This window comes from Staurois parvus, unplaced genomic scaffold (assembly GCF_062004578.1).
Source record: "Staurois parvus isolate SC_StPar_1 unplaced genomic scaffold, SC_StPar_1.0 ptg000186l, whole genome shotgun sequence".
Lineage (NCBI taxonomy): Eukaryota > Metazoa > Chordata > Amphibia > Anura > Ranidae > Staurois > Staurois parvus.
In genome coordinates this window covers 3,735,280-3,879,458 of record NW_028317982.1, presented here as the reverse complement: position 1 = coordinate 3,879,458, position 144,179 = coordinate 3,735,280, and the positions used below count along the sequence as shown (strand labels likewise).

Sequence of the window (144,179 nt, the reverse complement as noted above, 5' to 3'; positions counted from 1 at the left end):
GGTACCTTTTTGGCTCCCATTGACATCCCATTGCAATCCACTACCACCAGAGGGAGGGAGCCCTGTACCCAGGCTGTGCACCCGTCCAACCTTAAGGGGACCTCTGGACCTAGCAGTTTTAATTGCATACCACCAAGACAAGATTACCTACCTTTAGATGGAAGCTCACCTACTCCGTCCTCCTAAGTGATCTGGGTGGACACTGATTACATGCGCAATATCTATGCGTGTCTGGTGAGTGTGCACTTTTATCATTTGTTCCTGTCACAACTTGCCTTGGTATACTGCTACAACAAGTGGATCACCCTATATAATTTACGAACTGTTTATTCATGCGTCTATATATTTTATGGGACAATTTATTATTCATTCATACTTCTTACATTTACAGCTAATACTTAGCACTGCACTTTATTTTATCTATTGCGGTGATGACAGTTCAAGCTAGAGGACTTTTGATTGGTTAGCAGCACCATCACATGCATGGTGCTGACCAGTCAGATGCTGTCTAGCCAAAACTGTCATCGCTGCAAGGAGAGGAAAGAGCCGCTTCACAGGGCTGGGGATTTGAAATCCCCATGGCTTTCTCTCCTCTCCTTGCAGCGATGACATTACAGGCTAGATGGCATCTGATTGGTCAGCACCGTTCATGTGATGGTGCTGATCAATCAACAGCACACTAGCCTGAACTGTCATCCCTGCAAGTAGAGGAAAGAAAGTGGTGGGGATTTGAAATCCCCACCGCTTTCTTTCCTTTCTTACCACTGACACTCAGCATGGAATGCCTGCAGGGAGGTTTCCCGCACCACTCCTGTGTGGCTATGACAAGCCTGGGATCACACAGGAGCAGTGAGGGAGCCACATATGATTTGGACAGGTATCTCATTCCTGTTCAAATCACATGCTAATCTTTGCATCCATTAATGCAAATCACACCGCAAAGTATCAGTTAAGGTGTCGGGAGTATTTTCACAAGTACGAGCACTCATGAAAATACGTGGTATCGGGACAGATACCGATACCACTATTGGGATCAGTGCATCCCTAGGTATAACAATTTGCAAATAAATAATCTTTCTACATAAATTTAAGCCAAAATGTATTCTGCTACATTTCTTTGGTGAAAATAACCCAAATCAGTGTTTATTATTTAGTTGGCAGGAAAGTTATAGAATCCACAAACTATGGTATATATCTAAAAACTGATAAATCCTGATGTACTGATGGCTGATCTCATTTCTTGAGGCCCAAAAACGCCAGGACAGTACAAATCCCCCAAAATGACTGCCTTTCGGAAAGTAGACAGTCTGAGGTATTTGGCAAGAGGCATGGTGAGTTTTTTGAGGTTGTAATTTTTTGTCATAAGTTGTAAAAAATGATGAAATGAAAAAAAAATGTTCACTATTTTTTTTGGTGACATACTGTCACCAATGCAGTACAGCGTCATCATATGACTGGTGCGGCAGTGATCAGGAACACTGACTAGCAAGAGTATGTAAAAATAATAATAAAAATGTGAATAATTATTTAACCACCTCCCGTCCAGCCATTGTATATAAACGGCCGGACGGTGGCAGTGCAGGGTTGGGTGGCCGTTTATAAACGACCTCCCTGCACCCTGCTTGTGCGCGCTCCCTGGGAGCACGGAGCACCGCGTTCCGGTGCCCGCTGTGTCCTCCGGACACAGTGGAACACCAATCGTTGGACGGGACCTCTGTACGAGGTCCCGATCATGTGATCGCTGATTGGCCAATCAGCGATCACATGCAAAGTAGTAAGCAAGATGTCACTTGTGACATCATTGCTTACTACGTGTGAAATCTGTGAATGATCACAGAGGACACATGGTACAAGGCTATTCACAACAGCCTTGTACCATGGGACAAGCTGTGACCAATCACAGCTCACTCAGTAGTTCTCAATGGGTGCAAGAATACAGCTAGAGAGAAGGAGAAATGATTGCTTTTACATCCTTTATGGGTGTAAAAGCAATCAGTGTAAAAAAAAAAAAATCTTCATCACCCCCCACAAGTAGTACAGTGTCACCATGGTGACAGTGTACTGCTAGGGTGACAGTATGTAAAAAAATAAATAAATAAATAAAAAATAATATAAAAAAATGTACAAAAAAATGTTTCAAAATTATAATTTTGGTTATAAACTAATTTTGGTTATTTTTTTTTACTAAAAATATAACGGAATAAATTTTGGCCAAGATTTATGACGAAATACTATTTATTTGCAAACTTTTATAAGAAAAACACTTTTTTCAACATTTTTGGACTTTTTCATTTACATAGCAAAAAAATAAAAAATCCCAGTGGTGAATAAATACCACCAAAATAAAGCTTTATCTGTCTCAAAAAAATGCTAAAAAATTCATATGGATACAGTGTTGCATGACCGCACAATTGTCATTCAAAGTGTGATAGCACAGAAAGCTGAAAATTGGCCTTGACAGGAAGGGGGTAAAAGTGTCCAGACTTGAAGTGGTTAATAATAATAATAAAAATACAGTAACAATAATAAAAAGTACAATAGGCTGGGTGGGAAGGAGTTAAGCACTGGTTCTGATTCATATATAGTTTATTGCTGTTTACCAGTCCTTACATATGAATGTTAGCTGCATTCGTTGTTTAGGGTTTTTTCCTTTATTTTCACCTGACAATCCTGTGAAAAACACATTTCCTATTCCTGGATGGCTACACTCACTCCATTGTATGTATGGAGGGAGCCATGGCTGTCACCCAGACTGCTGTCCTGGTTTTGATCTCATCTCCATCACGTGTTCATCTACATTACATGTTTTGGTGATGGGGGTATGTAGTTTGCACAAGACAGCTTGGAAGAAATAGATTGTTAGTGCTCTCAGTTCATCTCCCATGAAGTTATAAGGACAGTGTATTATTAGCAAGATCAATAGGTAGTTCTTGTACATCCTGAAAATGTTGTTTAGAATAGAAAATAAAAACTAATGCTGTCAACACAGCCAAGGACTGGTAAGCAGCAATATATTACATTTTTGTTCTTGGTTTTAGATATCCTTTAAGAAAAATAAAACTCAGTTACCGCATAATTGAACAATTGTTTTAATACAATCATTGCTTGAAAATGTTTTACTGAATTCAGTCATTTTTTATTTTTCTGTTGAATAAAGTAAAAGGATCAGAAGAATGTACGAATTTATACTGAGACTGCTGAACCAATGGACAAGCTCAGTTAGAATTATTGAAAAATGTATTGCAGTGGGAACCAGATAAGCTCACAATACAAAGATTTATTTATTTATTTTTGCTTCAGACAGAATGGGAAAAGGATTATAGCTTCTTGAAGATTTTATATTGCTGTCCGTGAGCCCAATTCTGAGATTTTTCACTAGTCTTTGAGGCAGAGCACACATTCTGAGTTTCTATTTTTATTTTCTGTAAAGATTACCTGAAAATAAAGCCGCCATACCCCCCAACATTCTAAGATGTGAGAGAAGGACAACTTTTAGTGATGGAGAGTAGACAAAGGAAACATCCCGACCACATCTTACACAGGCCAAGAAAAAAGGAATACATCAAAAAAATGATTCATCAAACCTACAACTGATATTTTTTCAAAACTATTTTACCTTTATACTAGCTTTTAAAAATAAAAAATGCAATAATTTAGCATTGCAAAATGATAATTAAATATAATAGGTGATGATAAATAATAAACAATTCAAAATAACAGTACAATGATCTAATCCAAAATAATGGTTAGAAATTCAAACCCATAATTACTTTCAAATATTAATGAAATAGAACCAACTGTCTAGAAATACAATATAGGAAACTATCAGTAACTCAGCATCATGTGACACTGGTTATGCAATTTGACTATGTGATCTCTCTACAATCAGACATTCAAAGCTCAGTGAGTACTTTGGCATGAATTGATTAAGAATATCATACAAGGCCAATCCAATCAGCTTAGAATCTATCTGAGGTGAAGATCAACTGTTCCAATAAGTTGTCTACTTTGTCATATATACCCAGAAAACCATTGACTAGAAGCTGAAATTAGCTTCAGGGATATTAAAAAAAAAAGAATCTTCCCCCCAGAGAACTGATATGAAAATAATTTATACTGCAGTTAAAATTAATTCACATCTCCTCCGGTGCTAACCATAACTGTTATCAGACTAAACAGTTTAGCTGGAGATATAAGACTAGTACAAGTTAGCTGAAGAAAATGAAAGCAATATACCAATATGGACTCTATGGTGTCAGTGATGTCAGCTTTCAGTCAGCTCATTTCAGGCTGTGTCCATCTGTTGTCCCTTGTCTCCTGTCTTGTCTTGTGATGTCCCTATGTTCTGGTGATGTGTCTTTTTCTTTTCTCTGTCCGTCTCCTACTTTTATCCCTCATAAAACCTAGGCAGGCAAATCTTATCTCACCTAAATGTGATGTCAAACTAGGTGTCATTTTCTTCCCTAATTACCTGAAGGGGGCAGTATAGGATTAGGAATAATTTTTGGTTTCTCTGACATGCCTTCTGCAGCATGTCAAAGGTTGACCTTTAACCTTGGCTAGTAAGAATATCATGAATATTAGAATATTAGAAATAACTGCTTTTCTGACCAGTCTCGGTAGTAGCATGGTACTCTGTCGTGCACATAGCACGGGCTCCAAATGTGCACTTGACTTTAACTCTTGAGCTTCCATACCTTTCTACTGGATGAGGACCTCTGCAGTGTAGTTCTGCTTTTGTCACTGTGGGAGAGAGAATGCAGCATAGGGAGTGCCGACAACATCTCCCTCGCAGCTAGAGGCAATTCCACCTATAACAGGTAGACATTTACGACCGGCTACTTGCTAACTGTACCTTCACTGGCAACCAAATGCATAACTTGCATTAAGGTGACTCTTAGCATGTTACCTCTTCATACCCCGTGTGACAGTGACCTAAGCTGTAGACTAAGTGCAACCCCTTTGAAGGGACTTCATATCAGGCAAAAGGCAAAGTTTAACACTTTACTTGAGTTAAAGTGCGACATTGCAAAACAGTCCAACGCCGACAAGACAGTCCAGCAGAACTTCCATGAAACAGTCAACATCCCTAAGTCCCTAGTCTGTCCCTAGTCCCTACTCCTAACCAGGCAATGTGCTGCCCCAGCATAACTGCAAAGGTAGAGTCCATATAAAGCATAATCCAATAGTGGCATCCTCCAGTAGCTATTATCTTCAGGGTGAACCCCAAGTTAGATGGCTCTCACATCCTTCAGTCTTGTCACTGGCTGAATCACTCACAGGACGCTACTGATAAAACAGCCGTAAGTCTCTCAAACTCCTACAATGGGATCCGGGAAAAAGGCAAGACAGGGCTCAGCCAGCTCAGCCCTCAGACTTGGCCCCCTGTCCTTTCTTTACCCACAGGAGCAGTGGGTCGGACCCAAGGATCCTGCCAAAACCCAAAGAACTAGCAAAGGCACTAACCCCAACCTTCTTGCCCGGGGCAGCTCTTATCTAGCTAATTTCAACCCACTTGCAGGCCCATTGACCCTTGTGTGAATGTTGGATACATATCAGTGCCCTTCCTTAATTTGTAGTAAATTTTGTTGTTCAAAGGTTGAAGAATTTTTCCAGATCTTCCTCCTGTATGTCAATAGACAATCAAACCTTGGTTGGCTTATTAGTATGATCTATACAATATTCTGAGGGAAGGCGCCAAATCCTTCAAAAATCCCCTTCCCTCAGATTCAGATGTATCCAAATCTCTGAATCACAACAGTAATGAATTTCAACTAATCCAAATAAATTATGAAACTAACAAATTCTTTCGTATTCATATTTGTCTCATTTGTTTGCGACTTCAGAGGGTTTTGTAAGTTCAGTGACATGTGCCACACTCTGTATTGTTATGATCAGCCAAAGTCATGAAACATCAAAATCGCAACAAAATCAAAAACAAGCAAGGTGCAAGGCATTCAAGTTGCATCAAAGTTGCAAGCAAATTGCATCAAAGTTGCAAGCATGTGCAAAGTTGCACTGGAAACATAATGAATTAATTCTAAAAAAAAACAAAATACGAATTGATTTGGAACAAAGAACATACGGAACAAATTAGAATATGAGATACAAATCCTTAAAACAAATCTTTCTAACATAACAAATATGGCAAAACTAAATGATTGACTTAATGAATTCATACAACACAAACTAAATTTTTTCATCATGCACATCTCTATCACAGGCTATATACAACACAGCGAGGATGTAACTACTACTTTTACAAGGTAATAACTAGGTTTGTAAAGGCTTTAGGTGCACATAAAGGGGATTTATATCATATATGCATATTGAGGAATATTTTTAATTAAACGTTTTTTTTTGCCCGGGGTTCAGCTTTACATAAGGTGTTCTGCCAATCATTGATACTACAAAAAAAATGGAAAAAAAATCTCTTTCCATCCAAAAAACTTTTGTTTTCTGTTTAGTGGAAAAGAGATAATGAATGGTTTTACTACACATGCTGAATTCCTGCGTGCTACAAATATAAACATTTCCCTGTGTATAGTTTCATTTTTTGTTAATTATTAATCCTCTTTCCAAGCACTGCTCTTTATATTAATCATGAATTCTTCAGTTCTGTTCAGGGGCGGACTGACCATTTGGAAACCCAGGCACTGCCCGAGGGCCCGGGGTCAGTAGGGGGCCCCATGAGATGCCCCTGGTACCTTTTTCATAGGCTTTTTTGAGTTTGGGCAAGGACACAGGGGCCCCATGATCCCCTATTTCCCGGGGGCCCCATGAGTTGTCAATCCACCCCTGGTTCTGTATCATCAGTATTAGCTGCAAACAGCCAGTACTGGTGATTTTTTTTCACTGCTGACATATAACATTTTACCAGTAGAGGTCAGTATAAAGTAAACATATAACTGCATTTCTATTGCATTATTTGTTCCAATTGGATTGATTCTGTAAGAAGTATGGATTCAGGTTTCAGTAAACTCTCTCCTTTAGATCCTATGCACTCTGTTAGTACATGCATGTTATGTTAACAAGCATTGTGTTAAGACAGCTGCTGTCTAATGCATGAAAAAATGGTGCATGTACTATTTTCTGTACAGCAATAAAATATTTTGATATTAATAGAAAAAAAAAACACGCTAAACCTTTGTGATCAACAACTAATTAAAGAATATGCAGTGATGCAATGACATAAAAGAACATAAATAAATAGTACAATCCAAAACATTGTGAAGTGTCCATAATTTAATTAAAAGTCCTTTTGAACTATAAATGATCCAATTATTCACCCGACACCAGTGTCCAATATATTAAAAAAAAATTATTCACCACTAACGTGCAGTAGAATGGGAGGCTTACCACATCCAATCTCAATTCACGCTTTTCATGTAATCAAGCAATACAGGCACCATCAGGATCTCCAGATCACGTTCAGGCATACCATATGACCAGGCAATATAGGAGAAACCAGCCTCTCCAAGATCTCAACGTTGAAGGAAAGACCAATCATTCCAAGATCTCCTTCTTAAGCTCATAACATGTATGACAATACACACACAAAAAGAAAACAGATGCCTCCCATAGCATAGTAGGTTTTATTAAAATGAATACAAAACAAGACAAAGATCCACTCACCCAGGGATAAGTGCCACTGCAGGCACTGGATAATTGCAGGGTAAAAGAACCGCAATGTTGCAAGTCAACCTAACAAAGCCGGCATGTGTGCCACGAGCAGACTCCAGACCACCAGAAGTGATGTGCTATGGGACCAGAAGTGATGACAACGGCTAGGCCTCAATGCATTTCGCAGAATCCCGTCATCAGGAATATCACAGCAAAATATTTTGGGGTTGCGATGCGCTGTATAAAATGCAACTCACCACCCCACATATCACAGCACCACATCACAATGCCCTGCGGTGCATAAACTTGAGTGTCATCTTGTAATTCTTCAATAAAGTTAAATAAAAAGTAAACAGAATGATGTGTTGTAACAACGTATTGCACCGCCCTTAACTGCCCCTACACAAAGTACACCAATGCACACACATTTTAATATGCAAGCTGGTGTAAACATCCCCTTAAAGTCCATTTGAAACTATATGTCCATCTAAGACTACCATGTCCTGCAGGGTGACAACAACACTGTGTGATTTCACTGCACAATGTACATTGTTAACGGAAGTGGAACATATTGTACAGTATTTAATAGCAGATCAACAGGTAAAAAAGATCTCCCCTCCCCACCAAAAAAAACTGTTGTGTTAACGTTAGTGTCTTTGTTATATATTTTTATATTTTGGCCAACGTTACACTTTAAAGCACATGTGTCAAACACAAGGCCCGAGGGCCAAATCTGGCCGCCAGGCCATTTCACGTGGTCCTTGCACCTCCCCTGCAGTTCCAGCACCCTCCTCATCTCCACCCTTGCCTTGTCTCAGCAGTCAGCAGCAGAGAGGAGGACAGAACTCTCCCTGCAGATCCTGCACCTCTCTGTGCAGCTTTAGCACCCCCTCATCTCCACCTCCCCTGGATTCAGCATTCAGCAGACTCTGGCAGCTGACTTCAGCCCTCCTCTTGTCTTCCTGCAGATCCTGAACATTCTGCTTCACCCCCATCTTCCTCCTGGCAGCAGCACAAAGTAACGGGGGTGTGATGTAAGGGAGGGTGGGGGACTCTTGACTTTGGATGGTGGAGGCTTTTGACATCAGATGTAAGGAGGGTGTGTGTGTGTGTATATATATATATATATATATATATATATATACAGTTGCAAGAAAAAGTATGTGAACCCCTTGGGATTATGTGGCGTTTTGCATGAATTGGGCATAAAAAGTGCTCTGAACGTCATCTAAGTCACAACAATAGAAGAACACAGTCTGCTGAACATAATACTACACAAACATTAGATGTTGCCATGGTTTAATTGCACATAACATGTAAACATTCACAGTGCAGGGAGGAAAAAGTATGTGAGGCCCTAGCTTAATGACTTCTCCCAGAGCTAATTGGAGCCAGGAGTGAGCCAACCTTGACTCCAATCAGTGTGTGTGATGATATTGGATGTGTTGCTGACAGCTGTCCTGCCCTTAAAAAACACACCCCTGTTTTGGGTTTACTGGTTTCAAGAAGCACTGTCTGATGTGAACCATGCCTCGCAGAAAAGAGCTCTCAGAAGACCTACGATCAAGAATTGTTGACTTGCATGAAGCTGGAAAGGGTTACAAAAGTATCTCCAAAAGCCTTGATGTTCATGTGTCCACGGTAAGACAGACTGTCTACAAATGGAGAAAGTTTAGCACTGTTGCTACTCTCCCTAGGCGTGGTCGTCCTGTAAAAATGACTGCAAGAGCACAGCGCAGAATGCTGCATGAGGTAAAGAAGAATCTCAGAGTGTCAGCTAAAGACATACAGAAATCTCTGGCACATGCTAACATTTTTGTTGACACATCTACAATAAGGAAAACCTTAAACAAGAATGGAGTGCATGGGAGGACACCACAGAGGAAGCCATTGCTGTCCAAAAAGAATATTGCAGCACGTTTGAAGAAAAGAGCACCTGGATGTTCCACAGCACTACTGGCAAAATATACTGTGGACAGATGAAACCAAGATTGAGTTGTTTGGGAAGAACACACAACACTACTGTATGTGTGGAGAAAAAAAGGCACAGCACACCAACATCAAAACATCATCCCCACTGTAAAACATGGCGGAGGGAGCATCATGGTTTGGGGCTGCTTTGCTGCCTCAGGGCCTGGACGGATTGTTGTCATTGATGGGTAAATGAATTCCAGAGTTTATCAAGACATTTTGCAGGAAAACGTACGACCATCTGTCCGCCAACTGAAGCTCCGCAGAGGATAGGTGATGCAACAGTACAATGACCCAAAGCATACAAGTAATTCAACAAAACAATGGCTGCAACAGCACAGAATACGCCTTCTGGAGTGGCCCAGTCAGAGTCCTGACCTCAACCTGATTGAAATGCTGTGGCATGACCTTAAGAGAGCGATTCACACCAGACATCCCAAGAATATTGCTACACTGAAACAGTTTTGTGAAGAGGAGTGGTCCAAAATGACTCCAGATCGTTGTGCAGGTCTGATCTGCAACTACAGGAAACGTTTGGTTGAGGTTATTGCCGCCAAAGGAGGGTCAACCAGTTAAGTCCAAAGGTTCACATACTTTTTCCTCCCTGCACTGTGAATGTTTACATGTTATGTGCAATGAATCCATGGCAACATCTAATGTTTGTGTAGTATTATGTTCAGCAGACTGTGTTCTTCTATTGTTGTGACTTAGATGACGTTCAGAGCACATTTTATCCCCAATTCATGCAAAACTCCACATAATCCCAAGGGGTTCACATACTTTTTCTTGCAACTGTATATACACACTATATTGCCTTTACACACACATGAACTTTAATGGCATCCCAGTCTTAGTCCGTAGGGTTCAATATTGAGTTGGCCCACCCTTTGCAGCTATAACAACTTCAACTCTTCTGGGACGGCTGTCCACAAGGTTTAGGAGTGTGTCTATGGGAAGGTTTGACCATTCTTTCAGAAGCACATTTGTGTGGTCAGGCACTGATGTCGGACGAGATTGCCTGGCTCGCAGTCTCCGCTCTAATTCATCCCAAAGGTATTCTATTGGGTTGAGGTCAGAACTCTGTGCAGGCCAGTCAAGTTCCTCCACACCAAACTCGCTCATCCATGTCTTTATGGACCTTGCTTTGTGTACTGGTGCCCAGTCATGTTGGAACAGGAAGGGACCATCCCCAAACTGTTCCCACAAAGTTGGGAGCATGAAATTATCCAAAATGTCTTGGTATGCTAACACCTTAAGAGTTCCCTGGAACTAAGGGGCCAAGCCTAACCCATGAAAAACAACCCCACACCATAATCCCCCCTCCACCAAACTGTACACTTGGCCCAATGCAGTCATGGAAAATACCATTCTCTTGGCAACTGCCAAACCCAGACATGTCCATTGGATTGTCAGGCAAAGAAGTGTGATTCATCATATGTGTACACTTGGCCCAATGCAGTCATGGAAAATACCATTCTGTTGGCAACTGCCAAACCCAGACATGTCCATTGGATTGTCAGGCAAAGAAGTGTGATTCGTCAGATATGAAAATCAACTGCAGTAAGTAAAGAGTTAAAAGGTTTTTCATTGTTTGAACTCCTCTTTTTCTTAACCTCAAGATGGAGATGTCCTCTGGAAATGGATGGAGCTGGGTGGGGCTGCTGTGGAGGCCTGAAGCAGATTCCTTGGAGGGTTCTGGGTAGCCCAGGCCAGGAGCTTCTCAGGGTCTGCACAGATATTGGCTGGTCCCAAGGGGTACCTTTGGAAGCTCCCATGTCCAAAGTGCCTGGTTGGTCTAGGGGGCCATCTTTTGTCTGGGCAGGAATGGATAAAAGACAGTACATGCTCCCCAATACTTGGACTATCTTTACACATGAAGGTCATGCTGCCTATCATACGATTCTCATTGTTCAACAATATGGTCAGTTGTCCTAGACTCGTGCTGGAAGGTCTATTGAGGCTGACTGTTGAAGGATCTCTTTTTACAGGAGGGGGATCTATGTTTGCATGGTGGTCTATTGTTTTTGGGGAGGTCTGTTGTTGCTTTTGGGGGCCTGTGTTTCTGGAAGTGACCTACTGTTGAGGGAGGGGTATATTGTTGCTGGCTGCTGGAGAGTCTATTGATGCTGACTGCTGGGGAATCTGTTGTTGTTGCTGGGGTCTGTTGTTCTTGCGGTGGTATTTTGTTGCCGCGGTCCATTGTTTCTGAGGGAATCTATTGATGCTGGGGGGGAGGATCTATTGCTGCTAGCTGTGGGGGATCTATTCTACTGCTTTTCTTGTCATCATTAACACATTCCATCCAAATTACTTAGCACCACAAAATGATACGTGGCTGTGTATTTTATATAAGGATCGGTACTGGGAGGTGGGTAGGAACCAAGAAATGCTGCTTGGAGGTGGGTAGGGGGGTGTAGACAAGAAGTGATTAAGAAGGGGGGGAGTTCCTGCACCTATTTTTTGAGAAATACAGCCCTGCCTAGACCTGTACACCTTTTGTGACCTGGAGATGATTGGATTCAAGAAATACTTATTCCTAAACACCACAGTATCCAAAATTTAAAGGGAGGCTCCAACCCAGGGGTGGACTGACAACTCATGGGGCCCCGGGGCAATAGGGGATCATGGGGCCCCTGTGTCCTTGCCCAAACTCAAAAAAGCCTATGAAAAAGGTACCAGGGGAATCTCATGGGGCCCCCTACTGACCCCGGGCCCTCGGGCAGTGCCCGAGTTTCCAAATGGTCAGTCCGCCCCTGCTCCAACCATAACGGGTATTTCAGTTTTGTATTGTTGCTTCCAAGCTATGTCATTGTCTTCTTGTTTTTCTGGGGATATGGTGAAATATTACTAGAGTTTACTAGCCACTTCACTGTCAGCTCACCACAGAAGACATTGATACTCACAGTCATAACCTCAAATACAGCCTAATATTATATGACCATTTATGCCTAACAGCATGCAATACTTTGGGAAGTTTGGGAAGGCTTATTCAGAGGGTTTCTCGCCCCAGGGGCCTCTGGCGAGGAAGACAACCTGTGATACTGGAGAGCTGTTGTTGTCAGACCCAGGACCGGTGCATAAGGTGGAATAGGCAGCCACCTTAGGGTGCCAGGATAGGGGGGGCAGTAAAATCCAAATCCCAAGCCACTTAATGTCACACTGCCCCTCTCTGTAGACCCTCCTGTTATGCTGCCTCCCTCCTGAAAAAAAATCCCCCCCTCCTGTCACACTGACCCTCTTTTGTAACACTGTCCCCCTCTTGTCACATTGCCTCACTCAAAACCCAAAATCAAAAATGTAATATATTGCAGCTTACCAATCATTAGATATGGTGGCTGTATTTCTTTTCCTTTTTTAGGCTTTTTTCCGTTTTCACCTGGTGATCTGGCCAGTAACACAACTCCTGTATTACAGTTCCCCCACTCTGGGTGAAGGAGCACCGGGGGCACTTCTGGACAGCAGGATTGAAAGTCTGGGGAGGAGGGCAGTGTACTAGCAGATATAAATCCGCTAGCAAGTTGAAGCCAAACTCAAGCTCACACCTTTTAAGCAGTTACAGCAGTTTTTTTCCCTTTTGGGATAAAGGTTTTACATAAAGAAAAGCTGATCATTGTAAGCACCCCTCTCAGTGGTAAATGGTTCATCTCAACCCTCTAACTATTACGTCTGCAGGACAGCTTGTTGTGTTGAAAAACAGCAGACTTACTAGTTGGATCACCAGGTGAAAATAAAGGATAGAAAGCCTAGAAGAGGAAACTAACACAGCCATCACATCTAATAATTGGTAAGCTGCAATAAAATAAATGTTTGCTTTGGGGTTTTGTCTACTCAGCCTAATAGGCTAAAAACTAATAAAATAACAAAAGAGCAAGCAGGATAAAAGGGTATTCACAGCTGAATGGAGGAGCCCATCAAAAGTTTTAAACCAATAAGACATCCAGTGTACGTACCAAGCAAATCAGCAAAATTTCTGATTAAAGCTTGGTTCACGTCAATTGCTTCACCCATTTCTAGTGAATGGCTTTATCACTAAAGGATGCTTCACTTTGCAAATGTAATTGTCCATTGTCTTTCTCTCTGGGCTTTTAATTACTAGTTTGCTGCGATAAGTTGGTATAACTGCCTGTAACCTTGTATCTTGTGCTAACTTGCTTTTTCCAGCTTTATTATTGCTCACAGCACGGTGCCTTATATTGCTGTGTATATTACCTCAGCCTCACTGATACAAGCACTTTAACGCAGACTAGAATGTTCTTTTATTAAAGTGGTATTAAACCCAAAACCAAAAATGTAATATATTGCAGCTTACCAATCAGTAGATGTGGTGGTTGCGTTAGTTTTCTTTTCTTTTTTTTTTTTACTTTTTCCCCCTCTGTTTTCACCTAGTGATCTGGCCAGTAACACACCTCCTGTATTAGAGCGCCCCCACTCTGGATGAATGAGCAAGAGACACCTTTGGACAGCAGTACTGCCAGTCTTGGGGAGGTGAGTGTTTGATGTACTAGCAGATTTAGATACACTAACAAATTGAAGCTAAACTCCTGCTAACACTTTAACTGCTTTCTGACCGCCCTATAGCAGACGTACTGCTACAGGGCGGAAGGGATGCACAAAATCACATATATATATACGTGATCTGCATTTCCCAGCAGGGGGTGCACACATGCGTGCTTCCTACCCCCAGTGCTGTTGGTTTTTTAGCATGTCAATCATCGGGTGCCAGCCGCCGATTCTCGGCCGGGACTTGGTGATCGTCGGCGGAGCCGACAGGGGAGAGGTCTGTGTGTAAACAACACAGATTTCTCCCCTGTCAGTACAAACATGCTGCTTTGTATTGCTCTGCACAGCAGAGCAATACAAAGCAGCATGTCTACATAGTAAAACACACACACAGCACACTATGTAAAACACAACACAGCAGACTGTTAACTCTTTGTTCGCCCCAAATGTTAACCCCTTCCTGCCCAGTGTCATTAGTACAGTGACATTGCTTTTTATTAGCACTGATTACTGTATTGGTGTCACTGGGGATATCAGTGGCAGTTAATCAGTTCCCACCCAGTGTCAGAATGCCTGCCGCAGTCCCGCAGTCCCTCAATAAGTCGCTGATCGCCGCCATTACTAGTTAACAAAAATAAAAATTCCAGTATATATACAGCCATTTGTAGATGCTATAACTTTCACATAAACCAATCAATTTACATGTATTGGGATTTTTTTTAGCAAAGACATGTCACAGAATACATTTTGTCCTAAATTTATGAAGAAATTTTATTTTTACATTATTTTACTGGATATTTTGTATAACAAAAAGTAAAAAATATTGTTATTTTTTTTCAAAATTGTTATTCTTTTTTTGTTTATGAAAAATGAAAAACGCACAAATACCACCAAAAGAAAGCTCTATTTGTGGGAAAAAATGACATAAACTTCATTTGTGTACAGCTTTGCATGGCCGCACAATTGTCAGTTAAAGTAACGCAGCGCCTTATTGCAAAAAATGGCCTTGTCAGGAATGGGGGTAAATCCTCTGGAGAGCAAGTGGTTAAAAACAGTTACAGCAGTTTTTTTTCTCTTTCAGGATATACATACATAAATAAAAGCTGATGATTGCAAGCTCCCCTGTCAGGGTTAACTGGTTTGCCTCAACCCTCTAACTGCTGCATATGCTGGACAGCTCAGTCTGTTGAAAAATAACAGACTTACTGTCAGGATCACTAGTTGAAAAAAAAGGAAAGAAAGCCTAAAAAATAGAAAACTAATACAGCCATTTAAGAACCAGTAAACTGCAATATACAAAAATATGGATTTAATAAGGCTTCATGGTGTTCTATAAATCAATATATATCCTTAAATGCAAGACCCTCATAATGGCTTTATGTTAATATTTTGAGTGTAGGTGCAATTTACACAGTAATATCTGTTCTTTATTTAGAACCTCAATGCCAAGTATAAGGCCCCTTTCAGATGGGGCGGACCCGCCAGCAGATCCATTTGCTCAGCGAGGGATTTCTCTGCTGATACCTGAGCAAGAGTTTGACAGGTCTGTGTCCGCTCCGCTGCTGCAGAGTGGACAGAGACACAGCCTGCTTCTTCCTATGGGACGGTCGGATGGAAACGGACCACCTGTCTGATTCTACCCATTTGTCATCTGATTTGATCCACCAGATGGATGGGGAAAGGATCCCTATCCATCTGTTTTCGGCGTACAGGATTGGAGTGGATGCCAGTGGGTGGCAGCGGACACTTGTCCGCTGACATATATATAACCTTTTTGCGATATATTATAATAAATAAATTAAATAAAATAAAATTAAATACATTTAAACATAAAGTGTACAATAAAGTCCAATAAATCAAAAAAGGTGTCCAAAAAGAAAGTCCAAACAGTGTCCAAAAAAGGTCTCAAATTTTCCAACTTTTTCATCCAATAGAAGGATTGACTCCTATTCCATCCGATATGCACCTCAAAGTAAAAAAATATAAAATCTAGTGCATTACCTTAATAAAAAAAAATAATCACCCCGTGCAAATCACAATTCACTTGTTTATTGGGGTGATTATTTTTGTTTATTAAGGTAAATTGTTTATTGGAAAATTTGGGACCTTTTTTGGACACTGTTTGGACTTTCTTTTTGGACACCTTTTTTGATTTATTGGACTTTATTGTACACTTTATGTTTAAATTTATTTAATTTTATTTTATTTTATTTAATTTATTTATTAATTTATTTATTCTAGGGAGGAAGTATTGACTTTTTGAGGGATTATAAAGGAGAAGGGTGTATATTGATTTACTTGTCTGCTGACACCCGCCGGTCCACACAGGCAAACCCAATCAGACCGACAGTGTGAAAGGGGCCCAAAAGGTTTTAAGGAACCTTGCAACCTTCATCTTTTCTGGCAACTTGAACATTTTTGGAAAGGCTGACTCTGCACAACAAAATTAGCTCATGGGAAAAGTATAAACTTTGTGCAAAGGTTTTTGGGTAGGTTAAAGAGTGTTCTAACTGTTTGGAGTAAAAGTTTTACATAAATGAATAAAAGCTGACCAGTGTTAGCACCCCTGTCAATGGTAAATGGTTTGTCTCAACCCTCCAATTGTCATTTTTGTTGCACAGTTTAGTCTGTTAGTCCTGGTTCACACCAGTGTGACTTTTAAATTGCACTACTACTGCGCGATTTCAAAGCCACAGATTACTTTGATTTATACTTCCGATTTTACTGCGACTTGCGACTTCATTTAACAGATGTCAGTGCAAGTCGCAATGAAATCAGAAAAAAAGTAGTGCAGGAACTGATAGGATCAATTTCTGTCTGTGTGTAGCCTGAACCTGTCCTTGCTTATCTCTACCACCTGATCTGAGAGAAATAAAGCTCCAGACACCGAAGTGTAAAAGCAGTATTTCTAAAAGTTTAATGCACAACAAGAGATGCTATACAGAAACTCAACAGGCGTTTCTAAGTCAGGATAACCAATGACACATTATACTCTTATCAATATAGATATTTGAAGAACAGAAACTACAGATGGCTGAGGGGTACCATATAAGGTGAATCCGTTTACAGAGAAATGAGAGTACAATTGAGAAATGAAATGAAACTAAGAAACAAAATTAATTGCTAACATATCTAGAAATGGAGGCATTATACTAAATGGATGCCAGTTTAACCTCTTCACGCCGATGGTATGCAAATATGCGGTTGGACCTTGATGCTGAGCGGCCACATATTTGCATACCACTAGTAAACAAACATGTGCTGAGAGCACTCACCCTGCTTGCTCCCAGCACGTGTGTCGGTGTCCCACGGAAAGGTCCCGAACTCTCCTTGCCATTGGGACTTCTCCGACATGTGACTGCCATGACACCAAGTCACATGACCCTAAACCCCGCCTCCCAGCATCAGAAACCTCTTAAAAGGCCAGGAGGTGCCGATGTGAAGGGGTTAAAGATTTATCTACAGTTCCTCTCTTTTGTCACAATGTGACAACACACCAAGTTTCACAGTTGTTTCCAATATGCATCCAAATTCTTTAAAAACTTGTCAAAAATGCACATGCAAAGTTTAGCAACAAGAAAGAACACAAATAGTAAAAGACATAACAAAATTAGCATGCCTACTTTCTTAAACCATCCAAGAAAATCTCCAAAACTTCCCATCCCTTTAAAAGAGTTCCAGCCATCCTCAGCTATGGATTTAGCTCAAGCTTGTAAAACATTTACCTGGGCTCTATGATTCTCAATTACTTCATAGTAGTCTGGGATCTCAGCAGACGTGTTATGTATCCATATACAACACTCATAGTCAGTAGTAGACTCACACAACCCGGTCAATGCTGCACCCATTTGTTCTATTTTCATTTCATTTATAGGCACCTGTTTCCTCAATGCAACATTCAAAAGACATTCAAGTTCCACATTCAAAAGACCACCTCTAATTGTGTTTTCTATATATTTTTTTCCATCTATTCTTAGTGGTATTTACTTGTATAACGTTACCATCCTCAGCTCCCACTAACATTAAGTTTAGTCTTGCTACAAAATTCTTCCCCTTCATTTGATTTATCGCCTAAATGAAAACACCATTCAGGTTCCATCATAACGCCCAACACTTCAAATGTAGGCCTTGTAGTAACATTCATAAGGATAAAACTCATTACTAATAAACATTGATGTCACATTTTTTGGTGCAGCATACAAAAGAATGTTCACGGTTTCAGGGTGGAGCATACTGCAAACCCAACAGCTATCGAATCCCAAGAGCTTGGCATACCTATACTTAAATTTCAACAGTGACATATTTTCAGTCAATTATCGTTTCTGCTCCTTTTTTATTTAGTGTCATTCACAGTCTCACTGTTGTGGCCACAAATTGGCGACCATTCTTCTAGGTGATAGTAGCAGTGACTAGCCCAGTAGGCGAAAAAGTTATCACTGAAAGACAACCGATCACAACAACGTTCTTCCAGATCATCTCTGGATGAAGCAGCATCCTGAAAATTGTAGGGTGTTGATAAGTCTGTCTCCCTTCCTTGTTTCTTCTGTTGCTCCTGGTTCTTTGGTGGTTCTGGGATCCTCTTTACTCTAGAAGCATGTATCCAGATGTTGGAATCAACAGTCAGAAAAACAGTTCTCCTCACAGCCATCACTATGGTGGGTTCCTCATACAGTGAATCTATGGTTTTGTGTCTGTGAAGTTCCTTAACCACTACTCTCCTGGCTTGTATGGGTGGATTGGATCATCTGTGGGAAGAAGAAATGAGAGAGAGACATCACCGTATACACCATTCAACACCCTAATCAATTCCTAGACATATCTCTCATAGATTAATTCTAAAGCACCTGTCAGGACTACCAAAGGCACTCTTGTTCAGGGGGTGGGGAATGGTCTGCCCATAAGAGTTTCAAAAGGGGAATGTTTAGTGACCTTATTAGGTGTCATCCTCATCTCTGCCAGAACAGCTGGCAGGTACACCTCCCATCCCTTAATTGTCCCACCTGTTACCTTCCTTAGTTTTTCCTTCAGGGTCCTATTTGCCCATTCTACCTGAGCAGAACTCTGTGGGTGTTAGGGTATGTGAAACTTCCAATCAACACTCATCAGTTTGGCTACCTGTTGTGTAACCTATGAGGTAAATGCTGCTCCTTTGTCTGAGTCTATCATTACAGGACATCCCCATCAAGGCATGACTTCCTTTGCAAAGAATCTTTTCTTTATTTTATCTCTCACTATCTACCAACCCAATGTCCTATGCCATGGAACTGTGCAATTAAAAAAAAGCATTGTGACATGGGAGTCCTATTATACCTCCCTTTGACATTAGACCATTTGAGTCTAATGTCAACCATTTTTGTTGCCAGTATTTTACGTCCTCCTCAGTTGCTGTATATTTCAGTTCTTTAAGGAAAGAATGTTCCAGTAGCATAGGTGAGTCTAAAATGGCCATAGATATTTGAGTTTTGCAAAAATTGTTGCTGTAGGGCGGCATTCTTAACAGTGCAGTCAGCAAATGCATTGTTTTTGGCATCAAAATGAGAGGAAGATGTGTGTTCCTTACATTTGACTGCCACTATGGATCTAGGTTTATGAATGGCGTCTAAAAGATTATTTATTAGGTCCGCATGTGATATTCATTTTCCATCTGAAGTAATGAATCTCTGTCTCTGCCATATCTTTCCAAAGTCACAAACAACCCCAAAAGCATACTTTTGAAAAATAGGCCACTGGCATCATGTGTCCTCTATGATCCTGAGCGACCACAGCAGCCATGGTTTTACAATTGTCACGAGCATACAAATGAAAATCAACATTGTAATTTGCTACACCCAGAGCAGGAAAGGAAACTAGTGAGGACTTCAAGGTTTGGTAGGCATTGGTGGATTCTTGGTCCCACTTAATGAGGTCTGGGGCCTCAGTTTTTGTGTGTTGCCTGAGTGTGTTGTCATAATGGGAGCAGTCAGGTATCCATTGACGACAATAGTTAACTATACCAAGGAAGGAGAGCATTTCCTTTTTAGTTTTCAGTTGGGGCAGACCCATAATGGCTTGGATCCTTGACTGGCTCACCATTCTGGTGCCTTGTGACAGAGTGAAACCCAAGTAATCCACCGTAGTTTGACAATATTGTACCTTGTGCCTTGCCACCTTGTGTCCCTCTGTACCCAGAAAATCTAACAGAGATATACTGTCCTGCCTATAAGCCTCCCTGTTGGGTGAACAAAGTAATAAGTCATCCACGTACTGGAGCAACATGGAACCATGCATGGTGCCCAACACTTTAAGGATTCTCAAGGGTCCATGGAATATACAGCGGGAGAATTCACGTAGCCTTGAGGCAATCTGGCTCAGATTAACTGTTTGCCAGCCAGAATGAAACTTAACAGTAGTTGTGTCTCTTCTTCATCTGGGACTGAAAAAAAGCATTTCTTAAATCAATCACAGTATACAATTGTGTATCGGTTGGAATGGAGGTAATCAGTGAGGGCACATCTGGGACAATGGGTGCTATCCTCCTCTTCCCCTATTTCTGTTGCTACCTCTTTCTCCAGGATTGTTACTATGTTGTAACCCCTGAAAGTGTGCTTTGTTGATAGATTTGGGGTTCACAAAACATCCAGCGGTGTCTTTCTCCATCATTAATTTTTCAACTGTACTTGCATCCATCTCCGGCTAGTAATAAGCTGTCTTATTAACAGTGATATTTCAGGTCTGAATCCTGCCATCAATGTTTGCATATATATATATATATATATATATATATATATATAGTGCTCATTTCTGCACTAGTCATATCCATCCCAGCCTCTACCTTCCAGACTTTTCTAAATCTTTTCACAAACTCTGTCACTGTATCCTTTGGTCCTTGTTTAAAAGCTACAGCAGTTGCTAAAGATTTTCTACTCTTTCATAATCACTCCATCTCGGCTGTCACCTCCTCCCACACCTTTTTCTGAGTGTCTTCCTTCAGCCATGCATGAGTGGATGCCAGGGTTCCAGGATCAACTAGAATATTTATGGTAGGCACCTTTGTCCAGTCAAACCCTGAGTCCATGTCATATCCCAAAATTCCATCAATTATTAATTTCAGGCAGTTGGATCCTTTCTGGGATCTGGACTATATATCCCATTTAGGGTCCCCTGAAAACCATGGGAAAGCTTCCTTATCTCTCAAATACAGTCCACTTATGTCCATATGAAACTTATCATTAGACCCATCTCTAGGAAAGAGACTACTGCTTTTCATACCCAGGGACCACTTGGCAATATCCTTTATGAAAGGGACCACATAATAATCAGCCCATGGCGATACCCTTATCACATATTCCTTTCAAGTTACCCTAGACAATTCAGGATTTTCTTTTTCCTTTTTTTTTCATAGCAATATCACTTAACACTTTACGCGGAAGCTTAGGAATGTTGGGCAGAGGTCCCTTACCCATCTTGAAGCAAAACAGCTGTTAGGCAAAGCACTAATTATTACGGTGTCACAGGGGCGGACTGACAACTCATGGGGCCCGCGGGCAATAGGGGATCATGGGGCCCCTGCATCCTTGCCCAAACTCAAAAAAGCCTATGAAAAAGGTACCAGGGGCATCTCATGGGGCCCCCTACTGACCCCCGGCCCTGGGGTACTGCCCGAGTTTCCAAATGGTCAGTCCGCCCCTGCGGTATCAGTGCTTATTTTCTGCACCAGAGAGGCTGTAATGCCAACAAAACCTCTCAACAGTTCAGGAGTTTAACACTTAAAAGCACAGACACTGCAATAACCCTATTCTGTTACTTTTCCAGTAACACAAATATTCTACATAACAGTTTATTTACATGCAGCAATTAAGCACTTATACTTATAAAATGGCAAAGATAAATGAAGACTCATGTGAATTCACAATATCATTATTCCTGCCTAGGCAACTTTTCCCCAGAGGTTCCAAACCTCTGACAATTTCCTTTGAGGTTCCAAACCTCAAACAATCCACGCAAGATACAGCAGTCTCAAACGGCTAATTTGGCTACTACATACCCGGGATTCAAGGGATACGATCAAGGTAAAGTCTAAGACTTATTGCTTAGCTTACCTGATCAGCCGTGCCTTTGTCCCAACTTCTGACACCAAATTGAAAGGATCAATTTCTGTTTGTCTGTAGCCCAAACCTGTCCTCGCTTATCTCTACCACAGGACCCGGGAGAAATAAAGCTCCAGACACCGAAGTGTAAAAGCAGTATTTCTAAAAGTTTAATACACAACAAGAGATGTTATATAGAAATTCAACAGGCGTTTCCAAGTCAGGATAACCAATGAAACATTACTCTTATCAATATAGATACATGAAGAACAGAAACTACAAATGGCTGAGGGGTACCATATAGTGTAAGGTGAATCTGTTTACAGAGAAATGAGAGTACAATTGAGAAATGAAACTAAGAAACAAAACTAATTGCTAACATATCTAGAAATGGAGGCATTATACAAACTGGATGCCAGTTTACAGATATATCTCCTTACATGAGTTGCAGTGATTTGAAAGGTTCCTTTGCCAGCAATGTGGTGCAATTCGGAACTGTCAAATCACATGACAAATTGCACTGGTGTGAATCAGGACTTAAAGTAAATTGAAAAAAAGCTGACTTACTGTCTGTATCACCAGGTGAAGGTAAAAAAACCCCCATAAAATAGGAAGTGAATGCAGACACCCTATCTAAGAATTGGTAAGCTGCAGTATAATACATATTTATTTTTGAGTTTAATACTGCTTTAAAGCAAAACTAAACCCACAGATTTAACTATTTAAATAAACACTTACATTCAAGGCATGCCGGGAATGCTAACTGTCACAGTTCCTTGTGCTCTCAACCAAACTGTCAATACACCAAATGATTGGTGTCATAACTGATCACATCTGCAGCACCATGGCAGTTGCAGATCAAACAGAAACTAAGATGGCAGCTTCCTTGGCTGAAAAGGATAGGAGGGTTTAGTTCTGCTTAAACTTCAGAGATGATTGCTGTTTTATCCATTAATATGGTAAGACCCTCAACAAGCATTCAGCTGTGCATATTATATCACACAAAACAGCAAAATAAAATACAGTATACATATAATGTGTCAAAAACTCTATATCCATAATAGAAATTTTACAAACACATTTGCTAACACTGTTACTTTATGTGTCCAATGACTCCCCATCTCTTAGACCAGGGGTCTTCAAACTTTCAAAATGTAGCACCCCCCTAGTCATGTGGTAGGATGTGTATAGTTAGATTACGCATAGCTGTTTTTCTCTGCTTACCAGAGAGGCTGTCAGGTAAATTCAGTGTAGTATTGTGCTTAATGGAGTGCTGTGATTGATGAGTTGGGTCTGCTCATGCTGCTCTGGTGTTGTTGGAATTTGAGTTCTGACCACATTCAGGAAGCTATGAGAGCCTTCCAGAAAATGGGTAGGGGCTTCACAGCATGAATATGGATACAGCCCTGGCCAATTGCAGGTGAGGGTTGCCCCATTGAATGCTGGGAGTGGTATTTATATTTTGAGAGCACATGGGTTCAGTGTCTTTCCCCAGAGTGGATTGCACCAGCCAGGCTAGAGGCAGGATGCCTTACCTGACACTTTCTGCCATGAGGCCTCAGGTGGTCGATCTGACGGCCTGAAGTTAGAGAAAGTGACCCTGGTTCTACAGTAAGCTAACTGAGGGAAGCTGTCTGTCAAAGATCTGTCTGGTATCACTGGAGAGCATCACTTGGAAGATTGGAAGGAGGCAACCATTCTGTGCTTGGACTTGTCAGTACAGACTCTGAGATATCTTAGGGACCCTGTGTGCTTTGCTACCACGCTGGTGCTTGATAGTCAGTGTGGGTCTGAGAAAGGGAACACTGGCTAGTGTTTTGAAGAGCTTGTCCGATTGTTGCTACTGCAAAAGGACTTTGCTCAGCTACATTACCTTTGGGCTGTCTCAGTCTGTCATAACTGACATACCTGTATAGCTTAGACCTTTGACTACTACTACTGCAAACAGGGACTTTGCTCACTCCTAAACTACTTGTTGCTACAAAGTAAAGGGAAGTCTGCTAGCTGCTTCAGCTAAGACTTCAAAAGTGCTTAACAAAGAGATCAGCTAAATGTCCTCAGTGTGAATAGTTCTGATTTTGGAGTATCCTACTACGATTCCCCATTCCTATCGCCAGTTCTACAGTAAACTCCAAAAACAAAACATCCTCAGGCTGGTCATTGAAGATAATGAGCTGAAGTGTGTGTGAGTGTATTTGGCTGCAGAAATACAATGTGTCTGGCTGTGAGGCGAAGAAAGGGGAGCCCATAGAAAACATACAAGTGGCTCCTCCAGGGATAGCTCTATAAAGGGCCAGATTAGTTACTGTCAAACTTTGGGGGGGGGGGGGGGGGCAGATATGGGCCAGTGGGAGTAGAAAATGTCCAGAATTGGTGATAGTAAACATTGTCATATGCTTGGTGGTCAGTGGAATTAAAAAAAATATATCATTGATGTCAGTGGGAGGAATAGTTCCTTGTCTTTGCTGCTATTGAGAGGAATAGTACCCAAATGTTGGTGTCAGTGGGAGAAATAGTGCTTTGTCTTTGGTGTCAGTGAAAGGAATAGTGTCTCATATCAATGGAAGGAATAGTGCCCCAAGGGCTGGATTAAGCAAGCAAAGAGCCACATCCGGCCTGCAGGCCACAGTTTGGCGATCCCTGTCTTAGATTGTAAGTTTATATGGGCAGGGCAAAATGGGACCGTCCCCCCCTTTGACTTAAATTGGTTGTTCAGTATTTTCCAATGTTTGTCCAGAAAGTGCAAGATGGAAATCTGCACACTAGAAGAGTAAGGGTGAGTTTACACTTCTACAATGTGGTGTTTTGCCACAACACATGTTCATGCATATTACTTGCCTTAGCATGTTATAGTACTGTTCAGGAGAGCATCATCAATGGGGCCCACTGTGCATTCATTAACTGAAAATATTTTGGATTTGGGTCAGTCGGGGCTTTATGTCTTCTCCCTGCAGTCTCCAACACAACCCTCTTCCAACTGTTTGTTGCTAGAACATTTTCCGCTGCCCAGCTGCCAGCATCCAAGCAACAAAAGTTGTAGCATGGGCTGCACTTCGGTAGTACAACCCACTCCAGTGTCCAGCACTCAGAAAATGACATAGAAAGAACTGATCTGGAGTCTTCCCCTGCCCCCAACCCTCTGCTCCATCTCCAAAACCCTGCTCCCCTCTAGTGAAGAATCTTTACTGAATTAGTATTCCAATCTCAGGCACATTGGGGGGATATAACTTTACTAGTATGACATGCTGTTGGAATTTACTGGTATATATTCTGTTGTGAACATGTGGGTTGGGTACAGCATGGTACGGTGGCAGTAATCACACTGAGGCCTGGAATGTGGTGTATTGAAGAATTTGCAAAACAGCCTAACGGGGAGGTCACCCATCCAGGAACTCACAGTCAATGCAGTGGAGAGTCAGCGGTAGTAGGCCCGAGCCGAAGACAGCATTTTCCAAGGGAGGTAGAGAGCGGTGTGGCCGTTCCAACCCAAGAGTGAGCTCAGAAGTGTAGACGTAGGCCCTGCTCTTTCCCTGCTCCCTTGGAGCCTCTCTCTACCGCTAGTGCTGTCAATGACAGGCGGGTATGCTCTTCCTATCCTAGCCACTTCGCAAAGTTGCACACCAAAACCTGGGGACACAGACTTAAAAAGACTCTGCTTGACCCAAGAGGGGCCAGGGTCACCAGGATACAGCGGGATCTTGCTCCAGGGGACTGAGGAAACCCTAGAGAAACCAAGATTCTCTAGACTTCCCCTGTAGCTGCAGTTCCACTCCAATTGAGTGCCACCTACAGTGGGGAAAGCAGACTGCACCTGCTTACAAACGGATAGCTCCTAATCAGTGGCGTCCTGAGGCAGGTGAGGGGGGTGCGGTCCGCACAGGGTGACACCGACCACATGGGGTGACACCGGACCTGCTCCACAAAAAGGTAAGTTGTAAAGCAAGCCAACGATCCCCGCAGGATGGAGATCGTCGGCTTTCTTTACAACTTACCATTTTGTGGAGCGGGTCCGGTGTCACCCCGTATAGGTTGCATGCGGACGATCCTGCGGGGTGACACTGGAGTATCGGCAAGATGTGTCTCCCATGTAGATATGTCTCCCTGAAGCAACTGCGCATGTCCCGGTTTCAGGCACGATCAATTGGTGATAGAACTACTGCTATCATCGATTGATCGTGCCTGAAACCGGGACATGTGCAGTTGTCCCGGACCCAATCCAAGAAAAGGTAAGTTGTAAAGAAAGCCGAAGATCCCCGCAGGATGGATGGGATCTGCGGATTGAGCATAATGGATCGGAGTCTGATCCATTATGCTCAATCCGCAGATCCGATCCATTCTGCAGGGATCGTCGGAGGGGGTGTCACCAAGTGTTACCGCACCGGGTGACACCAACCCTAGGGATGCCTCTGCTCCTAATGTAAAGGGGGGACTGAAGGGAGAGATCTGCTGTTTCCCCCTGTTAACATTAGAAATTGTGTGCGCTTATAACATTTGATTTTGGAATGAATGTTATTTGCCAAACAAAAACCACATATACTTTTAGAAATCCTTTCATTCGACAAAAAATGTATCCTGCTCCTTCGAATTTTCTCCTCACTGCAGTCAAAAATCAAAACCGATTTGGTCATGTTAACGCTTCGAAAATTGAAAGAATGTTCCTAAGATTAAAAATTGAATTTTAGTGTATGGCCAGCTTAAAGCATTAATAAACTCAAAACCAAAAGTGTTAAATATTGCAACTTACCAATCATTGGATGTGGTGGCTGCATTAGTTTTCTTTTTTTAGGCTTTTGCCATGTCTTTTCACCTGATGAGAAAAATCACCAGATTTAGATACACTTGGAGATCTGGCCAGAAACATACCTCCTGTATAGAGTTTCCCCCACTCTGGATAATTGAGCACAGGGGACACTTTTGGACAGCAGCATTGTCATAGGCTTTTTTCCCTGTGTTTTCACCTGGTGATCTGGCCAGTAACACACCTCCTGTATTACAGTTCCCCTACTCTGAATGAAGGAGCACAGGGGGCACCTTTGGACAGCAGCATTGTCAATCTGTGGGGTGAGGAATGTTAGATATACTGGCAGATTTAGATACACTAACAAATTGAAGCCAAACTCCAGCTCATACTGCAGTAACCCAAGCAGTAGCAGCAATAGTTCTGTTCCTTTTGGGATAAACGTTTTACATAAAGAAATAAAAGCTGATCATTGTAAGCACCCTTGTCAGTAGTAAACAGTTTGTCTCAACCCTTTAACAGCTATATTTGCTGGAGAGCTTGTTCTGTTGAAAAGCAACAGACTTGCTGATCAGATCACCAGATGAAAATAAAGAAAAGAGCCTAAAAAAGAAAACTAATGCAGTTATCACATCTAAGAATTTGTAAGCTGCAATATAATAAATGTTTGCTTTTGGGTTTCAGATTGCTTTAACTTTAGCTCTGAAGCCTTGGTTCACACTGATGCACTGCGGAATTTGCAAATTCTGCACCGCATCATAATCGCACCCCGTTCATGCGAACCGCTGCCGGAGTGTATGTTAAGTTAACATAAACCCAGAAATCCGTCCGCAAAACGCAGTGCGATGTGCAGAATCGGATCACATAGGTGTGACTACCCATGCGATCCAATTCTAGTGCGGATTTAAGAAAGGGTCCTGTGCCTTTTTGGTGCGGATGCGATGCGATTTGAGCCATACATAATGTATGGCTCAAATCGCACCGCACACAATTCACATGTGATTTGCATAGGAATGCGGTGCGGTTCCTGTGCGAATCACATGCGATGTACCGCACCGCATATATGTGAACCTGGGGTAAATGTGAATTTGATCTGTGTGCAATGAGGGTTGATTTACTAAAACTGGAGAGTAAAAAATCTGGTTCAGCTGTGCATAGTGGCCAATCAGCTTCTAACTTCAGCTTGTTCAATTAAGCTTTAGCAATAAAATCTGGAAGCTGATTGGTTTCTATACAGAGCTGCACCAGATTTTTCACGCTCCAATTTTAGTAAATCAACCCCACTGTGATTATACCCTTCACGTCTCTCAGTATGGGGCTTTTCAGAGTGCATGTATACAATCTTTTTTTAGTTCTCCGGATTAGGAGGAGAAGGAAAAATGTAGCTTTGTGTTGTTTTTATTGGCTCTGCAGATCTTTCCAAACATGGATGTGTGAGCTGACGTCTGCGTCTTTTTTCCTAAGGATCACCAAGTTTGGTGAAGAATCTGGTTATCAAATGTCATAAGTGACAACACCTCAGTATTATGCAGGCCAGCACTGACAGCGAAGAACTGCCACATATATCCATGAGCTCACTCTGTTCAAACAGCTAGTCAGACGGTGACATACCAAGTGTAATGTGAGCAGTCACCGTGGCGTCTGCTGTCCATTCACACCTCCCAGTCCTACACCAAGAGCCCATCAGCTCCTTTTACAGGATGTGGAGTACACACAGCAGCCATCTTTGATGTGGTCACAATCTATGCACCTCCTATGGAAATAACTTGTGACTGTAGAAGTGGAATTACTGATGCAAATGCCTTGCCGGTATACTGGGGTTGCTAGGTCTACAGCTGCACAACACTTATGTAGGATATCGCAGGATAGATAAATGTGTGGGCCCATCTAAGCTGCTGAAATCCCTGGTCTATGTTTTGTAGGGTCCATACACGGCTGGGATCACCTGAATGATTATAAGAGGGCAAAGCTGAAAATGGAAGACATCTCTGACACAATCCTTATCTTGGAGATGCTAACTTGGAGTCCAGCATAAACTGCCGTTCATTCCTCAAGGAATGGCTCCCTCGGGATAAAAACAGCCAAGCTGTCTTTTCTGTGGGTGACTTTATTGGCTAAATAACACCCCGGTCACAATGGATGCAAATTGGCATGCAATTTACATGCCATGCGACTTGCAAATCGCATGCCACGTAGCACCCTATTGTCCGCAATTACAGCGGTCATATCGGCGAGGTTCCAACTTTGTTGGAGCCGCACCGATTTCTAAAGTAGAACATGCACTACTTTTGGTGCGATTTGCATAGACATCTGAGTCAGATGTCTTGCAAATCACACCTGAAGCAACAGGAAGAAGGGTCAGCCGCACACTGGAGGATTGATGAATATAGTGTGTATTTATTGATCCATAGGACACCTGGTGGTTATGATTAAGCACAAGATCGTGTGAAACGCGTTGACAAGTCCTGTATTCTTGTCCTGGTGTTTTGTGTGTCCTATGCATCATGTGTGGTGGCGAGCTAGAGCCTGCACCTGTCGTGGATTGATCAGGATTGTTTGCCTGAGCGGTATACCTTTTGTTCTTTAAATTGCACCTGAAGTCGGTATATCACCCGACTTTGAAATCATGCAACTTCACTGTAAGTCGCACAATTTCAAAGTCGGGTTTGATGTGACTGGCGGTGTAAAGGCCCATACACACAATAAAAATTGTACGAAAATTTTACATACTAGTACCGATGATCCAATAAACTGATCGGTAGTACGCAGCTTTCAAGAGAAAATCACGACAATTCATATCCAAAGAGACAAACGATATGATACCAAATTGTATGACTTTTGTTTATCCAATTCAAGTCTGGACACTTTCACCCCCTTCCAGTCCAGGCCAACTTTCAGTGCTATAACACTTTGGGTGACAATTGCACGGTCATGCAACACTGTACCCATATAACATTTTTAGCATTTTTTGAGACAGATTGAGCTTTTTTTGGTGGTATTTATTCACCACTAGGATTTTTATTTTTTTTGCTATAAATGAAAAAGTCCAACATTTTTGAATTAATTTATCTTTTTAGTTAAAAAAAAAACAAATTAGTTTATAACCAAAAATTATATTTTTTCAAAAAAATTTTTACATTTTTATTTTATTTATATTATTTATGGTGGTTTTTTTTTTTTTTACATACTGTCACCCTAACAGTACAGTGTCACCATAGTGACACTGTACTACTTGTGGGGGGTGATGGAGATTTCTTTTCTTTTTTCACACTGATTGCTTTTACACCCATAAAGGCTGTAAAAACAATCATTTCTCCTTCTCTCTGGCTGCATTCCTGCAGCCATTGAGAAATACTGTGCGAAATGTGATTGGTCACAGCTTGCCACATGGTACAAGGCTGTTGTGAATAGTCTTGTACCATGTGACCTCTGTTATCATTCACAGATTTCACAAGTAGTAAGCAATGATGTAAGGAAGTGACATCTTGTTTACTACTATTTATGTGATCACTGATGACCAATCAGTGATCACATGAATTGGAACCTCACACAGAGGTCCCGTACTGCGATCTGTGTTTGGACAGGGGAGCGCGCACAGGCAATGGATGTGGGGGGCATTTAGAAACATCCAACTGCATCAGCAGTGCTCCCTTCCAGCTGTTTATCAGCAATGGGCCGGACGGGAAGAGGTTAATCAGTACTGTAGTCGTCTGAAAATACAATCCCAATACAATACATGACATCACTTTCAAAATTATTTTCTTTCATATTATTATTATTATACAGGATTTATATAGCGCCAGCAGTTTGCGCAGAGCTTTACAAGATGAAGGCAGACATAACAGTTACAATACAATTTGGTACAAGAGGAAACAGAGGGCCCTGCTCATTAGAGCTTACAATCTAGGAATGAGAATTTGCGGACGTTTAGTACACTCTTAATTTTTGATATGGAGACTAGCGTGCAAAAAAAACCCCCAAAAAACAAATGATCATTCATCTGATATTCTTATCGTGTATACGGGGCTTAAAGTGTTAATAAAACCACAACAGTAAAATCAGCCTGTATATGCAGTAAAGCATGCTTGTTATACTCACTGTGGAACCTAGGGGGTTAATCCTCTGCATTGTGTAAAAAGGCAGTTTGATTCTGCCTTCTCTGATCCTCCCCTTCTGCTACTGTCCCCAATCCATCTGATGATAGTACAGAATCCTAGGAGTCACTCTGCACATGCTCAGTTTAGTGTGTATTGCTAGAGTTTTTTTTTTCTTTGGGAAGATGCATGTGATCAGCACAGGGCCAATCAGCACTGTCCACACAGAGGGTCAGGGGTCATGCAGCCTCATAGGACAATCAGGGGAGATTGAAAACTCTTCCCACAGGCTTTAACCAGTGCTCAGCTGGACACTGATAGAATTCAGACTGCTCTAACTGCTGATGAGAAAAGGTATTTAGCAGTTTATATTTTCTAAAATAAATTCATTCCCATGTTGTGTGTACTGTGGGGGTCCAGATATAGGGAATGCAGGGTCCTGGGAGACCAGATGTGAATGCAGGGTCCTGTGAGACCAGATGTGAATGCAGGGTCCTGGGAGACCAGATATAGTGAATGCAGGGTCCTCGGAGACCGAATATAATGAATGCAGGGTCCGGGGAGACCAGATATAGTGAATGCAGGGTCCTCGGAGACCAGATATAGTGAATGCAGGGTCCGGGGAGACCATATATAGTGAATGCAGGGTCCGGGGAGACCAGATATAGTGAATGCAGGGTCCGAGGAGACCAGATATAGTAAATGCAGGGTCCTGGTTGACCAGATATAGTGAATGCAGGGTCCTGGGAGACCAGATATAGTGAATGCAGGGTCCAGGGAGACCAGATATAGTGAATGCAGGGTCCTGGGAGACCAGATATAGTGAATGCAGGGTCCTGGGAGACCAGATATGGTGAATGCAGGGTCCTGGGAGACCAGATATAGTGAATGCAGGGTCCTGGGAGACCAGATGTGAATGCAGGGTCCTCGGAGACCAGATATAGTGAATGCAGGGTCCGGGGAGACCAGATATAGCGAATGCAGGGTCCTGGGAGACCAGATATAGTGAATGCAGGGTCCTGGGAGACCAGATATAGTGAATGCAGGGTCCTGGGAGACCAGATATGGTGAATGCAGGGTCCTGGGAGACCAGATGTGAATGCAGGGTCCTGGGAGACCAGATGTGAATGCAGGGTCCTCGGAGACCAGATATAGTGAATGCAGGGTCCGGGGAGACCAGATATAGCGAATGCAGGGTCCTGGGAGACCAGATATAGTGAATGCAGGGTCCTGGGAGACCAGATATAGTGAATGCAGGGTCCGGGGAGACCAGATATAGTGAATGCAGGGTCCTGGGAGACCAGATATAGTGAATGCAGGGTCCTGGGAGACCAGATATAGTGAATGCAGGGTCCAGGGTTTAGTAACACTTTAAGCCTACTTTGCTCTCCAATATACAGTACGAGAAAACGTCAGCAGAATAATTTACTTAGCTTTATTGGACTGGGGATAGTCAAATGAGGTCTGTGTGACTGCCAAATCAAATTGATATATTTATGGACAGCATCCAAACAGCTCAGAATAATTACAGCCATATCTTGAAAACATTAAATGGTGCGCATTGGACCCTTTTTATCAAAGTAGCTGAAATGAAAACTGTCTGCATAATAATAAAGATAGATTAATTCCTGCTCTTGCAGAGCCTAAAGCAATAATAAACCCCAAAAATGAAATATATTGCAGCTTACTAATCATTAGATGTGGTGGCTGCATTAGTTTTCCCTTTTTAGGCTTTTTTTCCCTGTCTCACCTGGTGATCTGGCCAGTGACACACCCCCACTATGGATGAAGGAACACAGGGGGCACCTTTGGACACCAGCATTTTCAGTCTGGGGGAAGGGAAGTGTTAGATGGACTTTAGATACATTAACAAATTGAAGCTAACCACCAGCTCATACTTTATAATCAATTACAGTAAACATTTTGTTTCTCTGTTGGGCTAAAGGCCTTGCATAAATAAATAAAAGCTGAACATTGTAAGCACCCTTGTCAGTAGTAAATGGTTTGTCTCATCTCAGTAACTGCTACATCTGCATCTGTTATGGTTTTGCACAGAGCAGCCTCAATCCTCTTTTTCACGGGTCTCCCACCAGTGCTCCTGGACCCTCCCCTCTGCTGAATGCCCCCAGAACGAGCTGTATGCTTTGGGGGCACTCGTGCATGCTCGCTCCTGAGCCACATCTGTGTGCCTATGAGACACGGAGAGCATAGCTCAGCCCTGCCCCCAGCTCCCTCCTCACTGGCTTTGATTAACAGCAGTGAGAGCTCCCACTGCTGTGTCTCAGCCAATGGCTCCCACTGCTGTGTCTCAACCAATGGCTCCCACTGCTGTGTCTCAGCCAATGAGGAGGGAGAGACCCAGGAGAGCTGTTGCTCTCATGCACAGTGCTGGATCGGGATCAGGCTCGGGTAAGTATTATAGCGGGCTGAGGGGAGAGCTGCACACTGAAGGTTTTGTACCTTCATGCATAGAGTGCATGAAGGTAATACAGCTTTCAGCCTTTACAACCTCTTTAACCGCTTCTCGACAGCCCTATAGCAGAAATACTGCCACAGCACAACCATCCAGATCAGTGTGCTTACAGTGAAGCACCCCCCCCCCCTGCCCCCTAGTAAAACACTCCCTACATATAGTTAACCCTTTAATCACCTCACATGTTAACCCATTCCTGCCCAGTGTCATTAGTGCAGTGTCAGTTGTTTTTTTTTTTTAAATATTGCATGCAATAAAAAAAAGATAAAAAAAAGTAAATTCATCAAAATAAAATATTGAATTAGATGTAAATACCACAAATTCAGTAAATATGTGAGGCAAATACTTCAAATTTCATAAATATGTGAGGTAAATACCGCAAATTTACTAAATATGTGAGGTAAATACTTCAAATTTGGCAAATACGTAAGGTAAATACCAAAATTTTGATAAACATGAGGTAAATACTTTAAATTTGGTAAACACGTAAGGTAAATACCCAAAATTTGATAACCGTGAGGTAAATACTTCACATTTGGTAAATACATAAGGTAAATACCCAAAATTTGATAAACGTGAGGTAAATACTTCAAATTTGTTAAATATGTGAGGTAAATGCCTCAAATTTACAGTAGTGGTGCACCGAAATGAAAATTCTGGTGCCGAAACTGAAACTGAAAATTCAAAATGCACTTGGCTGAAAACCGAAAACGAAATGTGCAGTTTTTAAAAATGAATATATATTTTTTGGAAAAAAATAAACTTTGATTAAAAAAAACAAAAAGAATGAACATATACCCCCATTTTTTGTAAATTATGAAAGAGGATGTTACGGCGAGTAAATAGATACCCAACATGTCACGCTTTAAAATTGCGCACGCTCGTGGAATGGCGTGAATCTGCACTACTTAAAACTCTCCATGGGTGATGCTTTAAAAAATTTTACAGGTTAGCAGTGTAAAGTTACAGAGGAGGTCTAGTGCCAGAATTATTGCTCTTGGTCTGACATTCATGGCAATACCTCACGTGTGTGGTTTGAACACCATTTACATATGTGGGCATGGCCTACGTATGCATTCACCACTACGTGCGAGCATGGGAGGGACGGGGGCACTTTTAACTTTTTTTTTTTTCAATTTGTTTAATTATTTTTTTTTGCACTGTCTCTTTAAAAAAAAAATTAATCACTTTTATTCTTATCACAAGAAATGCATGCATCCCTTGTGATAGAAATAATTTGTTGCAGGTAAAGCATTGGATAAAAAAAAGCATTGATCTAGTGCTTTAAAAAAAATGGCCAGAACCGAAAGTGACATCGCTCCGGTCCTCCAAGCAGGGGCATATCTACCACAAGGCAAACAAGGCATTTGCCTAGGGCGGCATTTTTTTCAGGGGGCAGCGGCATTTTTCAGGGGGCAGCACTGCCCTCCGAAAGAAGGGATGGAAGAAAGGACGCACACAGCATGGGCACCAGATAGAATCTGAAAGAGGCTGCAGGCTGCTGGATGGTGTATGCAGTGCCTGACTCTTGTTCACAGGGATGTCCGGAGCTGTGAAGGTGAGTGTCTTCTCTCTCGTCAGGGTGGGGGGGGGTTGCCAGTGTGGGGGGGCAGTGGTAGTGGAAGGCTCCCTCGTGTGGGGTGTTGTAGGTCAATGTCAGACTCTTATCATGGGGGAGGGGGGTGTTTGTCAGTGTCAGGGTCTCTCCTTGGTGGGGAGCTGATTTTTGTGTTGCCTAGGGCAGCACGAAACCTAAATACACCACTGCCTCCAAGGGCATAGAGATGAGTGGAGGCCATCTTTCCTTCACTCATCTCTATGCCCAGCGCTAGAATCGTTTGATGGTTTCTCAGGTAAGGCTGAGAACTACCGAGTGGCAGCCGGTGGTGGTGGTGGGCGGACGGCGGCGACGGTAGGCGAAAGGGGTGTTTTCGGCTGAAATGTTTCAGCCACCAAAATTTTGGTGCATTCCTACTCAAATTTGATATATATGTGAGATAAATACTTTAAATTTGGTAAATACATGAGGTAAATACCCAAAATTTATTAAAGACATGAGGTAAATACCACACATTTGATAAATATGTGATGTAAATAGATAAAATTGGGTAAACACGTGAGGTAAACACCGCACATTTGGTAAACAGGACAGGTAAATACCACAAGAAATTGCAATTTTTCTCTTGGTACAGGCAGTCAATATTTTAGAAATGTATAAAGTAACAATGAGAGGAATGTCACAATGGCTAGCAAGTTGAAATTATACAATGTATCGAATTCAATGCGGAAATGTTAAATTGTTGCATTGTACTGGAAGGAGATTGGGGTCAACTCACTGAGACATACATGCTACATACATTTTTGAGTTAAAGCTGATCTCCATCTTTTACTACACTTTACACAAGTTGTTTCGTCCAAGTTGGTCCAAATGAACTGAATCCCTCACTAACATGTGAGGCCGCTGGATGTGCTGTACAAACTATGTAGCTGGGGCTACATACAGCATACAGCACTGTGCTTCCATGTGAAACACAGTGCCGTAGATCAAGTGTAGTATCTGTTCTTATCAGTGTCCAGTAGGGGTGCTCCACCATCATTCCTGCTTGCGGGGATGATTGGTTGTATAGTACCCCTGCTGGTAGGATGGGGGTCCTGATGGTTAGTACAGGCTGGAACAGAAAACGAGGCGCCCACAGGCAGTTGGGGCACGGGAGTAATTCCCCCTGGAAAACCAGAGGGGCCCAGTTCCTCCTGGTTTGAACGGATCTACCTTGTCTGGCCAGGGGTCGGGGAGGCAGAGAGTCCGCGGACCAGTGCCCCCTGAGTGGTCGCCTCAGGGGTGCTCTTAGTAGCACATGGGGATGGGATCCCAAGTGTGAAACATGCACATGGTCACTGATCCAAACACTTTTTCTGCACTGTGCCTTTTAGGGCTAGGCCTTTTGGCTAAGTCCAGGGCAATTTTTATGCTACAGGCCTCAGGGCCTAGCCAGTGCACAATTGCATGGCCACTTTTTTTATTTTTTATTTATTTAACTTATTTTTCTCCCACGTTTGTTCACTTTCACTTATGTGTGTGTTTTCTTTTCTCACGGATGGTAGGGTGTGGGTCCTTGGGCCTACCCTGAAGTCTAGGGGGAGGATGTGTGGCCTTTTGGTTCTTTCCTCCCCTGTCCCTAGGGGGTTTTCTCTTCGGGAGAGCCCCCTTACCTAGTACTTGGTGGCTGGCTTCGGCTAGCCACAAGGAAAGGGGTCCACAGGCCTTTTGGCTAGGAGGACCACACGGGAACCTTAATCCCTGTCAGGAGCTTCCGGGGGATCAGGATAGAGATCCTACTCCTTCGGGGGGTGGACAAAGCACACCCCTAAGTGCACTTTTTTGTGTTGGTATTGCACTAGCACGTTTTTTGTTTACTTACGGGTTTTTCGTTTTTCGCACGTCCGCGAACTTGAAAAAAAAAAAAAACAGTGCCGTATGCTGTGTGTAGCCCCAGCTACATACAGTTTGTACAGCACCTCCAGCAGCCTCATATGTTAATGACAGATATAGTGTAGCAAAATATCAGCTTTCAAATAATTCATACAATATTTATCTCAAATGTAGTCAATTCACTAAAAAATTTGCTGTTTGCTGAATGCGTTAAATATTTCTGTTTTGTGATATTTATCATTAAAATTTATCGTTATTTCGGGCGTTGTTTTTTCGCAATTTTTTTCCCATGATACATTTTTAGTGAGAAAAAGGAACATTTTTTTCAATGGAACAAGTAACAGCACAGTAATGCACAATGGAAAAGTCGAGCAAGTGTGAACATATACGAACCTAAAATCTGGAGACCAAAGAAAAAAATCAAAGCTATGTACAGGACCACGGGTCCCAGACACTGGTAACACAGGTTTCATCTAAAGTTGGGAAGACTCTGCATGCTATGTCTATCAACCATACAAGGACCTGAATAGGCAGAGATCCAAGTCATCAAGGATATCTTGAAAGAAAACATAACATGAAGATAGGATCCTTCTATCCAAGGAGGCATTATATGAAGTCATGATCAGAAATGAGTATAGGGAACACTACCATCTTGCGATTATAACTCCATAGAAACTCAGGAGGCTAACAGGGACAAAAACAGCAAAAAAAAAAAAAGTGTGTGGAAGAAGGAAAGGGGAGGGGGAGATATCAAAATGAGAGACAAAAGTAAGGGGGAAACAAGAAGAAGAAATATGGAATGTGGTGGAGTCCAACTTTCCAATGGGGCCAGGGGGGGTTGTGATTATATATACCTGACTGGCTGGTTAGGCCATTCAAGACCCCACAAGCAGGATCAACAGATCAAAGCGACTGTCAATGAAATTTCATCATCATATGCTGGAGTCCGCCTAGCCTGTCCCCCTGCACTGCAAAACCACACCCATCTGCCACAGGAAGTGTGCCCAACCCATCCACAGTAGCCCATCAAAGACTATTGGCTGATTTAATTGACTAACAGAATAGATATATGTACACTATATTGCCAAAAGTATTGGGACCCCCTCCAAATAATTTGATTCCGGAGTTTCAATCACCTCCATAACCACAGGTGTATAAAATCAAGCACCTAGGCATGCAGACTGCTTCTACAAACATTTGTGAAAGAATGGGTTGCTCTCAGTAGCTCAGTGAATTCAAGTGTGGTACCGTGATAGTTTGCCACCTGTGCAATAAGGCCATCCGTGAAATTTCCTTGCTACTTAATATTCCACGGTCAACTATAGTGGTATTATAACAAAGTTGAAGCAACTGGGAACAACAACAACTCAGCCACCAAGTGGTAGGCCACTTAAAATGATTGAGCGGGATCAGCACATGCTGAAGTGCACAGTGTGCAGAAGTTGCCAACTGTCTACAGAGTCAGTAGTTAAAGACCTCCAAACGTCATGTGGCCTTCAGATTAGCACAACAACAGTGTGTAGAGAGCTTCATGGAACGGATTTCCATGGCCGAGTAGCTGCATCCAAGCCTTACATCACCAAGTGCAATGCAAAGCGTCGGATACCGTGGTGTAAAGCACGCCACCACTGGACTCTAGAGTGTTCTCTGGAGTGACCAATCACGCTTCTCTGTCTCCGATGGATGTGTCTGGGTTTGGCAGTTGCTATGAGAACAGTACTTGCCTGACTGCATTGTGCCAAGTGTAAAGTTTGGTGGAGGGGGGATTATGGTGTGGGGTTGTTTTTTAGGGGTTGGGCTTGGCCCCTTAGTTCCAGTGAAGGGAACTCTTAAGGCGTCAGCATACCAAGACATTTTGGACAATTTCATGCTCCCAACTTTGTGGGAACAGTTTGGGGATGGCCCCTTTCTGTTCCATCATGACTGAGCACCAGTGCACAAAGCGAGGTCCATAAAGACATGGATGAGTGAGTTTGGGGTGGAGGAACTTGACTGACCTTGTGGACAGCCTTCCTAGAAGAGTTGAAGCTCTTATAGCTGCAAAGGCTGGGCCAACTCAATATTGAACCCTACGGACTAAGACTGGGATGCCATTAAATGTCATGTGCGTGTAAAGGAAAGCATCCTCATACTTTAGAGTAGACATTGTAGTATATATCCGCTCTATAGTCCTATGTAATATTTTTTTTTCCTACATGATTTAGGCTCCATGCCCACTAGCATTTTTTTTAAAGCGGAGTTCCACTCACCCTGTCAAAAAATACTGACTTTTAAAAAACAGCCACTTACCTGTCCCTCGGTCCCATGGCGTGTCCCCCACAGCCCGTTTCACCGGCCGTCCTGTATTCCAGGAGGCCGGCATCTTCAGTGTGGGCACATGACTGTGACAGCTTGCGACTTCTCAGCCGGGTATCCACTGCGTATGTGCGAGTAGCGCTGCGCTTCATGAATGGTCGTGTAGTCTTCTGGGACCTGTCACATGTCCCAAAAGACTACAGGGAGGAAGGACACCTTCCGCTTCCGGTCACCTAGGCGATTGGACCGGAAGTGGGAGTGGGTACCTGTCAAATTTGGGTAGCCCGCCCCCCAAAGGTGCCAATCCTTAATGGGGAGTGGGGGAGCAGTCCTTAAAGCGGAACGTCCCCTTTTGGGTGGAGCTCCAATTTAAGCTAAAAAAGATGCTGGGAAATATGCTGGATAAAAACCGCTGTTAATAATGTTTTTTAGTGGAGTTTTAGGAGCATAAAGCAGGCCATAGACGGGTCGTTTATCGTCCGAATTGTCAGCCGATAAACGAAAAATCAGTCGTTGCCGCCATGGATGCTGCCACCAATGCTCACGAAAGAATGGGACAAGAAACCAGTTTGACAGAGACAAGGGAGCACACCATACAATGTTACAGCAATACAAATACATTATGTTTTTATTTGGATATAAATGGATACATTTGTTGCAACCACAAGACTTTTTCATATAAAATATAATAGCTAAGACTGGACTTCCAATTCGTAGGAAGGATTCAGGGGGAAAATAAAAATTATATATATGTGTGTGTGTGTGCATTTACACATGGTACTTCTTCTAAAGCACAAGCAGACTGTATTTATACATGGGACAATGAACGTGAGGACCCGGCAGCAAGACATCATTGCCATGCAGTATTACTAGCAGCACCATTCGCTTTCTACCAAAAGTGAGATAATTTTCATATGGAAAAAATATTTTCAGATATATATAATGTTATATCTCCCTTTATTTTGGGACTGGGATACCCAAGCTTCAGAAAGGCAATATGTGTAAAATGTCGCATTAGATGTCAGAAGTCAAGCACAGAGCAAGCTGTGACAATTTTGTAAAAAGAATGCTGGCAACCTTGCAGGTCACGGCTCATGCGCAGATTTGTTTATCGGTAAAACGATCAGCCGATTTGCCCATCATTGCCAGGAAAATCGGTCGATTTGGAATTTTCCAACATGACCGATAAAAAAACTGTGCAAAAAACCCGAAAAACGGCCGACCAATTAACCCACTAACGGTGAGAAAATAGGCCGATTTTCAACCCGTCTATGGCCAGCATTAGTGTTTTATTAGCGTATTTGCAGTACATATAGAAGAAAAAAACTATTAAAAAGCTGTTATGAGTGTTTTAGTAGCGTTTAGTAGCGTTTAGGAGCGTTTAGCGTTTTTGTCTACTGGAAAACACTCCAATAAACTCCACAAAGACCATTTTTTTTTAACTCCTAGATAAAATACTAATAGCCTAAAGTAAAGGCACATAGGATAATACTATTTAGCTTCTAGGAGCAGAAAAAAGCATGCTGATAATAGCTTCTAGGAGCTTAAAAAAACGCTAGTGTGCATGGAGCCTAATGCAGGCCATAGATGGGGAGAAAAACGGCCGATTTTCGGCCGATTAACGAACTGGTCGGTCGGTCTAAAAAACTTACCTGACCACCAATTATTACGAAAATCGGCCGATTAATGAGTAACCTATAACGGGAAATGATGTCATTTTGTGGCCTTTGTGATCCTTTTTCTGAAAACGATTGTTCGTTTTTGACCATCAATGAGGATAAAGTCGGGCGTTTTTCGAAAATTTTCCAACATCACCGATAATCTGAAAGTCCAAAATACACGAAAAACGGCCGACAAAATCGTCCACTAACGATAAGATAATCGGCCGGTTTTATTTTCGGACGAAAAATCGGCCGTTTTTCTCCCCATCTATGGCCTGCATTAGGCTGGCCATACATTATACAATTATCTGCAGATTTTTGGTTTAGATTTACCAAAAACCATATAATAGGAGGACAAACCTAAACAACACTTTCAGTTGTATCCAATTAGGCAGGCCCTTGCACTACATAGTTGAAGGTAAATCTAAAGGAAATTGGGCAGAAAATCTGCAGATAATTGTATAATGTATGGCCAGCCTTACACTGCACCAGTCTGTAAATAAATGCACACAGAACATTTCCACACGGATACATTGTATACTTTGAATTTACTGCCCAGTGCAGAGTTCCCCTCATTGGTATTTAGTACATTGCTAAAATACTGACTATCTACTGCCAGGTGATAAATAATGAATGTGTTCTTTAGTGAATTGACTATAATGATTTATATAATTTTTTGTGGTATTTACCTCACATTCAAAATTTTAATTTGATTAATTGACTCTCCTATTATTTCATGCGATGTTTCTGAAAAGGGAGTCATTTGACCTTTATATCGCATGCAGAATCTTTAAGTGAATTGACCCCATTGTTCTGTGAATGAAGGCATAGCAGAGCCATACAAAGCAGTGTGCTTACCGTGTAAAGCACACACACAGCACACAGTTAACCCTTTAGTTGCCCCAGATCTTAACCACTTCCTGCACAGTGTCATTAGTACAGTGTCAGTGCTTTTTATTAGCACTGATCACTGTATTGGTGTCAGTGACAGTAAGTCAGTTCCTCCCCAGTTTCAGAATACCAGCTGCAGTCCTGCTATAAGTCGCCATTCCTAGTAAAAAAAGAGAAAAAAATTTTCAGTATATATACCGCCATTTGTAAACACTATAACGTTCATGTAAACCAATTAATTTACACGTATTGGAATTTTTTATTAGCAAAGACATGTAGCAGAATACATTTTGGGCTTAATAGCAAAAAGTCAAAAATATTGTTTTTTTTTTTCAAAATTGTCTCTTTTTTTATACCGCAAAAAATAAAAAATGCACAGGCGATCGAATGCCATCAAAAGAAATCTCTATATGTGGGGAAAAAAGGACATAAATTTATTTGGGTGCAGCGTTGCATAACTGCACAATTGTCAGTTAAAGTAACGCAGTGCCGTATCGCAAAAAATGGCCTGGTCAGGAAGGAGAGTAAATCCTCTGGAGGGCAAGTGGTTAAAGAAAAGGTTGGGGACTTTCTACCCCGCCCCCCCATCTGCAGGTAGAGCATTCAGTTGAAATAGATGGACTGGCCTACACACAGCCCGCACAAGTGTGAACCTAGCTATTTTTCATAGTCCCCCCTCAATACTCACCTGAACCCCCTCCTGATCCAGCTATGTGTATGTGAGTCTTGGCTGTCCCAAGTATCTCTTTCTTCATTGGAAAGAGCAGTGGAAGCTATTGGCCGAGACACAGCAGTGGGAGCCATTGGCTGAGACACAGCAGTGGGAGCCATTGGCTGAGACGCAGCAGTGGGAGCCATTGGCTGAGACGCAGCAGTGGAGCCAATGGCTGAGACACAGCAGTGGGAGCCATTGGCTGAGACGCAGCAGTGGAGCCAATGGCTGAGACACAGCAGTGGGAGCCAATGGCTGAGACACAGCAGTGGGAACCATTGGCTGAGACACAGAAGTGGGAGCCAATGGCAGTGTCAATCACAGTCAGTGAGCCAAAAGGAGAGAGTGGGGCAGAGCCACAGCTCTATGTGTCCTATGGACACATAAAGCAGGGCTCAGGAGCGAGCACACACTAGTGTCCCCATAGCAAGCAGCTTTTATTGGGGGCATTGGTCAAGGGAGCCAGGGGACCTGAGAATAGAAGGACCAGGGCTGCTCTGTGCAACACCACTGCACAGAGCAGGTAAGTATAACTTGTTTGTTGTTTTTTTTTTTAAATGAACCTTTAATATCACTTTAAGAATTCATGCAGTATTCTGTAGCATGCATTTTGGTTGCTGTGTATTTTTAAAAAAAGTAGTACATGCTATTGGTGCATCCAGTGGGATTTCAGTCCATTAATTTTAATGGGCTGAAATTGCACTGCACCTGGATCGTATGTGAATCGCACAGGAATGCACAGTGCGTTCATATGCGATTTATGGTGTGAATCAGCCCTTAGTGAAATGACCCCCATATCACATATCAGAACCAAATTACTGTGTGATAGGAGGGATTCTCCGGCAGGTTGACATCACTAATGGCTTTATATATAAATTGTCGGCATTATCACTTCACTTTCCAGACCAAAACCTGTGCTTGAAAAAGATACTGTAGATGGAAAATAAAAGTTTGAATCTCCCAGTAGAAAAAAAAATCCTTTAGCTAGTATTCCCCTATCCTGCCCTGTTGCTAGGATGTTGCTAAGACGCTGCAGCACATACTTCAGCCTTCATCACAAGAATGCGCTTTCTCTTATTCAAAACCCCAATGTGCTCTCTCATCCATCACAATAGCTCTGCGCTCAGTGCCGCACCAATAGGGAGGATCGCACATATGTGCAGTGTTTGAATTTAAGCGTTCATTATTTTGTGCAGCATACCTTGCCGCTCCTCTAGGTTTAATATTTTGTCGACATGTTTACAGCCCCGAGTGGCTTCATGCTCTTTTGTAGGTGGCAGGTCAGGGGGTGGTAAAACTTTGGTTCAGCTGCCTGCTTTTACCGCCCTCTGGCTGCTTGTGTGAATGAGCTCTGAGAGAGTACACTTTGTTGTGATGCTGAATGCTGAGCCCTCATAGCAATGTCCTAGCAACAAAGAAGGATGGGGAAATTTGACTATGGGAGTTTTTCAAGCAGGCATCTGGAGGGGTGAAAATAGCCAACAGCGATAACAGGTACATTATTCAAAATTGTTCATAACAGTGCAGTTTACTTGTATCTGCAGGAGCCCCTTAAAGTGTTACTAAACCCACAACAGTACAATCAGTCTGTATATGAAGTAAAGCATGCTTGTTATACTCCCTGTGGAACCAAAGGGATTAATCCACTGCATTGTGTAAAAAAGCTGTTTGATCCTGTCTTCTCTGATCCTCCCCTTCTTCTACTGTCCCCAATCCATCTGCTGATAGTACAGGATCCTAGGAGTCACTCTGCACATGCTCAGTTTAGTGTGTATTGCTAGAAAGTTTTTTTTTTCTTTGGGAAGGTGCATGTGATCAGCACAGGGCCAATCAGCATTGTCCAAACAGAGATCAGGGGTTCTGCAGCCTCATAGGACAATGAGGGGAGATCTTCCTACAAGCTTTGACCAGTGCTCAGCTGGACACTGATAGAAGTCACAAGACTGCTATATACTACTGAGGAGAAAAGGTATCTAGCAGTTTATATTTACTAAAATATTTGCATTTCCATATTCTGTGTACTGCGGGAGACCAGATATGGTGAATGCAGGGTCCTGGGTTAGTAATACTTTAAGGTATAACTGAAGTCAAATTTTTTTCTTTTAGTTTTGGATAGAGTGGAGAGGGATTAGAACCCCTGTCAGTTTTTATTGCAGTCTGTGTCCCCATTAAGGAGACTCAGCCTCTCTATTTATCCTGGTTAACATTATTGTCAAAATTGAAAGTAAAATAAAATACCAAATGTTGGGTTGTCCCCAGGAGAGTAATAGAGGAGAAATCTTCCAACGGGGACACTAGTTCTGATGATATGCTGGGATTCCTTCTCTTTGGATGGATTTCCTCTCAATTCCTGTTTTGGCTATGGAACAGGAAGTGAAGGTAAATCTCCCCAATGGGACACAGATGGCAAAATGAGACCTCACAGGCAGGGCTGGAACAAGGGGTGGGCACAATGGTTTACTGTAAGGATGGGGCTTCCTTCTGTTACAAGGCTGACAGGAGTATTGACAATGACATTACTACTCCTGTCAGCCCAGTGCTGGGAGAAGGGAGGAGAGGAGGAGAGAGCCGGGACATGGTGCAGGCTGTGCTCTCACTCCCCCTTCTTCTTCCTGCCAGTGCAGTGCTCCTGTACTAACAAGCAGGCGGTGGTGTTCACAGACACACAGGAGCTGTACCAGCAGGAAGGAGGTGGGGGAGAGAACACAGCTCCCACTGCTGAGCTCAGACGTATCTGGGAGAGAGCCGGGAGTGGAGAGCCATCAACACAAGCATGTGTCCAGTGTGAAAACTGAGCTGCCCAGTTTTGAGAAGCTAGTGACTGCTGGACATAGGATCCCATAAACTTGCACATCATGAATGAAGGGGAGGGGGGGGGGGTGCTTACAGGGGTTATAACTCTCCCTTTATCCAAAATGGAAAAATAGAAAAACATGTTGCCTTTAGTTTTACTTTAACTGATTAGACTTTTGTTTTCAAAGGTGAACTGTCCTTCATAACACAAGTTATTTTTACCAGCAAGCTTCCTTTATATTAGAATTTGAAATTGAATGTAATGATGTATAGGAGGGATGGACAGATTTATGTTGGGATAGAACCTTACGCATGTATTGATTTATAGACGACTCTGCACTGCACAGCAACATGACGAACATTGGCTCAAACATAATGGAAAAAAAGCCTCAAAAAGAACACAAATGATTCATTTTTCAACATCATGTTTTATTGGGTTTCTATTCATTTTCAAAGTTTTACTAAATCCAGGACCCTGCTTTCACTATATCTGATCTCCCACAGTACACACAACATGGAAATACAATTATTTTAGTAAATATAAACTGCTAAATACCTTTTCTTATCAGAAATATATAGCAGTTTTGTGACTTCTAACCAGTGTCCAGCTGAGCACTGGTTAAAGCTTGTAGTAGGAGTTTTCATTGTCCTATGAGGCTACATGACCCCTGACCCTCTGTCTGGACAGTGCTGATTGGCCCTGTGCTGATCACATGCACCTTCCCAAAGAAAATAAACTCTAGCAATACACACTAAACTGAGCATGTGCAGAGTGACTCCTAGGAACCTGTACTATCAGCAGATGGATTGGGGACAGTAGAAAATGGGGAGGATCAGAGAAGGCAGAATCAAACAGCCTTTTTATGCAATGCGGAGGATTAACCCCTTAGGTTCCACAGTGAGTATAACAAGCATGCTTTACTGCATATACAGACTAATTTTACATGGTGGGTTTTTTAACACTTTAAGCCCCGTATACATGCTAGTCTCCATATCAAAAATTAAGAGCGTACTAAACTTCTGAAAATATTCTCATTCCTAGATTGTAAGCTCTAACGAGCAGGGCTGAGCATTGGTGAAAGCTTGTAGGAAGAGTTTTCATTCTCCCTTGATTGTCCTATGAGGCTGCATGACCCCTGTCCCTCTGTCTGGACTTTGCTGATTGGCCCTGTGCTGAGCACATGCATCTTCCCCCCCCCAAAAAAAAAATAACTAACAATACACACCAAACTGTGCATGTGCAGAGTGTCTCTTAGGGCTATGTACTATTGGTATATGGATTGGGGATAGTAGAACAGTAGTCAGGATCAAACAGCCTTTTTACACAATGCAGATGATTAACCCCTTGGGTTCCACAGTGAGTATAACAAGCATGCTTTACTGCATATACAAACTGATTTTACTATTATGGGTGTAGTAACACTATATCTTCTGGAGGGTGCTTATAGCTTGCACAAAAACAAAAAATGCTATTTACAGCTACAGCCTCCTTCTACCCTCCATATTTGTATACAGCTCTGTACTTCTCTAAAAAGGTAAAAAAAAAAAAAAAAAAAAAAAATCAGATTTGCCCTTAGTAAAGATGGCGCCGGCCGTGTCTCCGCCCTGAGCCGTGTCCCCGCCCCCCGGCGCCCTGACAGACAGAGCTGGCTTGTTGCTGGAGGCGGCCGAGAGGGAGCGGGCTGGAGCTCCAGCGGAGGAGCTCATTGTTGACCATATATAGTCAAAGCCACAGGGAGACATCGCAGCTGTGAGCGGCTTCAGCTTCCGGGTTTGTATTGCGGGGCGGCGGAGAGAGAGCCGGGAGGACTGACACCGAGCGGAGAGGCCACTGCACCGGAGACATGCCGTACGAGAGCAGTAAGTGATCGGGGAGAGGGGACGGGCCATACCACTGATTGACCAGGAGAGGGGAGGGGGGCCTGTCACTGAGCGGGGAATGAGACCTCCACACCCTGCATCGGGCTCAGCCCACCTGTCATTGCCTTACACCCAGGAGGGGACTACAAGTCCCAGGATACATAGAGTGCGGCCCGGGGAGCCACAGGTGGTCTGATCCCATTCATTGCCGGAGAGTGCGCTCCATACACCGAGCATACCATTCATTACCACTGTGCCAGGACCGGGCGTACATGGGGGGGCCTGGGCTGCGGGCACACATGGGGGGAGGGGGAGAACCTGGGGACCGAACATACATGGGGGGGAAGGACCTGAGGACCCAGAGTACATGGGGGGGGGGGGGAACTGAGGAATGAGTATATATGGGGGGGGGGGGGACCTGGGCACTGGGTATGCATGGGGGGGACCTGGGCACTGGGTATGCATGGGGGGGACCTGGGCACTGGGTATGCATGGGGGGGACTGGACCTGGGCACCGGGTATGCATGGGGGGGAGGACCTGAGGACCCAGCATACATTGGGGGGGCTGAGGAATGAGTATATATGGGGGTAGGGGGGGACCTGGGCACTGGGTATACATGGGGGGGGGGGGGGGGACTGGACCTGGGCACCGGGTATACATGGGGGGGAGGACCTGAGGACCCAGCATACATACATGGGGGGGGGAAGCTGAGGAATGAGCATATATGGGGGGGACCTGGGCACCGGGTATGCATGGGGGGGACCTGGGCACCGGGTATGCATGAGGGGGACCTGGGCACTGGGTATACATGGGGGAGGGGGGGTCTGAGGACCAAGCATACATGGGGGGGGGGACCTGGGGAATGAGTATGCTTGGGGGAGGGAGGGGACTGGGGATATATGGGGGGGACCTGGGCACTGGGCATACATGGAGGAGAACCTGGGGACTAAGGATGCATGGGGGCGTGGGACTGGTGGACCTGGGCGATGGAGGAGGGGGGAGAACTTGGGGACCGAGCATACATGGTGGGGTGGGGGGGGACTGAGAACGGAGCATACATGGGGAAGGGGGGGCGGGTTTTGTGCACCGAGCATACATAGGGGGCCCTGAGTGTTCTCAAGGAGCAGTACAGATACATCTACACAGAGCACTATGGGGGGGTCATGGAGGAGTGGGACTTGTGAGAGCTCCTTTACGTTAAGGAAGGGTGATATCTGTTCTTCCAGATCACTGCCTGGGACTGGTGCCAGTAGGACCACTTACTGGAGGCTCCCTACCACCAGGAACACTGCCTGGGGGATCACTTCCAGGAGGACCACATCCTAGCAGATCACTGCCATGAAGACCGCTACCTGGAAGATCACTGCCTGGGGAGGGGGGGGTTGTTGCCAGGAGGATCACTGCTAGGACAACTACATCCTGGGGGGGGATGGTTATCACTGCTAGGAGGACCATGTCCTGTGGGGACCACAATCCTTGGAGTCTGGCTGCACAGGGGGGACCACTGCCTCCTCCATAGTGCTCAGCCCCCGGATTATGTCGGGGGTGGGGTGTTCGGCGTACGCTTGCGTCGGCGGTGGGGTGTTCGGTGTACGCTTGCGTTGGCGGTGGGGTGTGCGGCGCACGCTTGCGGTGGGGTGTGCGGCGCACGCTTGTGTCGGCGGTGGGGTGTGCGGCGGACTCTTGCGGTGGGGTGTGCGGCGTACGCTTGCGTCGGCAGCGTACGCTTGCGGTACAGGTGTGCGGCGTACGCTTGCGTCGGCATTGTGCAGCGCATGCTTGCGATGGGGGTAGGGGGTGCGGCGTACGCTTGTGTCGGCGGTGGGGGGTGCGGCGTACGATTGGGTGGGGTGTGTGGCGGACGCTTGCGGTGGGGTGTGCGGCGGACACTTGCGTCGGCGTTGTGCGGCGTACCCTTGCGGTGGGGGTAGGGGGTGCGACGTACGCTTGCGTCGGTGGTGGGGGGTGCGGTGTACGCTTGCGTCGGCGGTGGGGGGTGCGGCGTACGCTTGCGGTGGGGGGTGCGGCGTACGCTTGTGTCGGCGGTGGGGGGTGCGGCGTACTCTTGGGTGGGGTGTGTGGCGTACGCTTGCGTCGGCGGTGGGGTGTGCGGCGTACGCTTGCGTCGGCGGTGGGGTGTGCGGCTTCATTGTAGGCCTGAGCTGTCAGCAGGCGTTGGATGATGTGTGATCACATATACATCAGTGTGTAGTCCTCAGCAGAAAGTTCCCAGCAGGCCACTGTGTTCCTGTACATGTCAGGATGGTGGAGGTTTTGCTAGAAATCCACAGAGGTGTGTGTTAGGTAAATAATACAAATATGTGATCAGCACCAATGTATTGTTATCTGGGGGTACTATTTGGAGATTGGGGGGGGGGGGTATGTAATGAATTGATTTGTTGGTACACTGCCTCTTTAAGTTGCCAACATTTACTTGCATACGGCACCCCCTGCTCAGTTCAGTCACCCCGCTCAGCAATGTATGTGCCTCTCATGTATAAATATTTGATGTTGTGTGTACATGGGAAGGAGGTGTGTGTGTCGACACCAAATAACCTCTCCCTTTCCCCCTCCACGCCCTTATACTGCAGTGTCGCTGGCTCTCTGATTTACACACCCGCTCACTTCTCATTTACTTCTTCCTCCCTCTTCCTCAGCCTGTTGCAGCCATGTCCTCCCTCCCAGTACACACCTTACAGCGACCGAGATTCTTCCTGGCTCCTCTACACACCCTGCAGCTCCTATTGACCTCACACTTTTATGATGGGCCCTGTGACTTGGTGTATGGCTATCTGATCTTTTTAGTTCTAGAACAATATTCCCACTTACATGTATTCTGAGTTGAACGTTGTGGGACTGTAGATGGGAAAGTGTCCTAATTGCATTCATTCATTCTGGAATAGCTAAATATAGCAAGAATCTGTGTTTACAAAAACAAATCATGAAAATGACTTTATTCTTTGCCATATATCATGAGTTACTGTTGTGTGCTGGCACTGTTCATACATGGCTGGGTGGACATGCCGGGGCGTGTGTGTGTTCTCCAGCAGTACAGAGCTACATGTAGAGACAGAGCACCAATGGTGGTTTCAATGGAAGTATGTGAGATACCAATATTCTCTACACTGGTATAGAGATCTGATCACTGGCTGGAGGATCATTGCCAGGGGTTTACTATGAGGAGAGCTGCTGCTGTGGGAATCCCTTCCAGGGGATCACTGCTTGGGGAACTGTTGCCAGGAGGACTGCTTTTGAGAGAATCGCTGCCAGGAGGATCCTGCCCTGGGGGAACCGCTGCCCTGGGGGAACCGCTGCCCTGGGGGAGTTGCTGCTGGGAGGATAGCTGCTAGGTGAAGCACATCCTAGGAAATCACTGTCTGGGAGATTGCTGCCAAGAGGACCACTGCCTGGGGAAAGTTAAAGTTGCTTTAATTTTTTTAATTTTCCTGAGATTTTCTTTGTGATCTAGGAAAACATAAGATTTTCAGCAAAGCATAGTGTGCTCCATTCTAGGAAATGTCTGTTTTTGCTTTATAGTGGGCAGTTCAGTGTCTTGTTGTCCTCACCCGCTCTAGAAGTATAATAGCTGTGACATGCTTGCTGTGGGTGAGACCTTCAATCATCTTACAGTATTTTTTTTCTCCTTTAAGTGAATCCCTGTGATCTGGGTCATGGTAGAAAGTATGTCAGAATAGCTCCTGCTGTCCTGCCGTATGTTCTCACTGCCATATGTAGGGATGTACAAATATGGGTCAAATCGGGGCACTGCATCCAATCAGGTTGTTTCTGTAATTTTGTATTTTATCTTAAAGCTGAACTCCAGGATAAGCAAATATTGTCTAAACACAGGAGACGTGTATTATTCTTCCTTGAATCTCTGTGTGCTTTGTGCATTTCTTCCAGATCAGTGCAGTAGTCTAGTGTAAGACTTTACTTCTGTGCAGAGCTTCCTGTAATAAAGACCGCTCACTGCTACTCTGCTTTGGTGACTGGTCTTGTCCCCTCTAGTAGTGCTGGGGCCATCCTACTACTCTGCTTCCTGCCCAAGCTGTGCACACCACAGTGAAGTCACTTCTACTTTTCCAATGTAATATCTGGGTTTGCAAAGGTGCACACAAAGTAGATTCATATCCCTTGTGGCTGCTAAGGAGTATATTTTAGTTTAAAGGTTTTTTTTTTTTTTTTTGTGTGTGTAGAGTACAACTTGTGATGTATACTTATCAGGAGAGAAATGTGGGATCTGCCATTACTGACCTCATTCTAGTACTTATGAGTCACAAAGGCACATACTGGGATCCCTTATCTGTATGCTGTTTTGGGGGTCAGTGATTCACAGAGCTTTTAGGCCAGAACATCATCATGTTAGGCCAGTTCCTATTTTGGAAAGGGCGGGAAGATTGGAGTTTAAGTGACCCCCTTTATTGATTGATTTAAGGTGGACCTTCACCCAAAAATGATTTTCCCTCATAGTATACCTCCTGCCGTCCTGTGACTTCTTATGGCCTGCCGTCCTGTGACTTCTTATGGCCTGCCGTCCTGTGACTTCTTATGGCCTGCCGTCCTGTGACTTCTTATGGCCTGCCGTCCTGTGACTTCTTATGGCCTGCCGTCCTGTGACTTCTTATGGCCTGCCGTCCTGTGACTTCTTATGGCCTGCCGTCCTGTGACTTCTTATGGCCTGCCGTCCTGTGACTTCTTATGGCCTGCCGTCCTGTGACTTCTTATGGCCTGCCGTCCTGTGACGTCTTGCGGCCTGCCTCCTGCCGTCCTGTGACGTCTTGCGGCCTGCCTCCTGCCGTCCTGTGACGTCTTGCGGCCTGCCTCCTGCCGTCCTGTGACGTCTTGCGGCCTGCCTCCTGCCGTCCTGTGACGTCTTGCGGCCTGCCTCCTGCCGTCCTGTGACGTCTTGCGGCCTGCCTCCTGCCGTCCTGTGACGTCTTGCGGCCTGCCTCCTGCCGTCCTGTGACGTCTTGCGGCCTGCCTCCTGCCGTCCTGTGACGTCTTGCGGCCTGCCTCCTGCCGTCCTGTGACGTCTTGCGGCCTGCCGTCCTGTGACGTCTTGCGGCCTGCCGTCCTGTGACGTCTTGCGGCCTGCCGTCCTGTGACGTCTTGCGGCCTGCCGTCCTGTGACTTCTTAGTATCTGCTTCCATGTTTTGCACCTTGGTTTGCCCCTGCAGCCTTCGGGCATAAAATCGCACATCTCAGGAGACTACAGGACCATTGTTATGGCAGATCGCTGTCTTGCTCATGCATATTGGAGGACTGCCTGTGAGTCATAAGGTGAAGTGACAGCTGACTCTGAAGCCAAGATGATGATGCAGAAGATCCAAAGCAATGCAAAGAATCTACTGCTTTTCTGATATGTTTCCATTGAAGGCTATGGGCCACAAAATCGCACTGTATTGCACAAAAATAGCACTGCACAGTATCGCTTCACAGTTGTGTTGAATTGATGTGAAGAGCCGCCTTTGAAAAACAATGTCATTTCCATTGTCATGTGATTCTGTGCAACTCAAGTCACATGGCAAATTGCACTAGTATGAATTAGGCCTGAAGCAAGCTATAGATGATGGTTGCAGGAAAGAAAATCACTTGATTCCCCCATTAACACAGTCAGTGCTAACAGGGGAAATCCCTCCTTCAGTGTTATTGTATTCTGCCGGTGTGGAATCTTCCGTGCCGGCAGAACATGATGATTGGCGCTGGCAGCTATAGCCAGTATTACAATAGAACATTTTAGACAATTTAAAGTGATACTAAAGCGAACAACATTTTTTACCTTAATGTATTCCTTGCGTTAAGATAAAAAACATTTATTTCTCTGCCCTCTCCCCTCCCTGTGTTTAGAGGGGAGACGAGATCCAGCTCTGTGCACGGCTGCATCTCTTCTCCCCTCTTTTCCTCTTCACACGCACGCAACAGCTGCTGTCCTTCAAATTCAGTGAGGAGGAAAATGAGCCCGAACATTGTTCCCCATAGTGATTCTATGATATTGACGTCTGGGGACTGCGGCACCTAGGGAAGGTGTGAGACTTTGCATTCTCGTCAAACCACAATTCGGCAGCACCAGCTGTTTGAATCAGAGCATTATCGTCTTGGTAAATGGTGTTGACCAAACCATGATTGCGCTGCCACCATGCTTTACCATTGGCACAAGACAGTCCTGGTCGTAAGCTTGGGATTATGTTGGTCACATGTAAATGCGCACCGTGGTTGGGAACAGTGTGAGGCTCGATTCATTGGACCATATTACAGTCTTCCATTGGTTGATAGTCCACAATTAATGGGTGTCACACCCCTCTCTCTTCTTCTGAGCATTAATATCGGTCACTAGTGGTTTGGCAATTGCAGTACATCTATGAATGTTTTGCTTATGGAGTTCCATCCTCCCCACCCCTGCACAGTTTTTGTGGACAAGAGCTTTGGAAGACTGGGATTGAGCCCTACAGTCACTTTTGCAGTAGGTGTTTTCTTATTCCGAGTCACAATCCTGCACAATGTCCTTTTTTGTCTCTATCGGTCAGTTGACCATGTCAGCCACGCTTATGCTTCTCAGACTACGTTTTCCTGGAAACTGTATATACCGTCATAACCTTTGATACTGTACCTTGCAACACCACAAATTGGCAACTTCAGTCACAAAGGCACCAACACTTTGCTCTCTTTGAAACTCGGTAGGCTATGACATGATCCCATATTACTAGCAGCGCACTCAGTGAATAACGAAAGTGAGGCTTCTCACTTGTTAGGTGTCTCATCACACAGCAGAAGCAAGAGTGTTGTATCACTTCCACCTTCAATGTGGAACATGTCGTCAATGTGGAACACCTACAGATCATGTACAGTAGTGTTTTCATATATTTTCTTTGTCCAACCCCTGTACTTGTCTCACAAGCTGTGCACTTTAAAGTAGGACTGTAGCAGACTGAGACACAAACAAAAGTCAGCTAGATAAAAAATGTTCCTGTCCTAAGATACACTGATCATAGTATTCTGCTGCTACCACATCTTCCTTGCAGACTTCTTTCCTCATTCACTCACATGATCTATAAAACCGGCACCATCTTGTCTTCCTCTTCTTTGATGACCTGTGTTGTCTACTGATAACATGCATGCTGTAGTCCTGTGCATGTGCTTACAGAGCAGGAAGCCTGGTCAGTGTCTATGGGATCAATTAACTAAGAGAGCAATACCACATACATTTTTGAGCTAAAGTGATACTAAAGTCGTGTGTGTTTGTGTTTTTTTTATTTGAAAAAAAAAAAATATATATATACTTACCTGCTGTGTGCAGTGGTTTTGCACAGAGCAGCCCGGATCCTCTTCTTTTCAGGTCCCCCCGCTGGCGCTCCTGGCTCATCCCTGCTGTCGTGTGCCTCCATAGCATGCAGCTTGCTATGGGGGCACAGGCGTGCTCTCGAGCCACGGCTCTGCTTGTCAATTCACACACATTTAAACGTGATTCTTGTGAGCTACTATGGTGTATTTTATAAAATGAAATTAATTTATGTTAAAGTTAATTAATTTGCAAAATTAATCAATCAATAACGTGGTGACAAATTAAATATGTGGGTCGCTTACACCATACACATACCCATACTCGTGTCTAACTAAAATCATATAATACAAAAACATGTGGCGTGCGACACGTTTTTGTAGTATTCAATTCACACACAGCCGTGGCTCGACCCCTCCCTCTCCTGATTGGCTCCCTGGCTGTGATAGACAGCAGCATGATCCAATAGCTCCTGCTGCTGCCGCCCCCAGAGAGTCCCCAGAGAACCCAGGCTCTCGTGGACATTGCCAGATCAGGCTCAGGTAAGTATGGGGGAGGCTGCTGCACATAAAAGGTTTTTACCTTGATGCATACAGTGCATGAAGGTAAAAAACCTTGAGCTTTACAACCACTTAAAAATAACTCCTGCGGTATTTATTTCAAAAGTGGTAAATTCACTAAAAAACATGCGTTATTTATGATTATATTTTTTTTGATATTACATTTTTTTTTTTTTTTTTTTTGGGGGGTGTGTGTGTATTTTTTTTAATGCTAACACTACAACAGAGGAAGATAGCTCTGTAAGGCCCCTTCCACACAGGGTGGACTTTGCCAGCACAGTGGGGGATCTGTCTGCTGCTCCCCGCTAAGCAGACGAATGGCTGGTCTGTGTCTGCTCTGCTTATGCAGAGTGGACACACACAGCCTGCTCTCCTCTGTGAAGTGGAAGGTGTAAATGAACCACCTTTCTGCCATCTGATCTGCTAGACGGAAGGGAAATGGATCCCCACCCGTCCGTTTTTAGCGGATTGGATATAGGCGAGTGTAAACAGACAAATGTCCGTTTTTACACCCGCCGTTCTCGAGAGGTCCGATCGGGTCTGCCTGAAAAACTGACAGGCCGACCCGACCGGTCTGCTCGTGTGAAAGGGGCTTCAATGAATGCACCACAGAAAGAACTAGAAATATTATGAAACATTCTAGTATGCTTTCATTCACAGAACGATCTCCCTCCAGTGAAATGTTACAACTTTATTTTCATTTTTGGGTTGAGGGCAGAATATTTGCACACTGATGCATTGTATACTTTTACTGGCCATGGCAAAGTTCCCCTTGTTTTGTACATTGCTACAATATTGTCTGCCTACTGCCAGGTAATATTGAATGTCTTCTTTAGTGAATTGACTTTAATGATTTACATTTTTTCCCCCAACATTTACCTCACATTCAGTATTTTTTGCTTTGATGAATTGACTCTTATTATCTCATGCAATATTTTCGCCAAATGACCCGTGTGTATGGCATGCGGGATCTTATAGTGAATTGACTCCTATGCCTGACATTGGGAATCCTATGATGTGGTATTTGTAAGATGTTGGGATTTACAGCTGCTAGGCATGTGTGTACAAGTAAGAAACCCAGAAAAATCACAAGAATAAAGAATGCTTTTGGATTTCTTTACAGAAAAGAAAAATAGAGCTGAATCTGTAAGAAATGTGATGCAACTGCTGTAGTTATGGCACAATAGGTTTGGGCTTACCTTTCTCCTTTTAGAACTGGCTTTGTATAACTTGAGCCTATAGAAAGTACAAATCATGGGCCAAGTAGATGGGGAAATGACAGCTTCATTGTCCACATCACAGTGAACTTGTAGGCTGGATATATGGCACAAAGGGGGGGTAGGAGTGCCTGCCTGTGAGCTCCTCTATTTTCAGAGCATCTTGATCTGTTGAAACTCTGAGATTGTCCAAAAAGCAAACGGTGGGCACATCTCTTGTGCCTTCTCTGTGGCCTACACCACGTTGTCTTCAAGTACCTAAAGGCCATTGAGGTCTCTTGTCACATTTGTGGTCAATAAAGAGCCAAGGAGAGAAGAAAGGTGTGTAACTGAGAAATGTGGGTGCTGTGAGCTTGGTGTAGCAGGATGCTCTGGATATGCATGCTGAAACTTGAAGAATCCTCTATTATCATACCACCTGATTTCTGATGTTTATCCAGCTCATTGGTCTTTCTTAATGTTGTACTTTATGGAAAATTGGCTGTATACAGAGTTCATATACATATATTTTGAACAACTTAACTGCCAAAAGAATTGTAAAAATGTAGTCTTGTCCAGCCTGTCTTGACATCAGACATCCCTGCCACGTAGCACAGCCATGTCATTATTATTATTATACAGTATTTATAAAGCACCAATAGTTCGCTCAGCTCTGTACATTACAAAGGGGGACAGAACATGCGACAGAACAACAATACAATGCAAAACATGAGGGAATCGAGGGCCCTGCTCTTTCGAGCTTACAATCTAGGAGGGAGGGGATGGTGGCACAGGAGGAGATAGCTGTGGGGGATGGGGTGGTAGGAAGAGTGGAGGAGGTCGGCAAGTTAGCAGGGGGTGGGGTAGGCTTCCCTGAAGAGGTGGGTTTTAAGGGTGCGCCTAAAGGAGAGGAGAGTAGGTGATAATCTGATGGGTTGGGGCAGGGAGTTCCAGAGGATGGGTGACACCCTGGAGAAGTCCTGGAGGCGGGCATGGGAGGAGGAGACCAGGGAACTAGAGAGAAGGAGGTCTTGTGAGGAGCGGAGTGTGCGTGCTGGGCGGTACTTGGATATTAGGTCAGTGATGTAGTTCGGGGCAGTATGGTGGACGGCTTTGTACGTCAGTGTTAGGATTTTGAATTTGATCCGTTGCGCAATCGGAAGCCAGTGGAGGGATTGGCAGAGGGGGGTGGCGGAGATGGAGCGGTTGGAAAGGTGAATGAGTCTGGCAGCCGTATTCAGGATGGACTGAAGCGGGGATAGCCAGCGGCGAGGCAGGCCGGTAAGGAGGGAGTTGCAGTAATCGAGTCGTGATATGATGAGGGAGTGGATGAGCTGTTTAGTGGTTTCTGGAGTTAGGAACGTGCGGATTTTGGCGATGTTGCGGAGGTGGAGTCTGCACGAGCTTGTTAAAGATTGGACTTGGGGCTGGAAGGATAGGTTGGAGTCCAGAATTACACCAAGTACTCTGGCCTGCGGGGCGGGTTTGATGGTGGCGTTGTTGGATGTGATGGAGAAGTCAATGGGGGGTGGTTATGCAGCTCATACTGCAGTTAAGCAGGACAACGTTTTCCAGGAACTGTACCAGACCTTAAAGTGTTACTAAACCCAGGACCCAGCATTCACTATATCTGGTTTCCCACAGTACACTCAACATGGAAATGCAATTATTTTCGTAAATGTAAACTGCTAAATACCTTTTTCTCATCAGCAGTTAGAGCAGTCTTGTGACTTGTGTCCAGCAGAGCACTGGTTACAGCTTGTAGGAGGAGTTTTCTTTTTACTTTCGGAGGATGCAAAACCCCTGACCTCTGCCTGGACAGTGCTGATTGGCCCTCTCCCAAGAAAAAAACCCCCCAAAAAAGTCATCAGTCAAGTCAGTATTTACGATCACTGCCATACCAGTCATATGCATGTGCTGCAATGCTCTAGTGACAGTATGTTTAAAAAAAAATAAAATTCCTACTTTTACAAAAAATTGCGACAAAAAAAAAAAACTTCAAAAAGCTCACCATGCCTCTTACTAAATACCTTGGAGTGTCTGCTTTCCTAAAAAGGGTCATTTGGGGGTATTTGTACTGTCCTAGTATTCCAGGGCCTCAAAATTTTAAATAGGCTGTGAGTTTATCAGTGATGATCAATTGTCAAATATACAGTTACGTCCATATATGTTTGGACACTGGCACAATTTTTAGTTTTTTTCAGGTATTTACCAAAACATATTCAAGCTATAGTTCTATAATGGATATGGACTGAAAGTGCACACTCTCAGGTTTAATTTGAGGGTATGTACATCCAAATTGGAGGAAGGGTTTAGGAATTACAGCTCTTAAGCTTTGCCATCTTCCCCTTTTTCAAGGGACCAAATGTAATTTGACAATTTAATCAAAATCTGTTTCATGGCCAGATGTGGGCTACTCCTTCGTTAATTCTTCATCAGTTAAGCAGGTAAAAGGTCTGGAGTTCATTCTGAGTATGGTATTTGCATTTGGAATCTATTGCTGTGAACCAACATCATGCGTTCAAGGAGCTGTCCATGCAAGTAAAACAGGCCATTGTAAGGCTTCAAAACTAAACCAATCCATCAGAGAGATGGCAGCAACATTAGGAGTGGCCAAATCAACAGTTTGGTACATTCTGAGGAAAGAAGGACACACTGGTGAGCTCAGCAACATAAAAAGGCATGGACGTCCATGGAAGACAACAGTGGTGGATGATCGCAGGATCCTCTCTATGATAAAGAAAAACCCATTCACAACATCCAGACAACTGAAGGACACTCTCCAGGAGGTGGGCATCTCAATGTCAAAGTCTACAATCAAGAGAAAACTTCACGAGCACAAATACAGAGGGTTTACCACAAGGTGCAAACCATTAATAAGCCTGAAGAAAAGCCAGAATAGACTTTGCCAAAAAACATCTAAAAAGGCCAGACCAGTTCTGGAAAAGCATTTTTTGGAGGGATAAAACTAAGATTAACCTGTACCAGAATGACTGGAAGAAAAAAGTGTGGAGAAGGCTTGGAGAACAGCTCATGATCCAAAGCACACAATGTCATCTGTAAAACATGGTGGAGGCAGTGCGATGACATGGGCATACATGGCTTCCAGTGGCACTGGGTCATTGTTGTTTATTGATGATGTGACAGAAGAGAGAAGCAGCCGGATGAATTCTGCAGTGTTTAAAGCTTATACTGTCAGCCCAGATTCAGCCAAATGCAGCAACGTTGATTGGACAGCGCTTCACAGTACAGATGGACAATGATCCAAAACACACTGCAAATGCAACCCAGGAGCCTTTGAAGGAAAATAAGTGGAATGTTCTGCAATGGCTGAGTCAATCACCTGATCTCAACCCCATTGAGCATGCACTTCACTTGCTGAAGGCAAAACTAAAGACAGACCCACAAACAAATAACAACTGAAGACAGCTTGACATACCACATACAGTCATGGCCGAAATTGTTGGCACCCTTGATATTTTTCCTGAAAATCAAGTATTTCACACAAAAAAGGTATTGCATTAACACATGTTTTGCTATACACATGTTTATTCCCTTTGTATGTATTGGAACAAATATAAAACAGAGGCAGAAAAGCAAATATGACATAATGTCACACAAAACCCCAAAAATGGGCTGGACAAAAGTATTGGCACCCTTAACTTAATATTTGGTTGCACACCCTTTGGAAAACATAACTGAAATCAGTCGCTTCCTATAACCATCAATAAGCTTCTGACACCTCTCACCCGGAATTTTGGACCACTCTTCCTTTGCAAACAGCTCCAGGTCTCTCTTATTGGAAGGACACCTTTTCCCAACAGCAATTTTAAGATCTCTCCACAGGTGTTCAATGGGATTTAGATCTGGGCTCATTGCTGGCCACTTCAGAACTCTCCAGCGCTTCTTTGCCATCCATTTCTGAGTGCTTTTTGACGTATGTTTGGGGTCATTGTCCTGCTGGAAGACCCAGGATCTTGGACGCAAACCCAGCTTTCTGACACTGGGCCCTACAGTGCGACCCAAAATCCTTTGGTAATCCTCAGATTTCATGATGCCTTGCACACAGTCAAGGCACCCAGTGCCAGAGGCAGCAAAACAACCCCAAAACATCATTGAACCTCCACCATATTTTACCGTAGGTACTGTGTTTTGTTCTTTGTAGGCCTCATTCCGTTTTCGGTAAACAGTAGAATGATGTGCTTTACCGAAAAGCTCTATCTTGGTCTCATCTGTCCACAAGACGTTTTCCCAGAAGGCTTTTGGCTTACTCAAGTACATTTTGGCAAACTGTAGTCTTGCTTTTTTATGTCTCTGTGTCAGCAGTGGGGTCCTCCTGGGTCTCCTGCCATAGCGTTTCATTTCATTTAAATGTCGACGGATAGTTCGCGCTGACACTGATGCTCCCTGAGCCTGCAGGACAGCTTGAATGTCTTTGGAACATGTTTGGGGCTGCTTATCCACCATCCGGACTATTCTGCGTTGCAATCTTTCATCAATTTTCCTCATCCGTCCACGACCAGGGAGATTAGCTACAGTGCCATGGGTTGCAAACTTCTTGATAATGTTGCGCACTGTGGACAAAGGCAAATCTAGTTCTCTGGAGATGGACTTGTAACCTTGAGATTGTTGATATTTTGCCACAATTTTGGTTCTCAGGTCCTCAGACAGTTCTCGTCTCCTCTTTCTGTTGTCCATGCTTAGTGTGGCACAGACAGACACACAATGCAAAGGTTAAGTGAACGTCTCTCCTTTTTATCTGCTTTCAGGTGTGATTTCTATATTGCCCACACCTGTTACTTGCCCCAGGTGAGTTTACAGGAGCATCACATGCTTGTAACATTCTTATTTATCCGCAGTTGTGAAAGGGTGCCAATACTTTTGTCCAGCCCATTTTTGGAGGTTTGTGTGACATTATGTCGAATTTGCTTTCTTTCCTCCCTTTTTTTGTTTTGTCCCAATACACACAAAGGGAATAAACATGTGTATAGCAAAACATGTGTTAATGCAATACGTTTCGTGAGAAATACATGATTTCCTGGAGAAATATCAAGGGTGCCAACAATTTCGGCCATGACTGTACTTATCAGCCTCAAAAATCTTAGAAAATAATCCTGATCACAACTGGCCTTCAGGTAATAAAAAACGGTGTGAAAGAAAGTGTCATGTATTTCTTTTCTGCTACCATGTACCAGAGCAATAGCTATTGGAATCAGATAGGAGAGTAAATGTATGTTTCAAGCTCTTTTAATACGTGCGCCATATTTATTTATAAAATGGAGCCATTTTTAAATTCTCAGTGTTTAAAAAAGAAAAAAAAGTGTGTACATTTTTTTTTTTGTTTTGTTTTTTTTTTTTATATTTTGTCAGAGGTATTGTAAGCTCCAAGGAGCAGGGCCCTCCTAACCCTCTTGTATTGTTGCTGTATTGTCTCCCGTTATATTGTAAAGCGCTCAGCAAACTGTTGGCACTATATAAATCCTGTATAATAATATTAAAGGTATGATAAAATGCTTTCAATGGTAACAGACCAAAAGGGAACAAATGAAACTAATTTGCTAGAGCTACATACACTTTTTAAATGCAAAGTGAATTGAAAATGCATGCAAATCCCTGCTGGCTTTAAATAGTCGTGTGCAGATAGTGTTCACATGTTCGTATAAAGTGAATATTCACGCATTCAACTCCTTTAGTAAATTGGCCCATTACTACTTGTTGCATCTCTGAAACTGGAAGTGAAGGCAAATATCTCTAACAGGACACAGAGAGCAAAATAGAAAATTGGCTGGAGTTGTACTCTTCCTTAAGTTAGAGAATGAGAGATATATTTATAGATATTTAGCGAACAATTCATGAATTCATATTTTAATTGTTTTTTGTTTCTTTTCCTTCTTTGCAGAAAGTGTGTATGCCAGCCTTCCTCAGATGGAAAGGGGAGTGGCTAAAATTCTTGGAGGAGACCCAAAGGGCAAGAACTTTCTGTACACGAATGGGAAATGTGTAATCATCCGGAATATTGAGGTAAGGAGTCACTAGATGTGTATTTCACACTGCATCATTATCTAAACATAGACCTGTTCCAGGGTCACTCATCATCTCTGATCCGTACAGTTCATGCTGACCTTTCACATAATCCAAACTTTCTCTGAATAATACCAAAGGGACTGTCTTCTGTAAATGGTGTCTTTTGTTTTTTATACCTCCTGAATGTGGAAGGTAGAACAAAACCTGGACCAGAGGGGAAGTAATAATATTAAAAGTAATTTTAAACAATGAAAGTAGTAACACTCTGCACTCTTCTTACTCTTAGCAGACCCACCAGAGCAGTGATAGGAAAGTGATGTGTGAATACTGCCGTACTGGTTACCAGATCATGACTCTCAGGCATTTTGTGGGCTTCCCAATTACTGTGATTGACTCTTACAGCGATCACTTGATCAGCAGCCCATTTTACCAGCTTCTGATCATCAATCTGTGACCAGAAGACCGTATCACTGTACTGGGGACACCCAATTTAGTGCAGTCCCAACACAACAGCAATGCATGTATGAAGTAGCATGGAGTAAGGCCTATGTTCAAGCCTCTATATGTATGCATATGGCCAGGGGAAGTGGCTAGAGTCTGACTTGCAAAAACTGTGCTTTTACAATATGGCTGTTATGGGGAAAAGTTAGAACATTTTCTCAGGTTTTACTGCTGGTTTTTGACCTTGCTGGATGGATTCTGTCCTTGTGGATAGCAGTGCACTACAGTTACAAATCAGAATCCACAGCAGAGGGCCAAGTACCCCAATTCATCTGCCTCACCCCCAAACTGTCCAGCTCTTATAATATTAGTCTTCTCCCAGATCATTTCCCAAGCATCTTGGTTCTACAGTTTGGCCTGACTAAGGCTCAGTTCACACTAGCTTTGTCAGCAGGCATCAGACAGGCGTTTGAGAAGCATTTTTTAACGCTTCTCACACGCATATGAATTCTGCACATGGCAGCATACAGTGCTGTTCACACTGAAGAGTTAGCGTCATGGCAAAACTGACGCCTCTTGTCGAGTCTTGGTGCTGCTCCTCAAACGCCTGGCAGGCGGTTGCAAGGCGTTTGTGGAACGTTTAATACCATTTAACTTCATTATAGGCGTTTGTGGTGCGGTTTTTAACGCTTGGGAAATGCCCGTCAACCGTCTCAAAACCGTGCATGGGGCGTTTGAGGCGCGTTAAACGCTTCCCAAACGCCTGTCAAACACTATAGGGGGCTTTTGGCAATAGTTAGAAATATATAAAACCGCAAAGTGCAGCGCTAAAAACAAATCGATAAAAATGCAAAGTTCCTGTCATTAATAGTGACAATGAAATAATTCCAAAGATGACTGTGACTGTAAGCCCTGCACCCTTTGATGATTATCTTTGCTCGAAACGCATCACGGGGGGCTACAATAGCTGGACGTTCCACCACCGCTGGTGGCCATCCTGAATTTTATATGGTCAGTGATTTTTCTTTCTTATGCACACATTTGTATGCACCTATTTGCGAATAAAATTGTTCCTACGGTATCACGCTATGTGGTGTCCCTTATTGTGCTCTCTTCACTGAGCGCCTTCACCTGCAGAAGCTGCACCTTTAAGGGACCTTCCAATGTGCTATACACCTGAGTGCCATACCTGAGACGTGACCCGTAACTATAGAGGATCCTGACCTTATTGATGACCCAGCACACACCTGATGAGACAGGCATATCTATAAGGCGTATCATTTATGCACCTCTGGTGAGTGCGCAATTTATCTATTCACTTTTTATCACTACTTCGGATCAAGTCCCCCCACGCATATGTTTCACGATCACATCTGATCTTCATGTGGACTCTGTCATCTTTGGAATTATTTCATTGTCACTATTAGTGACAGGAACTTTTGCATTTTTATCGATTTGTTTTTAGCGCTGCACTTTGCTGTTTTATATGTTCTATTGAAGGTGTTGTTTGGTTACCTTTTGTGTTCAGGCTGCTATTATACATTCTTGATAGCTCTCATATGCTTACTCTCTTATTTAAGAGTTAGAAATAGTCAAGTGTGAACGAGCCCTTACAGTACTTGGCCTGAATTGTGTGAGGTTCTTGTTTACCAGGTTACTGTATAGCTAGTTGTGGTTGGTCACATTCAACTGGATCACAGAAAGTTAAGATTTAGGTGGATTTGCCTTCAGAGTGGCTACCTAGCTTTGTGTTTCCTGTTGTCTTCAGTTGCACATATGGGAACTGTACAAAGGTCAAGTATGACCATGTAGAACAGTTATTTCAGTTATTTTTTTTGCAAAATCCATATACCTTTTTGTGCTGAAAATCCATATCTCTGCCTTTTTAGCATGGTGCTCACTGCAATCACTAGATTTTGTATCTCTATGGATATACCCTGGAGAGCAGCAGTTACATGCAATCACTGTATCCAGGAAAGGATGGAATGGGGACATGCATGAACTTGTTTACTTTTAAAGAGGCAAGTACTGGATGGAGCAGGGCATGATCTTAATGACTTTCCAACACATTGATTATGTGTCTTGTGTCTCAGGTGCCTGTAGTATGCATGTATGAGTGCATATGTGCTGAGTCATGGCCACTCCCGACTTTCCTGAGTTATTTGTTTCTTGGTGTTCAATATAGATAATCTTTTGTAACTGGTGATTCAGAAATAGACTGTTTGCAGAGGTCAAAACAAACCTGTACACAAAAGATTTTGCATGAAATGTCTATACTGTAATTAAGTATAAACTATACAGTGTTTTCAGTAGGTATGCTTTATTTACAGGAAATGTGTTTTTGCTTGCTGTTTTTCTTGTACCACAGAGATTTTTGTAATCCATGAATAGATTTTGAGATGTTTCCTTTAGTGATTGTACTTGAAATCCTTTCTTAGGGCTCATGTACACGGGGCATTTGGAAAACTCTTCTGAACGATGGAAACTGACTGCTAGGTTAAAAAACGTCAGTTTAGCCACGCTTGCATACCGCGTTTTGCGTTTAGAAGTGTTTTTAAAAGATAACCTCAGGAGACTTTCCCAAATGCCCAGAATGCACTGAAAAATATAAAAAAATTAACTATTTCAGACATTTTGAGAGGAATAGTGAGCAGAAGCAGAGAGAGCAGTATGTGTTGAGATTATCTGTCTGTTTCTGGTTGTATTTACTATGGATCCCATCATGAGCATAATGCAGAACATGCTACCGTTTTTTCCTTCACGTGAAACCTGGAACTGACTGCACTGGTGTACCGGGTCTATTTGAATACATGGAAAATGCTTTGCATGCATTTTTGATGAAGAAAAAAGTCTCCGGACAGCATCTGGATATGGACCTGTCAAAAAACTCATCTAAACGCAAACGCTTGTAAAGATGGTTAAAAGAGTTTTTAGAAGCGTCTGGCGTTTGAAAAGCCAGTAAATTCTACTCCTGAATGCTAGTTTGGTGTGTTCAAAAAAAACGACTGTAAACGACGATGTGTACATGGACACATAGGAGAACATTAGGGAGAGTTCAGGGGCTGCTGAAAAAAACGCTGAACAGCTCCTGAACACCAGTTTAGGAGCTGCAGTGTACATGAGCCTCTAATGGGAGAATAATAATATTTTTTCTGTCAATTTAAAGGCAGGGAAATATTACTTTCAGGAAGAAGCCAGCAACGGCAACCCTTGTATTCCTCATATATTGTGCTTTGCCCATTCTGAGAGAAATCTGTAGACCGCCATTCTTAAAATGGTTTGTCAAGCTAATCCTGTGGTTTTTAGCACTTTGAGTCAATGATTTAAGTGTGAAGTAAATAAAGTCACTAATACTAATCTATACTTGTTGATTAGTGACTCAGAAAGTGTTGAGGATCACAGGGTCAACTTAACAGCTAGGCGACTTTCACAAGTGGTCAGCAATACCAGCCCAAGTATTTCTTGCAGCACAAGCTTTTTATAGTATTGGCTCATATTTACATTGATTTAACATTTCCATATAAAAATATATATGATATATATAAAACTTTTAAGACTTAGAATTGCATTAAAGTGATACTGAACACACACTGTTTAATTTTACATTATCCCCTCTGTGTATGTGGTTGATAGCACTGTAATTATTTGAATTAAAAAAAAACAAACAAACTTATGTACCTGTTCCCTAATGTACAGCTGTCATATAACCCAGTTCTTTCACAGCCTGTCTGCAAGGAAACAGTGGTGGGAGGAGCTCCTAGTCCTTTGCTGCCGGTCACGTTAAAATGGAAAAAAAAAAACAGCCTTTGGGATACAGAGTACAAAATAGATATTAAATATCAGTAAACTGTTTTTTAAATTATTATACAAATATATGTTTGAGATCAAATCTTATTTTTGGCAATAACATGGTGTGGGCCGATTTGTGCCAATCACAAACTGTCATGCACCTGCAGCCTATTCCTTGGAATAACAGGCAGGTGAAACCTCCATCAATCAAGATGTAATGGCCGACCCATTGTGTTTAGCTGGAAGAGGAGGGAGTGGGCTGTCATTTACCACTCTGTATACACTTACATGTGTTACTCTGTAGTTTACATGGGCTGCTCAGATGTGATAGGGAGGGAATGCTCAGTGTAGAAATACACTGAAAACTGAGCATGTGCAGTAGCTGCCAACACTGCTCTGCAAAATCCCCAACTGCTGTGAGGACATGGAACAGAAGGGGGAGATGGAGAACAGCAGGATCAACCGGATTTTTTGCAATATGCAGAAAATGGATCCCATAGTGACTGAGTGAGTAAGAACAGCATGTAATACAGCATTTATTGACCATTTTGAATTATGTGGGTTTAATGACACTCTAACAAAGAAAAAAGTAATTGGTAACTCCTGAAGCTCAACTGCGGAGATTTCTCCCACTGCTTTCAAAGCGCGCTGGGTGTGTGATCTGTTGTAGGTGTCAGTGTATTCCTAACAGATCGTGCATTTGCCTGCAATGGATTGCATGGTACCACAATACCATGAAATCTAGTTGCAGTTGGTTTCTAAAAGTAGTGCATTTACTACAAGCCCATTTCGATGAATAGGCTGAATATCACACCACATTGAATTGTATAGGACCGCTTTCTTATGCGTTTCAGATGTGAACTGACCCTAAGGCTTGGTTCACACCTGTGCATTTGGTGTGGCCCACGTTTTCGTGGACACAGCAGCCCATTTACTTGAATGGTCTGCTGTACCTGTGGGAAAGGCAGGGAAAAGGTCTGCATTCCTTTTTTAAATTTGCAACCACAACACCATACAATATTCCACACCCGCAAATGCACTTCATGCTTGTGTGGGGTACCATTAAGAATGAATGGCAGCCACGTGCACCTGTAAGGCTGGCCATACACTATACAATTTTCTGTTCAATTTCTGCCCAATTTCTTTTAGATTTACCTTCAACTATGTAGTGCAAGGGCCTGCCTAACTGGATACATTTGAAAGTGTTGTTTAGGTTTGGCCTCGTATTATATGTTTTTTTGGTAAATCTAAAGCAAAAATCTCAAGAAAATTGTATAATGTATGGCCAACCTAAAAGTGCAGTGGGGTTTTGGTTTCGAGATAGGTGCGATTTCCACACAAGTGTGAACCTAGCCTAAGTTCATACTATAATGTGCTGTGGGAAACCTGTGATCCATGTCCGTTTCCCACACTGCATTTAAATTGCAGTGCCCTTGCAATCTGCAGCTGGTGTCAGTGTAATCTTAATGACACCCCAAGCGCAGGTCAGAAACCTGCACTGGATTATATGGTACAAAGCAACCATGCGATCCGGTTGCAGTGTGGTTCCTAAATCAGTGCATGCACTACTTTGATGTGGTGCGATTTGACCCATTCAGTGTTATTTTTAGATCTGAATTTTACAGGAATGTGGAATGGTTCTTGCGCAAAATTTTTTTTTTTTTTTTTTTTTTTTTGCAAAACATGGTGTGAACCAAAGCTTAAAGGAACCCATAGCAACCTATTGGCAGTCCTCTATCCTTGGTGACTTCTGCAAACTGAAATCTGGTTGCTGCACTTTATACATGATCGTTGCTCTGTAATATTAAATTGGCCAGTTTTTGCCCTTGAATTTTTGATGACCACAGGACTGTGTATTGCTGTGAATTGGTTTTACGTATTTAAAAGCTGGATTTAAAAGGCAAAAAAAAAAATCTGTGAATAATTGGTCAATGGAATTTAAAGTGCTTTTCATAAAGCATGTTCATAAAACGGACGTTTATTCTGGAAATAGGAAATGAATAATGCATGCTGCATGCCTACTCAGTATATTTGTGTTGACACTAGAGCCTTTGATTCATGTGTATGCACTTACGTGCTGGATGTATGTGATCACCAATCCATCTACAGCATTTGCTGAAAACATTAAAGAAAACCTGTCATTATAGAATTTGAGAGTTGTCATGATCTCCTGAAACCTTGTCTGTCTTGCGGTCATGCCTTTTTATTCTGCCTTTTAATTGCTTTTTGATTTCCTGAAGATTACAAGTGTGTGGGTTGTTTGTGGGTGGTGTTTTTGTGTTTTTTTTTTTTTTTTTTTTTTTTATTTATGCTTGCAGCATTGAGAGCATAGCAAGCTATCTTTTTAGCACTTTTACAGAAGAAGGTGAATTTGTCAGTGGTATCCCCCCTCCACCTATATTTTTAACGGCAGGTTTCTTTTTAAGGGAAAATTCCAGGTATGGATTTTATTTTACACATAATTATTTTTGGTTGAGCTTTGGAGCAATGTAACTATGTATATACCTTATCTGGCTGATGCCCCTGGAAGCTGGAAATCACTGAAGTAGACACTACTACTGCTGTGATCTCCACCACTTGCTTCAGTTCCCTGCTGCAGTCTGAACACAGAAGGTTGGCCGCTTGTGTGATGATCGCGGCATCAGACCCCTGACCTTCTACCAAACTCGTGACCGAAGGACTAGCCAATCTAAAATCACGATGTCGTGTGCATAACCATGCCATTCCCAGCTGCACCTTGCACAACGATTTTCCAGCTCACTGGACCACAAATTGATGTACCGGCAGCCTGAGCGCGATTGTTACTGGGTCAGGTTAATTACGCAATTAACCCTTCACACTGCCACCACCTCCTTTTTGTACAGATAGGAAACTCGGCAATATCAGCAATAACACTAGGATGATTGGATAATCGTCCGTATACCACTGTCACCGCAGACAGGTTATACAGAGGGTTAAACGACACATAGTAGCGCTTCAGCGGCAGGAATTCGTAAGTTGCATTAAGGAGCTTTTGAAACCGTTCAACACTTTCAGAAAGATTTATTACTAAAAGGTCAAAAGGGTGCAATAAAAATATTTACAGAAAAAAGATGTAACCAATGTATTCAGTTGTGTTCAAAATAATAGCAGTGTGTTTGAAAAAAGTGAATAAAGCTCAAAATCCTTCTAATAGCTTTTATTTCCATACACACAAATGCACTGGGAACACTACACATTCTATTCCAAATCAAAACATGAAGAAAATATTTCAAATTTGTGGTTATCTAAAAAGAAATTGAAGAAAAGTGAATATTAGACTGTTCAAAAAAAATAGCAGTGTTTGTATTCTTCTTTACAAACTCAAACATTCACTATATAAACTAAAAAAATGTTTGAAGATTTTGCTTTCCTTTGAATCACTTAATGAATATTTAGTTGTATAAGCACTGTTTCTGAGAACTGATGTACATCTGTGTTGCATGGAGTCAACCAACTTCTGGCCCCTGTGAACAGGTATTCCAGCCCAGGATGATTGGACTACATTCCACAGTTCTTCTCTCTTTCTTGGTTTTGCCTCAGAAACTGCATTTTTGATGTTACCTCACAAGTTTTCTATTGGATTAAGATCCGGGGATTGGGCTGGCCACTCATAACGTCAATCTCGTTGGTCTGGAACCAAGATGTTGCACGTTTACTGGTGTGTTTGGGGTCGTTGTCTTGTTGGAACACCCATTTCAGGGGCATTTCCTCTTCAGCATAAGGCAGCATGGCCTCTTCAAGTATTCTGATGTATTCAAACTGATCCATGATCCCTGGTATGCGATAAATAGGCCCAACACCGTAGTATGAGAAGCATCCCCATATCATGATGCTTGCCAACCATGCTTCACTGTCTTCACAGTGTACTGTGGCTTGAATTCAGTGTTTGGGGGTCGCCTGACAAACTGTCTCCGGCCACTAGACCCAAAAAAGAACAATCTTGCTTTCATCAGTCCACAAAATGTTGCGCCATTTCTCTTTAGGCCAGTCAATGTGCTCTTTGGCAAATTGTAACCTCTTCAGTGCATGTCGTGTTTTTTTTTTTTTTTTTTTTTTTTTTCCCCAATAGTGGGACTTTGCGGGGGCTTCTTGCAGATAGCTTGGCTTCACATAGGCTTCTTCTAATTGTAACAGTACTCACAGGTAACTTTGAGTATCTTTGATCCTCCTGGAGCTGATTGTTGGCTGAGTCCTTGCCATTTTGGCTATTCTTCTATCCATTCGAATGGTAGCTTTTTGCTTTCTTCCACGTCTTTCAGGTTTTGGTTGCCATTTTAAAGCATTTGCAGTCATTTTAGCTGAGTAGCCTATCATTTTCTGCATTTCTTTATAGGTTTTCCCCTCTCCAATCAACTTTTTAATCAAGGTACGCTGTTCTTCTGGACAATGTCTGGAACAACCCATTTTCCTCAGAATTTCAGAGCGAAATGCACTGTAACCAGCATGTACAACATTTGCTGCCTTTTTCCTTAAATAAGGGCAATAATTCCCACCTGTTTTTCAAAGAATGAATGACCTCACTAATAGAACTCCACACTGCTATTATTTTGAACATGCCTCTTTCAATTAGTGATTCAATTACACAGAATCAGCAGCATGCATGTCATGACTGTTGGGTCTGTTGGATTTCTGTTACTCTACTACACCTGCTAGTAAATTATTTGACACATAGAAATATTTCTACCAAACACAGTGATTGATCAGGTTAGTGATGTCTGACTGCTATTATTTTGAACACAACTGTATATAAATATACAGAGAGCAATAAAACTGCTAAAAGATAACAGTAGTTTAGGTAGATAAGTACTTGCCAAAAAGCCTTGGGTTAAGCAGCTTCATGTCTCCTGAGCCAAAAAGGATTTCTTGTCTCTATTGCTAGTTTCGATGTTAAACGCAGGAGACTCTGCTTTCTCTCCCTCACAACTCCTAGCTTAACAGCCTTTTTCTACAATCTCTACAGGGTGTCTCCTTACAACAAAGAACCAATTGCCTTATTTGGGGAGGGAAGTATAGGTGGAGACCTAAGTTACAGCCAGAATCTCTCTTAGCTTATATTTTGGCCCATAACTATTCCTAGGTACATTTGACATCCCAACCGCGGGTAGATTAATATGCAGACGCATTTGTGGAGTGGTTAGATATGAGATATGAAATATACACTTGAATGGTTCAAGAGATATACTTTTCTGTTTTTCTATGTATGCTAGTCAAGGAGTGTGACATATCAAATGGTTTGTCTTATCTTGACCAATCTGAAGATATGCCTGGTTTTTATGTAAGTCTCTCATATTCCAAGATATGAGACATAGGGGGGAAAATGGATTTTGAATGTGGTATCTAGTTTTACTCCTCTGGAATGTCTATGAACTCAGGGAAAGGCTTGGGTTATACTTTTACGATATGCCAGATTGCACAGTTTCTTAGACAGCCAGGCACCCAGCTCCCTGGGGGTTTTATAGCTTGGAGCTTCCTGCTGTGCTTTGGCTGCCTATGACCTCGGCCAACACACAGGCCACATGTCAGTGTCGATGAACAGAGAAGAAGGCGGGGATGATGGGACAACATGGAGAATTCTTAGCAAAATGGAGGGCCGTGTCCGTCTCTGTATGCATGATTGCTACAGCTTGGCTCAGGAGCTATTCAAAGAATCCTTTACATTTTTTGAATGAATGCAAAGTGTTCCCTGATTGGACAAGGTAGAGAGCATGATGACACTTCCCTGCCTTTTTTGCTGAAAACGTCTTCCTTTTTTTTGCTAGATATTTAGTGCATTATCTTTTTAAAGCCTCATGCACACAGGACATTTTTCCAAACTTGGCAGAAAAATCATGATGCTTGTACAAGTGTGTAATGCTTTTACGCACGGTTTAAGGCGTCAAGCTCTTCGGTCATTCATTTTAGTGGCCAGATTAATAATTTTTATTCTGACAGTTGAAATGAATTACCATTCAAGTGCTAAGCGCGTCTAGCGTTTACAAGAGTCAAGTGTGTTTTTTTTTTTTTTTTTTTTTTTTTTTTTTTTTGTTGTTTTCTTTCTGCCAAAACTGTGCTACTTCTGGACACACTGGCAGTAAGGGTTTTTTTTTTTTTTTTTTGCCTCTAAAATCCCCTGTTCTAAATGCTGATAAAAGCCTGTGTGTATGGACTCATAGGCTAACATGCAGGGAAGTTTAGAGGCAGAAAACAAAAACGTTTGGCTCCCCTAGGAGCAGCTGCAATAACGTCCATTGTGCATGAGGCTTAAAGCAGCTCCTACACGTGTATTTCACTGTGCATTTAGTTGCTGCCTGGAGTTCTGCTTTGAAGGAGAGCACAAAAAAATGCCAGGGAATAATTCTAGCTTTTCTATACTTCATATTGGTATGTCCTTATAAGCTCCATTAGTGCCTGTCACAACTGTTTGAATATGTGCACACGGTGTTGTGGAATCGGCAGCATATAGGCGTGTCCGCTGCTTGTGTTTCATAATGGGCCTCTTGTCTATGGATGACAATGTGAATAGTGAGCATAAGAAGTCTGGCTGAGGCAAGTGTATAAAATATGTCAAAAGTCTTTTCTTTAAAGGATAAGTTCACCTTTTGGATAAAAACAATAAATACACTTTTTTTTTTTTTTTTTGCAGGTAAAAAAATGTATATTTATTATTTATGTCTAAAGGAGCCTGTAAAGCATTGCACCAGCAATCAATCAGTAGATCGCTGATGCCATGCAGGTCTCCTGCAGACCTGTCAGAATATCTGCTTGCCGTAAGGGATATACGAACAAGCAGATGTACTGACTGCAAACGTCAATGAATTGCCACATCGCTCCACAGCACTGTGATAGTTCATTGAAAACTACAAGTCCACAGTTGCTAAGGTTTTTGGGACTTGTAGGCACTCATTCACAGAACACTGTGAATGAATGACACAGCCGTGTGGGCACAGCATGCTCAGTAGAGGACACCAGTTGGTTTACACAATCTCAGCCTGCAGTGGAGACACAGAGAGGCAGGGAGGGACAGCTGAAGGTAGGATCAGCTGGGTATATTTCACTGTACACACAACAAATGTTTTAGTGGCTTTGTGAGTATGCACACTTTGTTATATAGCATGTAATAAGAGTTTTTCATAGCCTGGGTTTGTCAATTTTAAAGTATATGTAAACCGTCACCTTGTAAAACAACCCATTTCAGTTTAAAATAACAGGCAAAATGTGTAGATATGAAAACCATTATATTTTTTTTCTCCCTTTTTTCATAAATGATCACTTTCCCTCTGTTCTTAGCTGCACAGAAAACTGGGGAAGAAGAAACAGGACACTCCTCTTCCCATTGAATGGCTGTGCAAGGGGTGGGGGGTCAAACCTGATCATTGGAGGATGGCAAGCTGAGTTCCCAGCACAGCCAAAACACTGACCTTGCTGTGCTCTCATGCCTAGTGTGGTTGGTTTTTGATATGGAAGCAGAGGAACTGGCAGGAACACCAGGGATTTCAAAAACGAAATCCATACAAAGAGAACTTGATACCTTTTTTTTTTTTTTTTTTTTTTTTTTCCTTGTTCAAACATTTTTATTGATTTTTCTAAGCCAGAAACAAGCTTAGGACATGCAAATGCATATACAGACGTATTGGAGAACATGTTGCCCAAAGGCACGAAGATAAATGTCATGTAAAAACATACAACTGGGAACCACAATGAAACATTTGGGGAAAAATGCAATACAAAGGGGGTTAAAGCATAGTTATGGTTTAACTAGGCTGTACTGCACCTCAGAACTACCTATAGGTTCCATGCAAAGTGAAGGAAGAAAAAAAATGGAAACACGTTGGAAAGAATAAAGGAGACCAAGAAAGAACAGAGAAGGAGGAGAGGGGTTGTGTGACTTCTAAAAGAGCAGGGGTAGTTCGGGAACGGACCACTGTAGGAAACGGCACATATGAACATCGTGATGTGAGACTAAAAAAAAATGTTAAGGAAGGAGCAGCGAATCGTCAAAAGTCGGCAGAAGGAAATGTTCCACCCAGGGGTTCCAGATCTTTAGAAATTTGGGGACAGAGTCCATATTGGGTGCTTTCACTTTGGCGTGAATCATAGCTTGTGTTACCTTGTTTCTTACAGCTAGAATAAATAGCGATGGCGACTTCCATGATTTGCTTAGCTGCTGTGGTGACTTGCAGGAGAAGCTTGAATTGGGATTTAGATATGAAGGGTGAAGGTTTAACAAGTTGATCGGGTCTGGCGACAGTGGCTTTGCAAAGAGCGAGAACGGCATATGAAAAATTTCATCCCAAAAAGCTTGGGCTACTGGGCAAGACCACCAAATATGAAAATATGTTCCTACCACCGCACAGCCCCAGTGAAAGTGGCTATACAGTGGAAGGCTTCAAGGACTCCTCTACACTTGGTTTCTGCAGAAGCAGTGAAAACTTGGGGAAATTGGGGGCCAAAGAATCTTGGTGTGGAAGTAGTAGTGAAATGTGTCTCCAGCAAGCAGACGACGTGCCTTTTGGGACGCAAAAGATCGGAAGGCTTTATGTTTTTTGTGGGTTATTAAGGTCCTGAACGTTCAGAATAAGGATATTCAGGGAGCCCATGGTGGGGAAGCATGGTCTGCTAGTAAGTGGTAAGTCTGAAATTGAGTGTACACGGTCCGGTGTTGAGGGGAAAAGAAAAAATAGAATGGGGGGAAAAAAAACAGGGAAGTCACACGGGGGAGCGAGAGAGAGTGGTAAACAAAACCTGATAGTAAAGAAATAGGTCAGCAAAGGCCCAATGTTTGGCCCACGGGATATCCGCATAACGGACACCCCAGGGGGGACAAAGGTAATACAGGCAGTACAAAAACCCGGTACTGCATGGGTTAGTGGTGGGTACGCAGTGACAAACATAGAGGGAAGACAGCCCAAATACAAACATATGTTAATAAGCTCCCATTGGATCAGCAAGAGCCTAGGCTCCCGAGATGTTGAGTAAGTCCAAGGGCCAAGCAGTACTTCCAGCTATCTCAGCCTATAAGGGATGATAAAATGCTGAAGTTGTATGATGCTGTCAGTGCCACCAGGCCCAGGCCTCCCAAAAATGTTGAATGGTGTTTCTGTAACATATATAACAGTATCAACAGACCAAACAGCAAGCCATCAAGGAGGGTGAAGTGCATTCACATAAAGTAACAACAGGGGGACCGAGGAAGACTGTCTTAGGTGTAGACTCAGCCCAACGGGGGGGCAATAAAGGGGATCCAGGTGTACTTGTGAATGTCAGTCCATTGAGCCCTGGGGGACTGGAGTTGGAGAGGACTATCGACCTCGCTTGTAGGAGCTAAGTTGGCCCATGGCGGAGTGAGAAGGGGTGCTGTTTTGTGGAGAGCATGACCGTCGGCAAGAGCCGTATGGAGTGGCTGCTTGGGGTTGAAGTTGGAGATTCCGCAGCATGTCAAGTAGGTCATCAGGGGTCCTGCAGGTCTAGTCCCCAGATTGGAAAGCGAATCGAACTGCAAATGGGAAGCTCCATCTGTACGCTACGCCATGTTGCTAAAGGACCTGAAGGTGGGCTTTCATGGTTCTAAGCTTGGTAATCCGTAGTTGGGCACAAATGTTAGAATAGCTGGTAGTTATGGCCCTGGAAGGGTAAGGGCTCAGCAGTGCTGCTTGCAGAAGCTGCTACTTTGTGCGAAAGTAGTGAAATTTGGCGATTAATATCGTGTGGTGGGCCGTCTAGGCGTCGGGGGGGCCAGCACCCGTTGAACTCTGTGTAGTTCAAGGCTTTTGATGGGTATTGCCGGGGCCAGGGCCGTGACTGTGGAAAGGACGTTTATGATAGATTCCGGGAGGCTGCGGATACGTAGGCTTGAGTGGCAGGCCCTATTCTCGAAGTCCTCCAGACGGGACTGTAGAGTCAGATTTTCATCACGCAGAAGTTCAAGTTTGTCAGAGTGGGTATGGAGAGTGGCGTCCAGGTCGTCAATCCTGTGTTCTAGGTCAGATACGCGCTTTCCCAGGTCACAAATTTCTTTAGACAACTTGTCAGTAATAAGATCTGAGGTCTGTTTCAGGGCTTTGTGTAGCATCTTGTCAAATTGTTTGAGAAGTTAAGAAGAAGTAAGGTCAGAGAGTGTACAGGTGTCCACAGGTCGGAGTCTGACTCTCCATCTGAAGTGCAACAGGATCTGTGATGAGCAGCCTGCAGGACTGCATATGGCTGTTTCTGTGTCACATGCAGTAGCAGTTGCCATCTTAGATGTAGCTTGAGCCAGGGCCTCCTTTATGGGTTTGGCCTGTGGCTGATATTTGGTGGCTCCCCGGACCATCCGTGTGGGTGCCGGGGAGGTTGTCACGGCAACCGGACGAGGCACATGGCTGAGTCGAGCCCGCAGCTGCATTCGGGAGGCTTCTTCCCCCCCCCCCCCCCCACTATGCTGTGGAGCCTCAAATGGACATGTCAGTTCCAGCAGCCCCGTGCAAGCGCACCCCCAGGATACCTTTCTTTATTCAAGTACATGAGACATCAGGAATATAACCTTTTGGGTTGACATATTATTCTTTAAGAAACCGATTGTATAGTTCATAGAAGTTGCTAGGTTCAGTTTTGTTACTCCAGGGCAACTATTTGTTACTTTTCATTTGAGGAATGACTGCTTCCATCAGAACCTTTTTATCAGTTTTTTTTTTAAAGTCGGTAATGTTTGGATAAGCTAAATGTTAATCCACTAAGTGGTGCTTATCCTGGCAGGCATGATATCTTGCTCTCTTTTATCCAATGGGTATGCATGTTGAGATCTGCAGTGAACAGGACATGTGGCCTGTCTTAGAGGATCTTGAGAGACTGACATTTCAGGGACAGCCGACTAGCCAGTAGCTCTGCTCTGTCACCCAAGATCCTCCTTATTGACATTGATCACATGGCCAGGTAAAGGAAGGATGCAGAACTGGCCATTTTTAAATTAAGAATGAACTTTTATATCTTTCTTGCGCAGAATTGTTGAGTCCTCCTTTCTGACCCCTCTCTCTGCTTTGCCATTCATAAAGCATCATTATTGGTTGTCTCTCATGAAAGCTAAAGCAAGGAGAGAGGAAGCGCAACACTGGCGCCTATTATGCCAGCCTCCCTGAAGTCAGTGATTGAGCTACAGTGCGAGTTGGACTGTCTGGGATGACAGAGGACATTTTGTAGCAGGATGAATTCTCATTGCAACAGCAAGGTAGGTGTAAAAAATATTAGGGACTACAAAGACCTGAACAGGATCATTCCTGAAGGTTCGTATACCTTCTGACTTTTTCTTCCCCTCCCTCCTCTTCTGCCTGACTCCCTGCATACACCTGTGAAACATGGACATGTGACATGGACATGTAAGAAGCAGCTAGCTTTGAAACGCGTTACATCCCCATCCTGCGGCATCACGTTCCCGTAGTGACTTCACTTCTGCCCGGTGGCCATCTTGCGTTCCAGCCTGGTTCCACACATGAGACACAGCCTGTACACGCTGCAGAGGACTAGATGTGAATCAGGAGACCTGGCTTTCACCACAGCCAAGGCCCCCAGTTGTCCATCTACCCTCTTCTCTGCCTCTGGAACCTTTTCTGGATGACGTCTCTATGTACCCATACCTGATAACTACTTACCTCTTGTGAGTTACATACCATTGTGTGCAATAAGTGATTCTCAAATACTGCACTTAGTCTGGCGCCCCTCTCTCTCCTCTTATCTCCACTACAGAGTCCATCTTAACTCAATAGGGTGCTGCTTCATGACTGTGCTATCCTAATAGCTGAATACCTCCCTACTACCCATGGGACTGTTCTATTTAACCCCATCTCTCCAGTGCCAATATCACCTATTGAAAAAAAAATGCGGCTGCGGTACATTTTTGATTTGATACATTTTACATTAATTTCAATAGGGAGCTGCTTTTTCAGCGAGGTTTTGAAAAGGGCACCAAAGATGTGGTATGCAGGACTTTTTAAAGGCAAATTTGTCTTTATTATATTTTACATCAATTTTGATAATACAAAATATGAGCAATAATAACATGGACAAGTGGATAGAAAAACATCATAAGTGTGTCTATAGTCCATGCGGATGAGTGAAAATTAGTCTAAACAGCAGAATGGAAGTGTTTCAATAGCACATATTACGGAAATGTATAGGAAAAAAAAAAACATAGGTTCAATCCCAGACAAAATACATGTAACAATGTGTGATAACTCCGTATGAACCCAAACAAAAAAAAAAAGTCCTACAGAGAAGAGAAAAAAGATAACTTAGTTGTAAAGATAGTGAGGGAGAAGGAGAGAGGGTTGGGGGGACAGATACGGTAGAAAGCGGAGTCAAGGCAGCCCCACTTCAGTATCCTGTCAGAGTGACCACGCCGCTTGCACCCGATACGGGCGCCTGGACCAAACTGGCAAACATGCCAAAATGAAAATTGGCAAATGCAAGCATTGCCTCCATACACATGGTATCATTAAGCACAGAAACATGCAGGACTTTTTAAAACGCGCTGCAGTGCAGTGCTGTAAAGAGCCCCATGGGATTTAATAGGAAATCGAAGGGTGTTCAAGTCAAACCAGGACTTTTGAGTTTGAAATTTCTTTTATTATACAAGGAGTGGGATATTTTTCGACATACTCCCCTGCTACATTTATACACTTAGCCCAGCATTTAACTAATGGCTGGAAAGCTTCAGCATAGAAAGATTTGTCTGTATTCTTGAACCATCCGAGGATAGCCTGCTTCGCGTCGTCATCATTGTGTTCACCACTCCCACGGAGAGATTTTTCTCTTGTGCAACTTCACGACAGGTTGTGCAACGATTTATCCAGGGTCAGGCGTTCCATGTGCTGAATGCTTACAGGAATGACTGCTGTGGGCTGGGAATCACTTCGGCCTGGATTGTCCCTGACAGACATATGGCCATCTTTGAAACGTTTACACCATTCAAATGTCTTACTGCAACTGAGAGTATCATCACCGTACTGTGCTAGAAGTCTTCTGTAGATATCGACGGGTTTTACACCTTCGTCAACTTCAACACATGCTGTACCATGGGAGCACTGACGCTGTTGTCTGCCACCTTGATTGACCTGTCTCTGGACTGGCCTGCTACATGTGCGCTGCTTGTCAGTAATAGGATACACTTATTACTGCGGGTAGTACTGCCACACCAGCATCCTATTTTATACCTGTAAAATTTAAAGTCCTGGGATGACTTTAATGCCCCTCGTATTTTATTGCTTTTTTAACAAGGTAAAAATACATTGGTGTGAAAGGGCCTCTAATGTTAGTGGTGGGGTTTATGCTTCATTGTGCTAGATATCTAGGTTTGGATACATGAAGTCTTTTCACTCTGAGGTGGGACAAGGTGTTTACTGCTGTTTACAAGACATACGTTACTAAACGCTGTAAAATTTGTTACATGTTGTCTTCGCTCTAATGCAGTCTCCTGCTGTAGTGTGCCTTATCTAAACTTACATTATAGCAATTCCCTCTGTGGTTTCTTGACAGAACCCAGCCATTGCCGATGTCTACACTGAACATGCCCATCAGGCTGCTGTTGCCAAATACGCTCCCAGTGGATTCTACATCGCATCTGGAGGTAGGTTATCTTCTAATTTATTTTCTGGGAGGTTACGATTTATTTTTATAGGCCACTCACCTACAACATTTATTATCATGAGTTGGATATTGTGAGATTTTATTTTAGATTACAGAAATGGGGAGTATGGCCTGTTGTGGCTTCCAACTGTATATAAAAGGAACACAAAAGCTTGCTTTGACACTTTCTGCAAGAAACTGAAATGGAAGCTGTGCAGTCAGGGAAGATATTAACGGGGTTGTGACTGGCCTAATAGCAGATATACCTAGTTTTATGTAGCAATGAGTAAAGTAAAAGCCTGTAAAACGGTGTCCGTAGTGAGAGGATACTTGGAGAACAATTGGGCAGTCCGATAAACTGTCTAATGCTTGTGGGTCACCACATACACTATTGGCTGAGGTTCATTATATAATAGAAGTCATTGGGCAGGTTAGAAAACCATATACTTACTGGTCTGAACAAGAATATTTGCTCAAGGCAGCCGTTTGTGTTATTTGCATTACTGGCTGGTGCAGATGCCAAAGGAATTCTGATCATATCTTCACTTTTGAATTTTTGCATGCCTGTAGCTAATGCTAGGAGTAAATAGAGAAACCAAAAACTATTTTAACTTTTTATGCAGCTTTTGCTAAAGTGTACTAAAAGATAAAGACAATGAATGAACCAGCTATGTGCTGTCTGGTCTGAGCACTTCTTTTCTTTTTTTTTTTTTGTTTAGAAATAATGTATTGAAAAACGTTTTGTACAGTACAAAATAATGGCCAAAACATGAACAAAAAGCACATTGATAAAAGAATAAAGGATTCGGCCTAAACAAATCTACAGTAGCCAGTAGAAGCCCAAAGATGCATTGAAAATATAACATGGATTGGTGTACATCAAGAATAGAAGCATATCATGCAATAAATACACAATCAAAAAGATCAGTAGAGCACTTCATTTCTTGGACAGCCCATAGATGAGTCCATTTTTACTTAATTTTTTTTTTTTCTTTTTCATTTGACCAGTGGGTTCAGCAAAAAAAATGCTATTTTTTTTTTCCATCTACATACTCTGTGGATGGGGGAATCCTCCCTGCTGAGCTGTTTTATTCTGACAGTAGTGGGAGACTTCCCCCGCTGTCAGAATACACTGATCAGATTCACCAATTAAACATGTAAAAGGGGTTGCAATTGGGATGTCAAAAAATTTTAAATTTACTATTGAAGTTAGATTAGTTGATCCAGAAGGTCGCTTTTTATTTCTGAAAGGAAACTTACCAAGAATACAATGCACATTAGGAAATATATACTTTTAAGAAGGGTTACTTGATTGTAGCAGGAAACTTCAAATTTTGTATGGATCCTTCGATGAATGCCTCATCGTGCATGTGGTGAGGAGGAGGTAAAAATTTGAAGTTGGTTAAGAAAATGTTACATCAGTGTCAATTGATGGATTCGTGGAGAATTAAACATCCAAGAGAGACTATACCTTTTTTCTCTCTGGCAAATGGGATGTACTCAAGATTGGATTGCATAATGATAGAACATACACTTTTAGAGTCTTTTGGTAAAGTTCAAAATTAAGGTAATGTCTTTATCAAATCATGCAGCTGTTATAACAAGATTAAGACTGAAAGGAAAACTGAGTGGAACTAGTATGTGGAGATAAATTGAGCTTTTACAGGATATGGAAAAAAGAATAAAGTAGGAAATAGAGGAATATTTTACATTTAATGAAATAGAAGAGATCTCTATGGCTACTATTTGGGAAGCACATAAGACTTAAATTAGGGGAATCCTGATCTCAATGGGGGCTGAAAAAAGAGAACAGGGAAGGAAAAAGAATTTATTAATTGAGCAACTCTGACTTAGAACAACAACATAAGGAGAAAGTTGAAATAGAGACACAACAGAAGATAACTCAAAGAAAGAGTTGATGGAACATGAGACGAGAAAAGTTTTTAACATGGTTGCAAAAGAGCGATTATCAGTGGGGGAATAGACCAGGAAAATAACTGAGAAAACTGAGGGAAAGGAAATTAAGTAATTAAAGAAAATTAAAGATAAGAATGGAGAAATGGTACATTCAACCACTGATATCGCTAAAATGTTCCAACAATACAATAGCAATTTATATGGAATTTAAATCTAAAAACCTGACAGAATCAGAGGAAGATAGGGGAAAATACAAGTGTACTTAAGAGGCCAGACTACCTAGATTAGAGGAGGGGAGATCTATAGTTTTGATAAATCTATTACGCAGGAGGAAATTTATACAGCTCTTAAAAGTACAGCAGTAGGGAGGAGCCCAGGACCAGATGGATATACGCAGAGATATTATAGGGATATTAAAGAACTACTTGTGCCCAAGATGTGTACATACATGAACTCTCTGGGGGAAGGAATGCTAATGAGAGAGGAGTCATTGCAGGCATATATTACAATTTTACCAAAAGAAGGGAAAGATCTGTCCCAATGTGCTAGTTATAGACCTACTGTATATTGTTATTAAATATAGATACAAAATTATATGCAAAGGTCCTGGCAAATAGAATGAAGGAGTTGATGCCAGAATGGATTTATTTAGATCAGGTGGGTTTTATTCCAGGAAGAGAAGGAAAGGATAATGAACTGAGATTATTATTTCTTTTGCAAAAAAGTAAGCAAGAAAATCACCCGGCGATTGTTTGTTTTAACAATCGACGTGGAGAAAGCTTTTGATAGGGTAGACTAGGAATTTATGTTTGATATGTTGGAAGTTTTGAGCATTGGACCTAAGATGATGCAATGGATTAAAACGTTATATAGTAACCCAACAGCGGCAGTCAAGGTCAATGACTCGTCACAATTTTTTAAAATGCACAACGGAACTAGACAGGGATGTTCACTTTTCGCCCTTACTTTTTTTGTTATATCATTGGAACCGTTATTGGCAACTGTACGAAGAAGTACAGATGTAAAAGGAAGCATAAGGTAGTGACGTATACTGATGATATGCTATTTTCATAGTGAATCCTAGAGTAAATCTACCCAATTTTAATAAAAGTTTTAAAAAACTATGGAGAACTATCAAATTTGAAAATCAACCCTTTGAAGTCAGATATTTAAATATTAGTGTTTCGAAGACAGAAAAACAGGTATTATGGAAAGCAAAGGTATTATTTCCCTTTTGTACAGAGGGAGAATGATTTAAGTTATTTAGGTGTAAAACTAACCCCTGTTGTTAAGAATATTTATCAGACAAATTCCATTCCATTAATAAATGAGCTGAAGGATGATCTGAGGAAAATATCTACCTGATCAATCTCTTGGATTGGTCATATAAATTTGGTAAAAATGATAAGTCCCAAAGGTTCTGTATAAATTCCATATGCTCCTAATATATTTACCGAGGTCGTTCTTTGAGACCATAAAAAAGATATTTAAGTACATATGGGCAAATTAAAGACCAAGATTTAGCTACAAGGTTTTGTGTAGGGATAAAACTAACGGGGGTCTAAACGTACCAGATTTCAAGAGATATTGCTTTCACGAATAGCCGATTTCGATTGGTAATTCACGGGTGAAAAGTTGGGTATTGATTGAAAGTACACTTAGTGGGTCACAGTTAGACAAGATTATTTGGCTTCCACAACAGTTTAGAAAATTATCAGATAATACAAGCACTTTAACAAATAATGTTTTTTAACACATAATGTTTTTAGGATTTGGTATAGAATTCATACACAAAGGCGGTTGGAATATAATTCACTGTTAATACCGTTGTGGGGAACAGATTTCTTCCCTCCTGGGAATGAAAAAATTGCAGGCAATTGGATAAAAGCCAGAAACGTATGTTTAAAAGATATCACTGTTAAAGGGGAATTATGCACTTTTATGGAATTGAAAGATAAAAAGGAAAAATTTTGGGTGTTAGATGAGCGGCATTACTATCAACTAAGACACTTTGTCACAGCTCTCCCGCAGGCACTGAGGACGATGGAGGATGTATCCATTTGAATAACTTTTCAGTACAGACATAATGCGAAGGCACGTGACTTCACACATATATAAGATTCTTGCTGCTATGTCTGGAACCGTCTATCCATCTTTCTTAGAAAAGTGAGAAAAGGAATTAGGAACAAAATTAAATGATCATGAAAAAAAAGAGAATATTTAATTTAATACATGGTGCAGTGGATATGAACACAATAGAAATGCTTAGGTGGTATGTTACAAATAGTGTGGCACATAATCAACGAATAGAGAACTCACCTTTTTTATATGTTGGAGGGGATGTGGAAAGAAAGGAACAATGGCACATATATGGTGGGACTGCCCTAAAATACAGCAATTTTGGCAGGGAATAATACAAAATATACATGAAATAACGGGGATTAGTGTACTGAAGGATCCCTGGGTCTGTTTCATAATACTAATTTCATGGCGAAATAATATAAGAGCTCGATTTGTATTTCATTTATTTAATGCAACAAAAGGACTGATTCCTAAGTTCTGGCAGGCTCAGGAAGCCCCAACAATTACGGATTGGTTAAATAGAATAGAGTTTATATATAGCGTGGAGGAGCTGTATTATAGAGGAGAGGATAAAATTGAAAAATGTAAGACTATTTGGGACAGATGGACGCATTTCAAAACATCTAGGAGATATTAAGAATTGATCAAGGGGTAGATAGGGCTCATATAGGATAAGAAAGATGGCCTGTGGTAAGTGCAGGTAGATAAGAGATTAGGAATAGAATATTGGAACAGGAAGAGAGAGGGTTTAGAAGAGGTGATCAAATAGGGGGTGGAGCGGGGTGAGGCAGGAGGGAGGGGATGGGTATATGTAAAAAAAAAAAAAAAAAAAATATATATATATATTTTATTTTTAGTTTTATTTTTTGATATGGAGAATGTATAATATAAATGTTTGGAGAATTTGTTGTACTAATTTCGACTATTTTAAAGTTTAAAAAAAAAAAAAAAAAATACACTGATCAGTGCCGCTGGCTATAGCCTGCAGCACTGTTCAAGCTGGGAAAATCCAACAGGACAGTTGTACAGATGTAGTCAGTAGATGGACTTCTCTACAACCCCCATGCCCATACATGGATTGAAATTCAACCATTCCCTGCTGAACTGGTTGAATTTTCGATCCATGTATGGCCTATTTTAGACTGTTGTATCTTTCCAGCTTTTATCTATGACTGTTGTTCATTAGTGCCAGAGGCAAGGCTTAGCAATGTGGCTGTATAGCAATAATGAATGACGCATCCATCTCTGACCATAATGTTTATCTCTGAATGTTGCATGCACACCTGAGCGATTTTTTTTTTTTTTTTTTTTTTTTTTTTTTTTTTTCCCTGCTAGAAGACTGTAGCTCTAAAACGCTCAACAAGCTAAATCCCATTCATTTCAATGACCCCTGTTCACATATGAGCATTCCGTCGCCTGAAGCAAAATGCCTGTTGCTCAAAAAAGTACATGAGCTTCTTTTTGGCAGATTATAAGCATTTTTGGTCCTGTAGACTTCAATAGAAAGTGTGAGCCCTAATTTTTCTCTTGTGCTTTCTACTGGATAAACAAAAAGGCCTGAAGCTGTAAAACACTCGTGATATGTTTTCTAAAATGCTTGTAATACAATTCTAAAAACACCAGTAAATCGCTACGGTCAGGTGTGAATTAAGCCTGTTTGAAAATTTGGAAATGCTTAAGCAGAGCGGGAGGCCACTATGTAGTAGCACAATTGGGCCCCTACTTCTGGAGGTCCTTGTAGAAGATGGATGTTTGTGGACTAAAATTCATTTGTTAACACTTGTACAGTGACGCCATTGTATGGGAAAAGATGAGCTGTGGTATATGATTCTGCAGTAAGTGGAACTGCAGGTGATAACTGATGTATCTTTTGGATTTGTTTTACATGGAGTGGATCACATCATCCTCTAAGTGTGTAAGTAGCATAGATTGAATATTGAGGCACACTATTAAAGCCCTGTGAGAGACCCCCCAATACAGCCCTGTGGGAGTCCCCCTCCCCCGTAATATACACTATTGAGAAGCCTTGGATGAAAGATGACATACTGTGACTGTTAGGCCATATCCCTAAATTTGCACTCTGCAAAACTGAACTTTGCTTTGGTGTAATAAACATTATCACATGGTGTATTTGGGGATAAACTGAGGTTTCTTCTTTGCTTGTTTGCTAGATGTTACTGGTAAAATCAGAATTTGGGACACCACGCAGAAGGAACATCTGCTGAAATATGAGTACCAGCCTTTCGCTGGGATTATTAAAGACATTGCCTGGACGGAAGACAGCAAGAGGATGGCAGTGGTCGGTGAAGGAAGAGACTCGTAAGTCATGGCACTGTTCTTTTTATATCAGAGTATGGAATTGTCCTGTTAGTTGGATGTCTGTCAATCCAGTAAGGTTTGGCAGGCCTGTGTCTGGTCCACATTCACACAGGACCTCCATGGTGCTACACATATGGGGTTTTGAAGCAACTTTAGTGATCAACCATGGTAAATTTTTGGTTGATTTTATAAAAGTCCTGAAGATCACTGATTTATCTATGGAATAATTTGTGTAACAACATCCTATTTATTTCTATGGTCTTTTTATATTTTGTGTGTTGAGATGCATCCAGAAATACACAAAAACATGGTAACCATGTATTGCAACACAATATGAATGTATTTTAATAATGTGAACTTATTTCAAAAGTGCAGCTGGAACTTTAGCAGTCATGTTTACTTACTTTTCTTAGTGGGCTTACAATACCAGTGGTTTTCTTTCTTTGTAATAATAACAGCATTTTGTTTCCTTGGAGTAATGTCAATGCCAGAGCGACAACAAAGCATTTATTTTTAGAACATATAGCAGTTGGCAGCAGCTGTACTCTTTTTCTACAGTCTCTGTGCATTTCTCCCATTTCTTGCAACATGATTAGATTGTTCTTCCACTCTGTACTGTACAGAGCTCACTGTTGTGTTAATAAGAGTAAGACCTTGCATTGGGTCTACATTATGTGGGATGGGGGGGGGGGGGGGGGGGCACGCACACCCTCCATGCACAGATCGGTGGCTAGTAACCAGGGCCAGGCTGCAGCTTCATGTCTGCTGTGACAGCTACATCAGTTCTGCTGTGCTCCAACCTGCCCACTCTCCACCCTATCCATAGAGAACTGACACAGAAACGCACCATGCACGTGTAACTAGCTTCATAAACAGCAAGGGGGCAGAGAATGGGTGGTACGCACCATTCTACAGCATGTGTTGGGAATAGGGAGGAGGTACAGTTCCACCTCCTTGCCATGGGCTCTGGATGAACCTTTCCTTATACTGACTACAGGTGTTGGAGCTTGGAATAAATAGATTTCCCAACACACTTGACAGCCTGCAAAACCACCAAATTTGGCCCTGTCTAACAATTCACGTTAAAAACAGAAGGTTTTGTTTGCACTCATTTGCAAATATGTCATAGCCGCAGTGCCCACATCAAGGCTCCTCTCTGTACTGTGGTCCTTACTCTATAAATTTCAGTCTCCCAAGTTGGAGCACATATAGCAGTGGATAGATCAAGGCAGGTGTGCCTGGAGGGAGCGTTTGCCCTTTCATGTGCACCCTAATGCAAAGTCTGGTTATATGTTGGGTGGTTACCACTTTTTGCACAGTTGGTTGAATTGGGCGTGGGGATGCACTTAATGCCATTTGTTCTTTAGCTGGGTATCATGTGCGTCCCTGTGCCTTTGAGGAGTGGGCTCCCTCCAGGCACACCTTCCCGTAATCTATCCCCTGCAATATGTGCTTCAACTTTGGGAGACTCTGAAATTCATAGTTGGGACCGCAGTGTACAGAGGAGCCTTGACATGGGCACTGCAGCTTACGTAGATATTTGCAAATGTGTGCAAACTAAACCCTCTGTTTTTAACATGAATTGTTAGGGCCAATTTAGTTGCTTTGCAAGCTGATTGATAAGTGTGCTGGGAAACCTTGTGCTTTGTTGGAAACTGGAAGCTTGCTGCATTAGGCTTGAGAGACTGGGACATGTTACATGAAACTGTTAGAGATCACTACGCCTTTCAAATGAATCTCTCACTTCCACTATGGAGGTCTCAAGGGGCTACAGAGCAAGCACCAGAGGGGTGAATGTGGCCCTTGGGCTGCAGATTAATATAAGGATTGGGTTTACAGTGTGACATTGGAGTATAGAAGTTGTTGCACATTGATCAAACCTGTAGCACACTTCACAGTACTCTTCTGCTTTTACAGTAAGCAATAAGTGGAAGTTGTTCTTTAAAGTGTTACTAAACCCCGGACCCTGCATTCACTATTTCTGGTCTCCCACAGTACACAGAACATGGAAGTGCAATTATTTTAGTAACTATAAACTGCTAGATACCTTTTCTCATCAGCAGTTAGAGCAGTCTTGTGACTTCAGCTGAGCACTGCTTAATGTTTGTAGGAGGAGTTTTCTTGCAGGATCCCTGACCTCTGTCTGGAAAGTGCTGATTGGCCCTGTGCTGATCACATGCACTCTCCCAAGGGTAATAAAAAAACCCTCTCTAGCAATACACAATAAACTGAGCATGTGCTCAGACTGGCTCAGTCTGTCTTGTCAGGAGATCAGATGTGGACATAGACAGGGTCAAATGGCCTTTACACAATGCAGAGGATTAACCCCTTAGGTTCCACAGTGAGTATAATAAGCATTCTTTACTGCATATACAGACTGATTTTACTGTTGTGGGTTTAGTAACACTTTAACACAAGCTTGCAAGGGTTTGCAAAGGAAGTTTGAGGTCTTCGGTGCTTGTCACGTCTGGTTGTTCATGGGCTCATATAGGGAATGAGCTGCAACTCCAATCTTTTATCTCTCCTCTTTTGGTGACTGCTGTAAAACATTGAGCTTTGTATCACTTTCTGTATTAGTGACAAAGCAAAATGGGGCAAATAGAAAAGATGTATCTCCACAGTGGGGACACAGATGAAAACCTGAGAGGGTCTAATCTCTCACCACTCCTTGTTCAAATTGGTTATTGAAAATTAGAGTAAAAAAAAAACAACCATTCATCTGGATACGTATAGGACACAGTGTATGTCTGGTACGTGAACAATACAATTCTGAGGATGTATCGATGCACACAAATAGCATTCATGCTGTAATATGTGAAGATCTCCACTTCTATCAAACACAAACAAAACTTTTTTGGTTTGTGAAGCACATGGAAAATGGCATTTTTCAACCAGTAACAATAATTATAGAATATTTTATTATAGGAAAAAACATTGTTATGCTGTTTTAGCCACATTATCTATACTGGAGGAACAAAACTATTGAAATTTGTAAATCACGTTTTGGGGGACGCGCGGGCGGCAGTATAGACTTAGAAGCACTTTTATCCTATACGACAATTCAACTATAATCTGTGACACAACATAAGCATCGTATATGTTCCCAATATGATGGCAGGAAGCCTACTAATGTATGCAAAGAGCTCATTTATAATTGAAGTGTAATCTCAGGCTGGGTCTGATGTGGTGAAAGGAAAACATGCAACCATAATTGCTTATGTAACATCTATCCTTTTGAGCAATTTCTAATAACCAGGCCTCATATGAATTAACCCCCCTTAGTGAATTTTCTTTGAAGACATTATGCCACAATACGGCTAACTTGGAAAGACATATGAGACTTTGTGACTGCTTTGGAAGTTGTGAAGGTTATTATACATTTTGAAGTGCAAATTAAAATTTGTGTTTTAATTTTGACACGGGACGGAATTCATTTTGATCAGCAGGAAATATCTCCGCTAATTCCCTGCAGCTCAGAGCAGAACAGGCTGATGACACATTCGTTTCTGCTTAGTTTATGCAAAGTGGCCATTGACCGAGTTCGCTCAGCCCTATGGGCTGCTGGGTGTACACAGACTCCCCTGTACGTTTACACCCAACTGCCCTCCAAGCCACCTAGACTGAGGACGATGGATCCCCTTTTGGTGTAGGTGGAGGTAGGCAGGTGTAAATGGATCGCAAGTCCGTTCAGGTCCTCCCGTCAGGTAGACTTGATTTGATGGTCCAGTCACCCATATGGACTGGCAGGTGTGATCAGACCTGCCGTGTGAATGGGGCCTTAGTCTCAACCTAGTGGTGCTCTTAGTTGTGAAAGTGAAACTATAAGTGGGCACTTACACTTGCCATAGAAATGGGTATAGATAGGGTAACTAGGAAGTGATCTTGTGAAAGAAATTTCAAGAAATTAAATGAGATGGATATATGAATATGATTCTCTGCCATCTCAAGGGTTAAATATAGATATAGATTTAAATTGCTTCATTACTGATTTTTGAAAAGGAACAGCCAATACTAGATATTCTGCGGCTTAGAACACTATTGGGTCCGTATGCACAAATAGGGGGGAGAGCTTTCCTGTAGGGCATTGAAGTGAAGAAAAAAATGTTAATGCAGAGACTTAGAAGCCAAAAACCTATTAATTCAGTAAAGGGAAATATGCATTACCCCATTAGATTACTAGGGGGCTCCTAGGAGAATTTAAGTAGGTTTTTCATTCCATTCTATTTTTATGTCTTTTATATTTAGCATTTTGGTAAGAATAGAGGAATATGGTGTGGGAGAATGGATTTTAGATGTTGATTACAAAATGTTTAGTGCACTTAGGTGCTCATCTCTATATTGAACTCTAGATAGCATTGGTGGACAGATCAATGAGGTATGGTTGCTCAGTGCATGAAGTAACTCCTACCTATCACAACGATCCTTCAGCGTTACCTATAACGCTACCACCTCCCCCTCGCTCCCCCTCTCTGTTGGGGTCCCTCAAGGCTCTGTCCTCGGGCCCCTTCTCTTCTCCATCTACACCTCCTCCCTTGGCCAACTCATACACTCTCACGGCTTCAACTACCACCTATATGCCGACGACACACAGATCTATCTCTCAACCCCCCACCTCACCCCCTTGGTCTCCGCCCGAATCACACACCTACTGAGCGACATATCAGACTGGATGTCGCTCCACTTCCTTAAACTGAACCTCTCCAAAACCGAGTTTCTTGTCTTCCCCCCTGCCCGGACCCCACCCCCCATTGACTTCTCCTTTACATCCAACAACGTCACCATCAAACCCCCCTGCAGGCCAGAGTACTTGGTGTCATTCTGGACTCCAACCTATCCTTCCAGCCCCAAGTCCAATCTTTATCAAACTCGTGCAGACTCCACCTCCGCAACATCGCCAAAATACGCACGTTCCTAACCCCAGAAACCACTAAACAGCTCATCCACTCCCTCATCATAGCACAACACGACTACTGCAACTCCCTCCTCACTGGCCTGCCTCGCTGCTGGCTAACCCCACTTCAGTCGATCCTGAATACGACTGCCAGACTCATTCACCTTTCCAACCGCTCCATTTCCGCCACCCCCCTCTGCCAATCCCTCCACTGGCTTCCGATTGCGCAACGGATCAAATTCAAAATCCTAACACTGACGTACAAAGCTGTCCACCATACTGCCCCGAACTACATCACTGACCTAATATCCAAGTATCGCCCAGCACGCACACTCCGCTCCTCACAAGATCTCCTTCTCTCTAGTTCCCTGGTCTCCTCCTCCCATGCCCGCCTCCAGGACTTCTCCAGGGTGTCACCCATCCTCTGGAACTCCCTGCCCCAACCCATCAGATTATCACCTACTCTCCTTTCTTTTAGGTGCACCCTGAAAACCCATCTCTTCAGGGAAGCCTACCCCACCTCCTTTTTAACTTGCCGACCTCCTCCACTCTTCCTACCACTCCATCCCCCACAGCTATCGCCTCCTGTGCCACCATCCCCTCCCTCCTAGATTGTAAGCTCGAAAAAGCAGGGCCCTCAGTCCCCTCATGTTTTGCATTGTATTGGTATTGTTCTGTCACATGTTCTGTCCCCCTTTGTAATGTACAGCGCTGAGCAAACTATTGGCGCTTTATAAATACTGTATAATAATAATATGAACTCTGTGCCTGCACACAGGTTAATAGGTTATTTATGTTTTACCAAGTGTTTTTTTTAATATATTTTGTATATGAGATGTGTAAATGTTGGCACTAGTCCACATGGCAATTATGCAGTTTTTATGAGAACCAGAAACGGTATAGAATCCATTTTGTTGGAGACCAATTTTCTCTGACCAATCAATAACCAGGGCATACTATAGATATCTATGGGAACATGGCTGACCGGAGCTTCCTGAGGACGCTACGTGGCGAAACATGTAGAGGCTGCTTATGGTTGTTCTATCCGGCCAAATCCCAACATCATTTCCGGTTTCTGGTATTTGGAACGCACGCTGAGGTCCAGGAAGTGGAACGGTGGTGCACAGACGCTGAGTGTATTGGTGCTGAGATATTGGGTACCATGTTTAGTAAGTGTAACATTTTTAATACTTTTTATTGGCAAGTCTTAATACTGCACAATGAGAGATTTTGTCTTTGTGATCCTTGGGTGACATTGATGGAGAGACATCGGGTGCATAGGACAAGTGATAATTGGAGGAAAAGTGAGGAACAGCAGTTGGAGAGCATCCGGGGCAAACAGCGCTTTATGACCTTTTCTTCTAAATAAGGGGGTCATGGATCTTTGGTGAGTGCATTGTGGTGACACAGGAGGTGAAGCACTTTGGGAATATTCGGTGGCACAGAAACAGTATTCCATGTTGGTGTTGGACTGCGTGTAGCACTATTTTTATTTTGGTTCCTGGTATTTGGAGATTGAGTGTGGGGTGTCTGGGGAGTATAAGCGCCCACTTATAGTTTCCTTATCATTTATAACATAAAATCTGATGTTCGGCCCTCTTTTTCTTAAAGTCTAATTGGGTGGACTTACCCTTTAGGTAATCCTTCCAATATGGCTAGTTTAAAAAAACAAAAATCAACTAATCCTACCAGCAAATTATCCAGCTACGGATTGGCATCTGCATCACTCATCACCCTGTTTGTTCAAAATGGGTACAAGATGGAAGATGCCATATGTGCTTATGTGTGTGTAATGCTGCAATATATCAGCGACAAAGTGCTACTGTATAAGCAGACCAAGGCCCCTTTCACATGAAGGGTCTGATCAGGTACATCTGTCAGTTTTTCAGGAAGACATGCTGGGATGGTCGATACACCCTTATGGCCAGTGGGTGTAAATGGGCTTCTGTCCATTTTACACCCACCTACCTCTGGTTGGCTAAAAAAAAAAAAAAAGGGATCCGTCCCCCTTTGTAATGGAGGTAGTTGGTGTAAACGGATAGAGGTTTTACTCTCAGCCTCTTTCCTTCATTTGTCAGTTGCCTTTTGGCAGTTCTAGAAGCTGTGTTCCATCTGTGTTTACAGCCCTATCCAAAGGCTTTGTGTTCAAAATTCACATGTGAATAATTGATTGTATTCACCTGTAAACACGATGTAGAACTTATTCACCATCTCCTTATACAATGCAGAAATACAGAGATCTGACAAGCTGTGTTTAAAGACAATACACCTCTCTGAGAGATGTAATGTTTGTCAAGAGTTTGGTTTCCATGAAGATGTCAGGAATTTACATGCAGATCTAGAACATCACCGAGCTCACTCCTACTAGTGTAGGTGGGAATTATTGTAAGAAGACGTATGCAGGTTGTTTTCATGCAGCTAGCAGCCTACGTGGGCTGACTGGGCTATTGATGATAGATCGGAATGGTGGTATAAAATATTGCTTGTAAGTGCTTCTTGATTTGAAAGTTGAACTCCAGCCTCACCTTCAGTCTTACACAGTTGAACAAGCTGCTTTCCTATACTGAAAATGCTTACGCTGTCCATAGATAGGTAGTAGTTTGTGTTTTTTTGTTTTTTTTCTGCAGATTCCTCCATCCTCAAAAATCGAGGTGGATGGAGGAATCCCTTCAGCCAGGGCTTTGTATTCTGCAGCTGCTGATCAGTGAAGATTTTCAGCATATCTCTTCAGTAGAAGTTGATCAAATGATTTCTGTTGAGCAGGGCAGCTGCACACTGATCCTCATTTGGTCAGTTCCTGCTGAATCAGTGGAATGTTCTTCAGTGTATGTCTAGCTTTGCTCTGATTTCACTGCACACTGTGAGCTTGTGCACTGCTATTTTCTTAGGTGGAAATCTAAGCAAAAAAATACATATTTCAGGGACCCCCCCTTACCCCCCTCACTACCGAGGCATTAGGCAACAATGTACCAACATACTCCCTTTCTTCCTGCTTTTACCGTCCACCAAGCCTGCACTTATTCACTTTTTAGCACTTTCTATATTGAGAGTTATTCACAGACTAAGGTAGGCCATAGATAATTTGTTTTTGCCTTCTTGAAACTATGGGTTGCAGGAAAGACCATCTTTAAATTCCCCCATCAATACAGTAAGTATTTATAGTGGAATCCCTCCCCTGGAGCTATGGGCGCATGCAGCCATCCTTGCCAGGAGAACACCGTGATTATTACTAGCAGCTATAGCCACTGGCAAAAATCGAATCTTAAAAATCTGACATTTTGGTTGTACCCAAGTCGCTCGATAGATTGACTTGGGTACAATCGGCCTGCCCATAGATGTTTCAAGTCTCGGATGGTCCCTGCTGAACTGGCGGAGATTCGAACCATCTATGGCTGGCTTAACCAAGCATGTTCTCCTGTGCTTGTGTGGGTTTCCTCCAGCTTTCTCCCACATTCCAAACACATTCTGGTAGGTCAATTTGGCTCCTCTCTAAATCGATCCGTGTATGTTTATGTGCGCCTGTAAGATAGCGACCTTAGATTGTAAGCAGTTTGAGGGCAGGGACTAATATGAAAGCTCAAATGCACAAAGTGATGCATAATTTGGCACTATAGACCTGAAATAAACTTCTAAGTAATCGGACATCTAAACTTCACCATCTGGCTCCTGGTCATGTGACAGTGAAAAGCTCTTGGCACATAGACTGTGTGTTTCTGTATCTAGTTCCATTCTCCATCTTGTCATCTCTGCTTTTGCTGTGAAAAGGATGTTTGCACCATTGTTGCCAGGAAACAAAAAGCTTACATTTGTTATGTAATTTATTTCTAATTAGGTCTTGTGTCTTTTTAAAGTGTGGGCAGACAGCTTAGCTGAACTGTATAGTTGTTTAAAGCTAACCTACAGGCAGACACATTACACAGAGTACCCAAAGTAATAACTACACAGGTCTGCGACTAAAAAGCTGTTTGATTATTTTCATCTAATTTCCATGTATTTTGGTGTGCTGAAAACAAATAAAATAGAGAAAAAACTCCTAGAAGCCATGATTTGCCACAAAATGCAAAATTGTCTTTAAATTTATCAAATTTTTTTAATTTTTGGTATTTTTTTTTAAATTATGGGTTTTTAACCAAATTTAAAGTCCAAATTATTATTCACATAAGTGCATTTAAGATATAAAATGCCAAAAAAACCTTAAAGGGGTTGTCCGAGTTATATAAAAAAAATATAGCACTGTGAATCTGATGGTCAGCAATATATACATAAGCTAAGCAAGTTTTAGGAAAAAAAATTATATTTCCTCATTTCCCTAGTTCTCTTCTGGCCCTTTGTTGTTATTTGCAGGTAAACAATCTTTGCCCCTCCCCCCCCCCCTGCAAAGGGGGTGAATACAAGTGCTGCTCTGAGTGACATGTCTGACTACTGGGATACTCGGCAGCATGCTGTATGTGTAAGCCTCAGCCCTGAGTCTGCTTCTAATGGTAGAAGGGGTTAATCTTTCCTGAAGAATCCAGTGGGTGGGATTCCAAATACTCTTGTTTTCTGTGTCTATGGGACAGTTGAGACCCACAAAATCACTGGACCAAGAAGAGTTGGCAGCCGAGGGTGCTAACAGTCAGTGAAAAAAATGTCCTCCAAGAAACTTTGGTACCTTCCCATAAAGTTCTTCTACCACCTCTCCACATAAAATTGGGACTGATGAAGCAATTCGTAAAATCACTTCCAAGAGATGGAGAATGCTTCAAATACTTGGTCACCAAGTTTCCAGGCCTGTCGGAGGCAAAATTGAAGGAAGGTGTGTTCGTCGGACCAGACATTAGAAGGCTTACAGTTGATCAAGAGTTTGTCAATACCATGACGGATCCTCAAAAAGAAGGGTGGATTGCATTTAAAGAAGTCGTACAGAAATTTTTAGGCAATAACAAAGATCCTCACTACAAAAAGATCGTCGGACGAATGCTGAAAGCATTTCAAGCTTTAGGTTGCCTGATGAGTTTGAAAGTGCATTTCCTCTAGTCCCACCTTGACTACTTTCCTGAAAATGTGGGGGGAGCTGTGAGTGAGGAACAAGGTGAACGATTCCACCAAGACATTAAAGAGATGGAAAGGAGATACCAGGGAAAATGGAGCATTACAATGATGGCAGACTACTGTTGGATGCTTCAGAGAGACATTCCAGATGCTACTCACAAGCGTAAATGCACCAAGAGGAGCCTCACAGGGAAGAAGAATCGAGTTTAGTGTGTGTAGGTGAGCTCATTTCAGTTCAAAAAAGGATTTTCATGAAAAAATTGTCATAACTTTAATGTTATAAGTCTATTTCCATTTATTTTGAGGTATTGCCTTTTTTAACATAGTTACCTAAATTGTCAGGAAACGTGATGTCCTCTGACAAAATGGAGGTCATGTTCGGATTCAGCGCACCAAAAAACATAAAGATTACATGGAATAACCAAAACAGCTCTTGAGAAATTTTTTTGCAGACCTGTGTTATTAATGCAACTCTATATGAATGCAAGCATTGTGAGTGCTTGTGTTTTTTTCTGGCTATTGGTTTCTTATCTCCTGTACATCAGAATACAGAGGGAAAAGCAACACAGGGAACCAAATGGGCATGCTGTATTGCAAGGAGCATGCTGACCGAGATCAGAGTGACATGAGGACACGAGTTCGTATGCGAAAGTAAAACTGTCACCGAGAAAGTCCAGGTCTCGTGCCCTGTTGGACAGGGATGTACTGTTGGGCAGAGCTGTGTAAATCCCAAGGCTGGATGGATATAGATACAAATCTATGATGGGTAAAACATCTCTTGTTTGTGTTTCATATGTGCAGCTCTTGCTTACCAAAAAATGTTGAAATCTGTTCAGTTTTCTATTAAAAACAGCTTGTCCTGACCATTTAATCTCCTGCACTGCAGTAAAGCCATGTGGTTCATTCAAAGCTGTAATTGGATAGTGAAGGAACAGCTAACTGCAGAGGTTACCTTTGCACTTCTACCTTTAAATCAGCAAGCTCCATTTAGGGAACACTTTTAATCAATATATTCTGTAATGAATACATAAGTGGTTTAAACAGGGCTCTTTAATATCTCCCTACTTGTAGGCCTCTACATATTATGAAAATGCATATGAACAAAAAAAGTTAAATTTTTAGGTAATGAGGTGGTATGAACTGGCAGTTTGTCACGTGAAAGATACAGAACTAATATTCTTGCTCTTCCTTTTTAGGTTTGGTGCAGTGTTTCTTTGGGATAGTGGCTCATCTGTTGGTGACATTACAGGACACAGCAAAGTGATCAACTCTGTGGACATCAAACAGACCCGTCCCTATCGACTTGTGACTGGCAGTGATGACAACTGCTCCGCCTTCTTCGAGGGACCACCTTTCAAGTTCAAGTTTACAGCTTCAGTAAGTGTTTGTTTTGATATGAATGCTAAAAAATACGATTTGCAAAGGAAAACACGAAATAATACAGCTCTGTAACCATGAATACATCTCGAAGTGCATTTTTTTAATGACCTGCTTTCAGCCTTTTGAATTACTTGTGCACCTGGGCTGGAGAGAGAAGTAGTAGTAAAAGCAACCAATCAGTTCATGTGCTGCCAAGGAGGATACTGATCGGAAAAGAAACAAGACTGCAAGAGATGAGCTCATCACTTTGCTGCTTCTCCTTTCACTGTCCAGTCAGAAATTGGGGTTAAAGAGGATCTTCAGGCTGTATAAAATAATTAGGTCAGCAACTACAAATTACTGTAGCTGCTGACTTAAAAAAAAAAAAAAAAAGACACTTGTCCATCGAAAGATCCAGGGTTGTTCTCACCCGAGCCGGTTCTTCACTGGTTTTCAGGACCCTAGCGTCAGCATGTTTACAAAGGGAAGGTTGCTGTGACTCCTTGTGGCCGGCTTCACAGCTCGCTGCCCACTGCGCATGTGAATAGTCCTTCTGTGACATGTCCCAGAAGGCTGTGGGCAAAGTGGGAGTTAGGGGCTGAACTTCCACTCAGATTGCCTAGATCAGGGGTGGGCAACTGAGGCCCTCCCAGATGTTGGTGAACTACAAGTCCCATCATGCCTCTGCCTTTGGAAGTCATGCTTGTAACTGTCAGTTTTGCAATGCCTCATGGGACTTGTAGTTCTACAACAGCTGGAGGACCACAGTTTCCCACCCCTGGCCTAGATGATCAAAGCAGAAGTGGGAGCGTGTACCTTTCAAAACTCCCTGTATTGCACATAGCCTGTGCAGAGGGCAAAGCTGGGAGAGAGACGGCAATTCTGACCACTACAGGCTGCCTGCAAAAACCTACAGTAGAAGGTAGGTACAGGACCAGTCACTCTGCACAAGGAGTGAGAGCAGCAATATTTTGGTCTTTACTACAGGAAGCTCTTACACAGAATCAAGGTGAAGGAAATGTTTCATGCTTGATTTTTGACCAGATATGGACGAAATACACATGCTCCTTGTATTTCGATAAGATTTTCTTATGCTGGAGTTCAACTTTGACAATAGGGAAAAAAGTTAGAGGAAATCTTTTTAACTTGAAAGAACAGCGATAAATGTAACCATGCAAATGGTACCATTTGCTCACAGTAAATCCTGCACATTAAAGATATTTTACATAGTTGCATTGGCCCAGCTTGACATTGCCTTTCCACCTTGTCCAGTCGAACGCTTCACATTCATTTAGAAAATGGAATAGCACCTCTGCAGAGTGGCCAAACTTCCGTATTCACAGTGCATCAAGCCAGCCGCTCAGCACAGGACCAGGAAGCAAATGAAGATCACTGGAGTAGCAGTATCTTCTTCAGTGATTTCCAGCTTCCAGGGGCATCAGCCATGTATGGTATATACATTGTTACATTGGCACAAGCTGGACATATATATATATATATATATATATATATATTAGTGTATGTTTTAATCCTTTTAGATTCAGCTACTATAAGTGGGGTCAGAGCAGGTTATTCAGGTAGGGAAAATTATATAAGCAGAAGATTTTTAGGTGCTTTTTTTAAAGTGATAGTAAGCTCTACTTTTGAACTTGTACATACCTTCTGCTAAGCCTTTAATAAGGCTTATCTGTAGGTACAGTGAATATCTCCTAAACTTGCACTGTTTAGGAAATTTTCACACTAGATGCAGCCGATGACATCACCAGCACATGCAAAGGAACGACATGCACGTGCAGTCCCTTCAGATCGCTGTGCTTTAAACCCGGGCTCCTGTGCACATGTGTGGGAGTGATGTCATCGCGGCTCAGCCATTCAAAGGACTGGAGCTAGTGATCCTGAATGGAAGCCCTGTCAGTGGTGACAGCGCACCTCTGGAGGGCTTTGTTTTAAGGTGAGTATTTCACAATGTGCTATCACATTATTCCATTTGCCTTGCAGGGTTTTATTTTTCCTAAAGTCTGCAATTTACTATCTAGACCTAATCGATGTGTAGTGCTGTAGGCAAGCCCACAGCATACAAAAATTATGAGTTTTGTGGGTGGGGGGGGGGGAGGGAATAAATACAATTAACTTACATTGTGAAGACAAATTAGAGATCTGGATCCCCAGTAGTTCTTGGTTACATAGATCAGTGTTTCTCTGCTCTTTTCAGTCAAGACACCCTTTAAAATTTGGCACAATCCTGAGGTACCCCATTGTTAATGTTAAAAACTAAACTAGAAGTTTTACATAACGAAGCAACATCCACACACACTTTGGAGGTGATTTGTTTTTACAAATCACCGCTAAATTTGCACCCTGGTACTGACACTGGTTCCAGTGTAACTCCGTTTTTCCTCACTCTGTTACCCCAGTGCTGATGGAGAGGAGCAGGAAAAGGGCAAATGAGGATGCTGTACAGGAGTCTAATGTTGTCCTTCTCACCCAGTGATGTCATCGGGTGTTAGGATACCAGTGGCTGGCCTCTATGGTGCCCAAGGTTGTAATGCTGCACAATGGAAACCTGTGGCTATGTGTGACAAAAAGACAGACAGGCTTCATCCACTCGCTGGTTTGTCCACAATTTTTAGACAATTTTGGCAAATTTTTATGGCATTGTTGCCAAGACACCCCTTCAGAATCCAGAAAGCACCTCAGGGTGCCACAGCACCATGTTTGAAAAAGGCTGACATGCACCCAGGGAATAATGTCATTCGGTTTATTCCCCTCTAATTTGATATATATTCCAAAAATGCTTCTGTGACCTGGAAGGTGCTATGGATCAAATTGTTCTGTATTTATCCAAACAATGTAAGCATTGTTATTTTATTTATTTTTGACACTGACAAGTCTTTGTATTCACACAGCAGAAGATCAGTCTTCTATTTTCCAAGCCTGCTCCTAGCTCGCCGTAATTCTGGGATTTGCTACTACAGTACATTTGTAAGCACCTCCCAGTCACATTTTCACTTTCTTCTTTCGTCTCTGGTAGTCTTCCGGTTTTGCTTACTTAAATAACCCAGACGATGCTAAATAAGTTATGACTTGATTTCCATATTTGCCTGGCATCAGATGTGAAAGGCGAGAGTTAAGCAAATTACAGGAAGTTGCTGTGAGGCTTGTTTTGTGTAGATTGAGGGACTCTGCTGGAATGTTCTCATTCATCTGACTCTTCATGGCTTTTTACACCTCGTGTTTTGTTTTTTTTTGTTTTGTTTTTTTTAATCTGTTTTTGTTTTTTTTTCCCTTCTGCATCACTTTCAGATGCAGTGACTTATCAGGTGCTAGTTTAGGGTGTACTGTATACAGTTGCAAGAAAAAGTATGTGAACCCCTTGGGATTACGTGGAGTTTTGCATGAATTGGGCATAAAATGTGCTCTGAACGTCATCTAAGTCACAACAATAGAAGAACACAGTCTGCTGAACATAATACTACACAAACATTAGATGTTGCCATGGTTTAATTGCACATAACATGTAAACATTCACAGTGCAGGGAGGAAAAAGTATGTGAACCTTTGGACTTAACTGGTTGACCCTCCTTTGGCAGCAATAACCTCAACCAAACGTTTCCTGTAGTTGCAGATCAGACCTGCACAACGATCTGGAGTAATTTTGGACCACTTCACAAAACTGTTTCAGTGTAGCAATATTCTTGGGATGTCTGGTGTGAATCGCTCTCTTAAGATCATGCCACAGCATTTCAATCAGGTTGAGGTCAGGACTCTGACTGGGCCACTCCAGAAGGCGTATTCTGTGCTGTTGCAGCCATTGTTTTGTTGAACTACTTGTATGCTTTGGGTCATTGTCCTGTTGCATCACCCATCCTCTGCGGAGCTTCAGTTGGTGGACAGATGGTCGTACGTTTTCCTGCAAAATGTCTTGATAAACTCTGAAATTCATTTTCCCATCAATGACAACAATCCGTCCAGGCCCTGAGGCAGCAAAGCAGCCCCAAACCATGATGCTCCCTCCGCCATGTTTTACAGTGGGGATGAGGTTTTGATGTTGGTGTGCTGTGCCTTTTTTTCCTCCACACATAGTGTTGTGTGTTCTTCCCAAACAACTCAATCTTGGTTTCATCTGTCCACAGTATATTTTGCCAGTAGTGCTGTGGAACATCCAGGTGCTCTTTTGCAAACTTCAAACGTGCTGCAATATTCTTTTTGGACAGCAATGGCTTCCTCCGTGGTGTCCTCCCATGTACTCCATTCTTGTTTAATGTTTTCCTTATTGTAAATGTGTCAACAAAAATGTTATCATGTGCCAGAGATTTCTGTAGGTCTTTAGCTGACACTCTGGGATTCTTCTTTACCTCATGCAGCATTCTGCGCTGTGCTCTTGCAGTCATTTTTACAGGATGACCACGCCTAGGGAGAGTAGCAACAGTGCTAAACTTTCTCCATTTGTAGACCGTCTGTCTTACCGTGGACACATGAACATCAAGGATTTTGGAGATACTTTTGTAACCCTTTCCAGCTTCATGCAAGTCAACAATTCTTGATCGTAGGTCTTCTGAGAGCTCTTTTCTGCGAGGCATGGTTCTCATCAGACAGTGCTTCTTGAAACCAATAAACCCAAAACAGTTGTGTGTTTTTTAAGGGCAGGACAGCTGTCAGCAACACATCCAATACCATCACACTGATTGGAGTCAAGGTTGGCTCACTCCTGGCTCCAATTAGCTCTGGGAGAAGTCATTAAGCTAGGGCCTCACATACTTTTTCCTCCCTGCACTGTGAATGTTTACATGTTCTGTGCAATTAAACCATGGCAACATCTAATGTTTGTGTAGTATTATGTTCAGCAGACTGTGTTCTTCTATTGTTGTGACTTAGATGACGTTCAGAGCACATTTTATGCCCAATTCATGCAAAACTCCACGTAATCCCAAGGGGTTCACATACTTTTTCTTGCAACTGTAGTTGGCAGTATTAGAAAAAGAAATCAAATTTATAAAAAAAAGAGCATGTGAACACTTGGCTGGGCAGCCAATCTGTCTGATTTTGTCTAATTTTGAAGTGGAAAAATGTCCAGTAAAAAAAATCAAATTTCGTCATAAATTTAGTCCAAAATGTATTCTGCTACATGTCTTTGCTAAAAAAAAATCCCAATACGTGTAAATTAATTTGGTTTGCATGAAAGTTTTAGTGTCTACAAATGGCGGTATATATATTGGGATTTTTTATTTTTACTAGTAATAGCGGCGATCAGCGACTTCTAGCGGGACTGCAGCAGGTATTCTGACACTGGGGGGGACTGACTTGGTGTCACTGGCATCCCCAGTGACACCAATACAGTGATCAGTGCTAATAAAAAGCACTGACACTGTACTAATGACACTGGGTAGGAAGGGGTTAACGTGGGGCGATCAAGGGTTAACTGTGCTGTGTGTGTGTGTTTCACTGTAAGCACACTGCTATGCATGGCTCTGCTATGCAAAGCCATGGATAGCAGTGTGCAGGAGCTGACGTGGGTGAGAACTGTATTGTTTACCTACAGTTGTCTCCCTCCGTCACTAATGCTCCTCGTTCACTGGGTGCTGGTGAGTAATCACCATCTAGGCCCGGTGATTGACAGCCGAGGCCGTGAATAGCAGTGTGTATATATATGTGTGTGTATGTGTGTATATATATATATATATATGTGTGTGTGTGTGTGTGTGTATATGTGACTTTGCGCAACCGTGCCACCCTGTAGCAGTACTGCTATAGGGCGGATGGGAAGCGGTTAATATTGTACTCAACAGTTGTAAAATATTTAAATGTTAAAGCTTAAATAAATTAACATTAAGTTTATTTTTATTAACTTTTGGTATGCGATTTTGCAGAAATGCACTACAGTCCATCTAACATTAGTTCCTCTGAGTGAAATTCACATCTATGCTGTTTCCACTAGTGAGTTTTTGGAAAGGTGCAGCACAGTGCATGTGTTTTTTGGTGTGATATCCTGCATAACAGACGCCTCCTCCCTAGCAACATTAAAGGATTAGTTCACCTTTTGGAAACATGTTACATGTTCCACCTGTTCCCCCACCCCCCAATCTGCTGATCGCAGGTGCAGTGATTTACAGCTTCGCAACAAAAAAAATTGCCGTATTTTTCGCTCCATAAGACGCACCTGACCATAAGACGCACCTAGGTTTTAGAGGAGAAAAACGAGAAAAAAAATATTCTGAACCAATGGACTGCAGACACAGTACAGGAGATGACCAGAGACTGCAGACACAGTACAGGAGATGACCAGAGACTGCAGACACAGTACGGGAGATGACCAGAGACTGCAGACACAGTACAGGAGATGACCAGAGACTGCAGACACAGTACAGGAGATGACCAGAGACTGCAGACACAGTACAGGAGATGACCAGAGACTGCGGACACAGTACAGGAGATGACCAGAGACTGCGGACGTGTACAGGGGACGACCAGAGACTGCGGACGCAGTACAGGAGACGACCAGAGACTGCGGACGCAGTACAGGAGACGACCAGAGACTGCGGACGCAGTACAGGAGACGACCAGAGACTGCGGACGCAGTACAGGAGATGACCAGAGACTGCGGACGCAGTACAGGAGATGACCAGAGACTGCAGACGCAGTACAGGAGATGACCAGAGACTGCGGACGCAGTACAGGAGATGACCAGAGACTGCGGACGCGTACAGGGGATGACCAGAGACTGCGGACGCAGTACAGGGGATGACCAGAGACTGCGGACGCAGTACAGGGGATGACCAGAGACTGCGGACGCAGTACAGGGGATGACCAGAGACTGCGGACGCAGTACAGGGGATGACCAGAGACTGCGGACGCAGTACAGGGGATGACCAGAGACTGCTGACCTTTAGGGAGGGAGGGGGAGCGGGTACCTGAATTTGACAGGTACCCGCTCCCACTTCCGCGGAGTTGTCCTCCCTTTACTGTGGGCACCCGGCTGTGATAGCTGGGTGCCCACTGCACATGCGCGAGAAGCGCTGCACTGTGAATGGCCCGGCGTCTTCTGGGACCTGTCGTGTCCCACAAGACGCCGGACCATTCGGGAAGACTGCGCAGCGCTGGACCAAGGAACAGGTAAGGTCCTGCATCTGAGAACAGCCTGGCCCGGGATTCTGACATGGTGGCGGCGGGAATACCGGACTGTCCGCTCTATATTCGCTGCATAAGACCCACTGACATTTCCCCCCTTTTTTGGGGGGGAAAAAGTGCGTCTTATGGAGCGAAAAATACGGTAACTTTTTTTTTTTTTTTTTTTTTTTACCTGCAAAAAAAAGTGCATTTATTTTTATTAAGCGTGAATTTGGCCTTTAACACATCACAAAATTGCAAAACTCATAAAAAACACTCTAGGAAACTGGGTTTCAAAAACGCATCTACCTCCTATACTGCATATATGTGAACCTAGCCTTAAAGTGATATTAAAGGCAGATATTTTTAAAAATAACAAACATGTCATACCAGCTCTGTGCAGTGGTTTTTGCAACCCCGATCCTCTTCTTCTCGGGTCCCCCTGCTGGTACCCCTGCCTAGTGCCCCCAGAGCAAGCAGCTTTCAATGGGGATGCCTGAGCAGGCTCACTCCCCAACATCCTTAAATCCCAAATCAAACTTTTCTTGCAACTGTTTGAAACTGCATAAAATATCAACTTGATATATGCCAGACAGTAATTTAATCCCATGTTTGTTTGTTTTTTTTTTTTTTTTAAATCTCGTCATCTGGAATAGTATGTAGGTGAGGGAGCAACATATTTGTCTCAATAAGGGAGGGTGTGTAAAAACGCTGTTTAAACTCTTTCTTGGCTATTGAAACAGCATGGCCAGCACCTGATAGGCAAGCTATGAGCATGTCTGTTGTAGAGAATATATCTTGTTGGTCTACACTTTGTTGTCAGACAAACACTGCAGACGTGATGGGGCAATGTTGACATAATTGTCCATCCAGAGGCCACCATTGTTTTGACATGGGGCTGAATTGTCTGATAGCATCACCAGTTATTTTGTGGGCTTTGCTGGACAGGTAGGAAAGCATAAGAGCAGAAATTCTTTAATTTTAATGCTGCTTTACATATGGTGTGTGTGGTTTTTTTTTTTTTTTTTTGGGTGGTCTACTTTAATCCCCTAACAACCTAGAAAGTGATAAAGTGTCAGGAAGCACTCCCACAAGCATGATCTGTGCTGAAATTGGCTGTTCATTTTTCTTATTGCGACTCTATTGTTGAACAAGAAGGAAAAAAACTTTTTTGGTCATGTAATCAATCTCCTTTTGAAAACTAGGAGAATTCTAAAACGGAAGATTTCAACATGCTCAGACATCTTTGTTGGGCAAAGCTCAATTTTGAATAGTTATTACTACTCCTAGTTGAATATTCATATATTGCACCCATGTAAATGGCACATAGTTGGCTTTGCATGGTGACCGTCATCTATGAGAACTCAGAGGGTTGCTGAGTGTATGCCGGACATGAAACTTTAGGTTGTTGGCTTCCACTATCTCTTACTGTCCTATACTCCAGAAAGTCTAAGTTTTGATTATAGCTGAGCCTTTCAGCTGCCTACCGTGGGGGGTCCATTGATGTCTCCAACTTTGTAAAATTTGGAAGGCCTCCCCTCCCAGTCTCAAATGTGATGTTTGCTGCAACAAGACGCAGTGTGTCACTTAGCATTGTACACATTGTAGTGACAGGGCCAGGCCTCATTAGACAGTCTGTGCCGCTCCTTCATTGTTAATTATTATATGCTTTTATAATTCCCAGCTGGCAAGCTCTGAGCAGACATACAACATGGAGGTCTTTTTTTGTTTTACCCTTTCTGTGTTCTGTTTGTGTCCCCAGTGATTCAGTCCTAGTTGCCCCGCTTAATAATTTATTCTCTTGCTGCCTGATTCCATCTGACTCCCGAATGCATGTTACAGGGAAAGCCGTCTGTTCGGCTTTATGCAGCATCTTTCAGTAGAATACAGAATATCCCTCCAAAATGTCAGCAATGTAATGTTTTATGTATACATGAATGCATATTATTCATTCAGTAAACATTTCCTGAGCGCTAAACTTGTGCTTGCAGAGCGTTAGTTCTCTATAGAAAATGTGCACAGCACAATCGTAATTTAGAAATGTGACACAATAGGAAATAAAAAAAAAAAAAAAAAAAAAAAAAGCTGCATCCTGCAAAAAATAAATGCTCATTCAGAACGAAGCACTTTTTATAAAGTCCTGTTTTACAGCTATGGAATAGCTCAATTCCTTTATGACGCTGGTTATTTTCTTCTTAAATTGGATTTTATACAGACCTGTAATAAGCAGGTGTAATAGAAGCTGGTGTTGTCTCATATCAGTTTGTGAACAGTTAAGCCCAAGCTCTGCTCATCTCCTGATATTCACATCCTCTTAGGCTGCTTTCATACTGATCTGGTTTTCTTCCGCTTTTGCGTTTTTAAAAAAAGGGGAAGAAAAACGTGTGATTATGTATTCCTATAGAACTCTTCACACAATGATCCATTGTCGATCCGGTCCGTTTTTTTTTTAAATCCTGCTTGCTGCATTTTTCGTGCAGGTAAAAAAAAAAAACATAGCAAAAACACACCCCCATTGAAGTAAATGGGAAAACACAATTTTTGAGTTTACACGGTAAAAAGCAGCAAAACACATATGCCACACTTATCAGTGTGAAAGTAGCCTTAACATTCAAGTTTCATGGACAATGTGTGGTGTAATGATTGCTCCCTGACAAACTATATGATTGCTTGGTATGTCTGCTTCTCAGTTTGTCACTTGCTGATGGGGAGTGTGAAAACACCAATCTTATGGGCGTTTTTTTGTGCTATTGGGTAATTACCATGTTTGTCTCAAATCATTACTCTATTTTGTCTTGCTCTACTGTTCAGTTGGTGAGGACAGAGATAGATCCACCAAAATGCATGTCACCTGTACACTGCATTATTCAAATCTGCTCCAAATTAAAAGGTTGGAGTGGGGGTGCTTAGGTGTATATCACATGTTGCACCCTAAATACAGGTGTAACATGTTCCCAGAGGAGAACATGGCCCTTAAGCTAACTGAATTGGTTGACATTCAAGCTAAGTGTGGTTGTATTTGCACCATCATGCTCAGCAAACTTCTGCTGAAAAAACAGACGCAGGGTAGAAAATTGTTGGTCCAACAGTGTCCGCATGGTATCAGATGCAGTCACTATTTGGGTATTCAAGCAGCCGCAGGTGTCGTGGCTGCTTGAATACAATAGCTGACAACTGAGATTACTGTAGCCATGCTGTTGAGCGTGGATGAAGGAACATGTTAGAATTCTGTTTGTGTATGGCTAACGTTAGACCTGCTTTACTTCACACAAAGCGGAGAAATCTGATTTTGGGTACAACTTAAAATTCGTGGTGTGTGTGTGTTCGTTCCGACTAAGATATCATTATACAGCGTCTGCTTAATTCACTTTCTTTTGTAAGCTGACCTAAGTGTGACAAGTGATGCCACTAATTTATGCAGAAAAGTAGAGTAGGTATCCTGTGTCACTTAATCATTAGTTTTCCACTGGAAGCAGTAACTCTCTCCTACTGAATACATGCCAGGCACAGCATGATAGTTAACTAGAAAGATAAGTGGTGGAAGGCATTCTGCTGTAAGGTGAAAAAACAAATTCTGGTTTTGTTCTCAAACAGGATCATCTCACAAAAATGTGGACCTTTCTGCCCACTTAATTTCTCCTGGTTTTGACGTCAGTAAGTTAACAGCCTGTTTTAGATGTTAAAATTCCAGGGAAGCTGAAAATGTATATGGAGCCATCCTGTTTTGAAACATGTGGAGTGTTGTGTATCATTCATTTCATTGGCATGGTTTTCTTCTGTCAGTTTTATTATTTATTATTCTTATGTATTATACAGGATTTATAGAACTCCAACAGTTTGTGTAGCACTTTACAATATAAAGGGTACAATTACAATGCAGTTCAATACAGAAGGAATAGGTTCTGCTCCTAGAGCTTACAATCTAAAGGAAAGGGAGGTGATACAAAAGGTGACAGCTGCAGGGGATGATCTGATAAGGTGACTCTAGTACAGTTCTTAGGTGGAGTTGAGGTAGGCTTCCCTGAATAAGTGAGTTTTCAAGGATCGCCTAAAGGTGGACAGGGTGGGTGCTGACCAGGCATACTGGGGTAGGGAGCTCCAGAGGATGGGAGATGTTCTGGAGACGTCCTGGAGGCAAGCAAGGGAGGAGGTGAGAAGGGAGCTAGAGAGCAAATTTGTAAATTGTATTTAATGTGTAACGTGATAAATGTTTGTTTTTTCTTTTCTCAAACACAGGACCATGGTCGTTTTGTAAATTGTGTGCGGTTTTCACCTGATGGAAACAGATTTGCAACTGCGGGTGCAGATGGTCAGGTACATTAGAAACCAAAAACTGCTTTTCAAAAAATCTTCATTCCCAGACTGGACACACTGCTACTACAGATATTGCACTACTGCTTTCTATTTCACAGGTATAGAGCGCGGTAGTGTCACTATGTACAGAGGACCCTGCTCTTTGAAGCTTACAGTCTAAGAGGGAGGGTCAAGAGATACAAAATGTAATAACTGTGAGGGATGAGCTGATGGAGAAAATACATATACAGTTGTTAGGAGGGGGCAGGGTAGGCCTCTCTGAAGAGATGATTTTTCAGGGATTATCTAAAAGTGGACAGTGTAGGAGATAGTCGGACAGATTGGGGTATGGAGTTCCAGAAGATGAGAGAGGCTCTGGAGAAGTCCTGGAGGTGAGCATGGGAAGAGGGAACGAGAGCTGGTGAGCAGGAGGTCTTGGGAAGAATGAAGAGAACAATTAGGCTGGTATTTAGAGACTAGATTAGTGATGTAGCTGAAGGCTGAGTTGTGGATAGCATTGTAAATTGTTATTGGTTAGTATTTTGAATTTAATTTGATGGGTGAGTGGAAGCCAGTGGAGGGATTGCCAGAGAGGGGTAGCAGACACTGAGCAGTTGGTGAGGTGGATGAGTCTGATGGCACCATTCATGATGGACTGAATAGGGGATAGCCTATGTAAAGGTACTTCAGGAGGGAGTTGCAGTAGTCAAGGCGTGAGTTAACTAGACGTTTTGTGGTGTCATTGGTTAGGAAGGGGCATATAATGTAGATGTTGCAGAGCCTGAGGCGGCAAGCTTTGGACAGTGATTTGGATGTGGAGCCAAAAGGAATAAGCAGAGTCCAGGAATCTCAAGGTTTAACAAATGTACTGTATATAGTGGTAGTATATTGTACTCTGGTAACCAAATGTTGGCAAGGGCTGATGTTGAACGAGTGCATAGTGCCCACTCTGCATGGTCACTCCCATTCACCAGGAATAATCATAGTGCAGACATGTTACTTTTTATTGGGCTGCTTGTATAATATCTTTGTTCTTCCAATGTGATTTGAGGAAATGTTTTTTTTTTTTTTTTTTTTGCTACTAACTGGAAAATGCCTTTAAATTTAGTCACACCCATCTTCTTCCAAATCAGTTATCCTATGATTTTATGTACCAATACCCGTTTGGGGCAAAGTGACAAGTCATTGGATATTCTTCTCTCTCTACTTTATATAATTACCTTCCCCTTCCCTCACCTGTTGGAGCCCCTTGAAATATTCAGTACTTATGGGTATTGGTGAGCATGTGATCTACTTCTTGTAGGATGCAATGTGCTGTGCCTGTATGGCCAATCACCATGCCCGAATTTTGCTTTAATGTGGTCCAAAGTCTCAAGGCAAATGTCATCTCTGACATATACAGTGCATCCAGAAAGTATTCACAGCGCTTAACGTTTGACACATTTTGTTATGTTACAGCCTTACTCCGAAATGGATTAAATTAATTTTTTCCTTCAACATTTTACAAACAATACCCCATAATGACAATGTGAAAGAAGTTTGTTTTGAAATCTTTGCACTTTTTAAAAATAAAACACAAACACATGTACATAAGTATTCACAACCTTTGCTCAATACTTTGAACCACCTTTAGCACCAATTACAGCTGCAAATTGTGTTGAGTATGATGCTACAATGTTGGCACACCTATTTTTGGGCAGTTTCTCCCATTCTTCTTTGCAGTACCTCTCAAGCTCCATCAGGTTGGATGGGGAGCGTCAGTGCACAGCCATTTTCAGATCTCTCCAGAGATGTTCAATCAGGTTCAAGGCTGGGCCACTCCAGGACATTCACAGAGTTGGCCCGTAGCCACTCCTTTGCTATGTGGGATGTGTGCTTAGGGTCGTTGTCCTGTTGAAAGATAAACCATTGCCCCAGTCTAAGGTCCAGAGCGCTCTGGAACAGATTTTCATCAAGGATGTCTCTGTACATTGTTGCATTCATCTTTCCTTCAATCCTGACTAGTCTCTCAGTTCCTGACACTGAAAATCATCCCCACAGCATGATGCTGCCATCACCATGCTTCACTGTAGGGATGGTATTGGCCAGGTGGTGAGCTGTGCCTGGTTTCCTCCAGACATGATGCTTGGCATTCAGTCCAAAGAGTTCAATCTTTGTTTCATCAGACCAGAGAATTTTTCGTTTCTCATGGTCTGAGAGTCCCTCAGGTGCCTTTTGGCAAACTCAAGGCAGGCTGCCATTTGCCTTTTACTAAGGAGTGGCTTCCGTCTGGCCACTCTACCATACAGGACTGATTGGTGGAGTGCTGTAGAGATAGTTGTTCTTCTGGAAGGTTCCCCTCTCTCCACAGAGAAACGCTGGAGCTCTTTCAGAGTGACCATCGGGTGCTTGATTACCAACCTGGCTAAGGTCCTTCTCCATCGATCGCTCATTTTGGCTGGGTGGCCTGCACTAGGAAGATTCCTGGTGGTTCCAAACTTCTTCCATTTACGGATGATGGAGGCCACTGTGCTCATTGGGACCTTCAGTGCTGCAGAAATGTTTTCTGTATCCTTCCCCAGATCTGTGCCTTGATATAATCCTGTCTCGGTGGTCTACGGACAATTCCTTGGACTTCATGGCTTGGTTTGTGCTCTGACATGTTCTGTTAACTGTGGGACCTTATATAGACAGGTTTATGCCTTTCCTAATCATGTCCAATAAACTGAATTTCCCACAGGTGGACACCAATCAAGTCGTGGAATCATCTCAAGGATGATCAGTGGGAACAGGATGCACCAGAACTCAATTTTGAGTGTCATGGCAAAGGCTGTGAATACTTTTGTACATGTGTTTTTTATTTTTAATATATTGCAAATATTTCAACACAAACTTCTTTCACGTTGTCATTATGGGGTATTGTTTGTAGAATGTTGAAGAAAAAAAATAATTTAATCCATTTTGGAATAAGGCTGTAACATAACAAAATGTGGTAAAAGTTCAGCCCTGTGAATACTTTCTGGATGCACTGTATTTCACTTTTTCTTCGTTTGGCATATATAAAGGAAGGGGAAAGGAGTCAAAGGATGAGCTCACTTAATCATAGTATTGTTCAATCTGGTTGTGATGTTTGTGGATTACTTAAAGAATTATTAAACCCCAAACAAAAATGTAATATATTGTAGTTTGCCAAACAGATATAGCGGCTGCATTTGTTTTTCCTTTTTAGGCTTTTTTTCCTCTGATTTAAATACACTAAAATTGAAGACGCACTCCAGCAAACTGTTTTTTCCTTTTTGGGATTAAGGTTTACATAAATGAAAGCTGATTCTGATCCAGCACCCCTGCAGGTGGTTTGTCTTATCCCTGTAACTGCAAGATAACGTTTTCTTTTGAAGAACAAGACTTGCTGGAAGGTTCACCAGATGAAAATAGAAGAAAGCCTAAAAAATAAAACTAATGCAGCCGTCACATCTAAGAATTGGTAAACTTCAATATAATGTTTTTGCTTTTGGGTTGAATACTGCTCCAGGAAGAGAATGAATCTGTCCTATCCTTAACCAAACGCTCAACCATTTTAATGATGACTACATTTCTTTATAGATCTTTTTATATGATGGTAAAACTGGTGAGAAAGTGGGCCAGTTTGGCGCAGGAAAAGCTCACGATGGAGGTGTTTATGCAGTAAGTCCTGATTTCTTTTACACACGATACTTCCTTCTTCTTAACCACTTCTACTCCGGACACTTTTACCCCCTTCCTGCCCAGGCCAATTTTCAGCTTTCAGTGCTATCACACTTTGAATGACAATTGCGCGGTCATGCAACACTGTACCCATATGAATTTTTTAGCATTTTTTTGAGACAGATAAAGCTTTATTTTGGTGGTATTTATTCACCACTGGGATTTGTATTTTTTTTTGCTATGTAAATGAAAATGTCCAAAAATTTTCAAAAAAAGTGTTTTTCTTATAAAATTTTGCAAATAAATAATATTTCATCATAAATCTTGGCCAAAATGTATTCTATTATATTTTTTGTAAAAAAAAAAAAAAATAACCCAAATTAGTTTAACCAAAAATTATAATTTGTAAACATTTTTTTTTTTTTTTTACTTTTTTTATTACATTTTTTTATATTTTTTAATATTTCTTTATTTTTTTATATACTGTCACCTTAGCAGTACAGTGTCACCATGGTGACACTGTACTACTTGGAGGTGAAGAAGATTTGTTTTTTTTTTTCTTACACTGATTGCTTTTACACATAAAGGATGTAAAAGCAATCATTTCTCCTTCTCTCTAGCTGCATTCTTGCAGCCATTGAGAACTACTGAGTGAGCTGTGATTGGTCACAGCTTGTCACATGGTACAAGGCTGTTGTGAATAGCCTTGTACCATGTGACCTCTGTGATCATTCACAGATTTCACACATAGCAATGATGTCAGAAGTGACATCTTGCTTACTACTTTGCATGTGATCACTGATTGGCCAATCAGCGATCACATGATCGGGACCTCATACAGAGTTCCAGTCTGACGAACGGTGTTCCACTGTGTCCTGAGGACACAGCGTGTACCGGATCGCGGTGCTGCGCGCTCCCAGGGAGCACGCACAAGCAGGGGGCAGGGAGGCCGTTTATAAACTGCCACCCGCCTCTGCACTGCCACTGTCCGGCCGTTTATATACAATGACTGGACAGGAGGTGGTTAAAGGCTGTTTCTTAAGGTTGTTTTCTTTAACTGTTTTCTCTGTCTAGTTTTCTCTGACTGTACACAGGTAGAATCTCTAGTATCATGAAGCAAAACATTAGATCATACAGATCTTGTAGAAGAACACTGTAACATAATGTATGGGCAGCTTAATTGGAAAAGTAAAGGTGCTTAAACCTGGATGGGGATGGATTGCTAAACCGGCAGCAGAAGCCCTCCTGAACCTAATATGCAAATAGGGGCCATTGTCATATGGGGGTTTACATAAGCTTATGCAAATACTAACCAAAAAGTTTGTTTGTCATTTACAAGGGAGTGGAGCCAACACAGCCCTGAAGTTTTCATTTTTAAAAACTTAAAAAGTCAGTAGTGGCAGACATATTAACTTCATCACAGGTTTCCCTTTAAGGTCTATGTAAACCCTAACAATAAGCTACTTTTATTTGCTCCCTTTTGGTCTGTTGAAATATACCATTGAAAGTTTTGTGTTAGAGTTGCCTAATAAGTGCAAAAAATACCTTTTGAAACTGCCAGAAATCTAGTTAGCTGATCACTACCTGTGTTCTCTGCTGACTGATATCAGTTAGATTTGTTTCCAGCTATCTATGTAATGAGGAAGAGGGTGATGTGTTCTAAAGTATGTCCTTCCGATGCTGCTCCTCCCTAGATTGTGTGCTACAAGGCAACGTGAAGGGACAGAAAGGGTGTTGCTTGCATGATTTCAGGTAAAAGAAAAGGGAATTTGGAAAACTAATGCAGCCTCCATGTCTAAGGACTTTTGATTTGCAGTATATTTAATGTTTGTTTTTAGGTATAGATGCACTTTTATAGTAATTTTATTTTCACATTATCAAGCCTGTGCAGTTTAATTCACTGGTTACTGAGGGTTGTATGTCTGGATGTTCAGCAGGCTGTAACCATTCTCTCTTCCCCCTCTATCACAGATTAGCTGGAATGCTGACGGCACTCAACTTCTATCTGCGTCTGGGGACAAAACTGCAAAAATCTGGGATGTTGCGGCTAACTCAGCAGTCACCACATTCACTCTCGGCACAGATACGCTGGATCAGCAACTGGGATGCTTGTGGCAGGGGGATTACTTGCTGAGCGTTTCTTTGTCTGGCTATATCAATTATCTGGACAAAAATAATCCAAGCAGACCTTTACGTGTGGTCAAGGTACACTACAGAAAGTGTTTTTTTTTTTTTTTTTTATTATTATTTATGTATTTTTAAATACTTCCGCCTGTATACCTCATTGTGTTATATCTTTGGTGCATTTTTAGATTGGTCAGCAATTATCTAAAATATTTTAGTTTTAGAAACCCATAACATAAGCACTGAAAGTAGGAGCCTTGTAAATGTATTGGGGTGGATTTGCTAAAACTGGAGTGTGCAAAATCTGATGCAACTGTGCATGGTAGCCAATCCGTTTTATTAAATTAAGCTTTGACAAAAAAAAAAAAACAATCTGGAAAATGATTGGCTTCAATGCAGAGTTGTACCAGATTTTGCACTCTCCATAGAGTGAGAGATATAGGTAGATAGATATCTCTATCTATATGGAGAGTGTAAAGTCTGCATAGAAACCAATCTGCTTCCTTTTTTTTTTTTAATTTTTTGTCAAAGCTAAATTTAATAAGCTGATTGGCTACCATGCACAGCTGCATCAGATTTTGCACACTCCATTTTATAGATAGAGAAAGATAGATATAGGGAACAAACTATCCAATTCACTCTGAGAATAATAGACAGAAGAGATGTATGTACTATTAGAATTTGTGGTACATATCAGACTCGGAGATCAACATTTTTATGTAAAGAAAAAAAACATTAAAGATCTAAAACTATGTTTTGCAGATTGTCCCTTGTCATAAGCAGGTAGCTAATGATGGTCGTACAATAGTGACTTTTTCATTTGAAAATTATTGTTTTAAGAACGTTTGTTCGATTTTTCTAACCATTAGTGTGGTCATTGGCGTTTGTTTTTTACCACTATGACAGGAAAATTCTAAGGAGCAGAAAAGACTTTTCCCGATCAAACCAGTTTTCGAACAGTGTATGTGGTTTTCACTCAGAAATTGACATTCATTTTAAAATTGAATGTTAAAAGCAAGGAAACTTTTTGAATAACATTCGTCCATTCCTTTAATGTACAATTAATTTTCTTATGATTATTCGTCTACATAAATCAATACGCTTATGAGCAGTATAAGAGAGCATGCTTTTTTTTTTTTTGTCTTTGTCACCTGTCATGATGGGGTTAGAAAAAAAAGAATAGCCCTTTTTTATAATACAAAAACAGCAGATAAAAGTGAAACAGTAGAAGTAATAATATGACTTACATCGTGTATATACAGTGTGTGTGTGTGTAATATGCACTCACCGGCCACTTTATTGTGTACACCTTGCTAATGCCAAGAAAATATTCCCCACAACCATTACACCACCAGCCAGAACCGTTGATAAAAGGCAGGATGGATCCATGCTTTCATATTGTTTATGCCAAATTCTGACCCTGCCATCTGAATGTTGTAGTAACAGGTCTGCCCATTCTCCTTTTTTGGGCCATTCTCTGTAAACACTACAGATGGTTGTGCATGAAAATCTCAGTAGATCAGCAATTTTTGAAATACTCAGACCAGCCCATCTGGCACCAACAACCATGCCATGTTCAAAGTCACCTAAATCTCCTTTCTTCCCCATTCTGATGCTTGTTTTGAACTTCAGCAAGTTGTCTTCACCACGTCTAGATGCCTAAACGCATTGAGTTGCTACCATGTGATTGGCTGATTAGCAATTTGTGTTACCAAGCAATTGAACAGGTGTACCCAATAAAGTGGCCAATGGGTGTATATACAGTGGGTAAAATAAGTATTGAACATGTCACCATTTTTCTAGGTAAATCTATTTCTAAAGGTACTATTGACATGAAAATGTCACCACATGTCTGTAACAACCCATGCAATCTATACACCCAAAGAAACCAAAACAAATACATTCAGAAATTAAGTTGTGCGTAATAAAATGGAATGACACCGGGAAAAAGTTTCATTTTCTTTATCATACATCAGGGGACACAGAGCAGACTATTTATGACTATGTGAGTTATATGCCACCTATAGCTGAATGTACACTGGCTGAACTATGAGAGGAAGTCCTCCCCTATATAACCCCTCCTGCACAGGAAGTACTTCAGTTTTTTTCCAGTGTCTGTAAGGTGGATGGTAACTGAAGTGTTGCCTGTGCTCTTGGAGTATACCTGAAGGTCCAGAACAGTTCCATTAAAGAATTGGACTTTTATCATATCCATTTAAAAAGCTGTTAGGCAAAGTAGATGATACCTGAGCCTCACTGGATAAGGAGAAGAATGCTCAGGGTTTTGCCTGTAATGCAGCCTTACGGCGCTGGACCCTGCATAACAGAACCCTGTGTAGTTTAATACTTACCAAGGCACTTTACAGCAGGGTGCTGTACAAGTCCGAGGCAGTGGCCCCACATTATGGGGAACGAATCCTTAAAGGTCTGCATGACCGTGAAGGTTGGATTCCTTAGCATAACTGTAGACCAACATGTTTATGAACCTTAATCCCTGTGGGACTGCATAGTTAGGAGACAATATAGTTCGCTACATTATCGACTTAAAGGGCCCCAGAAGGGAGAGGCAGATGCTGAGTGGACTGTAACCTGGCAGTGTTTGCATGTCATGATAGACCAACTGATGTCAGGATGAGGAAATGGTATCTATGTTGAAGCTGTTTCTTGCATGTGGTTCAACTCCAGGTCTTTGTAGAGGAACCTTCTGTCATGAAGTTCCAAGCAGTGGATGCTGTGGGGCTTTGTCCCTGGGGTATTGCAGAGTCTGAATTGGTGATTGTTCGGAATCTGGAGAAGGGGTAATTTTCTTTCCAGTGATTTGGAAAATAGTAACCACTGGTGCCAGGCTCTCTGCTCCTAGAAGCAAAACCTTCCAGCTCAACCAATCACTTCTGCAAGAAGGGTGTTGGAACTGGCAACTCTTTCTTGTAAAGAACCTTTTCTGGCTTTACATCATGATAAGGTGATGTTGAGGCCTCAACCGTCTTTTCTACCGCACATTCACAAAGGTTCTACCAGGTTGGTGCGAGAGCCGCAGAGGACTCTCCCTTTTGACCACAGCGTCTTGAGAACGGTTAAATAGGTCTTATGGGATTGTTGGCGTTGGCTATCATGGTGTCACCCTCCCCTCAAAATGTCTTTATTGCTTTGGGACATCCCAGATAGTCATGAATAGCCTGCTCTGTGTCCCGTGCTGTACAATAAAGAAAATTGGATTTTTTTTTTTCTACATCCTATCAGCCAGCCCAATCTGTAAAATCCATTTCTTGGAGTACATCACGGGACACAGAGGTCCCTCCCGTCTTTCTGGAAATTCATTGCTTGCTACAAAAACTGAAGTACTTCCTGTGTGGGAGGGGGTTATATAGTGAGGACTTCTGTGATTGGTTGGCCAGTGTCCATATAGTGCACCTATATGTGGCATATAACCCACATAGTCAAGAAAGCCGGCTCTGTGTCCTGTGATGTACTCCAAGAAATGGATTTTACAGTTAAGTATGTAGAAAAAAAATCAAATTTTTCCCTTTGTCATTCCATTTTATTACAGGACTTAATTTTTGAACTTGTTTGTTTTGGTGTCTTTGTATGTATGGATTGCATAGGTTGTTAACGACGTGGTGAACATTTCATGTCAATAGCACCTTTTTAGAAATATATTTACCTAGAAAAATGGTGACGTGATCAATACTTATTTTACCCGTTGTGTATATATAATATCTATATCATAATTATATGACTATTACTACGACCCGATCTTATATATGAAACTAGTATTCCTTTGTGCCGCCCCCTCCTGTTTCCTTCCCCCTTCCCAATTCTTATCTCTTCCCTAATTAAAATCTATTTACCTCGAGAAAGGTTCACTAGACAATGAGCATATCTCTCATATAAACATCTGGAACCTAAAATATCCCCGGCCTATTGGTGGGGATCCTTCACGCCTGTTTACATTTTTGTATTCTATGATTCCCTAAGTGAACTCTATATTCTCATTTTACCATGTTTTTCTTTTCTGTATGTTTGAAAAACCTTTCAATAAATAATATTTGAATATAATTATAATATACCCAGAAGTTGGATATACAGGGTATTTTAACTGGGAATCAGACATGAAGCTATATGAAGGGTGGAGGGGGAATATAAAACTTTTTATATTAAAGTAGCACTATAGGCTGATACTTTTGTGTGTGGATAAAATCATTTTAACTATAAAAACTTGTCATACTTGCCTGATTTGTAATGGTTGTGCACATAGCAGCCCTGATTCTCTTCTTCTGGGGATCCCCACTGGAGCTTTTGGCTCCTCCTGCCTTTGGAGTGCCACCATAACAAGCCATAAAGTATAGTACAGAGTGCCCCTCTAGCAAAGTAAACAAAAAATCTGCTTCATTTATCACTTCCTTCTCCTGCCCAGGACTTCATGTCCCATGAGGCATTGCTCCTCACACATTCACAAGTTCTCAGGCACTTACTGATGTACGGACGGTGTACTGAGCTGTATGTGTGCTGCACTGTGTATATTGACCTGTATGGATGGTGTACTGAGGTGTATGTGCGCTGCACTGCATATTTCTGATATGTAAACAAATAATGCGTTCTGTATGCAGGCCAACTAATCGATTATGAAAATAGTTGACAACTATTTTTCTAATCATTTATGCCGAATAGTTGCTTCATCCCTAATAAGAAAAAATATATATGCATGTGTGACACGCACGTACGTACGTACGTATATATGTGTGTATATAATATATAATTTTATTTTTTTCTTCTTTCTATATAGCCTAATCTTTCTATTTGAAAGTATTAGGGGGAAAAAAAACACCATTTCTGTAGAAAATAAATGGATCACTCAGATTTTACAATAAGCGTGAGAAGGAGTTCTTTACAATACAAGTTCATAGGAGGAAAAGCTTGTCTAACAGACCTTATTTTTTAGGGATTTATGCCTGTGTGAGTTTACGCAAGTGTGGCATTTATCCATGGGCAGCCACCTCTCCAAAACCGAACTCCTCGTCTTTCCACCTGCCCACACCCCTCCCCCCATCCTATCCATCGCCACCACCAACACCACTATCATTCCCGCCCCGCAAGCCAAAGTCCTTGGCGTCATTCTTGACTCGAACCTCTCCTTCCAACCTCATGTCAAATCACTTACAAACACATGCAGGCTCCATCTCCGCAATATTGCCAAAATACGTGCCTTCCTCACCCCAGACACCACCAAACTTCTAGTGCACTCCATCATCTCACGCCTTGACTATTGCAACTCTCTTCTCACCGGCCTACCCAAGTGCAGGCTCTCCCCGCTCCAGACCATCCTGAATTCAGCGGCCAGACTCATCCACCTCACCACCCGCTCCACCTCTGCCACCCCCCTCTGCCTATCCCTCCACTGGCTCCCGATTGCCCAACGCATCAAATTTAAACTTCTAATCCTGACCTACAAAGCCGTTCATAACACTGCCCCTGACTACCTCACCAACCTGATCCCCAAGTACCGCCCTACCCGTACCCTTCGCTCCTCACAGGACCTCCTTCTATCCTGCTCCCTGGTATCCTCCTCCCATGCACGACTGCAGGACTTCTCCAGGTCCTCCCCTATCCTCTGGAACTCACTGCCCCAATCCATCTGACTGTCGCCTTCCCTCCCCACATTCAGGCGCTCCCTCAAAACCCATCTCTTCAGGGAAGCCTACCCCACCCTCACCTAACGGCCATTCTCCCTCATCCCCCTCAGCCACTTCATCCCCCTCAGCCACTTCATTCCCCTCAGCCACTTCCTATTGTTCTACTACCCCCTCCCTCCTAGATTGTAAGCTTGAAAGAGTAGGGCCCTCTTACCCCTCGTACGCTGTCTGTTTTTGTTGTACTGTGCCATGTATTGTCCCCCCTATTGTACAGCGCTGAGCAAACCCTTTGGCGCTATATAAACTCGATGTAATAATAATAATTTATTACTATGGGCCACTGTACACTAAAGCTATGTCTCCTGGGTACAGAAATATACCTACAATTTTACACTGTATGGCCACGTGTGCTTGTGTGTGAGATACAAATCCTCTTTCCAGAATATACAAACCCAATTTTTCTAACCTGTCCTAAACATGTTTTAAGCAAATCGTAAATAAGCTGTGCATCACTGCAATGTATGCAATTTTATATATGCATTTCCCATGTTTTTTCCCTTATTCTGCATGTACAGAATAAAACCAATTGATCTGTCAGGAATGCAGTGAGTTCCTAACTTCTTGTTTCAGCTCAAAAGCCCAATATATGTTCAAAAATTCTAGCTATATGACATTGGTTTAAAACTATAGTAATGTATGTGGTGTTGTTCGGTTTTGTTTATTTTCTGCAGGGTCACAACAAGTCTATCCAGTGCATGACTGTCCACAACCTTGATGGGCGATCGACAATTTATACGGGCAGCCATGACGGGCATATTAATATCCTTTTACGTGTCTTTGTATACTTTGTGTTAAGCTTTCCACTGCACACTTTAGGTGCAAAAATTTTGTGGATAAACAGCTCTTTTAACCACATGACCTCCAGAAAGTTTTACCCCCGTCATGACCAGTAGAGATGAGCGAATCGAACCAGGCGAACCGGAATTCGATACGAATTTCAGGAAAAATTCGATTCGCGTCGAATCCGAATATTTGCCTACTTCGGGTGCGCGAATCGGATTTTTCCCGATCAGCCGGCAAAAGTGTCCCTGCAGAGAGCTCCGCTATTTCTGACATTTCTCTGACAGTTCCTTCACATGTACAGCGGTTGAAACATTGTATCTATTAGTTTCCATTTAGGATACAGATGTTTCAACCGCTGTACATGTGAAGAAGCTGTCAGAGAACTGTCAGAAATAGAGGAACTCTGCACATACACTTTTTGCCGGTTTGGAATTCTTATTTTCATCCTACTTCTTCTTCTTCTTCTTCTTCTTCTTCTTCATCCTCATCCTCAGAAGAAGAAGAAGAGGATGAAGAAGAAGAAGAAGAAGTAGGATGAAAATAAGAATAATTCCAAGCCGGCAAAAAGTGTATCTGCAGAGCTCCTCTATTCTGCAGATACACTTAGAGGAGCTCTGCAGATACACTTAGAGGAGCTCTGCACATACACTTTTTGCCGGCTTGGAATTAATCTTATTTTCATCCTACTTCTTCTTCTTCTTCATCCTCAGAAGAAGAAGAAGAGGATGAAGAAGAAGAAGTAGGATGAAAATAAGAATAATTCCAAGCCGGCAAAAAGTGTATCTGCAGAGCTCCTCTAAGTGTATCTGCAGAGCTCCGCTATTTCTGACAGTTCTGGGACATTCACTCCATACAGCGGTTGAAACATTGTATCTATTTGTTTCCATAAATGGATCCATTTATGGAAACAAATAGATACAATGTTTCAACCGCTGTATGGAATGAATGTCCCAGAACTGTCAGAAATAGGCTATTTCTGACAGTTCTGTGACATTCACTCCATACAGCGGTTGAAACCGCTGTATGGAGTGAATGTCACAGAACTGTCAGAAATAGACAGAAACTGTCACAGAACTGTCCTTCTTCTCATCCTTCTCCTTCTTCTCATCCTTCTTCTCATCCTTCTCCTTCTTCTCATCCTTCTCCTTCTTCTTCTCATCCTTCTCCTTCTTCTTCTCATCCTTCTCCTTCTTCTTCTCATCCTTCTCCTTCTTCTTCTCATCCTTCTCCTTCTTCTTCTCATCCTTCTCCTTCTTCTTCTCATCCTTCTCCTTCTGCTTCTCATCCTTCTCCTTCTGCTTCTCATCCTTCTCCTTCTGCTTCTCATCCTTCTCCTTCTTCTTCTCATCCTTCTCCTTCTTCTTCTCATCCTTCTCCTTCTTCTTCTCATCCTTCTCCTTCTTCTTCTCATCCTTCTTCTCATCCTTCTTCTCATCCTTCTTCTCATCCTTCTTCTCATCCTTCTTCTCATCCTTCTTCTCATCCTTCTTCTCATCCTTCTTCTCATCCTTCTTCTCATCCTTCTTCTCATCCTTCTTCTCATCCTTCTTCTCATCCTTCTTCTCATCCTTCTTCTCATCCTTCTTCTCATCCTTCTCCTTCTCCTTCTTCTCATCCTTCTCCTTCTCCTTCTTCTCATCCTTCTCCTTCTCCTTCTTCTCATCCTTCTCTTTCTTCTCATCCTTCTCTTTCTTCTCATCCTTCTCCTTCTTCTCATCCTTCTCCTTCTTCTCATCCTTCTCCTTCTTCTCATCCTTCTCCTCCTTCTCCTTCTTCTCCTCCTTCTCATCCTTCTCCTTCTTCTCATCCTTCTTCTTCTCATCCTTCTCCTTCTTCTCATCCTTCTCCTTCTTCTCATCCTTCTCCTTCTTCTCATCCTTCTCCTTCTTCTCATCCTTCTCCTTCTTCTCATCCTTCTCCTTCTTCTCATCCTTCTCCTTCTTCTCATCCTTCTCCTTCTTCTCATCCTTCTCCTTCTTCTCATCCTTCTCCTTCTTCTCATCCTTCTCCTTCTTCTCATCCTTCTTCTCATCCTTCTCCTTCTTCTCATCCTTCTTCTCATCCTTCTCCATCTTCTCATCCTTCTCCTTCTCCTTCTTCTCATCCTTCTCCTTCTCCTTCTTCTCATCCTTCTCCTTCTCCTTCTTCTCATCCTTCTCCTTCTCCTTCTTCTCATCCTTCTCCTTCTCCTTCCTCATCTCCAAGGGCATTTAAATTAAAGGTACAGTGTTCTGCACTAATTTAAAGGCTCTCTGAAGCCTAGAAACCCTTTTTATAAGTTAACTTCGTAGCGAATTAATTCGCATCGTATCGAATTTCTTCCTGAAATTCGGCGAATCAGCCGAATCGAATTTTTGAATAATTCGCTCATCTCTAATGACCAGGTCATTTTTTTGCTATTCAGCACTGCTCTACTTTAACTGTCAAATGCTTGGTCATGCAACGCTGTACCCAAATGAAATTGTTTTTCACAGTTTTCTTTTTCCGGTATTTAATCATCACTGGGTTTTTAAAAAAAAATTTTCTATATAAAGCAAAAATACAAAATATTTAGAAAAACATGTTTTTCTTAGTTTCTGTACAAAATTTTGCAAACAAATCTTTCTTTATAAATTTTAGGCCAAAATGTATTCTGCTAAATTTCTTTGGTAATCCCCCCCCCCCAAAATCAGCATGTATTTAGTTTTTGTGAAAGTTAATCTACAAACTATGGTTCTGCATCAGTTAGTATCATATTGACTGCTGCTGTCCCATTATAAGTTGCTGATCGCCACCATTACCGGTTTAACCAGTTGCCGCCCGCCCTATGGCCGAATGGCAGCCGGCAAATGTCGTCAGCGTTCCGGGTGGACGCCATATGGCGTCCTCCCGCACATGCGCAGATTGCACTCCTGCGCGATCTGTCACCGGCCGTGTACCTCGGACACGGCCCATGACAGATCTGAGTATCGGCCCCTGTTGCCGGTACCATGTGACCTGCTGTGATCAATCACAGCAGGTCACATGACAGTTGTATACAATGGATGGCTTCATTCATGCCATCCATTGTATACTAGTGTCTAGCTGTGAATGGTCACAGCTAATCACATTAGACACACATGTGACACAGCTGTGGCCAAATTACAGCTAAGCACAAAAAAAAAACCCTTTATGAATTGATGTCATTCAGGTAAATGCTTGCTTATAGCAAAGTAATTCTTTGCTATAAGCAAATTGTGTAAAAAAAAAAAAAAAAAAAAAATAAAAAAATACTGATCACTTCCCCAAAGTAGTACAATGTTACTATGGTAACATTGTACTACTTTGGTCATAGTGAAATATGAAAAAAAAATCTTAAAAAAAAAATAATTATTAAATAATAAAAAAATATATATTTTTTTTTTCATACTGTCACCAGTCGGTGTCCCTGATCACCGCCATGCCAGTTATATGATGATGCTGTACTGCACTGGTGACAGTATGTAAAAAAAAGAAATAGTGAAACTAATTTTTTTTAATTTTTTCCCCGAAAAATTATGACAAAAAAAATACTTCAAAAAACTCTCCATGCCTCTTATGAATTACATCGGACTGTCTATGTTGCAAAAAGGCGTCATTTGGGGGATATATGTACTGTTCTGACATTCTTGGACCTCAAGAAATTAGATTGGGTGTCAGTACTTCAGAATTGATCAATTTTCAGATCTATACCATAGTTTGTGAACTCTATAACTTTGCTACAAACTAAAAAATACATCCTAATTTGGGTTATTTTCACCAAAGACATGTAGCAGAATACATCTCGGCCTAAATTTATGAAGAACAATTATTTATTTGCAAACTTTTATAACCGAAACAAAGAAAAACGCGTGGTTTTTTTTCTACATTTTTGGTCTTTTTTTCTTAATTTAGCAAAAAATAAAAAACCCCAGTGGTGATTAAATACCACCAAAAGAAAGCTCTAGTTGTGTGAAGAAAATTATAAAATTTTCGTTTGGGTACAATGTTGTATGACCGCGCAATTGTCATTCAAAGTGTGAGAGCGCTGAAAACTGGCCTGGGCAGGAAGGTGTAAAATTGCCCGGTATTGAATTGGTTAAAAACAAAAAACTAAAAATTTCAGTATATATCCCATAGTTTGTAGATTCTTAAGCTTTCATACAAACCTATCAATATACACTTGTTGGGATTTTTTTTTTTCTTTAACCAAAGACCTGTAGCAGAATACATTTTGGACAAAATATATTAAGAGATTTAATTTTTTGGGGGGTTTGTCGGTCTTTTATTCTATAATAAAAACCACAGAGGTGACAAAAATAACACCAAAAAGCTCTATTTGTGTGGGAAAAAAAAAGTTTTATATCAATTTTATTTGTGTACAGTGTTGCATGTCAGCACAATCAGAGTAGCGCAGCACCGCATAGCAAAAAATGGCCTGGTCATGAAGGGGGGTAAATCTTCCTGCGGGCAACTGGTTAAAGGTGCAGGGATACACCAGCTGCCCAGCAGAGCACAATGCCAACTGAAAGCATGGGTTTCAGTGCCATATCCAGCAAGCTAAGCAAAAATGGCAGCCTCCCCAATTTATAACTAGCTTTTAGAGCAAGGTTCACATGGAAGGGCATTGCACATCAAACAAAACTTATTTACCAGCACACTGATCAGCCAGCCAGTCCAACCCAAACATTGTCTTACAAGTTGCATTCAAAACAGAGGTTTTAGTTGCACACATATATGTGGAAGTGCCTTATCAAGGCCCCTCTGTATAATGCAGTCCTAACATTAATTAATGAGAGTCTCTATGTTGTGTGTGTGTGTATATATACTGTATATAGCAGTGGATAAATTAAGGGTGGGTATGCCTGGAGTGAGCCCATTCCTCCTGTCCATGCGCTTTTTTTAGTGTGGCTTCTATATATTTGCAAATGTGCAAATAAAATCTGTTTTAAAAGACACAGTAATGCAGACACCATATCGAAGGACTGATAAGCTGCAATATATTACCTTTTTGGCTTTAGATGCACTTTAAAGAGGCATGAAGTTAGTCATCTATGCATAAGTCTGTTGGCAGAAAGATCCTAAGTAAAAATAAACTCCTGCAATGGTCTATAAAATGCTTGTGTTTACGCACATATAGACACCTAAACATCTGTATAGTGTTTAGACATGTAAAATTATTAGTCCATTCCATTAAACTTGCATGTGTCCATAAATTTATTGACAGAGATCACTGATTTTTCTGTTTTTTGATTTTGCGGATCTAAACGTAGCTTAAGTTTTCAAAGAACCTTTCAGAGTTTTTTTGTATATATTTTAGCAAGGCTAGGACTGCTTTATTTTAAAATAAAAAACAAAACAAAAACGGAAATATTGCATAATAAACTGTTTTCTATTTATCGTTTGTAGGTAGCAAGATGATATATGTAAAGCTGTTCTCCCTTCTTCCTATGTGTGCTTTGAACAGCCTGTATAATTTGAACTGATATCTAATACTAGCATTAGATATCCGTTCAGATGATGCCCATTCCATGTGCACTTGTTCAGTTAAGCTTTGACAACAAAACCTGGAAGCTGGTTGGTTTCTTTTCACAGCTGCACCAGATTTCGCACTCTCCAGTTTTAGTAAATCTCTCCTCATAGCCTCTTAGATGAAAGAACATAAGCGAGAACTAAAAAGCATCTTTTATTCAGACTGCCCATAGGTATCCTGCTTTTCAGATGATTGGCCAGTCATAGTTGCATATGGTTTATACAGCTGAAAAAAAGACAGACTCTTCCAGTTCAACCTATGTGTTTGATTTTTATTTTCAAACAAGTCTCATAGCCCTGTATATTCTGCTTCTTGAGGAATCAGTCTGAAAACCCAACACTGGTTTGCCACATTATACACTGCTCAAAAAAATTAAAGGAACACTTTGAACACACATCAGATCTCAATGGGAAAATATATGGTGGATATCTATACTGATATGGACTGGGTAATGTGTTAGGAATGTAAGGATGCCCCATTGTTTGGAAATGAAAATTATCAACCTATAGAAGACTGAATTCAAAGACACACTGAAAATCTGAGTGAAAAAATTATGACGCAGGCTAGTCTGTTTTGCTGAAATTTCATTGCAGCAACTCAAAATGGTACTCAGTAGTTTCTATGGCCCCTGCATGCATGCCTGACAGCATTGGAGCATGCTTTTAATGAGAAGACGGATGGTATCCTGGGGTATTTCCTTACAGATCTGGACCAGGGCATCACTGAGATCCTGGACAGTCTTGAGGTGCAACCTGGTGGCGTTGGATGGACCGAAACGAGATATCCTAGAGGTGTTCTATTGGATTTAGGTCAGGTGAGCAAGGGGGCCATTCAATGGTATCAATTCCTTCTTCCTCCAGGAACTGCCTACATACTCTCACCACATGAGGCTAGGCATTGTTGTGCACCAGGAGGAACCCTGAACCCACTGCACCAGCATATGGTCTAACAATGGGTCCAGGGGTTTTATCCCGATACCTAATGGCAGTTAGAGTGCCATTGCTTGGCCTAGAGAGGTCTGTGCATCCCTCCATGGATATGCCTCCCCAGACTATCACTGGTGGACCTACCAATTCTGGTGTTCAATGGCAAATGCCAATTGAGCTGTATGGTGTCAGGCAGTGAACACGGCCCCCTAGAGGGCGTCAGGCCCTCAGGCCACCCTCATGAGGTCTGTTTCTGATTGGTCAGAGACATCCACACTAGTGGCCTGCTGGAGGTCATTTTGTAGGGCTCTGGTAGTGCTCATCCTGCTCCTCCTTGCACAAAGGAGCAGATACTGGTCCTGCTGATGGGCTAAGGACCCTCTAAGGCCTTGTCCAGCTCTCCTAGAGTAACTGCCTGTCTCCTGGAATCTCCTCCATGCTCTTGAGACTGTGCTGGGAGACACAACAAACCTTCTGGCAATGGCACATATTGATGTACCATCCTGGAGGAGCTCCACTGCCTGTGCAACCTCTTTAGGGTCTAGGTATCGCCTCATGCTACCAGTAGTGACACTGACCCTAGCCAAATGCAACACTAGTGAAAAACAGTCAGAAAGATGAGTAGGGCAAAAAATATCAGTGGCCTCGTGCTGTAAAACCATTACTGTTTTGGGGGTCGTCTCATTGTTGCCCATCTAGTGCACCTGTTTCATTAACATCAAAGCAGCTGAAACTGATTAACAACCCCCTCTGCTACTTAACTGACCAGATTAATATCCCAGGAGTTTCATTGACTTGATGCTATACTCTGATTAAAAAGTGTTCCTTTCATTTTTTAAGCAGTGTATTTATACACTGGGTGCTGTGAATAGGTAGCCCACCTTTCAGGTGATTGGCCGGTCTGAGAACTCAGTTCCAGTTTTTAAGATTACATTCACTTTGGATGTGGAAAATATAGCTATTGGGAATTCTGGTGCGAAAAACTTCAGAAGACTGGTGCAGTGTCCCCTTCTGAGGTAGGAATGCTAAGAGCTACTCCTTTTAATTGCTTATGGCCCATGATGATTGAATATATATAGTGAAAGTTATAGAGAATGAAATCTCCCACACTTATCAGTTGTACTTTTTTTTTTTTAATTTGGCTGGGATTTCCTTAATCAACTTGTGCACATTACTTTGATGCTGCAACAGGGGAGAACGACTCCTTCTCTGGAAAGGGCCACACAAACCAGGTGTCCAGCATGGCCATTAACAGCTCCAATCAGCTCGTTACTTGCAGCATGGATGACACTGTGCGTTACACTGATGTCATCAAGAAGACCTACAGGTGAGCATCGCTGATTCCTTTGCTTGATTATTGTGTCTCTGTACTCTACTTGTCAGTGTATTTTGCTGGATTCATTCCAGAAGACCAGTAGGGAATATTTCTTTAAAAAAAATGGATAAATAACAATTGGAGATTGGCACTTCCCACTTATTACAAGGAAAGCACAGGCTCTTCAACTCTCGACTTTTCGCTTTAAGAAGTAATCTGTCATTGCAGTGGCTTTCATCCCATGCAGCAGGAGGCTGCCACTACCTGGTTCCTGTAAGTGATGCTTTTTTTCCAGAGAGAAATGTCACTGTAAACGTTTTAGCACACACAGGTGTGTGTTTAAAAAAATAAATAAATAAATAAAATCCCTATGTACAGGGTGTCCCTAACGCTTCGACACAGGAAATATCACTAACTATATGTTTTGTTTTTTTCCTCAATATGCATTTTGCCTATGTGTCCAGACTTTAGAGACACCCTGTACAATGAGTGTGTCTGTCTGTCAGAAGCACTCATTAAATCCTTCCAGGGGTGTACCTGCAGGGCTTGCAATTGTGATCCAGTCCCATGCAGCTCCCCTGTACACCTAGATAGGGCAGAGGCATATAGAGGAACAAATGCCCTCCATTTTCCTTCTGCAGCCACTAAAAGCCCGCTTTTCCTGCTCTCCCTCCTTCAGGCATTCAGTGGTTGCAGGAGGAAAATGGAGGGCATCGGTTTATCTATATACCACCCCTGAACTCATGTTACCCAAAAATCCTATTGCTTGGTTATACTTCTCATTAGTTTATTGAATGAGCTGATGTGTTCACTTTCTCTGTGGGCTCTGCAAAGTCACCTTGGTGGGCATCATTAGCACTTTTTCCTGTAAAGGAATAACCTGAAAAACAGAAAAAATTATCAAAACAGAAGTGGAGGTTTTTTTTTTTTTTTTTTTTTTTCGTAGCAAATAACCAGATTTAAAAAAAAAAACATTCAGATAAATCTATCATATGTCTATAATAATACAATGTATACCTGGTTTTGTAGCTTTTTTTTTTTTTTAACCTTTTCAGTGCTCAGGATTCCGTGAAGTTGGATGTCCAGCCAAAGAACATTGCTGTGGGATCAAACGATTATGTTGTAGTAGTCAACAGTAGCCAGGTACATAGTGGTGGGTTATGTGTGTTTGTTTCCACGGCACTGAACAAGAAGGTTTTACTAGAGCACACAATACTAGGCATTATACTCAACCTACCAAGTTTATAATTTTTTGGCATAACGTCTGTTGTTTTCGGTTTTCCTTATCCAAAACAACAGTCCTATGGCTTAAAATATTATGTCCTATCACACACGTTGAAGGGAATACTATGATTACAGTGAGTAGTATGACCGCATGATTTTTTTATATTATACTTTTTTTTTTTTCTTTAACCAATTAGGCTGTAGAAAGTGATTATCCCCTTCATGACCAGGCCATTTTTTTGCCATTTGGCATTGCTCTACTTTAACTGGCAATTATGTGGTCATGCAACACTGTACCCAAATGAAATTTATATAATAAACAAAAGTCAGAAAATTTTGGAAAAAAAATGTTTCTAGTTTCTTATGAAACATATTCAATGAAATCAAATTTCTTCATAAATTTAGTTCAAAATGTATTCTGCTACATGTCTTTTGGTTATAATTGATTTGGTGTATATTGATTGCTTTGTGTCAAATATATAGTGTCTACAAACTATGGTACATATATTTGAAAATTGGTCAATCCTAATGTACTGACAGCAACATTTTGTGAGTCCCTATGCTACAACAGTACAGATACCCCCCCCCCCCCCATGACCTTTTTTTGGAAAGTAGACAGTCTGAGGCATTTAGTAAGAGGCATGGCAAGTGTTTTGTTTTTTTTTTTTTTGTTTTTTTTGTTTTTTTTTTTAAAGTTGTACATTTTTTGTCACTAATTTTTTATTCAGTTTTTTGTAAACTTTTTTTTTTTTTACTTCATAGTGTCAGTAGTTCAGTGTCATCATAGTAACTCTTTGATCTGCTGTTGTGATGAAGTTCACTGTGACATTACTGTTTTAAACTGTCATGAATGGGTTACATTTATGACGGCTGTGATTTTGCTGTTGTGATTGACCCACGGTTGTCACATGGTACAGGGTGCTGTGATTAGCTCACGTACCATGTGATAGCTGTGGGCCAATCACAGATCACTATAGGAAGAACATCTGTTATGAATGGAATTAATTTATACCAGCTTTGACAATGTGGTCATGTCGCTTAGTCTTCATATGATCACTCGGCCTCATCAAAGAGGCCAGGTAACTGCAATCTACTGTGTCCTGTCCTGTGTGCATGTGCTAAGCTATGTACGGGTACATCACATAGCCTGTAGCTGCTGCCCGTCCGCAGTTTATGTACCGTGGGTGGTCAACAACTGGTTAATTTAAACATGAAATATAATGCCACCATTAGGACCTAGTCCTGAAGTCATTTAGCCATGTGTATATAGATTGCCTTTGGTTTAATTTGTCTCCATATTTTCATACCATCACAATTGTGTAATCCGAATCCATTCGCACGAACCCCAATGCTACAGTAAAGATCTGCCAGCTCCACCGAACTTACAATTTTTCGGAAGAGGTTTGCGGAGAATCTGATGCTGGATCTCCCAGATTTTATTGGTTCCTCCCTCTGACCTCCACTTATTACAGAATACAGCAGTGATGCATGTTTATTGCTGCTGAAGGTAGAGAGACTCCTAATCTCCAAGCTCAACTCCTCCTGTAGGTGCTAGCCCAGCTTGTGTGCTCCATAGATGAGAACAAAAGACGTCCGATCGGCTGCACTCCAAACAATCCACTTTATTGAACCAAGATAAAACCAATACAGACAGTGGAAATCCAGTGGGGGACTGGAAGGTAAACGTGTTTCACGCTAAAGACACCACTTACTCATTACCACTATGCGTTTACCTGCCAGTCTCCCACTGGATTTCCATTGTATTGGTTTTATCGTGGTTCAATAAAGTAGATAGTTTGGAGTGCAGCCGATTGGACTTCCTTTGTTCTCATCGATGCAGAATACAGCAGTGACTTGGAAGTCTGCAGCAGGAGGAATGAATGAGTGAGAGCTGCATAGAAGGCAGGAGAGCCACACTGTGACTTGTTGGTTTCCCTTTGGAATTCTGCAGAAGATTTCTCGGGGTCAGAGAAGGGTCTGATAAAATAGGCATCAGATATTTACAGATGACTTTTACAGGTGTGTGGGCCGCTGTAAGAATGTGACAGCAACATTAATATTTTGTTTTGGAGAAATCTGTGTTTAGGCAATTTTCATTAAAGCTCCTTCTTGTATTAAACGACTTTCAGCGTGACAGCTCGCGAGGAGAGAAATGCCGATAACTGGCATTTCCTTATTTACATGCGATCAGCTGTGATTGGATACAGCTGATCACAGGACAAAGCCGACGTCATCGGCTCTTTCCGTTGATTGGTGATCCGCTGTGTCCCAGGGACACAGCGCACCACCGATCGCCGCGCTGCGTGCCCTCGGGGGGCGTGCACGCCCGGTTAGAGTGGAAGGACGTCATATGACGTCCTCCCAGAACGAGAGAACCGCCTTGCGCCCGGCATTTCCTTCTGTGGTGGGCGGGAGGCGGTTAAAAGGTATTTTATTTTGAATGAAATGCATTTTAGATCACTGTCCCTAGTTTTTACAAGCCTCTAATTATGTTTATACTCCTGGTACATTTTACAGCCAGACTGGTGACACCTCTCTTTCCTGGTACAGCTTTCCAGTTCATCTTTCCATCTCCGTCCTGGTTGGCCAAGGCATGGCATGGTATTTTTAAATTGCTGATTAGTTGCTCAGTTAACAGGCAGGGTGATACAGGAGGCTGTTGCGCTCAGAAAAAGTGGAATTCTTCCTGAGAAAGAAGTGGGTGGGCTTAATTACAAAACCTTTAGCAGGTAAAGCATTTACCATCTGTTTACTGTAATGCTTGCTTGTATTCCCCATTTCCATCTGTAAAGAAATTTCCTGCAAAAATAAGAAAGTAAATGTTTACCTCTTCCGCTGCCAGTGCTGCTGAACACTTCTTTGATTAGGAAGGAGTGACTAATAATGAACGCTGCTTTGATTATTGAGGAATTAGGAAGGCTTTGAAATGGCTGGTTTTCTTCAGTCAAGTGTCATCTGATAAGTTAGAGTATGGGTCTCTGCTGGTGTTATAAGTCAAATAATAATCGCCTTGATTCTTTAGAATTTATGTCAGGGTTGGAAAATGTAGACATGAAGGCTGTGTCCAAGTGTATATGCCAGTCTCATACATACTGTTGCTTGATCCCCACACATGATGTGGGTTTTTGGCACTTGCAGCAAATACCCATATCTCTCAAATTTGGATATCACTATGGATGGCCAAATCTGACACCGATAGGGCCTTTTGCAGCCATGCAAATGGTCAGGCAGCCCTTTGTCTGCATATGGCCAGCTTTAATCAGACCATATCAAAGAGATTCTGCTTTTGTGATATCTGCTCTCCATTCCCTTCACAGATTGTCCTCCTGAAAGACAGGAAGAAAGTTTTTGTTGCTGACTCTCTGGATTACGAGCCGGAGGCGGTCGCTGTCCACAAAGGCTCTGGAACAGTTGCTGTTGGTGGAGTGGTAAGCTGAATGTTATTTTAGGCTTGCTGGTCTGTATATATTCTAATACTCCCACATACTTTATATTCACTCATGCTGTGCTTACAATTTGATGTCAGATAAAAGTTACTGAGCTTGTGTACAGATGGTGCTTAATTGAGGGTTACTTGCTCTCACCTCCCATATAAACTGGATTTGCACAAGCTGGGATTCACTGCTGTACATGCTCTGCCAGACTAGGGTCTCTGTGAGAGAGCATACTGCAAGTAGAAGAGTGCCAAACAGCTAATCAACTTCTAGCCATAATAAGGATGGGCAATTCATGACAAAAATTAAATTTGCCAGTTAGCCAAAACTTTTTTTTGTTTTTAGTGAATCTCTGTCTATTAAAAATAGACCAGAAGAAAGGGTGAGCACTTCTATTAGGTTTGTATTGCTGTCTGTGTCCCTGCTGGAGAGAGATCCTCATTTACTGTGTCCTCCTTTTGTGGTCACAGGGCAGTAGGTGAAATGAAATCTTCCAAATGAAGGTTGTAACCCTTCCCAACTCTAACACAAAAAAAGGTTTTGACAGTAGTTGGGCCTTAAGATTGCTTTTAAACTGAAATAAAATTAAATGCAGGTTGCACATTTTCACAGATATCTATAAAAGCCACACAATGCTATTCAGGTGACTTTGCAGCTATGGTCATGTAACTCACAAGAGTGCCAATGCTGGGGCATCCTATGGAGGCTACAAAATTCAGACAAAAGGGGACTGCCCTGCCATTTTTTTATATTGGGATATCACATCTCAGGAGCATCAAGAGTCTTGTTCCCAAAAGCTTGATAGTAGGGAGCAGGTGGTTGTCACAGTAAATTTCAGCTGAGACCATTTGCTAGAATCCTCCCATCTCATTTGTATGTCTTACGTTGGTGCATATGCATAGGGCACATTGACTAAAGTGTAGGACATGTGGAACCCTTGTGTAAAAACATTTGATTAACGTGGCCTTCGGGGGACAGCATTTGACATTTTATGAAGGATGCTATTGGTGGCACCATCTTCCTCAGCAGGAGAAATGTATGGAGCAAACTACAAAGTTTTTCCCCTTTCTTGTCTGTTAAGAAACAGTCCTTTTTGTTTCTCTTTGACGCCTACATTGCTTGGCTCCCTATTCACCTGCAAGGACAGGCACTCGGCCTGCCAAATGCTCAAACAAGCTTCCCTCGGCATTATGGTGCACTCAGTTTTTCAGGGGGATCAGGGGAATGTTAATCTTTATAGCTGCTTGGACAGCTTGCATCTCAAACACTTGGGTGTGGGAGATGGTTTTCCAGGGCTGCAAACTGGACTTTCCCTCCCAGCCCCCTCCTAAGTGTCTTACCTGCAACTTTCCTCTGTCACAACACAGATGAGCAGATCTCCATATTCCAAGCCTAAAGGGAAAATTCACCCTATTCTGTATTTCAAAGGTCTAGTTGTTTTCATTCGAGTCCAAAAATTCCACGTGGAATTTGCCATCGCCATCCTTCACCAGGGAGACTTCTGTCAACATCAGAGATTCTGACTTGCATGTCCCTATCTTTCCAGCCCATCAGTGATTTGTACGTTTTGCTGTGGGCCCTTCACTACCAGTTCGAGCCCCTGCCTTTTGACCTCGTCTAGCACTGCCGTGCTCTTGTGACATCACCATTATTGGATAATTGGATGACCTTCTGTTAAGGAAACGATATGTGTGGACTGTGTTGGATTACATGACATTGACCGTCTAGATGTTGGAATGAAGTGGATCCTGAACCTTCAGAAATCATTGTTAAAACTGACCATCCTTCATCTAGAGTATCTGGCTGACAGTTTGTCAGAGTGTTCCTTCCACAGGAGAAACCTAACAATCCAGTCTCTTGATACAAAATCCTCCAGTTTGAGAGCCATGTAGTGATGGTAGCCTTTTTTTTTTTTTTTTGTGGCAGTCATATTTGTACATTTTCACTCTAGACTTCTGCAACACTACATACTGTTGTCGTGTGACAAATCGATCAGACCTTGAACAGACCGACTTGTTCACCAAAGATCGGATTGTCCCCGGCCTGGTGGCTCAGGAATACAGTTGGGGGGCTGGGGAAAATCTTCCTTGCCGTCTTTTGGAGAATCCTCATGACTGATGCCAGCCATTTGGGCTGGTGAAGTCATCCTGGGCACCTTGTCAGTGCCATGGACTTAATCATCATAGGGTCTTATCTCCCAACTATATCATTCCTGCTGGAGGGTTTTCTGTCCAGCGCCATAGCAGTTGCATACATCCATTATCAGGGTAAATCAGAAGTCTTGCTGCAGTAAGAGGTAGATGGGATTCTTTCCTGGCCAGAACATCACGTTCCTTACAACAAAGAAGGAAAACCAATTTCATGTTCCAGCCTTGTTTGTCATGTACGTTAACTGGTGTAAACAATTGGCAGGCAGACTTGCTAAGTTAGCAGTGCCTGTATCCAGGTGAATGGTTTCTTCACCCCGGAGCTGTTCAGAACCTGCCATAGGTGGGGGGCTGCTGAATGTATACCTTCTGGCCTCCCAGGTTCAACATCAAACTAGACAGATTTTTCCCAAGCTGCAGGAATCCTCCAGCAGAATCAGTGGATGCTCTGTGGGATCAGAATACCCCAATTTTATAAACAAACTGAACGCACCACATAAACAATGTATCGTACTGATGCTGCTGCTCAGGGTTATAGTAAACCACAAACTCCGCAATATGTCATCACAGCACTATGCAGTACATATAAAAACACAAGTCTGTGATATAGAAGAACACGCCCATAGTGTGTAATAAATGAATTGCATAGTTCTCAAGTAATATACTTATTAATAAAGTGGCTTGGTGCTCAAAAAGTGACCCATGTCTTGTTTGACTATCATGCTTGCTGTTTGCAGGGGGTCCATTCCTTCTGGCAAGTGCGGGCTCATTAGAGGGGGCATGGATTACTTTTGGTGAAATGTACCAATACTGAATTGCACAGGAATGCTGTGTGCTTTCTGTGCAATTCATAGTGTAAACCTAGACTAATAGTTATTACTTTGGGTACTCTGTGATGACTGTGCTAAACTAATATGGCCACTAGATGGCATTGTAAGTTCGTTTTTCTGTCCTCCAGTAATATATAGCAGCTAACACAAATGTACTTCTACAGTGTCTGAATCGTAATATTCTTCAGGACCTGTAATGAATTATGTTGATCATTTACTTCTTAAGATGTGGTCATAATTGCTTTATTACTGCAACTCACAGCAGATTGTTTCCTTTTTTTCGAAGTTTGTGCCAGCTGCAAATATTATGGTTTTACTCATTGTCTTAAATGCTTGTGCAAGCTCCATTAGCTGGGATCATAGATGGAGGGTCATCTGAGTAGCTTATCTGCTATCAAACGCTTAGCTGTACTTTAAGTGTAGATTTGTTCTTTGACTGCAGACAACTTTCTGGTTTTATACAGCTGCTACTGTTCCTGCTATACTAGTGGTAGGGGTCTTAGGCTGAGGGATGTCTTGTGTTGAGGGCAGCTTTAGACATGAGCCTAAAATGTAATTCTGTCCTGACCTCTGATGTTTGTACCATTCTTTTCTTTATAGGATGGCAACATTCACTTGTATTCCATTCAAGGCAACACTCTAAAGGATGAGGGAAAGTGTTTGCCAGTCAAGGCTGCAGTAACCAGTCTTGCCTATTCCAATGATGGTGCCTTCCTTGCTGCTACTGATACCAACCGTGTGGTCACCATTTTCAGCGTTGCTGATGGATATGCAGTAAGTGAATACTGATGATTGGAGTTGGGCTTCCTTTGTCTTTTGCTAGAAGCTCATTACAGAGGTATATAGAAAATGATGTGTTGGTGTAATATGCAACGCAACATCGTGTAAGACTGTCTCAGATCCATCACATTTAGAACTAAAAAGATGTAGAGTGCAAACTTTTCTGGGGTTTTATTTTTTCTTATTCCCATCCTACAAAGAATCGGAGGTAAGCGGATGTAAATGGATGTATGTGCACATATACAACTTACATGAGGCTTCCATTCAGAACCATCTGAAAAACTGACAGGTGGATTTCAACTCAATGGCTGTGAAAGGACCCTTGTAACATTTCAACAACCATAAATTGTGTACAGTGCTGTGAAAAAGTATTTGCTCCCTTCCTAATTTTTTTTTGCACACTTATGATTCAGATCATAAAACAAATTTTTATATTAGAGAAAGATAACCTGAGTAAGTACAAAATGCCATTTTTAAATTTCTTTAACCGCTCCCGCGCCACCCTATAGCAGAAATACTATTACAGGGCGGCACGGCTGCGCAAAATGACATGCATATATACGTGATTTTGCTGTTCTGGTTAGGGGCGCGCACGCCGTATCCGTGCTACCATTCGTGGCTTCGGCTGTCAATCCCCGGGTCCCTTGCCGGCGATTCCCCACTGGCAGCCGGCGTTCACCGGGTATCACCGATGGGGAGAGACCTGTCAGCTCCTGCACACTGCTTTATATGGCTCTGCATAACAGAGCCATAAAAAGAAGTGCGCTTACAGTGTAAAGCGCACACACGTAGCACATGTTAACCCCCTCCTGCCTAGTGCCATTAGTACAGTGTTAGTGCTTTTTATTACTGTATTGGTGTCACTGGGGGATGTCAGTGACACCAAGTCAGTTCCCCCCAGTGTCAGAATAACTGCCACAGTCCCGCTATTACCATATATATACCGCCATTTGTAAAGGCTATAACTTTCACGTAAACCAATTAATTTACACGTATTGGGATTTTTTTTTTTTGTAGCAAAGCAGAATACATTTTGGCCTAATTTTATGGCGAAATTTTTTTTTCTTTTTTTTAAATTGTACTGGACATGTCTAATAGCAAAAAGAAAAAAATAAGACTGACAATTTTGAAAAAAAAAAACCACCCCTATATTTTTTAGTTTTTTTTTTGTTTATAGCACAAAAAGTAAAAACAGCAGAGGTCTCCAAATACCACCAAAAGAAAGCTCTATTTGTGAGGGGGAAAAAAAGGATGTACTTTTAATTTGGGTGCAGCGTTGTATGACCTCACAATTGTCAGTTAAAATAACGCAGCGCCGTATCGCAAAAAAATAACCTGGTCAGGAAGGGGGGGAAAATACTCTGGAGGGCAAGTGGTGAAGGGAAAAAGCTGTCCAAACATGCCTGGCTCTATGTGAAAAAGGAAGTGCCCCCAAACCCCCTGCTGTGTAATCCAAGTGCACTTGAGCTTAAAGTCACAAACTGATGGCCGGACATTCTCAGGATTTTCTGGTAGAGTGCAGAATTAATGGTTCCATCAATTATGGCTAACCATCAAGGTCCTGAAGCTGCAAAGCAGCCCCAGACCATCACACTAGCACCGCCATGTTTGATTGTTGGTATGATGTTCTTTTTATGAAATGTTGTGTTAGTTTTACACCAGATGTAATGGGACACACACCTTCCAAAAAGTTTAACTTTTGTCTCATCAGTCCACAGAATATTTGCCCGATAGTCTTGGGGATAATCCAGATGTAATTTTGGCAAATGTGAGACGAGCCTTTTGTGTTTTTTGGTTGAACTCTCCCATGAATGCCATTTTTGCGGTTTACTTTTTCACATAGGGTTAGGCAAGTTTGGGCAGCCATTTCCCCCTAATAATTGAAATCATTTAAAAACTTCATTTTGTATTGACTTGGGTTATCTTTTGTGTAATATGAGAATTTTTTTGATATATCTAAATCATTTAAGTTTGACAAATACAAAAAAAATGTGTGTGTCTTGTCAATATGTTAATGGTTTGACCAAAATTATATATTGGCATCTTCTTTGAGACACTCACTAATGAGCAGATAAGTCCAAACTATTGTCAGAGATCAGCCCTTGCATGTTGTGCCCTTTGCCCTGATGCATTTTTTTTTTGTTTTGTTTTGTTTGGGCAAACATGCACACTCTGTTGAATCATTGTACATGTTTATTAAAAGGTCTTTTGATTTTCCTAACCACCATCTCATATCTATGGCCTAGTTTTTCTGTTCCTTTATCATTAAACTGTCCTTTATTCTACATCAACTGCGGATTTATATTACATGATTCTAATCCCCTACTAAGTAGTTTGAACAGTAGCAACAAATTATCCACCTCATTTAATCCTTTTAGCACATTTTCCAATAACACAGCCTGGTTACTAGAGCATCACTGCATGGGGTGGGGAAGTTACTCTGAGAAAAAATTATTAGTTCATACAAAAATTATTTAAAATTTCTAGTTGTAGAGTTTTTAATTGAACCACTTGCCCTCCAGAAGATTCCCCCTTTCATGACCAGGCCATTTTTTGCAATACAGCACTGCGGTACTTTATTTATTTCAGGTTCTTATGTCAATTTACGCAGCGCTTTACACATATATATATTGAACTTCACATCAGTCCCTAACCCTCAAGGGGTGTACAATCTAAGGTCCCGAACTCACATTCATACATACACATACTAGAAACAATTTAGACAGGATCCAATTAACCTACCAGCATGTCTTTGGTGTGTGGGAGGAAACCGGAGTACTTCGAGGAAACCCACGCAAGCAGAGGGAAAACATGCAAACTCCATACAGGAGGCGCCATGGTCGGGAATCGAACCCATGACCCATTTACTGCAAGGCAGACGTGCCAACCACTAAGCCACTGTGCCGCCCACTTTAACTGACAATTGCGTGGTCATGCATCATTATACAAAAATTAAATGTCATTTTTTTTTTCCCACAAATAAAGCTTTCTTTTGGTGGTATTTGATCATCTCTGCGGTTTAATTTTTTGCGTAATAAACAAAGACTGACAATTTTGAAAGAAAAAAAAATATTTTTGACTTTTATTTTAAAATTTAAGAAATCTAATTTTTTTTCATAAATTTTAGGCCAAAACGTACTGTTACATATCTTTGCTAATAAAAAATCCAATACGTGTAAATTAATTGGTTTACGTGAAAGTTATAGCGTCTGCAAATGGCAAGATATATATATATATATATATATATATATATATATATATATATATATTGGAATCTTTGTTTAATTTTTTTATACTAGTAATGGCGGAGATCAGCGACTTATTCCAGGACTGCGGCGGGCATTCTGACACTGGGTGGGAACTGACTAACTTCCTATGACATCCCCAGTAACACTAAGGCTACGTTCACACTAGCCTTGTGTGCAGGCGGCAGAGAGGCGTTTGGGAAGCGTTTTTACCGCTTCCCAAACGCCTCTGCCAATTCTGCACATTACAGCACATGGTGCTGTTCTAACGGGAGCGTTTGCGTCGCGTTGCGTCGCGGCAAAACAGACGCCTCTGGACGAGTCAGGAGGCTTTGAAGCCTCCTATTGTCTATGGTGCTGCTCCGCAAACGCCCGGCCGGCGTTTGCGGTTGCGACGCGGTTGCGGGGCGTTTGCGGAGCGGTAACACCACTCAAACTGCATTATAGGCGTTTGTGGGGCGTTAACGCTCCGCAAACGCCTAGCAACCGCCGCTAAACCGCGCATGCGGCGTTTGCTGAGCGTTAAACGCTCCGCAAACGCCGGACCAACGCTTGCCAAACGCTATAGGGGCGTTTGGCAAGCGTTGGCAAAACAGCCTAGTGTGAACGAGCCCTAATACAGTGATCAGTGCTAATGGCACTGGGCAGGAAGGGGTTAGCTTTTGGGCGATCAAAGGGTTTACTGTGTGTTGTGTGTGTTTTACTATGTGTGCTATTTTACCTCGGAGATGTGCTGTGCAGAGCAATACAAAACAGCATGTCCTTGCTGGCAGGAGAGGGACCTGTGTTGTGTACACACAGGTCCCTCCACTGTCAGCTTGGCACAACGATCGCCAGGAAATCTCCGGCCAGGACCCAGTAATTAACCTGCCTAGCTGTCAATGGCAGCTCAGGTAGGGCGGTGTGCACGCTACCTACCCAGAAATTCAAATCACGTGTGTATGTATATGTGTGTATATATTGTGATTTTGCGCAGCCCCGTAGCAGTAGTTCTACTATAGGGCGGCGGGAAAGCGGTTAATTGGAGACATTTTCTTTCCCTTCCTGTCCAAAGACATAACAGGAGGTAAGTGGAGATCCCCTTTTAGATGGCTGTGACTGGAGCATGATTTCCAATTGAAAGATTTCCCCTTTCTTCCTCTTTGGGTGACAACTGTAAAATATTTGTTTTCCCTACTTTTCTGCCTGTCAGTGTTTACCAGAACAAGTAGAGTGTGTGAAAATTTCAACTGAGGGCACAAAGAGCAATAGAAAAATGGCCCTTCCCTACTTACAACTTTGGCTAGGAATGTACTTAGATGCTAACCTGCAAGTCACCTTATTGTGCAAGCACTCCAGTGTACCCAAGAAAAACACTTTGTTTTGTCTTAATTAACAGGAGAAAGACAAGTTCTATGGACACCATGCCAAAGTAGTGTGTGTTGCTTGGTCACCAGACAATGAACATTTTGCCTCCGGAGGAATGGATATGATGGTTTTTGTTTGGACCTTGAGTGATCCAGATAAACGTATTAAGATGCCAGGTATGTGTCATTTCTCCATTCTCTTAGTGAATTTAATGGTGCTCTGCAGAGACATTGGCTGTTTGTGCAAAAGTTCACTAAAGGTCACCTGTTAATGCCAGTTTACTGCCCTGCCTCTCTACCTCATCCAATAATAGCTTTGCATTCATTCAGAAAATGTAAAGCATCCTCTGAATGGCGACCATACCAAACAGTCAACCTCCTGTGTTCAGAATGCACCAAGGTAGCCACTCAGCACAGGACCTGGAAGCAAGTGGAGATTACTGGTCAAGTGATGTCTTGATATAGACAGATATAAAGGCACAAACTAATTGCAGCTATGTAATCCTTAATACTTTTATTAACTGTATTTTTTTTTTAATGCTAGCAGTTTAGGTACCTAAATTTGACTTGGTCTCAGCCTTGTGCAGTCCCTGAATAGTCTGTACTGCACAGCTCAGAAAGAGGGAGGGAGAAGCAGCACAGGAACCCAGTCAGGTGTGCTTCAGTGCACAGAATCTTTCTTATAGAATGAAAGATCAGACTGACAGACATGAGCTCATCTGTTTTGTTGCTTCTTCTTTCACTGTCCACCCACAGGGAGGAACAGGGACCTGAAAGTTAAATTGCGGCAGAGAAAGTTCAGGTTCATTGCCTGTTTATATAGGGCTGTGTTAGGCAGAGCTATGTAAATCCCAGGATTTCAGGAGGTAAAACTGTTCTCAATGTATCTAATCTGAGTATTTGTCGGATTTCCTGGATTTCAGGTTTAAAGCGAGTCTGTAAACAACTGCTAGGCATCTAGATCTGCCGTCTAATACAATGCGGGGACGGTGCCGCTGCAATGCATCATCGTAGTTCTAAGTTGTTAAATTTACTTTAGAGCAATTTATATTCATCTACTCATTACAATAGACTTGATTAAAAAAAGTTTTTTTTTTTGCACTGAGATAACTCGAAGCCTTTATTTTTCATTTAGATACCCATCGGCTACACCACGTGACTGGACTGTCCTGGTTGGATGAGCACACGTTGGTCACTGTATCCCATGATTCCTGTGTCAAACAATGGACTGTCGCTTACAAATGAGCACAGAGCATGGACCAGCACAGGGATAGCTAGGACTACTGCAATTGGAGATTCTATAAGAAAAATATATATTTCTGTTATATGCTTTTGTGGTTTGCCACATTCTCATTCTTCAAAAAAAAAAAAAAAGTGTCTTTATCTATAACAAGTCCTTTCAAAGCTTTAGTCAGTGACCGCTTGCTGGTAAATAGCTCCTATGCATCAGATGTTGTGACCAACATTCCAGAGGCAACAGTCAGATCCTCAAGTACCCAGACTGAGGTCCGGCTCTAATGGAGAGTTTGTATGTGTGTGCTGTAAAACCACATAAGACAGTACATACTGCTCATTTTTTCCTGTTACAGAACATTTCTGTATCCGCTGTTATGGTGACAAAAGTGGTGATCTATTTTTGAAACTCTGGTGTGCAGCTACTGTGTATTGTTGCTCTGCTTGTCCATAAAACTGTTGCCTCAACACCGAAACAAGTCCTCAAGTTAAATGGGGTACCTAAGAAAAAAAATAAATTTTTTTTATGTAGTTCTTGTTCTGATTTATTAACTTGGGTGCTGTTTGTTTCTTAATGTATAGGTTTTTATAATCTAAAGGATAAGTTCACCTTCGAGAAAATGCTCTTTGTTCCACCCTAAAACCAGGTGGAGCATGTGACTCGTTTCCACTCCTGCAGCTCTCAACCATGATCCTCCCTTCCTTTGACAGCGGGTCAGGGATCTTCTCCCCGCATGAGCAGTCACAATTTAAAAAAAAAAAAAACAGGTAGCCATGTGGGGTTCTGCCCTCCACAGCCACATCAGTCAGAGTTCTGTGAATGGGAGAACTACAACTACCATCAGCCTTTGCAGGTACTGTTGAGCTATCTAGGTAGTTCATTGATCACTTCCTGTCATTGTTTAACTGCCTGCCCATACCAGGTACGAGCAGACAGATACACTGA

General features: G+C 42.2%; 1 protein-coding gene across 1 annotated transcript; it reads left to right on the top strand.

Annotated features, from left to right (window-relative positions):
* The first annotated feature begins 46,890 nt into the window (after nt 1–46,890).
* On the top strand, nt 46,891–143,764 carry WDR1 (WD repeat domain 1). Its single transcript, XM_089677408.1, has 15 exons — nt 46,891–47,107; nt 62,041–62,162; nt 79,899–79,989; nt 86,159–86,306; nt 97,425–97,605; nt 108,928–109,005; nt 112,567–112,647; nt 114,619–114,852; nt 121,133–121,222; nt 128,852–129,006; nt 130,050–130,137; nt 133,536–133,646; nt 137,230–137,403; nt 142,033–142,177; nt 143,136–143,764. Exons 1-15 carry the CDS (start codon nt 47,092–47,094, stop codon nt 143,243–143,245), a joined length of 1,824 nt encoding a protein of 607 aa, XP_089533534.1. The 5' UTR covers nt 46,891–47,091; the 3' UTR covers nt 143,246–143,764.
* The last annotated feature ends 415 nt before the right edge of the window (nt 143,765–144,179 follow it).

Bases quoted from the DNA above. Each gene is read 5' to 3' on its own strand.
- WDR1 (XM_089677408.1), top strand. The intron at 109,006-112,566 runs GTACATTAGAAA...ATTTCTTTATAG, and splicing joins CTGCGGGTGCAGATGGTCAG to ATCTTTTTATATGATGGTAA. The intron at 133,647-137,229 runs GTAAGCTGAATG...TTTTCTTTATAG, and splicing joins CAGTTGCTGTTGGTGGAGTG to GATGGCAACATTCACTTGTA.